Below are 104,092 nucleotides of genomic sequence, written 5' to 3'. Positions count from 1 at the left end.
AACTGTGAAGCAGGGAAATGATGGCTCCTGCTTCACCATTTATACAACTGGACGCAGATACAGTTGAATGAAGGTGTCCAGACAGCTGGGCAACGCTATCCAGATTCGGGCCGCGGCCCACCAGTTGAGTACCCTTGCTCTAGAAGCATCTGACAACTGGCCCTCATCCCCTGCTCCAGAGAAGTAACATGTCTGTTCTGCTCATTCTGAAGTTTCCAGGCTCAGTTTCTCCCCTTTCATTGTGAATACTGGCTAAATACTGTGTAAGATCTCTAAGGCCTAGTGCACACAACCACATATTTCATCCATGTGCCATCTGCACTTTGCAGAGATACACTAAACCTATACTGTACACTTAGACTGTCTAAACCTGCAGCAGATTCATCACTGGGGCTCGGGGACAGACACTTTTCTCTGGCTCTATACCAGCTGTTAGTTGGCTTCAGGGGAGCACCCAGGAATTTTGTCTAGGGGGGGTCCGAAAGGCAAAAAAATGTGGCATGTGTAGTGTGCTGTGCTAATTCAATTTTTCAAAGCCCCCTTTATGTTTAAAACTGCAGGGACGGGGACGGGGGGGTGTAGCGTGTTGCGCTGATTCTTTTACTTGGCGATTCTAAAAGCTCTGCAGGAAAAGAACAATGCGGCGCGTGAATTTTTGGGCCTCGGCCATTATTAAAAGCCCCTCCTACATATAATAGGCCACTCCCAACAAACACTGTACAGCTGACATGCTATAGTTGCGGCCTGTCTCTACACATCATACGGAGAGAGGGGAGGCTCCTCCGCTCTCCTCCCTCCCCCGATCCTGCTCAAGGCCTGTGGTTCCCCCACCATCTGCCTGCTGCCCCCTTTGGCTGTCCTCACCCAGCTCTGAATCCTCCTTCTGCAAATGGCAGGGGAAGGAGCCGGGGCATCTCCTCTCCTACATAGCGCCCCCTACCTCTTACATCCAGTGATGTCACCTTTGTTGTAGACGTTCTCTTTCCTCATCTTCTCCATTCAGACCAGACCGCCATGATGATTTTTCAGCGATCTCCATCTCTGCAGAGATTAACAAACAGACATTAGTTTCCCACATTTCCATCATCTTCACATCTTCTGAACCCCCTTTCCTGCCACCCCCAATACTGTGCCCGCTGTGCCCCCAATACTATACTGCTGAAACAGTCCCCCTGGAAATACTACTACCACACAGATAGTGCTCGCTGTGCCCCCAATACTATACTGCAGAAACAGTCCCCCTGGAAATACTGCTACCACACAGATAGTTCCCCAATACTGTGCCCGCTGTGCCCCCAATACTATACTGCAGAAACAGTCACCCTGGAAATACTACTACCACACAGATAGTGCCCCCTTCAACAATTATTGGCACACAGTGCTCTAAAAAAATAACTGCGCCCAGACACTAATAGTATAAAGATAATGTCCCCCAAAAATGATTGTACCCCCGCTTAGTACCCGCTGTTGAGCTTATGTCCCCATAATGTATGCCAGTATAAAATACCCCTATATAGTGCCCCAGTAAATGCCCTCATAGTGCTCCTCTCCCCTTCCCCATAGTGTTGCCCATAATATGCCAGTAAAAAATGCCCCTTCTAAGTGCCACCATATGCCCCAATAGTGCTCCTTTCCCCCAGAGTGCCTACCATAATGTGCCAGTAAAAAAATGCCCCCTTAGTGCCACCAGATGCAATAATGCCCCCATAATGTGCCAATAACAATAAAGGACCCTTTAGAGCCCCCACTTCCCCTTAGTGCCCCCAAATAATGCCTCTATAGTGCCACCAGATGCCCCATAGTGCCCCCCATAATGTGTAAAAAAAAAAGCCCCTTTAGAGCCCCCATAGTGCTTCTCTCCCCCATGGTGCCCCCCAAATAATGCCCCCATAGTGCAGTTCTCCCCTTTTTTTGTGCCCCCATAGTGCAGTTCTCCCCTTTTTTTGTGCCCCCATAGTGCAGTTCTCCCCTTTTTTTGTGCGCCCATAGTGCAGTTCTCCCCTTTTTTGTGCCCCCATAGTGCAGTTCTCCCCTTTTTTTGTGCCCCCATAGTGCAGTTCTCCCCTTTTTTTGTGCCCCCATAGTGCAGTTCTCCCCTTTTTTTGTGCCCCCATAGTGCAGTTCTCCCCTTTTTTGTTCCCCCATAGTGCAGTTCTCCCCTTTTTTTGTGCCCCCATAGTGCAGTTCTCCCCTTTTTTAGTGCCCCCATAGTGCAGTTCTCCCCTTTTTTTGTGCCCCCATAGTGCAGTTCTCCCCTTTTTTTGTGCCCCCATAGTGCAGTTCTCCCCTTTTTTAGTGCCCCCATAGTGCCAGCTCCCCTCAAAAAAATAAATAAAATAAAAATACACCGATACTTACCAGCAGCGATGCGATGCAGCCTCTTCCGGCCCGTGTCCCTGCTGTGTGCTGCCCGGCTCAGGCAGCGCGATGATGACGTCATTGTGCCGCCAGAGCCGGCCTCTGATAGGCTGCAGGCATTAGTGCCTGCGGCCTATCAGAAGAACAGGGGAGGGACACACCTCTCCCTCCCCTGCCGCAGCACAGATATGGAGATGAGCGCTTCCACAATGGAAGCGCTCATCTCCTACTGCCCCCCCGGACCCCAAACCCCCTCCCCCCCGACTGCCGCTGCAGCTGCAATTACATCCAGGGCCGCGCCGCCTGTGGTGATCGGCGGTGCGGCCCTGAAGGATTAAAAAAATAAATAATTTCCCTGGTTGTTCTAGGGGGGGGGGGGTCCAGACCCGCTGGACCCCCCCTGTAGGTGCGCCACTGGTTGGCTTACTTAGAGACAATATTAGGACATGTTCCCTAAACCTAAATGAGCCAAAATTGCTCAACATTTTGGCGCAATTACATTAGTAAATGTGGGCCTGCATCTTTATAGTGGTTGGAGATTCATATTTCTGATACACCACCACTAGAGGGAGCATATGAGCTTACTGCATACACTTTATACAATGAACTTAAAGGGAACCTGTCCCAAAGAATGTGGGGTCTGATCTGCCTGCACCACATGCTGATTGATATATAGTTTTGCGGTGGAAGAACAAAAAAAAATAAAAAATCTGTACAACTTGTAATTTATTCATTTTGGTGGCTACTCCTTCTGGGGTTAGAAGTCCAGTGGGCAGTTCTTATCGGTGATTAGCAGCCTTCCCTTTAGAGAGATAGCTATCAATTACTTAGTACTTAGTAGAACCAACCACTGGATTCTTAAGCTCAGAATGGGTAGGGACTTAAAGGGGCTGTTCCCTGATGGCATATGGCTAGGATATATCAATGTTCCACATCTGGGATCCACTCCTATCTCCAGAAAGGAGCCCCTCAAATGAAGGCACATCAGCCATGCATGCGTGGTCCCCTATACGGTTCACCATTCTGGGAGTTCTGAAAATAGCAGATCTCTGGCAGTCCCATGGCGGTGAATGGCCAGATGGCCGCACTTGCACGTTTTGCTCTCCATTCACCGTTATGGGACTTTTGAAAATTAACTGTTTCGGGCAGCTGCCAGCACCAGAAACTATTCAGTGGCTGGAGCCAGAAGAAGACAGCTCCGAACACTGTAGTGGCCGCGCCAGGGTACTGCAGCTCAGCTCCTACTCAAGTGAATGGGAGCTGAGCCGCAGTGGATGGATTCCTCCAACCACTGTATAATTTCCAGTGTCTTCCCACCGGACCACCACCGATCTTCAGAAAATAGGTCATTAGTAACCAAGTCCCGGAAAACCCCTTTCAGCTCCCTCTAGTGGTGGCAGCAGACAGAGCTCCAACCACCATACTACAGTGAACATCCTATGCAACCACAATGTTATGTTCCAAGTCGCCTTAAGATATAAAATTTGAATCAGGACATCTATTTAACATGAAACTCTTAGGCCCCATAGCAAAATCTAGGATAGGGCCACCACCCACCATCACATGTAATTTTTAGTACTGGTCTCCTCGTGTTGGACTGGGGGACATCCAGGACATTCACAATGTGAACACTGATATTAGTTACTCGTTTTTACTAGAGTATGAATGGTTTTTCTTTTGCGTTGTCTTTTTTATTTTCGATTATATTATACCACTTCCTCTTTTCCTTACGAAAACCACAGTGTCTGTGAAAAGCACCGAGAAGTCAAAATTCACAAGTAAATGTTTCAGGTTTCTTTCCGATTGGGCAGAAGAAGAGTTTCATTTCAAGGATATTGCTTGGTGTTAAACTTAGGTTAAAGCTTTTGAAGGTTGAACCTCTGGATTCCATCAAGAGGCTGAAGTTCATTACAGATGATACAACACCTGAATATGGGCCCCACGAGATACTGCAGCCTCTTTATGTGCATGCAGGCTGTAGGCTGTCCTTAATGGAAGGCAAAGGTTCTTCAGATGCCAGAGATGATTTCATATGGGCTTTGGAAACACCTTTAAAATATATTTTAAAAAAATGTTAAGTTGATGATAAATGATATATGTGCAACACCAAATACTAATGATGAGTGAATTAAGGGTTAGGCCTCATGCCCACAGCTGTATCTGCCATCCTTATCAGGCCGATCCCAACAGAAATTTCATTGAGGCCATGTGTAACTATATGGCACTATAAGGAAATGTATTTTTCTGCATAGTAACAGTGGGCAGTGTAACATGTGTGCTCCTGCCACTTCCTGTTACTCATATTAGGTTCCTTGGAGCGGTCACCTGGTCACCGATAAAGCCTACAGGTCTGTGTCTGTATTCAATCATTCCTTAAAGGGGTTTTAAATACTGATAAACCTATGCCCTGGATAGGTCATCAGTATCTGATCCAGTGGCGTGCTAAGGGGGGTGGTCTGCCCCGGGTGCCCGCTCTTAGGTGGGTGCCAGAGCCTAGAAGCAATGAGTGCTTCTATCAATACAGATGGAAGCGCTCATTGCTGGAGCGCCTGGAGCTGTGGTCCTGTCACCCAGCTCCCCGCGCTCCTCCCCTCTTTCAGGCTGGCGGCGCACAGAATGGTGAAGCAGGAAGACTTCTCCCTCCTCCACCATTCAGCCTGCAGACACAGATCGCGCTGCCGGCCTGTGTGGGAGGAGCCTGAAGACCGGGAATCTGCATAAGCTCCACCCACACAGTGCTGCAGAGCGATCTGTGTCTGCAGGGGAGAGAGAACTGTGAGCTTCAGGAGTGGGACAAGGTGAGTAGTTAGTTTTTTTTTTGTTTGTTTTTTAACAGAGGGCAATACTACCACAAAGGGGGAACAGAGGGCAATACTACTACAAAGGGCACAGAGGGCAATACTACTACAAAGGGGGCACAGAGGTCGGCATTACTACTATTAGGGGGGGACAATGTGCATTACTACCATTAGGGGGCACAATGGGCTTTACTACTATGAAGGGGGCACAATGGGCTTTACTACTATGAGGGGGGCACAATGGGCATTACTACTATGAGGGGGCACAATAGGCATTACTACTATGAGGAGGGCACAATGGGCATTACTACTATGAGGGGGCACAATGGGCATTACTACTATGAGGGGGCACAATGGGCATCACTACTATGAGGGGGGCACAATGGGCATTACTACTATGAGGGGGGCACAATGGGCATTACTACTATGAGGGGGGCACAATGGGCATTACTACTATGAAGGGGCACAAAGGGCATTACTACTATGAAGGGGGCACAATGGGCATTACTACTATGAAGGGGCACAGAAGGCATTACTATTATGAAGGGGCACAATGGGCATTACTACTATGAAGGGGCACAATGGGCATTACTACTATGAAGGGGCACAGATGGCATTACTATGTGAAGTGGGTGGGCAAAACTTACAGCGCACTGAACGCGCATTATTACTGTGAAGGGGCACAATGGGCATTACTACTGTGAAGGGGGCACAATAGGCATTACTACTGTGAAGGGGGCACAATAGGCATTACTACTGTGAAGGGGGCACAGATGGCATTATTACTGTTATGGGGGCACAGTAAGGGTATAACTACTGTGAAAGGGGCACAAATAGGGCATAACTACTGTGAGGGAGGCACAAAGAGGGCATTACAATTGTGAAGGAGGCACAGATTAGGCATTACTACTGTGAGAAGGGCACAATGAGGGCATAACTACTGTGAAGGGGGCACAATAAATGGATAAGTATTTTAAGGGGGCACAATGTGGGCATAACTACTGTAAAAGTTGTACAGTGAGGGCATAACTACCAAGAGGGGGCACATATCTGGACAACACTACTGTGAAGGTTGTACAATGAGGGCAATACTACTGTGAGGGAGTACAAGTTTTTAAAGTATAAGGGGAAGGGTACTAGAGAAAGGACCCGCCCCAGGTGGCAAACACCCTAGGCACACCACTGATCTGATAGGTGGGGGTCTGACGCGTCTTTACGCATATACCGATCCTTATCAATAACTATTACATCTAGGGGCCCCTTGAGGGTGACTTCTCTTTTGTGAAAAATCCTCTTACCATAATGAATATCAGAAGCCATGACTGAAGAACAGCCATTCAAATTCTCTTCTCCCTTTAAGTTACAGTCACAAATCTTCTGATGAGCAACCGTTACTCTCTTGCCATCTTTATTCCTTATGGCTGGCAATTGGTAGTCCCTCCTGCCACGATAGATGTTCCCATCCTGGCCTAACATAAAAACCACATCCTGTAACGGAAAAAATTGAGAATTAATATGTGAAAATATGACACTTGTGAGAGGTTACTAGGAACATTGTAGACTTAAAGGGGTATTCCGGTTATAAAACATTATCCCCGAGTAACAGGATACGGGATAACTATCAGATTGGTGGGGGTCCTACAGCTAGGACGCGCACCGATCACAAGAACAGGGGCCTCTTACCCTGTTGAGCCCCCCCTGAAATGGACGGAGCGGCTGGTTGGAAATCTGTGTCACTGCTCCATCCATTTCTATGGGAGACTGCCGTGTTGTAAGGGTACCAATTGGTTCTGTCCCCTTCAATTATTTTATCACCTTCTATATTCTTTGTAATGATATTCCTTGTAATGTAGTGAGTTAGCGACAGTTAACATATACAAACCACTCATTGTGCTGAGAAGGCTGCATTCCTGAGTGATTATCTTAGACATGAGTGCTGCATACTGGAAATCCTCAGGAGGACGGGCGGAAAGGTATAAACTTCTTTGCACAAAGACAAGTAACCGGCAGAGAACATCATCCAGCTAGGATGTTGCAACGGCTCTATCCCTTTCTTGTATCACCACGGGGTGTTGGACACGTGCTACGGCATGGCAACAGGAGTCCCCCCCCTCCCTATTAATTTTCAGACCAGTGATTGCTATTTACTTTTACTACTCTGTATGCGATTTGTCTGTTTTATATTTTTTTATCACATTTAGTAAATATATTTATTCACTTAGCCTGCTTAAGCCTATTTTTTCTCAAATTGTCAAATTGAAGTTAAAACAGCTGAGCTATGTACAATGTACGCTACCCCTATACTGCAGCATCCCTATGATCTCATTGTAATATTCTGTTTAGAGGATAAGAGTACAAAGGTTTATTAAAAATCTGATCGGTTTACTGAACATTCCTTTGCTGCCGTCTCCTTTGTCTCCCCTGCATTACACATCTTTCAGCTTTATCCTACTTACTTTCAAACCGCCCACAGTATCCTCCTTCTGTGCAGCACTTGGAGCGCCAGCCTGCAGCCTAGTGTAACGTCTTTGCGGAAAGGTCAATGTGTGACTTCCTCCACAGTTGCGGGAGCTGGACGTAAATCCAAAATCAATAGTTTGCGGTAAGCGATCACTGATGATAAAAAAAATTAAATAAATAATTAAAGACAGAGATAGAATCAGCCAAGTTCTGTGGTTCGTGTAGACGGGAATTTATCAAGATTGGTGCAAATCAAAACTGGCTTAGTCACCTATACAAACCAATCAGATTGATCATTTAATTTTCCAAACAAGCTCCGAAAAATGAAAGGTGGGAGCTTTTCGGTTGCTAGGGGCAACTAAGCCAATTTTCCTTTACACCAGTTTTGATAAATCTCCCCCACATAGCCCAGTGCACCTGTGTATGGAGGTTCCGGAGAGATAATAGTCGGCTGGGCGACCTTCTGGCCATAAGATGTGTGGTGTCTACTTTTTAAATCCAGCGTCCCCTATCTTTATGTCTCCCGACATCAGCCATCGGTGGCTAGATTAGGGAGGCCACCATACATGTTAGATGGCAGGTTCGGCCAATATACAGGTCCTTCTCCAAAAATTAGCATATTGTGATAAAGTTACATTATTTTCTGTAATGTACTGATAAACATTAGACTTTCATATATTTTAGATTCATTACACACAACTGAAGTAGTTTCAAGCCTTTTATTGTTTTAATATTGATGATTTTGGCATACAGCTCATGAAAACCCAAAATTCCTATCTAAAAAAATTAGCATATTTCATCCGACCAATAAAAGAAAAGTGTTTTTAATACAAAAAAAAGTCAACCTTCAAATAATTATGTTCAGTTCTGCACTCAATACTTGGTCGGGAATCCTTTTGCAGAAATGACTGCTTCAATGCGGCGTGGCATGGAGGCAATCAGCCTGTGGCACTGCTGAGGTGTTATGGAGGCCCAGGATGCTTCGATAGCGGCCTTAAGCTCATCCAGAGTGTTGGGTCTTGCGTCTCTCAACTTTCTCTTCCCAATATCCCACAGATTCTCTATGGGGTTCAGGTCAGGAGAGTTGGCAGGCCAATTGAGCACAGTAATACCATGGTCAGTAAACCATTTACCAGTGGTTTTGGCACTGTGAGCAGGTGCCAGGTCGTGCTGAAAAATGAAATCTTCATCTCCATAAAGCTTTTCAGCAGATGGAAGCATGAAGTGCTCCAAAATCTCCTGATAGCTAGCTGCATTGACCCTGCCCTTGATAAAACACAGTGGACCAACACCAGCAGCTGACATGGCACCCCAGACCATCACTGACTGTGGGTACTTGACACTGGACTTCAGGCATTTTGGCATTTCCCTCTCCCCAGTCTTCCTCCAGACTCTGGCACCTTGATTTCCGAATGACATGCAAAATTTGCTTTCATCCGAAAAAAGTACTTTGGACCACTGAGCAACAGTCCAGTGCTGCTTCTCTGTAGCCCAGGTCAGGCGCTTCTGCCGCTGTTTCTGGTTCAAAAGTGTCTTGACCTGGGGAATGCGGCACCTGTAGCCCATTTCCTGCACACGCCTGTACACGGGGGCTCTGGATGTTTCTACTCCAGACTCAGTCCACTGCTTCCGCAGGTCCCCCAAGGTCTGGAATCGGTCCTTCTCCACAATCTTCCTCAGGGTCCGGTCACCTCTTCTCGTTGTGCAGCGTTTTCTGCCACACTTTTCCTTCCCACAGACTTCCCACTGAGGTGCCTTGATACAGCACTCTGGGAACAGCCTATTCGTTCAGAAATTTCTTTCTGTGTCTTACCCTCTTGCTTGAGGGTGTCAATGATGGCCTTCTGGACAGCAGTCAGGTCGGCAGTCTTACCCATGATTGCGGTTTTGAGTAATGAACCAGGCTGGGAGTTTTTAAAAGCCTCAGGAATCTTTTGCAGGTGTTTAGAGTTAATTAGTTGATTCAGATGATTAGGTTAATAGCTCGTTTAGAGAACCTTTTCATGATATGCTAATTTTTTTTGATAGGAATTTGGGGTTTTCATGAGCTGTATGCCAAAATCATCAATATTAAAACAATAAAAGGCTTGAACTACTTCAGTTGTGTGTAATGAATCTAAAATATATGAAAGTCTAATGTTTATCAGTACATTACAGAAAATAATGAACTTTATCACAATATGCTAATTTTTTTAGAAGGACCTGTACTGTACATAGAGACAAAGTAAGCCTGTTGCCACCTCCAGAGACTGTGGGGCTGATTCACCAAGACTGGCTGCACCGCTGGAGTGAGATGCGCCACATTTCTGCAGTTAAAGAATACACTGGATTCCTAGTCATGAATGAGACGTCTTCATGAGGAGCGCTCTCTGCCAGCCCCTCAGGGAGGGATAGACAGGCTGCTGTCTGCACAGATACCCAGCATCCAGACATGACTGCAAATCCATTCTATTTTCTGATCGCTGCTATTTGCCAAATGGCACACAATTACCGTACTTGTGCCTCTTTGGCTGTCATACGCTGCCCTTCCATACAGCAATGTGTTAAAGAGGAGCCGTCACCTCTCCTGACATGTCAGTTTTTGGTATCTACATGCATCCCCATGCTGGAGCATCTATTCTTATGCCTACGTTGTGCCATTCCTGTATTATTCCTGCTAGAAGTTTACAAATAAATTGCTAGCAGTCTGCAGTAAAGGTACTGCTGGGTGTTACCAGTAGCGGGTGTGTCTGACTGTCCAATCAGTGCTGCTGGTGTCAGACTGTGCAGGGACACCCCCCCAACTGGTAACACCCATCTGTACCTTTACTGCAAGCTGCTGGCATTTCATTCATAACTTCTAGTAGAAATAAAGGAATGACACAACATAAAGTCATAAGAATAGATCTTCCAGAATTGTTATTACATGGAGAATGCAAGTAGTTACTAAACCAGACCTGTCAGGAGAGGAGACGGGACCTCTTTAAGTTGATAGATCTGCTTCTAAATAAATTAGGTTACAATATTATTCTGTTCCCTTAAAGGGGTTGTCTCACTTCCATTTATGGCATTTACCATGTAGAATAAGTTAATACAAGGCACTTACTGATGTATTGTCATTGTCCATATTGCCTCTTTTGCTGGCAGGATTCATTTTTCCATCACATTATACACGGCTCATATCCTGGGGTTACGACCACACTGCAATCCAGCAGCGGTGGTCGTGCTTGCACACTATAGGAAAAACCACCAGCCTATGCACACTTCTATGGTCCCAGCCACTGTAGAGGCCGGCACTTTATCCTGTAGCGTGCAAGCATGGCCGCCGCTGCTGGACTGCAGGGTGCCTGTGACCCCTAAAAAAGAGCAGTGTATAATGGGATGGAATGGAGCCAACAAAGGAGGCGATGGACAATCAGAATACATTATACATCCTAAAGTGAGCCATTTTGCCCACCTGCGGCTCTGCTGACGGATTTGGTCGAGTTCAAAGACAGTGTATGGCCGGTTGGAACGATGAGCTGGTAGCCCAGGAATATTTGGGATGGTTAATATTTCTCTAAGGAACAAAAAAAAAAAAAAAAGAAGAAGACGCATGAACAGCGATCTATACTGACTGTATAAAATACAGAAAAAAAATAAATGGAGACTTACGAGCCGGGCACTAGCATGTTCACCGTGCGGTCACAGGACAGGCATTGAAATCTTCTTAGCAGCTGCCTAGATGTAAAGATAGAAGCAGATCATTCTTCTGTAACACTCAGATACCACCTCCAATGTTATACCCATGTCACCTGTACGCCATGTCACACAGAGTGGACTTTCCACTGGAATTCTGGGCTTTTTATGTTAAAGAAAACGTCAAACATTCACTTCCCTACTGGTCTCCACCGTTAATGAGATCCCATACTGCAAAAACCTGTCTGAACCCTAACCAGCAGCCATCAGCCATCAGTGTCCCCCGTGCAGCCAAAAACCACACTGCACAACTGCGGCCAGTCACAGTGAGGTGAAACGTATGGTTTTGCTGCAGCGCAAAAGATGATACGGCATGTGTGAATGCACCCTTATGACGTCTGAAGTGATCATTGGGGTTTCATTTTAATAAGTTACACCTTTTAATCCTACACCTCCTAAATCCTAAAACTTAGCTTTTATTCTATAGTATTCTAATATCTAACTAGAGAGTTCATATATTTAACATTTCCAGTAGTCCCAGCAATTTGTATATAGTTGCTGTATTCCGTGTTGGTAGTCACCTATCGAGGAATCAACATTGTTGCCTTGCTGGGGGGCAGTGTGGACCTCATGTTTTAACACAGTACAGTCTCTAGCAATAATCAATAGGAGAGATTCAATACATTGTACCCACAACTATGCTGGCAGCGTACAGCCAGCAAGGCAACAATGTTGATTCTACCAACACAGAATACAGCAACTATATACAAATTGCTGGGACTACTGGAAATTTTAAATATATGAACTCTCTAGTTAGATATTAGAATACTATAGAATAAAAGCTAAGTTTTAGTATTTAGGAGGTGTAGGATTAAAAGGTGTAATTTAGTCCAAGGGACATTAGTGAAATTATTTTGTAAAACACTGCATCCTTACACCATAAGGGAAAATCTAGACAGTTGATATTAATAAGCACAGGAAAAACTGCTCAAACCGTTAAAAAATAAAAATAAATAATACATAAAAGAAATAAAACTTCAAGGGAAAAAACTGCAACCAAAAGTTTTAGTAAATGAATCTCTGCTCTGTAATCCAGACACAATGCGCCGCTGCCCTCTGCTGGCAGCTTCATGTCACTCTTCTGTCCTGCTCAGTCAAATGTCACCCAATTGCTATGGGACTTTAAGGCTATGTTCATTCATCGGATTAAAATCGGATATGCATTTTCGACAGAAAAATAGGAGGTTGTAAGGCTACTTTCACACTAGCGTTTTTCTTTTCCGGAACAGAGTTCCATCCTAGGGGCTCAATACCGGAAAAGAACTGATCAGTTTTATCCCCATGCATTCTGAATGGAGAGCAATCCGTTCAGGATGCATCAGGATGTCTTCAGTTCAGTCACTGAACGGCGTTTTGGACGGAGGAAATACTGTAGCATGCTGCGGTATTATCTTCGTCCAAAATTCCAGATCAGTTGCCGGAATGCCGGATCGATCCGGCATTAATTTACATTGAAATGTATTAGTGCCGGATCTGGCATTAAAAATACCGCAATGCCAGATCCGTCCTTCCAGTCTGCGCATGTGCAGACCGGTAAAAATTTGAAAAAAATAATATGTAACAGATCCGTTTCTCCGGATGACATCCGGAGAGACAGATCCGTTCTTGCAATGCATTTGTGAGACGGATCCGTCTACAAATGCTGTCGGTTTGCATGCAGATTGCCGGATCCGGAAGGCAGTCCCGGCAATGGAACTGCTTGCTGGATCACTCTGCCGCAAGTGTGAAAGTAGCCTAACCTCGCATCAATATGCAGCCCCTTCAGTGTTCAGTCCACACAGCAGAGCGCCGTACACTTAGTCGTGGTTGTCTTGTGTATTACAGTGTTGCCCCATTCAAGGCAATGGTACTAAACATTGAAGAGGCTGCAGTGCCCATAGGTGCAGGGCGGGCCCTTCAAAAAGCAATCGGCTGGGTTGCTGCCAGTCCTCTAGGCCATCACTATAAAGATCAGGCAATAGTAAGGGAAAATATACTTTTTAAAGGGGCACTCAAGTCTAGGATACGCATGACAGATAGGTGCAGGTTCCAGATGTGGGACCTGCACCTATCTCCAGAATGGGACCACTGAAGTCGACAGAGGTCACCCATCGGTAACCGCTATGGGAGTTCCATAGTAATGAATGAAGTGCATGCTGTGCTTGCGCTGTGTGCTCTCCTTCATTTCAGGGGCCCCCAGCAGTGGGACCCGCATCTGTGTGACACTGATGGCATCATGATATGACATCAATGTCCCAGATGGGCCAACCCCTTTAATGAATTCTCCTCTTAGTGTCAGCAACTATTGTGGCCACAGTCCCCCACTGCAAGCCAAGATTTCCATCAAGTGCCAGGCACAACGCCCCATAGATTTCCATGCCACCCACTGCAAACCAAAATGCCAGCTCATTTCCACTTGCAATGTCCCTCATGTGCTAGGAGCAACAACCAATGCTTACGCTGCCCCCCACCCTAAAGTGCTATGTTACCTAAACGATGTGGTAAGTTACCAGTAAGGCTCACCATCTGTCCACCTACGACGGTCACTTACTTGCGGATACCAGCAGCCTCGTCGGCCTCGTACTGCGGCGGATGTTCCTCCAGCTGTCGGTGAAGGTCTCGCCAGCATTGTTCCAAGATGTTCTTCAGTGGTTCAAGTTCCACGCGGTCCAACTGTAAATCATGACATCAGGTCAGAATTGAGGAACTCAGCCTCAGTCCTTGTTCTCAAGGCCACAACCTGGTGATATCACAGTGCGCAATGCATGGTTTTCCATAAGACTGCCACAAATAAGCCTACTGAAAGATGTCAATGAACAACTTGAACTCTGCTACATCTGTAGATATAAATGCAGCTGGATGGGAAGGGCACTGACCAGTCTGCTGGATGAATCAAAGTTTCTACTGATTTTTCTTGACTAATAGAAATCAGGGCTGGGCAGCGGGGTATCCTCAGAGACTGCATAGTTTGCAATAGTACCCCAGCCCCATCTGCATGGACTGATCAGCCTTACGGGTACGTTCACAGAAGGTTTGCTGTGGTTCCGACGCAAAACTGCAACCAAAAAATGCACCTATTACATATAGTTTTTGCCGCAGAAAAGCCATCAGACTCCACCCTTGTCATCACAAAGGCTGAAATCTGCTGGGGAGAATAGCCGCATAAAATTCACATGCTGCAGATTTCAAAACCGCACCGCATTTCGAATTTACACCGCATTTTGTACGCAGTGTGTGTAGGAGATTTCTAAAGATCGAACTCGTATCGCTGGAATTGTACAAAGCTGCAAATTTCCTGGTCGACAATCAGTGACAGCAAATCCGCAGCACTCGAGTCACACGTGAACCCAGCCTTAGGGCCTGTTCACACGACCGTATGCATTTTGCGGTCCGCAACTGTGTGCATTCCGTGTTTTGCGGAACGGAACAGCTGGCCCCTAATAGAACAGTACTATCCTTGTCCATAATGCGGACAATAATAGGACATGGTCTATTTTTTTTGCGGAACAGAAATACGGACATACGGAATGCACACGGAGTACCTTCCGCTTTTTGGTGGACCCACTGAAACAAATGGTTCCGTATACGGTCCGCAAAAAAAACTGAATGGACACGGAACGAAAATACATTCATGTGGATGAGCCCTTAAGGGTTTTTTTCTCAGCATAAAGACTGATGGCACACTGCTGGGATATGCCATGTCTGATCGCTGTTGCCCCCTTCAATTGATAAAGGTAAGTGGCAGCGGCGAATAAAGTGCCTTGAAAAAACTCTGTGAAGCCGACAAGCGATTAAGTAGCGCAGTGGTTTTCTAGTGCCAGTGCAACTCCATTCTAGCAATTGCCAGGAGTCAATTCCCCTTTGATGGGACACCAATTGCATATCCCAGTGATATGCCATCCTTATTTATGCGGAGACAACCCCCTTAAAGGGGTATTCTGGTTTTTAGAGAATAATTATTAGATCGGTGCAGGTCCCAGCAGAAGGACCCCCACTAATTGCGAGAATGGCGGCCCCGTACCCCCTGCAGCTTCTCTGAAAAGAACACAGAAGCCGGTTGCACATGTGTGCGGCCGCTCCATTCATTTGTATAGGAGTTACGGAGATAGCCGAGTACAGCGCTCCACTATCTCCGGAATTCCCATAGAAATGAATGGGGCGGCCGCATGCATGCCCAACCAGACGCTCTGTTAATTTCTGGGGACTACAGGTGATACTGGCCCCCATTCTCGTGATACCTATTGCTGGGACCCCCACCGATCTATTAGGTATCCCCTATCCTAACAATTATCCTATTGTCCCTTAACTGCTTGAAGCCTTCATCCCGGTGATCATGTTATTGGTCACATTATAACTGGGATTCCAGTAACGGGAGGTTACTGCTCGCTCTAACTAAACCCAGCATAGCCCTAGCAGTGCATATAAAATTGTATAAAAAGTACAAAAAAAAAAAACCTAAAATATCCCAATTCCCCAATGTGAATAATTCTCATACCACTAGCCAGGGCCAATTACTCAAAATTTGATATGTAAAAATATTACAATTTTACAGTAGGCAATAACAAATGTAAATACAAAAAAAGTTTATTATAGTATATTATCATAGATTTTTTTTTTTTAAATGTACAAAACCTTTTTTTTTTTTTACTATTTTTCCATTTATAAGCTTAAAAACTGTAACCAAAAGTTATATCTATGATAATTACATGAAGAGAAATCTGAATTATTGCCCCCAAAATGGCTTTACCAAAAAAAAAAAAAAAAAAATCATGTCTCTAGCCCAACAAATAAAAGTTACAGCCATTAAACTAAAAAGTGGCTAAATTGTGTCTGGTCCTGAAGCGGGTAAATGTAACACAGCCCACCCCAAGGCTATGCCAGGAAAACCTGACCCTGCTCACTTTATTCTGCATCTCCAGACTGATTTTCTCCAGTAGTCTCTGCCAGTCTTGCTCCTGGGCGCTCATTTTGCCAAGCAGCTCCTGTATCATTCTGCTCAGATGTTCTGTGGTGGCATCAAATTGTGTGCGGCTCACTTTCCTGTCCAGCACACGCTTGTCTGCTTTCTGTCCAGCCATGGCAAAGAATAGTCCACATCATGGTAAAAGGTTAGAGATCATTAAAACACAGGTATCAGAGCAAAGTAAGAGAGAAAGGTAGGTAAAGCATCAAACTACTGTCAGCATGCATGAACGGATATACCAGCAGCGCAGATCTAAGGCTCGCCATACATATAACTATTGGCTGACGGCCTGGTCAGTGGACAGTAATCTCTCCGGATCCTCCCGTACATATGCATGCTTGGCTGAACAGGCATAGGTAATGAATGGAGAGAACGCCGCTGCTAGACAACTCCTCTGCTTGCGCTAGCAATTGCAAATAGACAGAATGGGTAACACAAGATGGAGATACATCAGCTACATCCTCACCGCGTCAATCTCTGGTCCAATGTGCTCTGCATCTAGTTTGTTCTTGGTAAGATCCTCCACCGTCTGGTAAAGGACCTGCAGGAAGCGTGAAGGATACAGCAATGACTGAGCGATGATTAAAGTGACGCCCCATCATGCAGCCACTTCAAAGAGGGAATTAAGGAATTCTATTAATTAGCAATTTCCTAGAAAAAGCATCTGGAAGAAAAGTGCATCCTGTGAAAGGGTATCTGATAGCTCCTGGTCATGCCTGTAACGCAGTGCCTGGCACTTTTTATGTGATTTTCCCGTCCCTTAAAGGGGTTCTCCGGGCTTTTAATATCGATGACCTATCTTCAGGTTAGGTCATCAATATCAGATCGGAGGGGGTCCGACACTCAGCACCCCTGCCGATCAACTGTATGAAGGGAAGGCCGTGCGAAGTGCCGTCTCCTGTCTCTCTCCCTGCTGCTATGTCTATGGCAAGCAGGAAGAGAGAAGGGAGATGGCACACGTGGGCCTTCCCTTCATACAGCCGATCGGCAGGGGGGCCGGGTGTCGGACCACCAACGACCTGATATTGATGGCCTAGGATAGGTCATCAGTATTAAAAGCCCGGAGAGCCCCTTTAAAATGATAGAACAGACCAACAATTTAGATCAGTGGGGGGTCCGATTCCTGCCCCCCCTGGCAATTAGCTGTTGAAGAGGCCGTAGTGCTCCAGTGATCGTCAGTCCCTCCTTTCCTGAGGTCTATACAGATTAAGGGGGTCATTTATTAAAACATATATGCCACTTTTTGGCATATTTAAGGTGCAGATTTTGTTGCAAAGGTCATTTTCACCACATATGCCACTTACTCTTTTTGCCAGTTCAGAGAAAAGGGGGCATGGTATGGGTGGAGAAGGGGGCATGGTATGGGTGGAGAAGGGGGCAGGCCCATCTGATTCATCATTTTCTACTCCTGTTTTTGGCATAGATTTGAGCAAATAGCGCACATGAACTAAGACCGGCGTCTAAATCGCTGGTCTTAGTAAGTCTATATTGGTATGTTTTATGCCAGTGTTCCTCAACTCCAGTCCTCAGGGCCCACCTACCGGTCATGATTTGAGAATATCCCACAGAATGAATACCTGAGGTAAGTCCTGATGCACTGACACTAGATATATCACCTGCTCTGTACTAAGGAAATCCTGAAAACATGGCCGGCAGGTGGGCCCTGAGGACTGGAGTTGAGGAACCTTGTTTTATGCTTAAGACCCACCATTTTTGTAGCCTGCCTCTGCACCCATTCCATTTTATCTACTAATAATGAGGATTTATCCCAAGGATGTCATCAATTTTAAAGGAGTTGTCCCGTTAAGACAACATATCTGTATTCAGTATAGGGGAGAAAGGTCTGATCAGCGGGGGCCACCGACCTCTGGGGCCCATGTACCCCTGCTTGTCATGCATAAGCGATGCCGCTCCAATCAGCTCTATGGTGCCGCTAGTGACAGCCGCGCCCTTGTCTTCTGCTGTATCCGGCATTCTCATAGAACTGAACAGGGTGGCGAACACACAGCAACTTAAACAGAGAGCACGGGTGCCCCACCGATCAGTCACTTATCTTGAGGATAGGGGATCAGGCGTCTTAATAGGGCAACCACCTTTAAAGAACCAGAATGTTCCCTGTAGCTGCCCTGTCCTGGTTAGCTCTCCATATATTATGGCTCCAGGGTAATGTTTAGGGGGATGTATGAAGAACTAGAATAACATGGGCGGTCAAGGCTCTCACATCAATGTGTCGTTGCTTCTGTTGAAGGTCCTGAATTAAAGATCCCATTGTTTGGATCAGGCGTTCACACTCCTCCTGCAGCTGCGCCATTCTTTTCTGGTTGTGACCCATCAGTTCTCCTTCCTCAAAGAGGAAAATGAATTGTTAGAAAGACTGAAAAACCAACATGGTTGAGACAAATGGGAATTGTCTTGTAACAAACAAAAAGCTATTTCACCCTTAGGTCCGCATACGTTCCGCAATTTTGTAGAACGGGTGCAGACCCATTCATTTTCAATGGGGCCGGAAAAGATGCGGACAGCACACTGTTCCAAAAGCAATTCTGTTCTGCGGCCCCGCAAAAAAATAGAACATGTCCTATTCTTGTCCGCAGACACAGACAAGAAAAGGCATTTCTATTATAGTGTCGGCCATGCGTGGTCCGCACAATGCAGAACGCACATGGCCGGTGTCCATGTTTTGCAGATCGCAAAACACTTGCGGACGTGTGAATGGACCCTTAAAGGGTTTTTCCAGGATTATGATCCTTTTTAACTATAGCCGTCACAGCATGTGGTATCTAATGAAAAAAACTCTACTCATCTGCTCCCCGCTGCTGCGTTCTATCGCCTTGGCTCCGGTCAGCAATCTTCTGGTCTCCAGCATAGGTCGGGGTCATAGTGCAGCCAATGACTGGCCCCAAGCAGCTCCATCTTGTGACCACTATGAATGGAGAGGTGGTAGCACATGTCCTCTTCATTCACTTCTATGGGAATTCTGAATGGCTACTTGGCGCACCCACCTCTCCATTCACAGTCGGCAGGAGATGGGACCTCATTTCAAATGTTAAAATGTGAATACGCCTTTAAGCGAGACCAAGTCAGATATACCTCACTAAAATCAGGGGGTTTTATGTGTCTGGGTCATAAATGTGTGGGATGAGAACACCACATCCAATCTGTTTCATACTTTGACTTTTACTGCTGAAGTCCACTAACCTGATCTTGCGGCTGTAGAGAGTCATCAGCCACCGTCTCCTCCATGACGGCTCTTTCCAGTTTCCCTCTTTCACGAAGTTCCTTCAGCTCTTTTTCAATGTCTTGGATGGTAGCACTTGAGTAGAAGATTAGGAAACAATCAGAACTTCATCTACTGTCAGGTTGTCACTTCTTTTCTGCAACATATGTGGCCTCCAATTCCTCCTGTTCTCCATGGTTTTGTCACATCTTCATCACTTTCTCTCTCCTTTTCCTTCACACACAGTCAGTCACACTGAATATCCTGCTTATGCCCATGCACCACTTTTACACATATGGACGCGTTACTAAAAGTGTAGGGGACTTCATAGTGGTACCAAGCCCAGCTCACTTATCAACGTTTTCCAACGCTACTTTCTACTTTTCTGTCCTTAGCTTTGTTTTTTACGTGCGTCCAACTGCTGTATCCAGTGCAAGAAATGCTGCACCGTTCATTCAACGCGCCAATGTAGATAAACCTCCCTCAGGGTCCTCACTGTCATGCTTGCTCTCGTTCTTTGCCCCCAACCACACTTACTTACTCGAGGCTGGTTTCGTCCAACGTCTGGCCATGTCGTGAGGTTCTGAACGGGTCCATTGATCTCTGCAGCTGGTCCGACTGGCAGCAAAAGAAGCATACGAGAAAAAAGGAGGGTTTACAAATTAGCAAGTTCAGACTTGGGGACTGCAAATGACAGTACAACATGAATGGATGGGCTTTTGAAAACGCAATGCACACACTGCGGATTTCCAAACCTGGAGCATGCTCATTACGTGGCAGAGATGGGATGGATTTCCACTGTGGACCATTTCAATGTATAGGGGTTAAGTATGCGGTGAATCTGTACAAAATCCACAAGTCATGCAGATTTTTGCTGTGGAATTACTGCAGCACAAGACCTGGGTGGCGTCTGGCACCCATAGGTGACTATGTCAAGATTTTTTTTTTTTTTTACTAGATGCGTCTTTATGTAATTATGCAGTCTGCTTTGCCATTCCATGCCGTAAAACTAATTGGAAGTGCGTAAAACTGAACGAAGGCCAAAAGGGCACTCTTGTGGTCACCATCAGCATAATGGGGGCCTATGGGTCCATTTAACATTTGCACCAAGAGCTTTCCTGGCGCAACCAATAAACATACACCGCAGACGCAGCATGAAAAGAACCTAAGGCCCCTTTCACACAAATGACACGCACACCATTTCGCTAACAAGTTGAGTCACTTTTGTCCGTGATTGCGTCCAGTGTTTCAGTTGTTCCCGTGCGGGTGCAATTAATTTTGATGTGTTTTTCACACGCATGGAAGAAAAAAAAAAAAAAACACGGAAGATTTACAAACATCTACTAGCAGCCATCAGTGAAAAACGCATTATATCCGGATGCAATGCGTTTTTCACGGAAGCCCCATTCACTTCTATGGGGCCAGGGCTGCGTGAAAAACGCAGAATATAGAACATGCTACGATTTTTCCTGTAACGAAGAGATGATGTGTGAAAAACAACATGTACACAGACACATTGAAATGAATGGGTCAGGATCTAGAGCGGGTGCTATGCATTCGCTTTACGCATTGCGCCCGCGCGGAAACCTTGCTTGTGTGAAAGAAGATTCCGCTTTGCTGAAAGCACCGTCTAACCCCGTCCTTAAGTGCCAGGCGCTAAAGCTGACTATAGGCATAGCATTAGGAACAGCCAGAAGGAGGTTGATCCTGTTACGAACATACCATGGCAAATCAGGGACATAGTAGAAAAAGGCAGATCATGCCACACATGTCTTTAATCTAATGTTTATGGCCACGTGTGGGCTCAATGATCACTATATGCCCTCAGTAGGCATGGACACCTCAGCATCAACGAACCCTACCAATGATCACAATTCCTCTACTTCTCTTCGTAACCGACTGCCTGACACCAGAGAGAAGAGTCTACGAAGCGCAGCCATGTCTTATCTCATGACTATGCAAGACGCCTGCACTGGGCCAACTGATCTGCATTTGGAGAATCAACGCAAGAACTCAGAGAATCAATTCTCCCATTGTGTTCCACGTCCAGGCAAACAGATTCACTCCCTCCTATTACTGAACGCACCACACGTCATTAATCCACCTCGCGTGACTGGAGGGTTTCACTTTCCACATCGTCACCGGGTACAAGAGTCTGTACTAAAAAAGGCATTTTATGGCATGTCCACCATGGTGATCCCAGCAGTCCGGGGTTGCCTTTAGGGGGAAAATCCTGTCACATCTATAGAGTAAAATGCCCAAATCATTTCTGTCTGCAACCACCACTAGAAGGCACTCCTCAAATACATTTTAAATGCTGTAAATCAAAGAAGCTGTAAAAATCCAGATGGAGCGAGTCTCCCCCTAGTGGTGGCTGCAGACAGCAAGATCTTTTTTTATTTTAAAAGAAGTAGGGATTTAAGAGCTTCCTACCAGATGAGCCATTCTACCTGTGCATCACGACATTCATCATCAGATAATTTGGAGCTATTAAAATATGTACATGAGAATAAAATGAAATATGCACGCTAGAGTCCTTTACTTCCTAGACTACTGCAGACTATACAGTTAACCCCTAAACCACCAGAAATATTAGATGTCTAGAACACAAGCTAGACCTCAAGGTATAAACACATAACCACCTTAGGACACTGCCGATATTGCTGTTAAACACTCATCACATATATATTAGGAATTAAAGGGGTTGCTCTCACATATTTTCGGGGGTGGACAGATACAACTGCACACTAGGCAGGACAGATGCAAACGCAATAGTCCAATGCACAAGTATCATGCACTAATCCTATTAATTAGAATAGGACCAGTGCATGCTCCTTGCTGGGCATTGTACTGCATCCTCGGTTACGGTTACATCCAGGTGTATTTGGCCCGTTTTCAGACTGGGTGGCGCCTGGACAACCCCCTTTAAACAATCTAATCTACGGCATACTAACAGGAATAAAATTGCTATCATCTACATCATCCTACTTAAAAATGTTAGAAGAAGTAGGCAAAGTGAGTCTATTACAGGTGCCACTGCTGTGCCATCCCGGGCACCAAGAAATGTAAAAACGTCCCTATAAAAACTCTGTTTTTTGGTCCATGCAGCTGGATACCCAATAATTAACCTGCTCTATGCTATGTGGATAATCCTTGTAATTACCGAGTGTCTCACCTTATGGGGGTCTCCCCTCAAGTCTTGAATCTCTCTCTTCAGGTGGTTGAGTGTCGCGGCGAGGTCATCTAGTAGACGGAAAATGCGAAAGTTAGGGCTCTTTCACACGAGCGGATGCCGTGTGTGGAATCTGCTACGTGAAAGAGAGCCAAGCCCCGCTCCAGACAGCAGAGACAGAGAGCACTAACATGATTGATAATGCTCCGTGCCTCTCTGTGATCTTTTTGCTACAAAATCACGGTGACAACTTTATCTCGGTGTGATTTTGTAGTAAAAAGATCACAGAGAGGCACAGAGCATTATCAATCATGTTACTGCTCCGTGTCTCTGCTGTCCGGAGCGGGACTTGGCTCTCTTTCACGCAGCAGATTACCCGCACGGCATCCGCTCGTGTGAAAGAGCCCTTAGACCAGCACCTCAAAACTATGTGCAAAATAGGGGTTCAGGTGCACGCTTCCATGGTGGCAATATAAAAGCAAATAAGGACTACAAGTAGCAGCACACTGCTTTATGCACAAAGACACATGTAAACACTGGAAACATGAATAAATGTAGATTGCATCACTGCCATACTTAATATAAGAAAATTAGAAGCTCTTTGCGCACATTTTTTGCAGCGACAAGGTGGCTTCCAAAAGATGGGATCTACACCCCTCCTGGGCATAAGCTTACAAAATTTAGGGCAATGTAAAATCAAGCTATGGGATACTCCGATTAGAAGTGCTTCTAATCAGAGTGTGAAATTCTAGCAAGTATTTTGGATCTGTGCCGCCAGTTGTTACGCTCCTCGTGCGCTCGCAATTAACCCGGTGACATATATCCCATTTTTCTAATCTGTGTTTATTTTCCGATTGTAGATTTTTTTATTCTATTTCCTGCACATGATTAAAAGGGGTTGAACTCTGACATACCCCCTTTCTTTCCCCACTCAGCCCCTCTGACATGAGTGTTTCATGCTCTCCCTTGTCCTGCGCTGTATTGCGCAGGACAAGGGCTTTTTTGTTTACATTTTTACACTGCTAGGCAGAGCTTTCCACCTAGCAGTGTTCCCAATGACGTCACTGGCACTAATGGGCGTTCTTTAGCGCTGTCCTAGCCATTTAAAGGCTAGGGTAGCACTAAAGCACACCTATTATTGCCGGTGACATCACTGGGAACATTGATAGGCGGAAGCCTCTGCCTAGCAAAGCCTGGTACTTCACCGGATCTGCACAAAAAGCCCTTGCCCTGAACGATACAGCGCAGGGCAAGGGAGAGCATCGGAGCATAAAACACTCATGTCAGAGGGGCTGAGTGGGGGAAGAAGGGGATATGTCCGGGATCAGCTCTGAACCTGGACAAACCCTTTCAGGCCACGGCCATTTTGCCTGAACTGTTGTTAACAGCATTTAGAGATATGCTTTACAGCAGCCACCATGAGCCATAGACACAATGGACTGGAGGGGATTTATTGACTTCTATGGGAGAGTTTTCTAGGCATGCTCTGTGCAGAGGTCAGAAGGAAATAGATAAGCTGTGATATCACCTATTGTAAATGATGGATCTTCTCTTATGCATTATCTATCATTGTAATCCTGCCTGTGGTGATAATAAGATGACTGATGAAAGGTGATCTGTACAGAACAAGATGTGAGCCTATTATTAGGCTTAGTGTCCAGTGCGAAAACTGCAGGATTTTAGATTTTTATTTTATTTTATGTAGATCGCGATATGCAAAATTAAAAACATAACCAAACATTCTTTAGACATATTTTTAAAATAAAAATTTGATTTATTTTAAAATCAACCCATCTAAATCTCAGGTGCTTCATGTTGGCCTCTCTCCCTCGATACTTTCCACCCTACAAACGAACTCCCCTTTTGATTGGAACACCCAACAACTGGTTTACCTAGTATTAAAACTATCCCCTTACACCTCCGATTCATACAGGCTAAACTACCTACCACTGTTCAAATCAATAGTTGCCCAGCTTGACTCATTGGACTTTCCTTATTTTTCCTGGTTTGGCAGGAAGAATATTCTCATCTCCCTAGTGATACCCAGACTCACTTACTTATTGCAAAATCTGCCTATCAAGATTCCCAGATCTTTTTTCTGCTCCTTGAATAGGCACATACGGAGATTTATTTGGCAAGATAAGCGGCCGCGGATATCCTTTGACACATTAACCAAGCCCAAATGTAGGGGTGGGTACAGGTCTACCCGATCCTGAAATGTACATGAAGGCCATACATCTTGCTAGAGTTGTGGATTGGATCTGAAACCCCTCCTATAAAATTTGGCTCAAGCTTGAAAATACCTTCTTTCCAACTTCTATTAGGGCCCTGATACTGACAGGTGGAACTCTCCCACTATCAAATACTATACGTAATCCTATGATTCAAAGTACTCTACAAGTTTGGAAGTAGTTCTCGGCTGTTCAGGGGGCGATAGCGACACCCTCCCCTCTTTTACTCATAAAAGATGTCCTAGCCCTAGCTTCTAGAGAATTGCCAGAGAGCTGCCCGGTCTCTCTAAGATCCTCTTCTATACCTTTGGCAGAGATGCTTGACCAAGATGGCTGTATTTTATCTGATCTTGCTATCCAATCACAACTCAAAATACCCATCTCCAATGTCCCCCTTCTGAGCTTTGTCAAGTCAAGGTCTCTTAGTCTTTTACGAGGAACAAAACCTCAGAAGGAGCTCAATTGGTTTGAGAAAATGATAAGAGGGTCAACTCCCCTCTTGAAAACCATATCGACTATCTACAAGAATCTCAAATCTACATCCCTTGATGTTAAACCTGCTGTTATTGGTTTATGGGAGAAAGATTTGAAACGTCAACTGTCCCCCGGTGAAACTACAAAAATATTTGTTACTCCACATAAAATCTCTTGTTGTGTCCGCATTCAGGAGAATAGATATAAGGCTTTGGCTTGCTGGTACAAGACTCCTGACAAGACCTCCCTTTCTGCACCCAACGTTTCTGATAAATGTTGGAGATGCCATACGGAAAAAGTCAACTTTTTTCATATCTGGTGGTCCTGCACAATAATTAAAAACTGGTGGTCTACAATAGTCAGACTCTGTAACCAGATTTGCCAGACCTCCTTTCCATGTACTCCTGAATTGACTCTGCTTACTATAGGCATCATGGGAGTGGGCGCTCATAGAACCTCTCTATATTCTCTAATGTTAGCTGCCGCTAGAGTGCTTCTGCCTACTTTTTTGGCTCTCTCCTGAAGTACCATCTATAGAGCATTGGACCAATAAGGAAGACCAGGTCTACAGGTTAGAAGAGATCTCTCATTGAGAACAGCGTACTAGATCCACCTTTCTCTCGATATGGGCCCTTTGGAAGAAATATAGAAAATTTGTCTAAGTGCCACTATTCTGTATTCAGGTTCTGATTAGTGTCCTTACCCTTTCATGCTTCGCTTATTGGTTTATTGATGTTATGTTTACATCATCATGCTCTCTACCTGTACCCACCTTTATAACTGCCTCTTAGGGAATATGTATATGCAAAGCTGCTGTTTATTTGCATATAAAACAATAAAAATTGTTAATATAAAAAATATTAAAAATGGATTTAAGCAATATGTAATTTTCTGATGACACACTCCGTTTAAAGGGGGTCTTCCTCTGATCCTTATAATATTTCATATTGACCATATTGTTATAATTGTTGCACATAGTTTAAAAGTTTAGACATTTCTCTGCTCTAAGAACATGATATAACATCACTGACTCTGGCTACATATGTTCAGAGGCTCGATAACTCTCACCTATAGATTCAATGCATATCTAGCGAATGTCTACTGCTCATGCATGAACGTTGGGGGTTATAGTTGTCAAACATTTATGTCCAGATCGCCTTGTGCCGCCCAAGCATTACCTGAATTTTTCTGCAAACGTCCAAGTTCGACCCGGTCGGCCTTGTCTCTCTCCAGTGTGTCTAGCCTTGCATAGAGCACGACATGCTCCTTAGATATGGACGGGGCAACTCCAGGTGACCCAGGAGCCGCGGTAGGATCCATGCTACTCATAGAAGAGTTAAGCTCATTATTCTGAGGCACGGGGGCCCCAGGGTGAGCATGGAGAAGGTCTCTTTCCTGCGGTTGTCCGTTCACCTCTATCGGAGGGTCCTCCAATGTACCCGCTGCCGGACCATGCAGGGTCTCCACAGGGAGAGCAGAGTCTCCATCCTGACTCGACCATTGTGTCCGAGACCGTGTAGTGTCCGATATGATGGGGTCCTGATGACGCAAGGAATAACAGGTCACATTTGTACAATGGTCCAATGACTTGATGTATATGTGATAGAGCTAATGTCTATGGACTCCACACACCTAACTGCCATCTGTACGCTCAGATCTTGGCTGAAATGTGTGTGTTTAAAGTAAACGCCAACTTTTACAGTCTTCATCATTAGAGAGGTTGTCTGACATTTGAAAAGAAACAAAGCCACATAAAGTAGTAAAATAAAAATAAAAAAAGACCCTACACTCACTGGTTATCCTGTGTCGTTTCTATTGCCTCTATTCTGTGTTTTCATGGCAAAGTGGTAATGTAGTTGTATACCCCACATGGCCTCAGCAGTATTGGGCCATATATCACTGATTGGCTGCAGCGGTGATGGGAGTATACAGCACATCATTGCAGACAAGGAAAACATCTTAGCAAGAAGGACCGGAGCAGCAGCACTGAAAATGGAAGAGGGTTGACTGGTGAGTATATATAAATATATTTTTATTTTATCACTTTCGCTTTGGGTTCCTTTTTAAAAAGGTTGTACAAGAATGGGGGGGGGGGGGGTGGTTTTGGCAAGCCCGTACACTTGGCTGGATCTGTAAGGAAGCTTATTTACCTGCTTCGTGGATCCCCACTCTTTCTCCTCCCAGGCTGTGATATTCCACTGGGTTTTCTCACTAAAAAACATCTGGTTTGACATGGCTGCAGCCAATCATTGGCTGCGGTGTTGACCATTTGTCATGACGGACAGTGAATGGCTGCACCCATGTCAAGCTGGTTGTTTTCAGCAGGAGAAGGATCGGGGAGCCAGTAGCGGGAAGCATTGTAGGAGAGAATCAGATTATGTACCTGGCTGGCCAATCTGCCCCTGCATGTTCCCATTGCACCCAGTGAAACCTGCTCCATCTTTCCTTAACCATGTTCTTGCACCTGGATGAGGTGTCTGTTTGGGTACATCTGGTAACCAACTCCAAAACTGTCTGTGCAGTGAAACCAATGGAATTGTAATTTGCGGTCCCCTGCATTAAAGGGTCTTTACCATCTTACAAAGTGATGGCACCCCCCATTTATGACCAGTCGGGGTCTGGTCTCTGGGACCTCACCAATCCTGTGAATTAAGGGGCTACAGTCTTGGTGCAGCACTGCATCTGCCTGTCCATGTTCCCCTGGCCACCCGCTGTGTAGAGAATAGGGTTGTCATGATGCCAAAATTTTGATTTGAGTTAGATACCATAAAAAGTATTGCTATACTAGCTACCACGTGGAAAAAAAATAAAACACGAAAAAAGCAACGTGCATTCTGCATTTTATCGAACGTCTGGCTCATAATCAAACAGTCCTATCCTATTTTTTATCATTTGTTTTTTCTGTCACGGTGTTCACCGCAAAGGAGATTTTTTTAAAATATTTAATAGTTTGGACTTTTTTTTTTTCATCCCTTGTCCTATTCACCATAACAGAGCTCTATTAAGGTGAATAGGACTTCACACTCTCCCAGCTGCCCTGTGAATAGTGCTCACAGCAGCAGGGAGCTTACCATGGCAGCCAGGGCTTCAGTAGCGTCCTGGCTGCGATGGTAACTGATTGGAGCCCTGCTCTGATTGGAACTGCCACTAATGAGGAGGAGGGGAGGGGAACCTGTGGCCACTGGGCCACCAATGAAGATAACTAACCTTTTAATACAAATACAAATGGCGGGTGCCTGCAGCAGAATATCCGGCACCCGACCTCTATGACAAGGCGCTGCGATCTGCGGCAATTAACCTCTCAGGTGCGGCACCTGGGGGGTTAATTGCTGCGGATCACGGCGCCCTGTCATAGGAGATCAGGTGTTGGTTGTGTGATTCTGCCACCGGCACCCGCCTCCTGTATTAAAAGGTTAGTTATCATCATTAGTGGCGCAGTGGCCACAGGCCCACCGCTCCTCTTCCTCTCTCTCCTCGCATTGGTGGCAGTAGCAGCAGCGGCACAGGGAGAGGGAGAGGGAGAGAGAGAGAGAGAGAGAGAGACTCCTTCTCCCCTGTGCTGCTGAGGAGAACATGGAGGGCACTGAGAGCAGCGTGGTATACATATAAGTGGTCATTTCCCCCTCCAGTCTGGTTACCTTAAGATCTGGACGTATTGTCAAAGTCTTATGGACGATTCCACATTTTTCTTCCAGTTCCTTCTACAAAAATACACAAAGGAGAAAGAAATCTAACAACTGCATATTTTAAACCACATTACACCACAGTTCTGTGATTTAGACGCCTCCAATATTAAAGGGGGACTCCGGGATCAGAATATTGATTGCCTATTCCTTGGATAGGCCACCAATATCAGTTAGGTGAGGATTAGACTCTCGGTAACCTGCTCATCAGAGGTTTGAACAGACCTAGCTGCAATACCCTGTACTCCCACTACCAAGTAGATGGCATGTGGATAGCCAGACCAAAGTAATCTATAAAGAGGTTGCAGCGCTCAAAGAGCTGATTGGTGAGGTCTGAATCTGGGTACCAGCCCAATCTGATATTCCTGAACTGTCCATATAGTCTGATACCAGAAAATCTCTTTAAGGTTTTTTTTTGCATAGAACCGTATGAATTTTGCTGTCTGCAAAAAACGGATCCGCAAAATACATACAATCCTGTGCATGAGCCCTTAAAGGGTTTGCTTGGAGTACAATCCTCAGGATAAGTAATCAATATGTTATCGGTGGTATCGGACTCCCGACAACCCGTCAATCAGTAGCTTGTAGAGACTGCAACACTTCAGTGAGCGCTATGGCCTCCTCACAGTATACAAGCACAGCGCCATGGCTGTGCTTGGTATTGCAGCTGATGCTCATTCACTTGAACGGGACCGAGCGGCACTTATGCCATGTCACTAGGAATGAGCGAATCGACTTTGGATGTTTCATCGCATAAAACTTTGTTCTAATACTGTACGGAGCAGGAGCTCCGTACAGTATTAGAATGTATTGGCTCTGATAAGCCAAAGTTATTGTTTTGCGAAGTCTCGCAAGACTTCGAGCAATAACTTCATAAATTAATTTGTACTGTAAAAAAACATTTCCGAGTTTGGGATGTTTCATCCGAAGTCGATTCGCTCATCCCTACATGTGACCAATGTATACGACGCCAATGCCCGATGAAGAGTCTTCTGCGCTTCCTGGAGTGCCTTAACCTCTTCAAAACAGCTGATCAGCGGGAGCGCCAGAAGTTGGACCCCCACTGATCAGATATGGATGACCTATTCATAAGAAAAGTAATCAGTATTGTGGTTCAGGAAAAACCCCTTTCAGCACCTGCACTCTACATGATCCTGGACTTACCTGTCCTTTCTTTAATTTTCCACAGAAGTATGCGATTAGCAGGTCGAATCCTATCATTAGGCTATTGGCTGGCAGTTGCCCTGTGGTCTAATATTACTAATCACGCCCCCAGCTTCTTGCTTTTATTATTAAACCTACAGTATGCAATTTATTGCATTGTGCCCTGCAACAGGATAGCACCAGATTGCAACAGGCCGGACTGTCCAAAAAGTATTTGGGTTACACATAGAGAATGTAAAGTGTGATGACTGGTGCCACATCCAGTGACTCAGTGCTAAACCAGTCTACAGTTAACCCCACCACACAGCGCTGACTGCAATGAACCGAGGGTAGTGACTTTTTAAGACGTGCCAGAAGCCACTTGCTACCAACATATCGCCTTTGTCCCATCCCAGACATTGAGTATATCGCTAGGATAAGCTATTAATGTCAGACAGGAGCAGGACTCCTAAGTCCGGTACCTATCATGGAGGAACAGGTCGTCTCTTGCCGGCTCCTTGGTGAGGGATTACCAGGGCGACTCAGGGTCTCTAGGAATCCAGATTATGAGCCGCCCTACCATCGGGGTCCGCTCATACAGTGAGGAGTCAGGGAGAGGATTAGGGATGCTGTAGGAGGTGACCTGCTCCCTTATTACTCCTTTTGGCCAGGCTGATCCCCTTTTACCCTTTGACACCGCACGGTGGGGGGGTTTCCCCCACCCCCCACTGTGACAGTATGACCACAAGGGTGGCCCTCACTGAACAGATGGCAAAAGCCAGGAACAGTGAACCACCAGCATACACCAAGGCTGGAGGAACCCTAAGCTTCAGGCATCCAGCAGAGGCTAAATAGCACAAGCAGCCACACCCACACACATAAACCCAGTGTTCACAAAACACTAGGAAGGGAGTTAACCCTTTCAACACCAGACAGAGGAAGGAAGCCACTTAAAGGGGAAGTGCACACACAAGCATACCAAACCACGCGCTACCACTGGCAACAGCATGCGTGGCAACCATGTCACGGCAATAACCCAGAAGGCCTAGACACTGCCACCGCATGCTCTCACAGCAACACGTTGCCGCGGGCAACCGCAAGTGTGGCAACAGTGTCACAGCGCAAACCAAAGCCGTGACACACCCACTCTCACCCTCAGTGTGTACCAGATACCAAAGTGGGTATGTATATATATATATATTTTTTTTTTTTTTTTACACACACACGTTTAAATGTGTTTCTATATATATATTATATATAAAATAAAAAATAGAGCAGCACTCCGGTATAGTGAAAAAAGAAAACTGTTTATTCACCCAGTGGTGACGCGACGTTTCGGCTCCAACATGAAGCTTTTCTCAGTTTGAGCCGAAACATCGCGTCACCACTGGGTGAATAAACAGTTTTCTTTTTTCACTATACCGGAGTGCTGCTCTATTTTTTATTTTTATTATCCTGGGACGCTATTCCTATCAAATCTAAAAGGTTGGTGCTGCCATTCATTGCATTTTACACACACACACATATACATATATATATTTGTATTATCCTAATATATACTAAACCTTTATGGGAGGGAATATATGAGACGTCATGGTGGATTCAAGGAAACAGAATTACCGGCAAGTCTAATTACGTTTTTTTCATTTCATCCACCATGACGCCTACGGATGAGAACAGATTACTAAGTAAAGGGGGGGGGGGGGGGGCAACTGCTTGCAACACTCTTTGGCCAAATGCCAAATCCGCTGCAGCAGAAAAGTTCAGGCGGTAGTGTCTAATGAAAGTATTAATTCTAGACCAGGTTGCAGCCCTGCATATTTGATAGAGAGATACCCCAGCCTTTTCTGCCCAAGAGAAGGCCATAGCTCTAGTAGAATGTGCCTTAATCCCTATAGGACATGACTAACCTAAAAAATGATAGAAAAAAATATATGTTTTTATCCAACGCCCTATGGATGTCTTGGAAAGTTTTTTACCCTTATTTTTATCCAGAAAACTGAACTAACAGATTATTATCCTTCCTAAAGGGTGCTGTAACTTCTAGGTACTGGATAATTGTCTCCCTTACGTCTAGAAGATGCCATTTTTCTTCCGAGGGTTTTGTTGGATCACTGCAGAAGGAAGGTAAAATAATTTCCTGGTCCCTATGGAAATTTGAAACTACTTTCGGGAGAAAACCAGGATCTAGTCTCAATACAATTTTATCAGGAAAAATTGATAAGTTTGGTTCTTTACATGACAAAGCCTGGATTTCTTCTATGCGTCTAGCGGATATAATTGCTATTAGAAAAGCTGTCTTAAAGGGAGATGTTTTAGGGAGATTTCTGTTACTGGGGAAAAAGGAGGATTTGTTAACCCATTAAGGACTAAATTTAGGTCCCATAGGGTGTTAGGCTTTAATAAATCTTCTAACCTATCTATGGTTTGCTAGGTTAGTATCGTAGAAAGCCCCCAAGGCTGATATTTGTACCTTCAAGGTACTAGGCCCAAGTCTAGGCCTCTTAGTAAGAACTCTTAAGATTTTTTGTATGGAGGGAGATGATATATCGATAAACTCTTTTCCCAGCCATGAGCAATATCTTTTCCAGATTTTTAGATAAATCGCGTCTGTAGCGGTTTTCCTGCTGGCTTTTAGGGTACCGATTACTGAATTTGAGAGGCCCGTTGCTCCTTAGGCTCTCGCTTTCAGGATCCAGGCCGATAGCTTGAAGAGACCCAGGTTTTGATGTAAGATTGGACCCTGTGAGAGAATATTCTTCTGGAAAGGATTCAGCCATGGATCAATTTTTCAGGATGGGAAACCAGGTTCTCTTGGGCCAATATGGGGTAATTAAAATCACTGTAACTGGGTCTGTGAGGATCTTCTGAAGAACCTTGGGTATTAATGCCCATGGGGGGGGGGGGAACACATAGGCTAGGTTCCAGTTCCATTTTACTGAAAAGGCGTCCACCGCCCATGGATTTTCTCTGGGATTCAGGGAGCAAAATCGGTTGACCTTTGCATTTCTTTTTGAGGCGAATAAATCTATTTGAGGTTTGCCCCACCTTTTTATTAATTTTTTTAATATGTCTGGACTTAAGGACCTTTCCCCTGGGTCTAGAGTTGTCTGCTTAGAAAATCTGCCTTGGTATTTTCCGATCCTTTTCAGTGAATGGCTGTGATGGATAAGATATTCCTTTCTACCCAAGAAAAAAAAAATATTGGTAAGGATCTTAATTTTCTGGACCTTGTGCCTTCTTGATGCTTCAGGTAAGCGTCTGCCGTTGTATTGTCCGAAAATATTTTTAGGTGTTTTTCGCTTAATAGATTCAGATTTAATTTTAGGGCCTCCCAGACCGCTCTTAAATCCCTGTAGTTTGATTACTCGTTTTTAATTCGTTACGGCCACTTCCCTTGCCAGCTTGAGGAGGCCACCATTGCACCCCATCCTGTTGCGCTTGCGTCTGTTACCACTTGTACTCCTGGTTCTTTTTGCCAGATAACCCCCCTGGTTAGATTGGTTTCCATTTTCCACCAATTTAAAGGGAACCTGTCACCTGGATTTTGTATATAGAGCTGAGGCCATGGGTTGCTAGATGGCCGCTAGCACATCCGCAATATCCATTCCCCATAGCTCTCTGTGCTTTTATTGTGTAAAAAAAAAACGATTTGATACATATGCAAATGAACCTGAGATGAGTCCTGTGTGTGAGCCGAGTCAGGGACAGGACTCATCTCAGGTTAATTTGCATATGTTTCAAATTGGTTTTTTTTACACAATAAAAGCACACAGAGCTATGGGGACTGGGTATTGTGGATGTGCTAGCGGCCATCTAGCAACCCATGTCCTCAGCTCTATACACAAAATCCAGGTGAAAGGTTCCCTTTAAATCAATTTTTACTTGCATGGGGATTTTTATTATTTCGTCCAAGGATGACTGAGGTTTGTCCCAATTGCTCAATATCTAGGATTGTATGGTCCTGGTGTGGGCTTGGCTCCAGGCAACCGCTGTTATGCAGGAGGTCATGAGACCCAAGATGCTCATGGAGTTCCTGATCGAGGTGCTGTTTTGGGTTTGACATTTTCCAATTTTCTCTACAATGGCTTTTATTTTTGCCCGAGGTAGTAATGTCTTTTGGGCTTCTGAGTCTAGTATTACCCCAAGAAATTTCCTGTTGGATGACGGAGTTATAAAAAAATCTTCCCTATTTATCAGCCAACCCAGGCTGGAAACTTTCTGTAAGAAAGTTTGCGTGTTTATGACTGTTTCTGCTTCTGAATCTCATTTCCACTACAAGTTTCATAAAGACCCTTGGTGCGGATGAAATGCCAAATGGAAAGGCGCAGAATTGAAAATGATGAATTTTGTGATCCGGACTTTGTAATGCAAAACGAAAATATTTTTGCACGTTTTGATGTATAGGGAAGTGCGTCCTTTAGATCTATGGACGTCATACATGCCCCCTTTTTTATTAAAGGGACGATGGAGGAGATGGATTCCATTTTAAATTTTTTGTACACTATAGACTTGTTTAGATCTTTTAGGTTTATGATGGTCCTGGAGGATCCATGCGGTTTTTGAACTAAAAAGAGTCTGGAGTAAAAACCTTGTTTTTACTCTGGCATCGGGACCTGTTTTATTACTCATGATGCTTTTAATTCTAGTATACCCTGCCAGATTTTTGAAAGGGTATTTGGATTGTGGGACGTCACTTGGAATCTTTTTGGTGGGGGTAGAGGTAAATTCTATTTTGTATCCCTTTTTTATAACCTGTAGCGCCCAAGGGTTTGATGTTGTGGCTTCCCACTGGGTTAGGTAATTTTTTAACCCCCCCCCCCCCCTACTGTGGCGTTATTGCTTTTCGCTTGATTTGTTTTGGGGGTTGAGGAGTAAGCCCCTGCCCTTGCCCCCCTTCTGGTAACTCCAGCGACCATACTTTCCTTTGCCTCTATAAGGTCTGGATTGCTGACCGAAGGGGCAAAAAAAATTCTTTTTTGTACTTCAGGGAAATCCCTTCATTTTGTCAGGGTGGCTTTTTCCAGCATTTTATCGAGTACCGGTCCAAAAACATATTCCCCTGAAAATGCTATGGAGCAAAGTTTAGATTTGGAAATTTTATCACCTCCCCCCCCAGGATTTCATCCAAAGTGCGCGTCTGGCAGAATTTGAGAAGGCGGCGTCTTTGGCAGCAAATCTAACCGATTTAGCGGAGGCATCCGCTAGAAATGCCGTGGCGGATTCTAAGAGGGGAATAGACTAAAGGATTTCTTCTCTAGGGGTTTTATTTTTTTATATGACATTCCAGTTCATTAAGCCACAAATACATAGCTCTAGCCACAGAGGTAGCTGCGATATTTGTTTTCACCCCAAACATCGAAGCTTCCCAACATTTTCTTAGAAGGGAATCCGCTTTCCGTTCCATAGGGTCACGCAACTGGGATGCGTCTTTAAATGGCAGGGAAGTCTTTGTTATTACTTTTGCCACCTGAACATCAATTTTAGGAGTATCGTTGAAAATTTTTGATTCGGCAGGGTCAAAGAGTAGCCTCTTTCTGAATTCTCTAGAGACCCCCAGTCTTTTTTCAGGATCCGACCATTCATCAATGATCATTTCTTTTATATTTTCATTAATGGGAAAGACCATAGCTATATTAGTGCGTAATCCCCCAATCATTTCATCCTGGACAGATCTTGTTTTTTGGAAGTTTTCGATACCCATGGATTCCCTTACAGCTTTAAGAAGTTCATCTATATCTTCAGAGGAAAAAAAGTATCCTCTATTATATCCCCATCCAACAACTGATGTTTATCAAGATCGTGTTTGAACGTTGACACCCCTTCCTCCATGTCCTCAGAATATGAGGAGGATGGAATGGATAACCTCGGCTTTTTCGTAGGAGGTGCATTTTGAGGGGGCGGGGGGGGGGGGGGGACGGGGGACTCACAAATGGAGCTACCGAAGGTGGGTCTGCACATTCAACCCGGGTCCCAGGAGCTTCCAGGGCAGACATCGTTGCTGCAGACAGGGGAGACGCTGGCTATGCGCTGCGGAACTTGTTTCAAAGCCCGGCGTCTGACGTCATCAGGGTTCGACCTATGAGCCTGCTGGTCTGCTTCCGCATAAATCGGGAAAGAAGACCTTGCAAGCCACAGTGAAGTCAGGTCTCCCGCTATCAGAGACTAGATCCACGCCGACCTCACCAGCCCAGCTTTGGCATAAGTTGCGGGAGGGCTGAGGAGGAGATTGGTAAGCCAATCTTTAGATAAGTAAGAAGAAGAAAAAAGGAACATAATAAACTCTTCAACTCCCGAAGGAGTCTTCTCTCTGCAGCTAGCCCCGTAGGGACAGGAAAAACACTGAGGGTGAGAGTGGGTGGGGGCTTCTTAAACTCTCTCTCTGTGTATTTCCTGCCCCTACAGAGGTCAAGGGGTCAATCATCCATAGCTGTCATGGTGGATGAAATGGAAAAATACTTCTTTGAAATTATGTTGCTCAATATTGAGTATTTGCATAAGTTGATAAGATTAAAAAAGTGATTGCATCGCTTGAGATTCAGATCCAGGAGATATTGGGAGCAGAGGACTCTGCTGTACATAAAGATAAAAATCACACATATACAGAGTCATAAAGCGGAACTGGAAAGGACAAAGCGCGATAAATGACATTGAGACCTGGAAGACTACCAGACTGATAAAATCTATAACTGGCAGAATCAACAGTCACAGGGAAGACCTAGAAGGAGAAAAGGCAGGAAGTTTGATCGTGGCCATTTTGGGTTTACTACCTGTGACTCTGAATCTACTGATGAATGAAATAAATCAGTTTTTTTAGGCACATCCAAGCAAGGAAAAGGGGTAAACTCAGAAGGGGCGGAAGGAAACATCACAGGCCCCAAAAGAGATATCCCCTCACAGATGTGCGCAGGACGTTTGAAGGAGAAACATGGGGAGGACCACGAGACGCAATCCGAAGAAAATGAATTCCTAGTGGTCAACATCTCACCTATTGAACTATCAGAGGACCAGGTAAAGGTCTTGAGCCGTGGACTTAGTTTCTGTCCAACAGCTCCCACGAACTGGATTGATGTAGAAGTGGACTTACGTCTTTTTTTAGGAGGTTGAGGTTAAAAGGTTTCTTTGCTACTAGAGAAGTCAATGATAGTATAACTATTGTTAACAGTAATGTTGATAAATTGCGGATGAGGGATCTAGGTCTTAGGATCAAGAGTAACTTTTCTCCTCCCCAGAACAATCACATAATGAGTCTTATATTAAGATTGTCACTAAACAAATTGATCAATTAAGAGAAGCAAGAAAGGAACGTCAGATATCTAACATGTCTAGACAGGAGAAGGTGGCTCTAGGAGCTTGTGAACAAAATAAGGAAATAACAGTGAAACATGCTGATAAAGGGGGAGCTGTTGTCGTAATGGACACTCATAAATATGTGGAAGAGATATGTAAACAGTTGGCTGATAGGGATGTATATGAAGTACTGGAAAGAGACCCGAAGGGTGATATAATGAGGTGTATAAGTGACATCCTTGACAAAGCTATTGAAGATGATGATGTCATTGATGAGAACTTGGGAGAATATTTAAGGGTAGAGCACCCCATTACTCCTTTGTTGTATACACTCCCAAAAATCCATAAGCGTTTGAGTGACGCCCCTGGTAGACTGATTATCTCTGGGAGGGACTCAGTATTCAGTACCATAGCCATCTTTCTTGACCGTCTGCTACGTATATATGCCACTAATGCACCATCGTACATTAGGGACACGGGACACTTTCTTCTTTTATTGAAAGACATTGTGCTACCGGAATCTTTTTATTTTGTGAGTTTTAATGTGGTCTCACTTTATACATCTATTAAACATGATCAGGGTTTGAGAGCCATCGGTGTGGCGCTGTCCAGAGCAGGGACCTCTCCGACTGGTGCACGGTTTGTCCTCCAGCTCCACGAGGTAGTCCTCAGGAGGAATGATTTCCTCTTTGGGGACACCTTTTACCAACAGAAGCGGGGTACGGCCATGGGGTCCAATGTGGCCCCCACTTACGCTAACATCTGGAGGATAGGCTAGTGTGCCAGTCATCATTTATGGAGAGGAAACCAGGGCTACATTGACAACATCTTCTTGATCTGGTGTGGTACGCTTGAGGAATTGGAAATGTTTCACTATCATTTGAATACAAAAGGTTTTGGGCATCCAATTCATAAAGGTAGTGTCACAAGAACAATTGCAATTCTTGGAAGTCATGGTTTACATGGAGGGTGGTATTAGAACAGATTTGTATCAAAAGCCCACAGATAGAAACAACTTACTTAGGTATGATAGTTGCTATCCACAGCGAATGATAGAATCACTTCCATGGAGTCAATTACTTAGAGTAAGGAGGATAGTATCCGATGAACAACGCTTGACCGTGAGAGTAAGGGGTTGCTATGGAGATCTCGAGAGAGAGTGGTGAACACAATGAGGGACATTTTTCCACAAGGGACCCCTAAAACTAGGGACACACGGAGGATTCCATTTGTGTTTACATATGGTAAAAATACCAGCCAAATAGCACAGATTTTGAAAAAAAGAATGGCATATTTTACAGAAGGGCTTACTCTTAGTGGTTGATTTTCAAATTCAACCGTTGATGGCGTATAAAAGACAACACAACTTACGAGACTGATTGGTTAAGTCTGATGTAGCAGTGCACAGGTGGCTAGACAACGCTTTCTAGCCCCGCGCAAAATCAGGTAATTTCCCATGTTTGGGTTGCTGCAACATGATCAAGAGAAGTACCTTTGGGCATCCATACACTGGACAGGTATTCAGGATTAATGGTTATTACACTTGCAGATCAAGGGAACTGATTTACATGATTAAGTGCCCTTGTAGCCTTATTTATGTGGGTGAGACCACGATGGAGATCAGGGAGAGGATCAGGGAGAGGATAAATAAACATAAAAGTACCATCAGGAAAAAGATGATTGACAAACCGGTGGCAAATCATTTTGTGGAACATGGACACTCGATTAATCAACTCAGATTTTGTGTCATTGAGTCGGTAGGAGTATTGAGGAGAGGTGGTGATAGGGAAGCTATACTTAGGAAAAAAGAATTTAAAGGGGAACTTTGCCTTGAAGGCTCTACAACCATATGGATTAAATATAGAACTCAATGCGAGTGGGATTTAATTATATGTATTAGTCATATAGGTGTAATAGGAGTCTGATCTTTTAAGTTGTTTTTTATGTTTTGATACTAATATGTATTTGTTTTTTATCTGTGTTTTATAGATAAAGACTGGAATGCACCTGGTTCCCCCATCAAGCGAGATATAAATCCGCGAATATAAAGAAATTTTTGTCAGCGACTTTGTAACACAACCCTTAGAAACTACGTGGTCTCCTAGCAAGCGGGAAGATCCACTTAACTTTAATTTTTAGATTCGGATGGATTCGGGGATACATAATATAAGAGTAGGTGGGTCGCTATGGCAACAGTTACGTCTCCGATGTGAGTAGATCGGGTGATCGGGGCTGTAGGTCATGTGGGTCGGATTGAAGCACATGACTTAGCTGATATGGCCCTATAGGTCATGTGGGTCTGCTGAGCACATGACGTAGTGGTGATGACACTGCGGGTCACATGGGCTGGAGCGATGCGATCATGTGATCTTTTTCGGAGGCGGGACGCTTGGAGCTTTTTCTGAGCGTGCGCATTATGATTAGGAGAACGCCAGGATGACACGAGAGCTCGGATGGTGGGGTGCCCAGCTGCAGCCATCCTTATTGAGGTAATGGGTATATCACTGATTGGTGAAAGGTGATGACGTGTATGATATGTATAAAGCCCATTGGTGGTTTTAACTAACACAGGTGATAATATGTTGTAATATATCGTTTTATTGGTAGATTGATATAGGAGGTGGGTCTAAGTGTACTTTATGTACTCCTGCCTGACACTTCAAAAATAGCTTGATAAAGGCTACTATGCAGCCGAAACGTTGCCGTTTGTGGACTTTGTGTACTGTTCTATGCACCACGTGTGAATAAAGCCTTTTAGATTGGAGATGCTGCCATCGCTTTTTTGTGGACTTTATCGTATTGCCCCTTTGGATCAGGAGTCTTTGATTGGCTGTTGCAACTCTGAAAATCCGGATTGAGGTACTGATGTGCTGCTGCTAACTATTTATTGCCTATCCTGGGGATAGGTCATCAATATTAAAAGCCCAGAGAACCCCTTTAACTACTTTTCATTCTACAGAGTATTTTCATTAGTTACTCTAGCTCCCATTCCTCCATGTTTTTTTTCTTTTTCTTTCAAATTAACTTAGTTTGCAGTTTTCTCTTATCCCCCATGCTTGAATCCTTCTTCCTGGTTTGTCAGGTGTGTGCTGTCCCATCATTCCTTAGGGCAGTGAGATGTGTCCTGACATCAGCAGATCATGTGACACTAGCCACGCCTCTTGTTCTTGCCAATGAGGCTTCTAAGTCCTACATTACAAGGCTCCAATGCAGGACGTTGTTTCATGTGATGTAAATAAACACAGCACGCGGGATTACTGCACAGGAGCCATGTTGGTAACAAAGCAAAGACAGGAGCAACTGCCACAAAGGGAAAACAGGAAGTGGTGCACCCACATAACATCTTCCCCTTTTTTAGTGTTAATAAATGAACATTGTAAGTTTTGAAGAGATAACAATAATGCATTTGATACTCTATAGGTTAAGTCTCATAGGTGGTTTTGAACATCTGCCACTACGGGTGACGACTGGTCCTTGTAGTCTATTAGCCCTCTCGGTAGTTACTGGGCTCTTATCACCTTCTACTGGCATGTCTTGCGCGTGGCTGCTGGTAGATGTAGTAGCTTGCTCAGGATTGCCAATACCATTGGTCTGTGGCCCCACCTTTGCATTCCTTACAGTCAATGGGCACACATGTCCCTGTTATACCAAGCAAGACTGGCTTATCAATGAGATATTGCGACGTAGGTTTTTCCGCCACTCATAAATCCACACGATTGCGACGAAAGAGAGTTCTGTCAACGTCCACTAGATACGAGCGTGGTGTAACTTTTTTCAAAGTACCCATTCTCCATTGACCTGTTTGATCCCCAGGTAAGGGTTTCATACGGATTTGTTCTCCAGTAATCAACTCTGGCAGATCCCTGGCCGATGTATCATATTGAGCCTTTGACATTTGTCTCTTAAACTTTAACTTTTCTGTAACACATTGTACCACACAAGGTTCCAGAAGCTTATTCGCTGCCAGTAAGGAAGTCTTCAGCCTCCTTGACATCAGTCTTTGTGCCGGACTACTATCCATGCCTTCGGTTGGAGTGTTTCTCCAATGCAAAATGGCCTTCCACGAGTCTTTACCATCACTGTGTGCTCTCTTGCATAAGTTCTTAACAATCTTTACAGCTGCTTCAGCTTTGCCATTCGCCTGTGGAGGACGTGGTGAGGAAGTAACGTGCGCAAACTCCCATTCCATTGTAAATCTTCTAAATGGCAAGCTTGAAAACTGAGGGCCATTATCAGAGATCACTTTATCTGGTTGGCCATAATGGGTAAACTGAGCCTTGCACCGATTAATTGTGGTTTCAGTGGACAAATCAGGAAGAAGGTCGATTTCCTAAAAGTCCGAATAGTGGTCAACTAATATCAGGTATTCTTTGCCTGCGTAGTTGAATAAGTCCATACTGATGATCTGCCATGGACGGGTCAGTATCTCATGCGACATTATAGTTTCCTTTTGTTTTAAAGGGAACCTGTCACCCAAAAATCGCCTATTAAGCTGTTTACAGTACCTTATAGTGCTGTATACTCGTTTCTTGATGCACTTTTTGTTCGTTTTCCCGCATGTCTGCTCATTCAGAAATCGATGTTATATTCAGCTGCTGCCCCGTGCTTCAAGTCAGGCTTGAAGTCACGGGGGCAGCGGCCTCGGCGTCTTACATGGCCCTCTCCCCGCCCCCTGCCTCTGTTACTGACAGCCGAACTCCGAATCCAGGACCGCGCTCAACGGCCGCATGCGCAGTAAAGGGCGGCAGGAGCGCGGTCCCGGCTGCCGCGCGTACTACGCGCCGTCTTACTTTCGCCGCACTGCGCATGCGCCCGACATCCTGTATCAAACGCGCCCGCGCCCAGATGCCGGGCGCGGGCGCGTTTGATACAGGATGTCGGGCGCATGCGCAGTGCGGCGAAAGTAAGACGGCGCGTAGTACGCGCGGCAGCCGGGACCGCGCTCCTGCCGCCCTTTACTGCGCATGCGGCCGTTGAGCGCGGTCCCGGATTCGGAGTTCGGCTGTCAGTAACAGAGGCAGGGGGCGGGGAGAGGGCCATGTAAGACGCCGAGGCCGCTGCCCCCGTGACTTCAAGCCTGACTTGAAGCACGGGGCAGCAGCTGAATATAACATCGATTTCTGAATGAGCAGACATGCGGGAAAACGAACAAAAAGTGCATCAAGAAACGAGTATACAGCACTATAAGGTACTGTAAACAGCTTAATAGGCGATTTTTGGGTGACAGGTTCCCTTTAAGAGGGCATATTCATTGCAGATGTGACAATTACTGACAAAATCTTTGATTTCACCTTGCATGTTAGGCCAGTAAAGAGTTTCACGAGCTTGTCTGTAGCATGCTTTACCTCCAATGTGGCTAGAGTGTATACGTGATAACATCTCTGCTCTCAGCGATTTAGGCACTATGACCCTTGGGCTTTTGTACAAGATACAATTTTGTACGCTGCCCTCATCTCTGAAGGACCAATATTCCCGTAGAGTTGCAGGAATTGCTACTTTATCATCTAGCCATCCACTCAAGACAACAGATTTCAGAGCTTGTAACGTTGAGTCACCGTCAGTGTGTTTTATGAGTTGCTGCAGACGCTGAGCAGTGACATTATGATAGTCGGCTTGATGGATGTCGGCAAAGAAAATTTGTTTGACGCTCGTGCTCACCTCCAGATGCCACATTATCCAACGTGGCTCTGCTCAAAGCATCGCTGATATACATTTCACTTCCTGGCTTATAGACAACATTGAGGTTGTAATGCTGCAATGTAAGCATCATGCTCTGCAAACGCTTGGGAGCACACAAAAGGGGCTTCTTGAATATGGCTATCAGAGGTTTGTGGTCAGTCTCAGCTGTAATGGAGTCCCGCCTATAGAGATAATGATGGAAGCGTTGGCATGCAAATACAATACTTAAACATTCCTTCTCAATCTGAGCATAGTTTCGCTCAGCTGGTGAAAGAGCTCTGGACGCATATTCAACCGGTTGACCTTCCCTGCAAAAAACAACAACCCAGGCCATTTTTGCTAGAGTCACTTTGTATGGCAACAGGCTTGGTGACATCATAGTATTTCAACACTGGTGCAGAGGTGACGAAGCGTTTGATATCCTCTACTGCCTGGTCATGTTTGGGAAGCCAGTGCCAAACGCCATCTCTGTCGACAAGTCGTCTTAACGGCTCACACACCTCAGATAAATGTGGCAGGAATTTTGCTAGATATGTAACAAAGCCAATAAATCTCTGTACTGCTTTGGCATCAGCAGGCTGTGGCATGTCCACAATGGCTTTAATCTTGTCCGGGTCAGCTTTTAAGCCTTGTGAAGACAGGATATGCCCATGGAAATGGACTTCTTGCACCTTGAACTGCAATTTCTTCACGCTAAGCCTCAGCATCACCTGTCTGCAACGATCTAGTAGCGCTATTAACTTTTCGTCATGGTTCCGCTAAGCTTCTTCATCAGTGTTACCACAACCAACTATAAGGAGGTCATCCGCTATTGGCTCAATTCCACAAAGCCTACTCAATAGTTCATGTTGTTTACGCTGGTAGACCTCTGGTGCCACGGAAACCCCAAATGGAAGTTTAAGCCATCTCTTTCTGCCCCAAGGTGTCCAGAAAGTGGTCATGTAACTGCTTTTTTCATCTAGTTTGCACTGTAAAAAGGCAATTTTTCGGACTGACTGACCTTCATTTCTTAAAGTAATGATGGCCACTCGTTTTTCTTTACTTAGCTGCTTTTTTCTTGCCATAATACAAATTCTAACAGTCTATTCAGTAGGACTATCAGCTGTGTATCCACCTGACTTCTCCTCAACGCCACTGATGGTCCCAACCCCATTTATAAGGCAAGAAATCCCACTTATTAAACCGGACAGGGCACACCTGTGAAGTGAAGACCATTTCAGGTGACTACCTCTTGAAGCTCATCAAGAGAATGCCAAGAGTGTGCAAAGCAGTAATCAAAGCAAAAGGCGGCTGCTTTGAAGAACCTAGAATATGACATATTTTCAGTTGTTTCACACTTTTTTGTTATGTATATAATTCCACATGTGTTAATTCATAGCTTTGATGCCTTCAGTGTGACTCTACAATTTCCATAGTCATGAAAATAAAGAAAACTCTTTGAATGAGAAGGTGTGTCCAAACTTTTGGTCTGTACTGTATATATACACACACACACACACACACACACACACACGACAGTTATCCTTTAATATAGTGCTGCTAGGCTGAAGGGGTATTTTGGGCTTGTTTCATTTTGTCCTTTAAACTAATTACATCACATGTTGCTCCTGAATCCAGCTGACAAGGTTGGATTATATCATTTAAATGGAGGTTTACAAACCATTTCTTGCCTTTTGTGTTTACAGCACAATGCGTTCTGAGGAGTAAAGCATATCAGTGCTAGGCAGTTGTGCTTCCTCAGAATCAGGCACTTGCTGAACTGTGTGCAGCTTCCTTACTTTCATGTCGCGGGAGGGACGCACCCTTGCAAAGTGACTTGGCTTGCCGCGTGCAGTACAGAATTTCCCATATGCGGGGCACTTTTCTTTCACTCCTACATGCAAACTGGCACAACACTTGCAGGATGCAGGCTTCTGCTCAGGCGAGTTGTGTGAGCGACTCTTGTGCTGCTGTGAAGAGGCTACATTGATATTGTCAGTCGTCTTATCCTGCTCCATAGCTTTCATATGCTTGTCAGTAAGTTCTGCGGTGTGACGAATCTCAAGCGCGTTTCCTCAACAAGTGGCGGCGTGTGTTTTCATTCACGATACCCAGAACCAGTTTATCATATATGACATTTTTTAGAAGGCCTGAAGAAAGTTTCTAATGCATCCAGGATGGCTTTGGTGTCATTCTTTTGCTCCTCTGTAAGGTTTAGATGATGCTTGTAAACATGGAGGCATTCACGGCCCATCCCCCTCCTCAGAGTGGCGGCCTGCACTGCGGCAGGGTTCTCCTTTATCCCTGTGGTGAGGCAGTAGTCATCAAACTCCGTTTTGAAGGTGTCCCAGTTATCACAAACGTTGCCGCTTACCCTCATCGGCTCAGGCAGCGGGATGCTGTTAGCCGCCATGATGCTGCTATTGCTTGCGTCAAATGCTCAAATCCACAGACAGGAGACGTGATCACGCTGCAAGGCAGCGGCAAATGTGCAGAAGCAGCGCAGACCCAGATCCTTCTGACACCATGTTTCATGTGATGTAAATAAACGCGGCACGCGGGATTACTGCACAGGAGCCATGTTGGTAACATAACATAAGACAGGAGCAACTGCCACAAACGGAAAACAGGAAACAGGAAGTGGTGCACCAACACAACAGACGTAACCAACAGCAACTGAAAATCTAAACCGATTTGCCACAGGGCACAGTGGTAGGCTAATAACTTTTAAAAAGACAGCTTTGATAAATGGTGGTATTTGCGGAAAGTGAGATGACAGCGATATCTGTAGGACGAGATACATTTATATTAGCGGCACATACCCTTTAGCAGAGAAAGCATAATACCATGAGGTTCTGTGACATGTCACCTGCTATGTACCTACCATCTGAGCCTTCAACAATTCCAGCTCTTTCTGCAAGCTGTCCTCCTCCAATTCCGGTTTTGTGTCCCCGTGCCTTTGCTCCAGCTGCTGCCCGGTCTCCTAGAGGTCAGAAGGATGATAATCACTCGCTGCCATATTCCATACCGAGGCATCAAGTAAAAAAAAATAACTATACTGCCCAATATACATTTCTATTAAAGGTTCTACAGTTTTCAAACCAGCACCTGGATCTGAATACTTTTGTAATTGCATGTAATTAAAAATTTAGTTTTGCCACTGAGTTATTCCATAAGATATCTCTGTATAGCGCCACCTGCTGTTTGTTCTTTTCCTTATTATTTTGTCCGTATCACTGAGCTGGTCGCACGTGATCAGTTTAAATCTTCCACTGCCACCAGCCACGTGATCTGTTAGAAGTTGTGGCAGTTACAGGGAGAGAGCTGCAGCAGAAAGGACACATCCCTTGAGCTGCCACAGTAGTATCAGTGGGAGGATTTCCCAAATTATACCAGATGCGTCCTTATAAAGGAGATCTATCCCCAGGACTCCAGACTCTTGCTGAATCGGTGGTTGTGGACATTACTCGTGTAACAGACACCAATTCTAATCTATAACCCTGGTTTCACACATGAGCGTTTCTCAAACGCGCATTTCTATGCGCGTTTTTGTCGCGCGTTTTTATGCGCGGTTTTTTTTATAGTGAACGCGCGTTTGGGTGATTGACAGCAGTGTTGTCCAAAGAGTCTATGGCCCAAACGCGGGTCAAACGCGCCAAAAAAAGCTCCTGTACTTGTTTGAGCGTCGGGCGTTTTACAGCGCGATCGTACGCGCTGTAAAACGCCCAGGTGAGAACCATTCCCATAGGGAATCATTGGTTTCTCCGTGTTGAGCGTTTTACAGCGCGTAGGAACGCGCTGTAAAACGCTCAGGTCTGAACTTAGGGTAAGAGCATATGGACGGCTCTGGGAATATCCTAGCTTCTGGAAAGAGCCACCACTGCTATGGAGGACTCATAGTGACCACGTATCTGAATATCCCCAATTTCCAGGGGTTTCAGGCCTGAGTGTTTCTTCACTTTAAACAAAACTACTAAAAATTTGTAATGCCTGCAGTGTAAAGAATGGAGAATTTCATTCATGTTATTTACAAAAGTTAATCCTTAACCACTTCAACCCCCCTAGCTGAAACCCCCTTCATGACCAGAGCACTTTTTACACTTCGGCACTACACTACTTTCACCGTTTATCGCTCGGTCATGCAACTTACCACCCAAATGAATTTTACCTCCTTTTCTTCTCACTAATAGAGCTTTCATTTGGTGGTATTTTATTGCTGCTGACATTTTTACTTTTTTTGTTATTAATCAAAATGTAACGATTTTTTTGCAAAAAAATGACATTTTTCACTTTCAGCTGTAAAATTTTGCAAAAAAAACGACATCCATATATAAATTTTTCGCGAAATTTATAGTTCTACATGTCTTTGATAAAAAAAAAATGTTTGGGCAAAAAAAAAATGGTTTGGGTAAAAGTTATAGCGTTTACAAACTATGGTACAAAAATGTGAATTTCCGCTTTTTGAAATAGCTCTGACTTTCTGAGCACCTGTCATGTTTCCTGAGGTTCTACAATGCCCAAACAGTAGAAAACCCCCACAAATGACCCCATTTCGGAAAGTAGACACCCTAAGGTATTCGCTGATGGGCATAGTGAGTTCATAGAACTTTTTATTTTTTGTCACAAGTTAGCGGAAAATGATGATGATTTTTTATTTTTATTTTTTTCTTACAAAGTCTCATATTCCACTAACTTGCGACAAAAATTAAAAAATTCTAGGAACTCGCCATGCCCCTCACAGAATACCTTGGGGTGTCTTCTTTCCAAAATGGGGTCACTTGTGGGGTAGTTATACTGCCCTGGCAATTTAGGGGCCCATATATGTGAGAAGTACTTTGCAATCAAAATCTGTAAAAAATGACCGGTGAAATCCGAAAGGTGCACTTTGGAATGTGGGTCCCTTTGCCCACCTTGGCTGCAAAAAAGTGTCACACATCTGGTATCGTCGTACTCAGGAGAAGTTGGGGAATGTGTTTTGGGGTGTCATTTTACATATACCCATGCTGGGTGAGAGAAATATCTTGGCAAAAGACAACTTTTCCCATTTTTTTATACAAAGTTGGCATTTGACCAAGATATTTATCTCACCCAGCATGGGTATATGTAAAATGACCCCCCAAAACACATTCCCCAGCTTCTCCTGAGTACGGCGATACCAGATGTGTGACACTTTTGCGCATCTAGGCTGCAAAAGTGCCCAAATTCCTTTCAGGAGGGCATTTTTAGACATTTGGATCCCAGACTTCTTCTCACGCTTTAGGGCCCCTAAAAAGCCAGGGCAGTATAAATACCCCACATGTGACCCCACTTTGGAAAGAAGACACCCCAAGGTATCCAATGAGGGGTCTGGCAAGTTCATAGAATTTTTTTTTTTCGCATAAGTTAGCGGAAATTGATTTTTTTTTTGTTTTTTCTCACGAAGTCTCACTTTCCGCTAACTTAGGACAAAATTTTTTATCTTTCATGGACTCAATATGCCCCTCAGCAAATACCTTGGGGTGTGTTCTTTCCAAAATGGGGTCAGTTGTGGGGTGTTTGTACTGCCCTGGCATTTGAGGGTCTCCGCAATCATTACATGTATGGCCAGCATTAGGAGTTTCTGCTATTCTCCTTATATTGAGCATACAGGTAATGAGATTTTTTTTTCCGTTCAGCCTCTGGGCTGAAAGAAAAAAAATGAACGGCACAGATTTCTTCATTCGCATCGATCAATGTGGATGAAAAAATCTCTGCCAAAAAAAAAAAATGGAGGGGAAAGGCGTCTGCCAGGACATAGGAGCTCCGCCCTACATCCATACCCACTTAGCTCGTATGCCCTGGCAAACCAGATTTCTCCATTCACATCAATCGATGTGGATGAATAAATCATTGCCGGGATTTTTTTATTTTTTTTTTACATACAAAGTGTTTGCCAAAGCATAGGAACACTGCCTCCTCCTCGGCTCGTATGCCTCGGCAAACGTATCCGTTACTGCAGAGGAGAAAATCCCGTCTTGCAGCGCCGCATACACTGACTTGCGTGTAATCTGACAGCAGCGCAATGCTTCTGTCAGAATGCACATCAGTGCTGCAGCTAGTCGATCGGTTGGTCCACCTGGAAGGTAAAAAAAAACAAAAAAAAAAACAAAAAAAAACAGGCCGCAACGCAATAATTTTATTAACTTTGGAACAGAACATGTAAACTTTAACTTTTTGAACTAAACATTAACGTGTTTGCTTACTGGTGTTTTTTTTTTTTTTTTTTTTTTACCTTTATAGAACAAACCTCTCCTTCCCCATGGGTCAATGTGCAAAGCGCAAATCGCCCAAAGATGTGGCGAAGTGCGTTATGCACTTTGTCCCAGGTGAAAGGAGACGTTTGCAGCAGCTGTGTGAGTGAATGGGCCCTAATAGCCCTGTGTGCCTGTCCTGGTGAGATGATCCCTATGCTAGGTGTACCTGTGTGTGGTACTTCCGGAAACACTCCCCTAAGCATAGGGCAGGGTGGTCAGGACAGTCAGGACAGAAATAGCGGGTGTCACGCCTTATTCCACTCCTGCTACAGACACAACACCTTTTTCGGGGTGACGGGTGGGTTGAGGTACCAGCAACGACATTGGGGAAATGTCGCTCGTGTAGACGGCTAACTACACTGGTGGATGGGGCCACGGAACCTCCTGGGTACAGGAGGTTCTCGATGATCTCTTCCTGAAACTTGAGGAAGGATCCAGTTCTCCCAGCCTTACTGTAGAGAACAAAACTATTATACAGAGCCAATTGAATTAAATATACAGACACCTTCTTATACCAGTGTCTGGTGCGTCGGGAAACTAAATACGGAGACAACATCTGGTCATTGAAGTCCACCCCTCCCATGTGAAGGTTATAGTCGTGGACTGAGAAGGGCTTTTCAATGACACGGGTTGCTCGCTCAATTTGTATTGTCGTGTCTGCGCGAATGGAGGAGAGCATGTAAACGTCACGCTTGTCTCTCCATTTCACCGCGAGCAGTTCTTCGTTACACAGTGCGGCCCTCTGCCCCCTTGCAAGACGGGTGCTAACGAGCGTTGGGGGAAGCCCGCGCGACTGGTTCGCGCGGTACCACAGGCGCCAATCCGTTCTAGAAACAAATGCCTAAAGAGGGCCACACTTGTGTAAAAATTGTCCACGTAAAGATGGTACCCCTTGCCGAATAAGGGTGACACCAAGTCCCAGACTATCTTCCCACTGCTCCCCAGGTAGTCAGGGCAACCGACTGGCTCCAGGGTCTGATCTTTTCCCTCATAGACACGAAATTTGTGTGTATAGCCTGTGGCCCTTTCACAGAGCTTATACAATTTGACCCCATACCGGGCGCGCTTGCTTGGGATGTATTGTTTGAAGCCAAGGCGCCTGGTAAAATGTATAAGGGACTCGTCTACGCAGATGTTTTGCTCTGGGGTATACATATCTGCAAATTTCAGGTTGAAATGGTCTATGAGGGGCCGAATTTTGTGGAGCCGGTCAAAAGCAGGGTGGCCTCTGGGACGGGAGGTGCTGTTATCACTAAAGTGCAGGAAACGCAGGATGGTCTCAAATCGTGTCCTGGACATAGCAGCAGAGAACATGGGCATGTGATGAATTGGGTTCGTGGACCAATATGACCGCAATTCATGCTTTTTAGTTAGACCCATGTTGAGGAGGAGGCCCAAAAAAGTTTTAATTTCGGAAACTTGGACTGGTTTCCACCGGAAAGGCTGGGCATAAAAGCTTCCCGGGTTAGCGGTGATAAATTGTGTGGCATACCTGTTTGTTTCGGCCACAACTAAGTCTAAGAGCTCCGCAGTCAAGAACAGCTCAAAAAATCCCAGGGCCGAACCGATCTGAGCTGTCTCAACCCGAACTCCAGACTGGGCGGTGAAAGGGGGAACTACAGGTGCGGCTGAAGTTGGGGACTGCCAATCAGGGTTTGCCAGCACCTCAGGGATTTTAGGGGCTCTACGGGCACGTCTTTGCGGTGGCTGCGACGGGGTCACTACTGCACGTGCCACCGTACCAGCTTCAACTGCCCTTCTGGTGCTCGCTACTTCACCATGTTCTACGGCAGTGCTGGTACTAGGTCCAGGAAGGGCTGGGCTGCTGGTGTATGCCTCACCACGTAATCCGACAGCACCAGCCCCACTCTGCTGCTCTTGAAGCGGATCCTGCGCAACCTGCGGTCTGGCGACACGGGGCCGGGTACGCCTGGTGCTATCAGGGACCTCAGCCTCCTCGTCCGAACTTTGGGTCAGAGAGCCACTGCTTTCTACAGGTTCGTATTCTGACCCGCTAGATTCATCAGATGAGGGTTCCCATTCCTCATCTGACTGGGTCAGAAGCCTGTAGGCCTCTTCAGAGGAATACCCCCTGTTTGACATGTGGGCAACTAAATTTAGGGGTATTCCCTGAGACTACCCAAGAAAAAAAAGCAAGCCTGTCTTACAAATGGGAGGCTAGCGAAGTACCGGAGGCCGCTGCGGTTGATAAAAAATATCAAAACAGATTTTTTTTATCGCCGCAGTGCGTGTAAAGTGAATGTGCAGCGATCCCAAAAAAATTTTTTTTTGTCACTGCGGTGGGGCGGGTGTGGGCGAACGCACGTGTGGGCGACCGATCAGGCCTGATCGGGCAAACACTGCGTTTTGGGTGGAGGGAGAACTAAAGTGACACTAATACAATTATAGATCTGACCGTGATCAGTTTTGATCACTTCCAGATACTATAAAAGTACAAATGCTGATTAGCGATACGCCCTGGTCGGGTTCAGGGGGGTGATCTGGTGTTGGTGGGTACTCACAGTGATGTGTGCTCCTCTGCTGGAACCAACCGACCAAAAGAAGGAGCAGAGGAGCACAGCAGCCATATAACCACATCATATTTACTAATATGATGGGTTATCTGGCTTCTGATTGGTTGTTTTAAAAATCAGCAACCTGCCAGCCGCGATCATTGGCAGGCAGGTTGCTGACTAAATACTTGGCGACGAAATGCCGGCCCGCGATGCGCATGCGCGGGCCGGCTGTGACGAAATCTTGCGTCTCGCAAGATGACGCACCGATGCGTCCAGGAGGAGTAAATCAACCACCTCCCGGACACATCGGCGCGTTAGGCGGTCGGGAGGTGGTTAAAGGGGTTGTCTCAAAGAGCCATATGCCCTATTATGGCATGTAGACATCATACAGGGGTACTCATGTCGTTGGTTGACCAGGGCTTCCATCCGCAAAGTCTATTGCTTGCAGGTTGCTTGCCCAGGTCACTGCAAGCCAAAAGCCCCCAAGCATATATCTCCAGCGATGCTGCACGGATGTCTCCTCTGCGTTTACTCTGTGCCACTTACCACCCCTGCAGTATCGGGCATTTTCTGGATCTGGTCTTGTACCTCCCGCTGTGACTCTTTTAGGATGTTGACCTCCAGCATGAGGTCCTGCAGCACTGCCATAGCCTGAAATCACAAGAGGGAACATAAGGATGAGGGCGATGCAATAATCAGCATTACATATAAACACACTGCAAAAAAGGACTTATCTCCACGGGGCGGCTGTGGCCAAAAACTGTACTTGTTAGACTGCAAATCAGCACCGTTTCAATGTGATTTTTTGTGGCTGCTGCTCTTTACTGGCAAACTCGAAAACCACCTCGCTCTGCAGTGAAACTGCAGGTTGCACAGTCTGTGGTCGCACTGCGGCTGCTCAGAGCGGCCGAACCCTTAAAGTTTTACAGCCAGGGGGTTTAGGATACAGCCACACGTTTAAACATTTATTTATTTTTCTCAACACTTTTTTTAAAACAAGATTGTTGGATTCCATCGCCAATAGACTGCAATGAATTACCACTGCAGTCTATGGGAGATTCCCTATCGCTGATCACAGCCAGCAGCTATGGCATCCACTATGCTTTGGAGCGGGCACCATGTTTAAAGACTGGACTTCCACTGTACATATTAGCTCCACTGAAGACATCGATCAGTTAAGATGCTTGTGACCACCACCTCTCTTTGCATGAGATGAGCGTCAGCCAAATGCCATTTTGTGTGTGTCTATATTGTAGACACACACATACAATTTTTTTTTTAACTATAAGACGCACCTAGGATTTAGAGGAGGAAAAATTTTCATCAGACCTCGGTTCAGAACCCCCAATCCTTATCGGACCCCAAAATCAGATCTCCACGTTCCATCAGCCTTAGATCAGACCCGCATCAGACCTCGGATATGATATTTTATAAAAAAAATTAACAAAAACTTCCCTTTCCTGCTCTGGACGGCGCTGCCACTCACTGCTCCCTGGTCTTCTTTCAGTCCTCTCTGCACTGTGACTTGACATCGCACATTGTCAGGTCACAGTGCGTGCCTACGTGCACTACGTCCTGGCGCTGTACGCAGTTATGACGCACTTCAGAGTAGGGCCCAGAAGAAGCGCAGGGAGAATGAGTAGATAATAATGGAAGTGGTCATTAACATTTGGACTATAAGACGCACTGCTATTTTCCCCCTCACTTTTGGGGGGGGGGAAAAGTGCATTTTACAGTCCGAAAAATATGGTGTATATATAATCTTTAATGGATTTTATCATAGTTTAGTAAACCTAAGCTGTGTCAGGCCTGTTTTGTTCCGAATCTCAGAATTCATGGTAAAGCACTCCTAGAGTTATGGCCTGCGCAAATCGGACATTGATGGCACAAACTAGCATTATGCCATTAACTCTTAGGATACTGGAGGTTTTTTCATTTTTCTTCCCCATCTTCCTTGAGCCATAACTTTTTTAATTTTCCATTCACATAGCTGTATGAGGGCTTTTTTTGCGGGACAAGTTGTACTTTTTAAGGCCACAAATTAATATGGCATACAATGTGGTGGAAAGCAGGGTGGGGGGGGGGGGGGGGACAATCTGTAGTTTTTATTGATACCATTTTGGAGTGAGTTGCAAAGAAAAAGGGGGCCAGTCAGCACATCCCAAAGCGCAGGGGCACATTGCTATGGCTGAGAACAACACTGTTAAACAAAACATGCAATGCAACAGCTCTCTGCAAACCAAATAAAGTACAAAATTGCATCATAATTGCAAATGCTATACTAATAAGTTAGAGATCGTTTTGTACAAAATTATTTGAGCCCGTCTGCTGCAGGTCCAGGCGATCTCTAGTTAGACGGGTTCCTAACCCCAAATTTTACCTGTTATGTGCCATGACGGCTACCATATAATTCAGAAAGTGCAGGTTCCACATGCATGGTGGATCCGCCTAAATTTCTGTCATTTTTGGTGCCAAAATGGCCTCCATTATATCCACGGATTTGCCAAGCATCTCTAACTTATTAGTATAGCATTTGCAATTATGATGCAATTTTGTATTTTGGAGTGAGTGTTTGACTTTTTTTTCACATTTTATAAATTTTTTGGGGGTAAGAGAAGCGATGAAAAAAAATGGCAAATTGGCCATTTTTATCCTTTTCCATTACGCCATTTGTTGCATTAGAAAAATATTTTTATATTTTAATAGTACGGGTGTTTTCGGTCACGGTGATACCCATGATGTGTATAGTTTTTGTTATATATGTATTTTTTTTTATATATATATATATATATATATATTTAAAGGGTAACTCATGTTTTCATCAAGAAATCAATTATCACGTGTTACTGCTGCAGCAGCATTATGCATAAAGCAGTCTTTAGTTTCTTCACATACCACTGTTTTCCTTCAGTTTTCCCCTTACTTATTTACAATATGAGGACCTTCTCAAGATGGCTCTTCTGCCAGTTCTGAGGCCAAAACTGCTTTTCCTCACTTCCCAGACACACTTGCTGTAGCCAGCAGCTCCCTGCCAGCCAATCAGATTGGATTACTGAGAGACACGCCTCCTCACTCTGAAGCCTAATGCAGGCATGCAGTGTGAAGGACCGCCCCTCTGTCTTCTGTTTATACTAAAAGGAAGACAGACAAGCCCTAGCAACAGTCTTGTAATGGAGCAGTGGAAAGGGACAGAGGACATTAATGAAAGCTGTTATTATAAGGCAATTACAGATCTTTGGACAATTATTGACAGACTAACTCAGGTTAACATGCCTAGCCCTAATAAACTAGCAAATAAAATAAAAAATATGACATTTAGCCTTGCATGTTTTTTTTTATGATTTTGACGGTCGCATTTGAGCCTACAAAATCCACATTTTTTATTTATTTTTATTCTGAACAATCATACATTTTTTAGACCCATTAATTGCACAGAATTGCTCATTTCTTATGATGGCCTGCTACCTGCTGCTCTTCAGAGAGACCCAATTGAAACCAATTACTGGCATTCTCATTGGCTGCAGAAGAAGCCCGGAAGCGCAAGCTTTCGTTTTAGTTTTTTTTTCACCCTTTAGATGCCATGACCTCACTTGATCACGGCATCTAAAGGTTTTAATGACCGTTATTGGCATTATTGACGGTCACAGTCATTAGCCGGGGCTCTCTGCTGTTTGAAACTGTGGAGACCCGCTGGCCATGACGCCCGCTGCATGTGTGAGTGGAGCAGGCGCCATGTTTCCGCTTCGCTCCAGCTGGGCGCCATGTTTCCGCTTCGCTCCAGCTGGGCGCCATGTTTCCGCTTCGCTCCAGACGTACAGCAAACTGGTTAATGTCAGATTGGAATACCCTTTCAAAATGAACCTGTTCCCAAGAAAATATTGTCCAATCTACAGACAAGTTCCACAGCAGAAGGAGCTGAGCAGATTGATATATAGTTTTGTGGGGAAATTATTCCGTAAAACCGGTAATTTATACATTCAAACCTCCACTCTCTGTGCTTAAGAGTCATGTGGGCGGTTCTATAAGTGATTGGCAGCTAACTTTGGTTGACTAGCAGTATGGCCCATTTGACTCATAAGCATAAAAAGAGCAGAGATATAAATGTATAACTTACTGACTCTTTTTCCCATAAAGCCATATATCACTCTGCTCAGCTCCTCCTGCTCTATAACGTGCTGCCTGCAGATTGCACTGCATTTTCACAGTGACAGGTTTCATTTAACGTGAACCTGTCAGGTTATTTCTGCTGCCCTAACGCTGAGTTCACACCTGAGCGTTTTACAGCGCGTTCAAGCGCGCTGTAAAACGCTCAACACATGAAAACCAATGCTTCCCTATGGCCCTGGTTCACACTTGAGCGTTTTACAGCGCGTTTGAACGCGCTGTAAAACGCCCTACGCTCAAAAAAGTTCTTGAGCTTCTTTGGAGCGTTTTGTCGCGCGTTCCCGTACATAGACTTTCGGGAACGCGCGACAATGGGCGTTCACTTGTCTCTGTATGCGCGATGGTAAACGCCGGTACAATCGCGCATACAGAGCGCTCCTTTCAGAACGCTCAGGTGTGAACCCAGGGTTAGAGAAGCTGAGCTCTGATTTGTGGGAGCACAACGTCAGAATGCAAGGGAGTATGAAGATAAAATGACATAACTGGACTCCGCTTCACTTACACTATACATCACTTACTCTAGTTTGGGGAGTGTTTCTGGAGCTGACAGATACCAAGTAAGCCTGAATTTTTATTTAAAAAACGGATGGCCGTCTGAATGAGCCCTAATTGATTGGAGCCCTGGGATATTATACAACCAGCACCCTACATGAATGGAGCGGGCACAGCGCAGCAGCCCACTACATACTAGCCCTTGCGCATAATGGCAACTTACCAATTCCTCTGAACGTGTGTGAAAAAAAAAAAAAAAAAAACTCAACATAACTTAATAGCAACTGAATGGCTCCTGGGATTTAATCGTGGATGAGCAGTTCAGGCATCGGAGAGAGCTTCATTCCTCCAAATACCTGCTCAGATGCTGTGGTTGCAATTTACCATGGCATGTGAGGGGTTAAATGTCCATGATCGTAGTTGTCTCCAATCAGACACTGCCAATGGGTGGCTGATGTGTAAATGCCAAAGCGAGTCTGTTGTGCAAAACTGCAGGCATCTGCAAGCTGTAGCTACCACTTAGGGAGAGCGCCATCTTTAATGCAACATCAGCTGTACATGCAGGGGTGCACCACCAATGATGCCAGGTGAGGCGATCGCACCAGGTAGGGGCAAGAGGGGGGCAGCAGAAGGGCCATGGGCAATGAGCGCTTTCATTGTGGCAAAGGGGTTTAGGCTAAGAAATTGGCATTGGGTGGGGGGGGGGGGGGGGGGTGGCGGCGCAGTTTCAGTTTTCACCTCACGCAGCAGAAAGACTAAGTGCACCCCCGTGTACACGTATGGCAGATGTCAGGAAGGGGTTAAAGAAGAATACCAGCTAAAGGTATTTATGACTTACCCATGGGATGGGGTCTGATCACTGGGACTTCTAGATCCCATATGTCCTGTTACATTGCCAACAGTCACGATTTTGCTAGGACAATCCCACAAAAGTGATGTACTCTAAAGTTTTGTGGGCATTTAGGGGGCTTTCAAGGGCGAGACATAAATGTCCCGATTTTACATTTGGATGTGTTGGCAAGTATGAAGGTAGAAGATGAATATTCCCAAAAGAGTCTTGATATTAAAACTGTGAGGTGCACCTATGGATGCTGGCACACATGTACCAGTGCAGAATATCTCATGCCATACTGGTCCAGCTTCAGAGAAGAATGGTGCACACAGCACCCTGTTCTTCTGACGACGGGTGGTGACACAAGCAGTCAGACCCCACCAGACATTTATGGTATACAAATTATCTGTAACTCATCCTTGACAGGCAACTGGAGAGCTAAGCCTGCTAAGAATCATGCACGCAGTAATAGTTATTTCTGTACAACCAGGTTGTATGGAGGTGTAATGGATCCATCCAGTAATAACATTGATATGTACATTTTTACAGATCAACACGTACATAAAACGCCGCCCGTGGGGAAACGTTCTGCAAAACAGTCTCTCTCCTGGGGCGCTGCCTGTTACGAAATGCTTTATCTCCATGAGAGAAGCCTGAGTGTCCTGAAAGAAAATGCCTTCAGTGGAGGCGATCACGTTACGGTGTAATTGGAGCACGCCACACACCAAAGACGCACGGGTAGTCATGTGTGTCCTGGTCTTACCAAAAGCTGTAGAAACAGAACAGGGTCGGAAAATGAAAAGGGAACGGCACCAGTGTGAGGAAGCTCTCCCCATCGTCCCTGTGTGTCAGTCATACCGCCACATAGGCAGAGTTCACACTGGTACGTTCTTGTGCTGCGCTTTCTATTCCAGATTTTGATATCACTTTGCATCCTTTTTAATACCCGTTAATTGACGGAGGTCTCCAACCAAGAAACTACGACTCCCAACAAGTCCTGGGCATACTTTGTAGAACCAATCCCTAATAAAATACTATGGGTAAAATGCAGCACAGCTGTGAGCCCAAAAAAACGGAATTAGACTTACCGGTAATTCAGTTTCCATGAAATCACCATGACGGCCACAAGGAGATTGACCCATGACCTCTGTGGGGGTAGGAAACAGAGAAGAGGTTAAATTGCCCCCTCCCACCACCGCACCTCAGTGTTCCAAAGATATCAAGTGCCAGAAGTGTCCTAGTATTTCTCAGTATTACACCATACCAGAAAAATACCGGTGAAAAAGAACCTCAAACAAAAGAAAGGGAGGGAATATATGGGCCGTCATGGTGATTTCATGGAAACTGAATTACCGGTAAGTCTAATTCCGGTTTTCCCATATCATCACCATGACGGCCACAAGGAGAGTTATAAAATTATTTTTTATGGGTGGGGGCAACCGCTTGGAGAACCTTCTGACCAAAGGAGAGGCCAGAGGTTCCAGACAAGTCCAAACGATAATGTTTCACAAATGTGTGAATACTAGACCAGGAGGCGGCCCTGCATATATCATCCAGGGAAGCCCCTTGCTCTTTCAGCAAAGGTAGTAGATACAGCTCTGGTAGAGTGAGCTCTAATATTGGAAGGAGGATCCAGATTCTGATTCTTATAACATATGGTAATAGTGTCCTTAATCCATCTTGCAATGGAGGATTTTGAGACCCTGGATCCCTTATTCCTTCCAGCAAATTGGACAAGCAGACTGTCAGACTTCCTGAAGTCCCTAGTGGCTTCCAAGTATCTAATGACTGTACGCCTATCATCAAGGAAGTGAAATTTCTCTTCCTCTTGATCCTTGGGATTGTTGAAGAAGGGTGGAAGTAGGATCCCCTGGCCTCTGTTGTGGTCTGAGGCCACCTTTGGCAGGAAACCTGGGTCTAGTTTAAGCACAATCTTATCCTCAGTGATGGTAAGGTATGGTTCCCTAATGGAGAGAGCTTGAATCTCTCCTAGTCTCTTGGCAGAGGTAATTGCTATGAGAAAGGCAGTTTTGAATGAAAGCAACTTAATCGAACAATCCTCCAATGGCTCAAATGGGGAACACATAAGATTGTTGAGAACTAAATATAAGTTCAAGGTTGGGCTGCGGGACCTAAGCGTGGGTCTCAGTCTACGGGCAGCTCTAATGAATCGTTTGATCCATCTATGGTCTGCCAGGTCGGAGTCAAAGAAGGCGCTTAATGCCGAAATTTGAAACCTTTGTAGAAATTCCAGAATTTTCTGGATATTGGGCCCCACAAAATTTGGATTCTCCTCGCCCGACCATGAGCAGAATCTCTTCCAGACCTTCAGGTATATCGCGGAAGTTACTTTTTTCCCTAGAACATCTCAGGGTGGCTATAACCTGGTCTGACAGGCCCTGAGACTTTAAGAGGGAGACCTCAGGATCCAAGCAGTGAGCTTCAGGAACTCCGGATGAGGATGTAGCAAAGGACCCTGGTATAGGATGTCCCCTCTGAGTGGGAGTCTCACTGGTTCGTCTATTGCTAGCTTTAATAGAGGAGCGAACCAACTTCTCTTTGGCCAGAACGGAGCGATCAATATTACCGTGGTTCTCCCCTCCTGAATCTTCTGAATGACCCTTGGGATGAGCGGCAATGGAGGGAATGCATACCCTAGATCCCAGCACCATTTTAGGGAGAAAGCGTCTACTCTCCAGGGATGATCCCCGGCATTTAGGGAGCAGAATGTTTGTACTTTCGTATTTCTCCTTGATGCGAACAGGTCTATTGTAGGAAGCCCCCATCTTTGGGTTAGCATATTGAAGACCTCTGGATTCAGTGCCCACTCTGTATGATCTACCACCTGTCTTCTCAAAAAGTCCGCTTCTAGATTCTGGGATCCCTTCAGGTGCATTGCTGAGATGGACTTTAGTTCCTTTTCTGCAAAGGAGAAGATTTCCTCTGAGATACTCTGGAGTCTCCTTGATTGAGTACCCCCCTGGTGTTTCAAGTAGGAGACCACGGTCACGTTGTCCGATAGGACTTTCACATGCTGATTTCTTATCAATTGCTTGGCGGCGAGAAGGGCTTCTCTTACCGCATACAGCTCCCTGAAATTTGAAGACTGGGCAGATATCAAACGCTTCCACGTTCCTTGGAAATAGGCTCTGTCGATTTTTGCTCCCCAACCGGATTGGCTGGCGTCCGTGAAGATGGTAATTGACGGTGATCTGATCCATGGGACTCCCTGGGACAGATTCTTCTCCTTCGTCCACCATGAGAGGGACCTCTTTACTAATCCTGGGATTGGGAGCTTGGAGTCCAGAGAACCCTTCTTCTTGTTCCAGTGGGACAATAGCCAGGTCTGAATCACACGGCAGTGAGCCTGTGCCCACTCGACAGAGGGTATACAGGAGGTTAGGAGGCCGAGTAGGCTCATTGCTTCCCTCACTGAGCATCTTTTCCGGCGTTGGAAGTGCCTCACCTTGTTTATCAGTGACTGGATTTTGCTCTGTGGAAGAAAAGTTGACTGAGTTACGGAGTCTAGAGTAACTCCCAGGAATCTCACCTTCTGGGATGGAACCAACATTGACTTGGATTCGTTCACTATCCAACCTAGTTGAGATAGGCGGGACAGAAATACTTCCAGGTCCGACAGCAGGAGATCTTTTGAGTCTGCTTTAACTAGGAAATCGTCCAGATATGGCACTATATTTAACCCCTCCTGCCTGAGTGGGGCTATCATCTCTATCACAAGTTTGGTGGAGAGCCTTGGAGCGGCTGAAATCCCGAAGGGTAGTGCTATAAACTGGAAATGACGAATCCGATTGGAAGGGTCTAGGATAGCAAATCTTAGAAACCTCTGGTGATCTGGGTGAATAGGGGACGTGCAGATAGGCGTCCTTCAGGTCGACCGAGCACATAAATGCCCCTAGCTTTATCAACGGTACTAAGGATTTGAGAGACTCCATCTTAAACTTCCTGTAAAGAATAAACTTGTTCAGTTGTTTCAAGTCTATGATGGTCCGGAAGTCTCGTTCCTTTTTCCTTACTAAAAATAGGGTTGAATAGTACCCTTGACCCCTTTGAGATGCGGGGACTGGGATTACAGCACCCTTCTTCACCAAGTCCTGGACTCCCTGAAAGATATTTAGGCTGGAGAATCTGGTAGGCATTTTTGTGACGACAAATCTTGTAGGGGGGAGAGAGGTGAACTCGATCCTGTAACCTTGCCGAATGATGTCCAAGGCCCAAGGATTTCTTGATGTTAGTGACCATGGACCCAGGAAATCCTTCAGTCTCCCCCCTACAATGGCGTCATTGTTTGTCCTCGGATTTGGATTGGGGCTTGAGAAGGAAGCCTCTTCCTCTACCCCCTTTGGGATAAGACCAGCAGCCTGACTTGCCTTTCCCTCTAACAGACTTGTTTTGTCCGCCGTAGGACCGAAAGGACTGGTTCTTCCTAAAGGACCTTTCCTCAGGGAATCCCTTTTTCTTGTCGGCCGCCTTGTCAAGTATCTCGTCTAGGACCGGCCCAAATACATATTCTCCTGAAAAGGGGATAGATATTAACTTTAGTTTAGAGATTCTATCGCCCGACCAGGACTTCATCCACAAAGTCCGACGAGCCGCATTGGAAAGCCCTGCCTCCCTAGCACAGAATCTAATAGATTCAGCCGATGCATCTGCCAGGAACCCTGTAGCCGATTTAAGTAGCAGGATGGACTGCAGGATTTCTTCCCTGGAGGTCTTACTGCTTAGGTGGTTCTCAAGTTCTCCTAACCATAGGTACATAGACCTGGCTACAGACGTTGCCGCAATGTTGGTCTTGATGTAAAACATGGAGGCCTCCCAAGCTTTCCTTAAAGGAACCTGTCACCGGGATTTTGTGTATAGAACTGAGGACATGGGTTGCTAGATGGCCGCTAGCAAATCCGCAATACCCAGTCCCCATAGCTCTGGTGCTTTTATTGTGTAAAAAAACCCCGATTTGATACATATGCAAATTACCCTGAGATGAGTCCTGTCCCTGACTCATCTCAGGGACAGGACTCATCTAAAGTTAATTTGCATATGTATCAAATCGGTTTTTTTTTACACAATAATAGCACACAGCGCTATGGGGACTGGGTATTGCGGATGTGCTAGCGGCCATCTAGCAACCCATGACCTCAGCTCTATACACAAAATCCCGGTGACAGGTTCCCTTTAAAAGGGCATCTGCCTTCCGCTCCATAGCATCCTTCAACTGGGCAGCATCCTCAAACGGCAGGGCAGTTTTTTTGTTAACCTTCGCCACCTGCACGTCAACTTTAGGAGTCCCGTCAAACAACTTAGACTGAGAGGGGTCGAATAATAGTCGATTTTTTAATTCTTTGGAAATCTCCAATCGTTTTTCTGGTTCCGACCATTCCTCCAGAATCATTTGTCTAATGTGTTCGTTTATGGGGAAGACCTTGGATTTTTTCACCTTGAGTCTCCCAAACATTTTGTCCTGAATGGATACGGACCTAGGGGTCTCTTCAATCCCCATTGTCGCTCTGACTGCCTTTAGCAAGTCACTCATCTCCTCCGAGGAAAAATAAAACTTCCTATTATTTTCGTATATTTCCCCTTCAGAGAGAGATGGATCATCCTCCCACTGCGTGGAAGTAGAAGCTTTATCGCCAGCATCCTCGGATCCGGAGGAAATAATCCTGGAACGCGGACGCTTGCGAGAAGGCTCGTCCTGGGGATCAGACGGAGCAACTCTAGCGGCCCGGATTTCTTCCTGAACCACCGATCTGATATTTTCCATAAGGGACGATTGTTCCTGCTGGATCACATCAGAAATACATGCTTTACAAAGCTTCTTTCCATATTCGTCAGGCAGTTTCCTAGCACAAGAGATGCAGCGAGGAGATTTTTTAAACTTTTTTTGCGTCTCTTTAGCCTGAAACAGATATGGAATAGCGGTATCAGAAATAAGGCTAGCAAAAATACCGTGCCATAAGAAAAGCGGACCCCCAGAGGGATACTTACAGGAGGCAGAGAGGGAGCATCAGGCTCCATAACAGTTTGTACCTCAGGGCCTGACATCTTCTGAAGCAAAGTGCAGTTGCAATACTCACAGACCTCAGATCAGCGTCCTATGGCCGCTCCCGCCTTTTATTCAAACTGCTCTGCTCCTGCGCTTTACTTCCGGGTTGCGTCCGAACCCGGAAGTGACGTCACCGACATCGGCGTGCACACACGCCGGCCGCCACCAGCCCGACCCACAGGGGAGGAGGAGGAGGAAAATTGCGGCCCGGGAGCAGGCTCCAGACCAGCCGGAGCGAGTCCTCCCGATACCCCCCAAGCCCAGCATGAGCACGCGGCCGCCGGCGGACTGGGGGAGCTCCGACGAGCCTCAGGTAACCAGGAGGCCCCTGGAGACGAAGAAGAAAAAAAAAAACAAAAAAAAAAAATTCCTATCTTCATCTCCCTGCCGGCCACAGGGAGACTCTTCTCTGACCCTGGCCACAGTGGGGACAGGAACACTGAGGTGCGGTGGTGGGAGGGGGCAATTTAACCTCTTCTCTGTTTCCTGCCCCCACAGAGGTCATGGGTCAATCTCCTTGTGGCCGTCATGGTGATGATATGGGAAAACTAGTCGCATAGGAGGATGTAGTGGAAAGGGGTGGGGCCTCTTTTTAATGCTCGACACCAGAAAACTGCAAAATTTGGTCCTGCTTTGTGCAAAAAAATTCAGGACCCCCCCTCCTTTATTCCATGCTACCGGGTATGCAGCCTGACTTGCGCTAAAAACTGGCCTAAAAATACACCAGAAAACTAAGCCAGCAAGGATTTAATTTTCTGGTGCAAGATGTGCCAAAATTATTAAGAGGCGAGGCGAGCATATCTTTTTTTTATTAAAAATCTGCATGAAGACTGCCACTCGTGATAAATTCCCTCCTATGTGTGAAGGAGGCCTAATCTGTGCCGCCAAATTTTATCGCCCACTGCCTGACAAAAAGTCTCAGAGGCCACTTTTGGTTAGTGTACCTCTTTGTGAGACATTGCTGACTGTTAGGCCCCTTGCAGATGAGCGTGTCCGGGTTAGGTCTGGATGTGTTGCGAATGCATTTGATTTCGCAGGCAAAGTTATTCAGTTTTGCCTGCGATCGTGTTCAGTTTTTATCGCGCGGGTGCAATGCGTTTTGCACACGCGTGATAAAAAACTTTATGTATTATACAAACAACATTTCATGTCTCTGATCACTTTCTAGTAATTTTTTTGTGGAAGGTGAAGAAACTGTGTACTTTTATTTTACTTTTTGAAAAAGGGAGGGGATATATATATATATATATATATATTTTTTTTTTTTTAATACTTCCCCCTAGGGAACTATGACACACAATAATCAGATTGCTTCTCTAATAGACTTCAATACATTGGATTGGAGTTTATTAGAATTAGGGCTCATGCACACGAACGTATTTTCTTTCCGTGTCACTTCTGTTTTTTTGGGCGGACCGTATGCGGAACCATTAATTTCTACGGGTCCGCAAAAAAATAAAAATAAAAGGGAAGGTGCTCCTTGTGCAATTCCGTGTCCGTATGTCCATTGCGCTAAAAAAAAAAAAAAATAGAACATGTCCTATTATTGTCCGCATTACGGACAAGGATAGTACTGTTCTATTAGGGGCCGGATGTTCCGTTCCGCAAAATACGGAATGCACACGGACGTCACCTGTATTTTTTGCGGACTGCAAAATACATATGGTCGTGTGCATGATGAGCCCTTACTAATATGCGGCAGCCCTGTACCACTCCTGAGTACAGGGGCTTCTGCACACACACTCCAGCTCCCCCCATCTCCACACTCCCAGTTTTTATCTTCTCAGATGCCGTGGTCACAATTGACCATGGCATCTGATGGGTTAAAAGTCTGCGATCAGCATTAGCGCCGGTCGCTCTAATAATGTAATGTGATCACTTACATCTTTCATCATTAAATTCACACATAGAACGTTTAAAGGGAACCTGTCACCGGGATTTGTGTATAGAGCTGAGGACATGGGTTGCTAGATGGCCGCTAGCCCATCCGCAATACCCAGTCCCCATAGCTCTGTGTGCTTTTATTGTGTAAAAAAAAAAAAAACACTATTTAAAACATATGCAAATTATCCTGAGATGAGTCCTGTCCTTGACAATAAATCTTTTTTTTTTTTTTTCACAATAAAAGCACACAGAGCTATGGGGACTGGGTATTGCGGATGTGCTAGCGGCCATCTAGCAACCCATGTCCTCAGCTCTATACACAAAATCCCGGTGACAGGTTCCCTTTAATGAGATTCCAACAACTTCTCGTGAGTTATTTTTATTTTTTTTCTCAATGGATGTATTTCAAAAGATATTCAGCCCAAGCTGATTGTACGTTACCACGAGCGTCAGTCCGCGCAGACTACAACGTGTTACCGGGTGATGTGATCGGTGGGTAAATGATTATCCAGCATCCCTGCGGTTCGGACTCATTTATGTGCCTTGGTTTCTAAGCAGCAGAATCCACGTATGAAGCACGAGGGGGTCGGTCTGAACGCTTCACTACCAGCAGATGAGGGGAGGTCGGCTGCAGCTCTGGCCATGATTCCGTCCCTGTATGAAATGGGGGAGGGGGCGACTATTCCCAAGTCTGTCCATTATATACTGGGAGCAGAGGACTTCATGAACGTGGCCACCCCAGCCAAATGATAAGTGGATATAGCATGGGTCTATGTCGTGGCGGCCCACCCTTGTTCCAACGGCACAAGTAACAACTCACACACATTCACGCAGGGGAATTAGGGGGCATCACTTTTTTTTTGGGGGGGGGGGGGGGGCGGCGCGCAGACCTTTACTAGTCACATAACATTTTACTTTTCATCTTTTTTTTTTCCCTGTCTATGTCTTGTGGCTATTCAGTCCTTCAGTCTGAAAATGTGGCCCCCCCAAACAGAAAAGGTTGTGCACCCGTGTTCTAGAGCATCCCCATATAGCGCAATCCTAACTGTTCTAGAGCAGTGATGCTCAACCTGCGGCCCTCCAGCTGTTGTAAAACTACAACTCCCATCATGCCCTACTGTAGGCTGATAGCTGTAGAGGCATGCTGGGAGTTGTAGTTTTGCAACAGCTGGGGGGCCACAGGTTGGGCATCTCTGTTCTAGAGCATCGTTATACAAAAAATAAAAAACACCACAACTTTTCTAGAGCGCGGCTATAAGGCCACATCACCCTTTGCAAGGCAAACGCCTCTTCCATTCCCAGAATACAGGCTGCTGTAAGCCGCACCTGCAGAATGTGACGGCTCTACATCCTAATAGTGTTCTCACATCCGCCCCAAGGTGGGCAATTCCTCCCCCTCACAGATCTGATCACTAACCCCCTATAGAGAAAGAGGAGGATGCGGAGTTACCCCTTACAGTCCTATTGTATTACACTGCTGCCCCCTGACACACCAGTGCCCTGCAGACTACCACAGTGATGGAGGGCACTGGAAATGGCACCTACTGGTCTGCACTGTCACCTCCAGGACCTGATCAGGGACTGCTCCTCACCTTACACACTCCTTCCTCATTCACCTCCAGCCTGCTCTTCAGCTTCATCATCTGCCACATGTCCTCCACAGGGCTGCTCCCGCCCTGCTGGCCAGATGTGCTCCTTGCAATCAGATCTAATCCAGAGGGCAAGTTGTTCAGAACCTCCAGCTGTTTCTCTAGGTGCAGGATCCTCTTCTCCAGGCACTCCCCCTGGTGGCGGTGGTGGGTACTGTCCGGTGCTTGCAGGGAGCTGGACGCTAACATCCTGGATGTGTAAGTGCTTGATGATGGTGTGGAGGAGAGTGTGCAGAGCAGTGAAATTCACCGCCCCCACTTCTGGGGTCCCAATGGCCAAATTGGCCAAGTCAAGTAGCGTCCTCCCTGCAGCCTCCATCCCCGTCCTCTGTCTGAGCGCTGCCTCCTCAGGACTAGCGGCTCCTATCCAGACGCCACACCTACCTCACTTCTCCTACAGTGCACGGCGCCCCCTGCAGGTGGGTGACAGAAGCGCAGCATTACTGGAGCTGCTGCTCACCTGAGCTCACCATGGTGCCGGTGTTCTGTCATGACGGAACACCGGCGCTGTGCAGCCATGCTCCCCCTTCCCGGGAGGCAGAGGCCGGCGCTGTGCAGCCATGCTCCCCCTTCCCGGGGGCAGAGGCCGGCGCTGTGCAGCCATGCTCCCCCTTCCCGGGGGGCAGAGGCCGGCGCTGTGCAGCCAGGCTCCCCCAGGTCAGGTAGTTTATGTCCGCACAGTTTACCTAGAAGGGGCGTGGTTTAGCCTCTGCTGCTGTGTTGATTGGCTGATTCTCCACTCTCCCCGCCCCCCGGCGTTCAAAGGCTCCCCAGCCTGGCAGCGCTGACCGTAAGAGCTGATGTCTAGGCTGTGTTCACACATAGGTTTTTGGTGGCGGTTTTCTACACTGCTGCGTTTTTGTTTTGTTTTTTTTGCTGTAAAAACGCCAGCTCCCGCTATAAGCTGAAAGTCTGTGGGAAATATGAAACGAAGGACACAAAAGCGTTTTTTTTTGTTTTTGTCTTTTGGGGTGTTTACAAAGGTTTCCAACTGGCTGGTATTACACAGCAATAGTTATTATAATTTATTTTTTAATGGTAATATTTTCAGTTATCAAGGTCTGCACATCTAGTGGGAGATTTATCAAGCTAGCGTTAAAAAAAAGAGGCTTAGTTGCCCATAGCAACCAATCAGATTCCGCCTTTCATTTTCTAAAAGGAACTCTGAAAAATGAAAGGTGGAATCTGATTGGTTGCTATGGGTAACTAAGCCAGTTCTACTTTACACCAGTTTGATGAAACTCCCCCTAATTAGTGTAATGCTAATGATTGCTTGTTCAAGTTCTCAAGGGAACTATCAAAAAGTGTAATAAAAAAATAAATTAAAATATTTGTTGAAAATATAAAAATTCAAATCACACCCCTTTCCCCAGATTTATAATAAAAATACATAACATTTAACATACGACGAAACTGAAAAGAAATGGCTAATTCGCTGTTTCTTAGACACTTCACCTCCCACTAAAAAAGTGATCGAAAAGTCACACCCCCTCCAAAACAGTATCAATAAAAACTACAGATCGTCCCGCAAAAAATGACCCCCCCACCAGCTCTGTACACATAAACATAAAAAAGTTATCGTGGTCTCAATATGGCAATGCAAAGAAAGAAATTCGTTTTTTCCAAAGTTTTTTTTTTTTTTTCCCCAGTATTAAAAAGCAAGAAAAACGATATGTATGTGGTATTGTTGTAATCGTACTGACCCGGAGAATGAAAGTAACAGCTCAGTTTTACCGCACGGGAAATGCTGTAAAAACAAAACCCATAAAACTGTGGTGGAATATATATATATATTTTTTTAATAATTCCCCCCCCCCCATTTGGAATTTTACTTCCCCGCTTCTCACTACATGGTATGCTACCGTAAATGGTGGCATTAGAAAGTACAACTTGTCCCGCCCAAAAAAAACAAGCCCTCATACGGCTATGCGAACGGAAAAATAAAAAAAGTTATGGCTCCAGGAGGGCGGGGAGTTAACCCCCCCCCCCAGAAAATGTCCCGGTCCTGAAGGGGTTAAACAGACCCAGGCAGCCTGAGCCAGAAGTGTAGGATGCCAGGCCTGCCCCCTGAAGTGTGACCACCAGAGGAGGCGATGCAGTGGTCATGGGCGTCTCCATGCCCATTTTATACCCGTGGCTGGTATTTTTCGTCCTTACACACGTGAAGTTTGTGCTGACGTTTTAAAGGTTTACATTCCGTCACAGACCCGCCATACTTCTGAGATCTGCCTGTAAAATCCGTGTCAGCCACATATACAGTATATATATACACATACATACATGTGCTCCGCATCTGGACTACTAATCCCAGCAGTGCAGAGGCCTGACATTTCTATCTATTCTGCAGCCATCCCCGTCACCTTCCCCAGCTTCATGCCTCCCTTCTCCCGTCAGGCCGACTTCTGACTTCATGACAAAGCGCAAGCCTTGCCATAAATTAGGCGCATCTTCCGCCAGTGCCAGAGGGGAGCAAAAGAGCGGAGTAAAAAAACGTTCTTTGTAAATGAGCCCTCCCTGTATTTTAGGGCACACAGACAGAAGTGCCAGTCACATCACCCCAGCTGCCAGGGTACTGGCCAAGCATTGGCATCCAGGTATATGGAGAATGAAGGCCTCATTAGGCTGGTGCATTTTATTACTGGCAAATTTTATGTTTAAAAAAAATAAAAATATAAAAAAAGGTGCCAGCTCTAGAACAGACATGGAAGTCTGTAGGAATTATTTAATGCAGGGCAAACATGTTTTTTCTAGTGGCATTTTTGACACTTGAGGTGCATTTTGGGGGTCGATGGCATTTTTTGGGAAATCAGATCATGCTCTGGGTGTGGTGTCACGCCCCCCTTCCCCCTTGTGGCGGAAGTAACCCCGCCACTGGGTTTTGGAGGGGCCTGTTTGCCAGCCTCTTGCCTCAGGGTTATGGCCCATATACTAAAACTTTGAAGGAGAAGGCAGACCGGCCGCACAGCCTAAGGCCTCATGCACACGACCGTTGTGTGCATCCATGGCCGTTGTGCCGTTTTCAGTTTTTTTTCACGGACCCATTGACTTTCAATGGGTCCGTGGAAAAATCGGAAAATGCACCGTTTGGCAGCCGCATCTGTGATCCGTGTTTCCTGGCCGTGAAAAAAATATGACCTGTCCTATTTTTTTCACGGCCAACGGTTCACGGACCCATTCAAGTCAATGGGTCCGTGAAAAATCACGGATGCACACAAGATTGTCATCCGTGTCCGTGATCCGTGTTCATTTTTTTCTATCATTTCAAAGGCAAACTTAACTTAGATTTTTTTTTTCATTTTTCATGTCCGTGGATCCTCCAAAAAACAAGACCCACGGACGAAAAAAAACGGTCACGGATCACGGACCTACGGACCCCGTTTTTGCGGACCTTAAAAAAAAACGGTCGTGTGCATGAGGCCTAAGGCTACATGCACACAAATGTTGTTTGTTTCCGTGTCCGTTCCGTAGCCCTGTAAAAAAAATAGAACATGTCCTATTCTTGTCCATTTTAGGCACCGTTACAATGGATCTGCAAAAAATAAATAAAAAAACACGGATGACCCATACTATATAATACCTCTTTGGTGCCGGCCTCCATTTTGTTCAAGGAATGACCCTTAATTTTTCTTTGCAGTTTGTATAGGAGGTGTGGCTGACTCTGTTGGCCGTGCACTCCTGATCACCCTGTCTGCCCTATAGGCTGGCTTTAATTAGTGTAGCCATAAGGCCTATTGCACACGACCGTATGGCTTTTTCAGTGTTTTGCGGTCCGTTTTTCATGGATCCGTTGTTCCATTTTTTGTTTCTGTTGTGTTTCCGTTTCTGTTCCGTTTTTCCGTTCCGTTTTTCCGTATGGCATATACAGTATACAGTAATTACATAGATAAAATTGGGCTGGGCATAACATTTTCAATAGATGGTTCAGGAAAAAACGGAACGGAAACGGAAGACATACGGATGCATTTCCGTATGTGTTCCAGTTTTTTTTGCGGATCCATTGACTTGAATGGAGCCACGGACTGTGATTTGCGGGCAATAATAGGACATGTTCTATGTTAAAACGAAACGGAAATACGGAAACGGAATGCATACGGAGTACATTCCGTTTTTTTTGCGGAACCATTGAAATGAATGGGACCGTATACGGAACGCAAAAAACGGCCAGTAAACGGGAAAAAAAAACGGCCGTGTGCAATAGGCCTAAAGCTGTAGCCTGCTCTCCCTGTATGTATTGGAGGCCATTGGGCACCAGGAAAGGTGGAATGCAGAGTGGGCTCAGCATGCATGTGGAACCTGCATTCCTTGAACAAAATGGAGACTGGCACCAAAGAGGTATTATATAGTATGGGTTCGGCATGCATGACTGGCACCAAAGAGGTATTATATAGTATGGGTTCGGCATGCATGACTGGCACCAAAGAGGTATTATATAGTATGGGTTCGGCATGCATGACTGGCACCAAAGAGGTATTATATAGTATGGGTTCGGCATGCATGACTGGCACCAAAGAGGTATTATATAGTATGGGTTCGGCATGCATGACTGGCACCAAAGAGGTATTATATAGTATGGGTTCGGCATGCATGACTGGCACCAAAGAGGTATTATATAGTATGGGTTTGGCATGCATGACTGGCACCAAAGAGGTATTATATAGTATGGGTTCGGCATGCATGACTGGCACCAAAGAGGTATTATATAGTATGGGTTCGGCATGCATGACTGGCACCAAAGAGGTATTATATAGTATGGGTTTGGCATGCATGACTGGCACCAAAGAGGTATTATATAGTATGGGTTCGGCATGCATGAGGAGCCTGCATTCCCCGAATGTAATGGAGGCTAGTATGGCACCAGTTAATGTGGTATATAGTGTTAGGGTCCCATCTTACAGAGAACGCCTTGACATGCGGGAGACAGGCCCAAATAATTTTGTACAAAATGATTTGCCAAGCAAATAAAATTTATTAGCATACCGTTAGCACCAGAATACTTTCTATTATTTTGGCATTATTGTACTTTATTTGGTTTGCAGAGTGCTGTTGCATTGTATATATTTTTGGCCGGTGTCCTCAGTGTCATCCTGCTGCCACCCCCAATACTGTGCCCGTTGTGCAACCCAATGTCCCAGGTACTATACTGCTGAAAAAACAGTGACCCCAGTAGACATAATTGGGGTCATTTATTAAACTGGCGCAAAGTAGAACTGGATTTCCAAAAGAGCTGTCAAAGAAAGGTGGAATCTGATTGGCTGCTATGGGCAACTAAGCCAGTTCTACTTTACACCAGTTTGATAAATTACTCCAAATGTCCCTATAGTGTCCACGACAGTGCCCCCAGTAATAACACCCTATATTGTGCTCCAGGTAATAATCCCTGTATAGTGTCCCCAGAAATAATAGAATGGCCCCTCAGTGCCTCCCCAATAGCAACATCCCCCACACTGCCCCCATACAGTAGTGTCCCCCCTACAGTAGTGTCCCCCCACACTGCCCCCATAGAGTAGTGTCCCCCCACACTGCCCCCATACAGTAGTCCCCCATACAGTAGTGTCCCCCCACACTGCCCCATACAGTAGTGTGCCCCCATACAGTAGTCTCCCATACAGTAGTGTCCCCCCACACTGCCCCCATACAGTAGTGTCCCCCCACACAGTAGTGTCCCCCCACACTGCCCCCATACAGTAGTGTCCCCCCACACTGCCCCCATACAGTAGTGTCCCCCCACACTGCCCCCATACAGTAGTCCCCCATACAGTAGTGTCCCCCCACACTGCCCCCACACAGTAGTGTCCCCCCACACTGCCCCCATACAGTAGTGTTCCCCCACACTGCCCCCATAGTAATTTTCCCCCCACATAGTAATCCCTCCCATAATAATTTTCCCCCACACAGTATCCCACCATATCCCCCCCCCCCCCCCCCCACGTCCCCGCACAGAAGCCTACGGCGGTGATCGGCAGCGGGGCAGTGAACTATGCGCTCTGCTCCCTGCCCCGCCGCAGTATGTGGGTGTCAGCGCTAGAGCTGGCACCCGGGGCGGACCGCTCCCCCCTGGGCAGCAGAAAGGCTAGGTGCACCCCTGGTACTGAATAGACAAAGCCTTTACAACATGCAGCAAATACTGTGATCATATCTAACTGGAGATTCAATGTGCAATCCCATGTAGTACCTCAGTAAAGACAGTAGGTGTCACTGTTCTCATCTGTATCTAGCAAAGGCAAGGGAAGCAATGACAACCCTATGGAAACAACCTCTTCTGTATCAAGTTTTTGCAAAATTGTCACATTTTTGGCCCTTTTTATCTATCAAAAACAATATGCAGTTAATGATCACATGAGCTTGATCAAAGGAGTTTTCTGAAAGTTCAGTATTGATAACTGCGGTCTCTTTCTAGGCCAGTGACGACCGCTTTGTATATGAGGTTCCTCTTCTGGACCCCCACCACTAGTGAGTCAGTTCCTGAACAGGCATAGAGATCAGTGGGCGGCGTGCAGTTCTACATTTGCAATGGCAGGATAACCAGGCTCTCCCTCTGATCAGCTGCTCTGGGTTCTTCGTGAGATCGGTTATAACAGCAAGCAATTATATAATATTCATGACTTTGATGTAATATTTGCCATCTATGTTCTGCCTTAATTTGCTGTTTTCTGTCCTGTTCCATAACCGCATATGACTCCAGCTCAGTATAATCTACAAGAGTCATATACTAACTTTCTAAGATCCAATCATGTCACAGGCTCAGGCTGCAGCTCTCTTCCTCCCTTTGCGCCCCCCCCCCCCATACTTTACACTGCAGCTCTGCTCCATCATACTTGCTTGTGCATAAACACAAGCCCATCATTCTAACCGGTCTCCTACAAAATAAGGCCTCAGTTGGATGTGGATCCATTCATTTCAACGGGGCCGCAAAAGACACCGTGTATTATCCATATCCATATGACTAGTCCGCGGTCCGTTTTGCAGACAAGAATAGGCATTTGTAACATAGTGCAGGAATTGCGTAAGGGAAAATGCGGGATGCACATGGCCGGTATCCATGATTTGGGGACCGCAAAAATGGATAGTCGTATGAATGAGGCCTAAGGCTACTTTCACACTTGCATTGTTGTTTTCCCGGTATTGAGATATGGCAGAGGATCTTAATACTGGGGGAAAAAAAACATTTTCCATGAAGTCCTCACGCATTCTAACTGGAAAGAGATCTGTTCAGGATGCATCAGAAAGTCTTCTGTTCCGGCAGCTTTCCGTTTTGTGACCGGACACAAAACCGCTGCAAGCTGTGGTTTTGTGTCCAGTCATTAAAACGGATTCGGAACTGAAGACAATGTAAGTCAGTGGTGACGGATCCGTTTTTTTTTTTTTAGGTGCCTAAGAAGAGACCGTGTGGACTTATTTCAAGGCAATGCAAATTAGCTCCTCACGAAAACGTGGTTTGGCTAACATGAGAGAATGCAGATATTCCCAGTGCAACTGCAGATGGTGAGCAACATTCTTTTTTTTTTTTTTTTTATACTAAATATATTATTGAATTACATGTATTCCAAAAATGCCCCTCTCCAGTGTCCACTGTTCAACCCCATACATGGTGTGGTAGAAGGGTATTTTTTAGTTGTTCTTATTGGTTCTTTCCCTTTAATTATCACCTTTAATTATTAGCCTTTTAATGTCATATTATGTAGTGAGCTCAGTAACATACAAAAAGCTGCATTGTTTTGTGTCCAAGTCCAGGCTTCATCCCTGAGCGATTACCTCAGGGACATGCGTTCTGCACGCTGGACATCCTGAGGAGAAGACAAAGAGCGATAAGCTCCAGGAGACATCATGTGAAGAAGGATGTCTGTTACTACACTTCTCGTATCACTCGGGCGCCAGTCACGTTGGTAGCGTGTCCGATTGAAGCTTGCTTATTGGTTTGAACACAGGTTACAGTTACTGTTTTTACAATGTATGTGAGTTTTTTGTCCGTTAGGGCTCTTTCACACTTGCGTTCTTCTGTTCCGGCATAGAGTTCCGTCGTCGGTGCTCTATGCCAGAAGAATCCTGATCAGGATTATCCCCATGCATTCTGAATGGAGAGAAATCCGTTCAGGATGTCTTCAGTTCCGGACCGGAATGTTTTTTGGCCAGAGAAAATACCGCAGCATGCTGCGCTTTTTGCTCCGGCCAAAAATCCTGAAGACTTGCCGCAAGGCCGGATCCGGAATGAATGCCCATTGAAAGGCATTAATCCGGATCTGGCCTTAAGCTAAACGTCGTTTCGGCGCATTACCGGATCCGACGTTTAGCTTTTTCTGAATGGTTACCATGGCTGTCAGGACGCTAAAGTCCTGACAGCCATGGTAAAGTGTAGTGGGGAGCGGGGGAGCAGTATACTTACCGTCTGTGCGGCTCCCGGGGCGCTTCAGAGTGACGTCAGGGCGCCCCACGCGCATGGATGACGTGATCGCATGGACACGTCATCCAAGCGCATGGGGCGCTCTGATGTCATTCTGGAGCGCCCCAGGAGCCGCACGGACGGTAAGTATACTGCTCCCCCCGCTCCCCACTACTACTATGGCAACCAGGACTTTAATAGCATCCTGGCTGCCATAGTAACACTGAACACATTTTGAAGACTGATCCGTCTTCAAATGCTTTCAGTTCACTTGCGTTTTTCCGGATCCGGCGTGTAATTCCGGCAAATGGAGTACACAACGGATCCGGACAACGCAAGTGTGAAAGAGCCCTAAATCACACTTTGTAAATATTTTACCACTTAGCCTGTGTAAGCCTATTTGTTCTCAAATTTTTTGCATTCACGTTAAAACGCATGGCCTCCTTCACAGTGTTTCAATGTATGGCATACCTATACATTGTACAGAAAGGGTGACCCTGCTGCCAGCCATGTCCTAATTAAATCACCCTATTGATTAGATCTGGGCAGCAACATGGCATAGCTGTTCAACCAACATCCATCTTCCCTGCCCCCATTCCCCAATAAACATGTATGTTTAGCACAGATGTCACCTCCTGCTGTGCCCACAATGGGGACATGTCAGGCTGCCCATATAATCAGCCAACAAATATGTAATCTGCATGGCTGTCTTACAAAAAAAACACCATTGCCATCCCTGTCCATTAGTTGTGTCTGGTATGGTTAAGACAGAGGTGCAATACTAGAGATGGCCTATGAGCAAGAGTGGCGCTGTTTTTGAAAAAAAAAAAAACTGACCAGATAATACATAGTGCCACAATCCTCATAGGGGAAATCATGTACAAAGTCTGTTGCAACCAACCTAGCAAGAAAATAAATACATCCTAAAACACTGTATATATGGAAGCAAATGATCCTTTATGTCAACCTAAAATATCACCACAAAAATCCAACCCAAATCAGCCATAAAATAACAAACTACAAAACGCAGGATTACAACAAAAACACTAAACTAAATTCAGATTATGTTTTCAGCCCAGTTAAATCATGAAAAAAACGAAATTATTGGCTGCAACACTAAATTATTATATATTAATTAAAGAGGTTGTTTATACACAGGATGGGGAGAAGTGTTCTGATGGGAGTCCGATCGCTGGGGCTCCCACCCATCATGAGAAGAAGGGCCCATGTGTGTTCGCCGCTCCATTCAAATCTATGGGAGTACAAGCGCTCGGTCATCTCCGGCAAACCCCATAGAGTGGCTGGATCAGCAGCGTGCATGTGTGACACCGCTCCATTCACACGGGGGAGCGCGGTTCGCGAGATTGGCGGGGGGGCCCCAGTGGTCGGAGCTCCACCAATCAGACACTTATCCCCTATCGCAAACCCCTTTAAAGAGATAAAACACACAAACTCAGTATAATACACTACATAAAACCGCCTAGAGCAGTCTTGAAATACTTTTAAAGGTTACGTCCACCTTCACAATTATTTCTTCATTGTCTCAATGCATCTAAAAAAAGAACGGAAGCAACTTTGTCATAGTCAGCCATTCAAATTTTCCTACCGTTTTTCACCTACAGGTCCCATGCAGAACTGAATGTGTCTCCATGGTAACAGACAACAAGCAAACCTTGTGCGGTCTGATCCTGCAGCCCTTACTGTCTTCTATCGTCCTTTACTTTCTTGCTAATCTGACATGTACGTTCTAATAAAGTAGGGAACAACTGGAAGGAAACGGGATGGCAGGAAAAGATTACAGGTTGCCATGGAGATGGCTTGTCTGCATAGGAGCTGGAGACAGAAAACGACAGTGCATTTTGGATATTTTTTTTTATAGCAAAGTAGATTCGGGCGTGCAAATGCAATCAATATCTTACCTCAATGAGGTCCTTGATTATGATAAACATATTGTTCTGATTGAAGCAAGAGTATTTAATGCCAGAGATTCCTTGTACAAGTCATTCTAACTGAGAAAGCCAGTCAGATGACTACTGAAATGTCTTCAAGAGAAAATGCAGTAAGGCCAAATGTTGACTTGGATGAATGAGAACCGGCGCGGACGTATTGCTTTGTTCTTCACTTTAGATGCACAGAGACCATTTGGATGCAAAGGTGGACAGGGCCTTTTAAAGGGGTATTCCCTTCACAGACAATGGGGGCCTATTGCTAGGCTATGACCCCCATTGTCTGATAGGTGCGGGACCTACACCGAGAACAGAGCAAGGAAGGTGGTGGAGGGAGCAGAGCTGGCTCGGCTACTTCCGTCGGCCCCATAGAAATGAATGGGTGTGGTGGCCGCGCAAGCACGGTGCACTCCCATTCACTTGTATGGGGAGAGCGCTTGGCGGCCACCACTCTCCCCACTCCGTTCTCGGCGTAGGGGTGGGTCCTGCACCTATCAGACAATGGAGGCATATCCTAGCGATATGCCCCCATTGTCTGTGATGGGAATACCCCTTTAAGACGGCAAACAGGTTTATTGTAAACTATATACAGTAATACATGAGAACACCATTGTGAATAGCATATCCGTGTAGATTATTGCCCAGATCTCCCCCATACACGGAGGGACGTCTGACGGGAATGAAATCAGGACGGCAATAGGATTCACAGGACGTCAGCATCATGGTGGTCTGCAGACACACAAGTCTTGTATAATTCAAGCAATGCCCTGGAGGACATACAGTGCGAAAATATACACACAGGTTGTATATACATTTCTATAGGTATTAGAGTGCACCTCATTAGGTGCACTGACATCTGATCCTTCCCGTCAGTACAGAGCTCAGGCACGAAGTGTCCTGACCCATCGGTAAAAGAGCGGCCCAGTCTGATAGGCAGAGACATGGGGGGGATCTACAAAAGTAAGTACCCCTGAAGGATCCGTAGAAGCAGTTGTGCAGGTTGGCACTCGGATTTCTCACAACGCTCTATTTAGGGTGTATTCACAGTGAGTTTGCAGTATCCATTTTAGCCTATGCTTAAAGGGGTATTCTGGTTAGATTAAGTTATCCCCTATCCACAGGGGATAACTATTAGATCAGTGGGGGTCCTACCGTTCTTGTGATCAGTCCCAGCGGTAGGACCCTCACCGATCTAATAGTTATAACTTAGTCTACCGGATTACCCCTTTAATTGACGGAGGCCAAAAGAGTGCCCTTTTGGCTTGCATTGGTCTGGTATACATTTTTTTTTTGCATGGTAAACTATGCCGACGTACCTAGTAAAAAAAAAAAAAAACGTATAGGGCGCTTTACAGTTTGGGAGCCTTTGGGTGATATAATATGCCACTGGTATGTGTAAGGGGTAGACGTCAGGAAATCCTTCTAGCATATAACTCTGATGTACACTGCAAAAGTGCGAATAGGCCCTTAGACCTTAAAGGGGTTCTCTGTAGGATATGTCATCAATATCAGAGGGGAGGGGTGCCGACTCTGGCCAGTCCGGTTGATCAGCTGTCCTGGCCTCTCTGTGTAGATGACAGAGTTGGCTATTGCAGCGCCGCTTCCAATGAAGTGAATGGGAGTAGTAGTAACCAGGCTCCGTTCACTACACCATGGAGAGCGGTGTCGTTTCTGGGGTACTGAATAACAGCTGATCATCATGGGTGCTGAGAGTCGGACCCCCACCGCTCTTCTATGGATGACCTATCCTAAGGACAGGCCATATATATAAAATCCTGGTGAACCCCTTTAAGGGATTGCTCACCTGTTTTTGGCATTTCCATAAGAATGAATGGAGAGACTCATGCATGCACGTCCACCTCTCCAGTCTCAGCGGTGATAGGCGCAGGTCCCAGAGAGAAGACCGGCATCTAGCAGACATTTATGGCATATCCCGAGGATATCATGTTTTTGTCTCGCTAAAAATATCCATTTAACATATACCGTTTTTAGCTGGCCTCTGCAGGATGGAAGAGTGTAGTACACTACAATCTTGCATCCGTCCCTCCCTCCCAACGTATATGTTAAATGTGGGACAAAAAAAGTGATGTGAACAGCCCCTTAGATTTGAAGACCCCCACTAAAGAGGGACAAAATAATAACCGATCGATGTTTCTTGCTCTGAGTACTATTTCCAGAAGTGATCATTGATTCCCTATCCTAAGGACAGGTCATTAAAGGAGCTTTCATATTGATGACCTATCATCAATATGAGATATTAAGGGGTTAGACTCCCGGGACCCCTGCCAATCAGCTAGACGAAGGGGCCGGTGAGCGCTGCGGCCTCTTCCTAGGCCACGTTCCTTGCTCACGTGGCCTAGGCGCAGCTCAGTCCTATTGAAGTGAATAGGGCTGAGCTGTGATACCAAGCAGAGTCGCTACACAATGTACGGCAAGATGCCGTGGCAATATGGTCTCCTCAAATGGCTGATCGGTGGGGGTCCCGGGAATCAGACCCCCGCCAATCTCATACTGATGACCTATCCTGGAGACAGGTCATCAATAGGATAATACCAGAAAACCGCTTTAATATCAGAAGAGTGGAAAACCAAATTTTGGGCCCCTCACAGATAGGCCGCATGAAGGGGAATCTTCATTGTTTATGCAGGCATCGGGGCCGAGATGACTGCAGCCCCTGCTGGGGGTCCTCAATTAAAAGGCCCCATGAATAATGATTACTATTATGGGGCTCTTGATGATCTAACGGCACGGTCAACTGAACATTTGCACTGGAATATTGACTTTTTCCCTTTTTTTTTTTAGATTCATATTCATGCACATTTGCGTAAGCAGACACGCCATACACGTAAACCACAATGCGTTAAGTAAATGAATGCATGTTTGTATCATGTGCATGCTCACGCTGTCAATGACATGACCGTTGCCCAGTATAGGGGCAAGTGCCATCCTGAGGCTGGGCAGACCTTGACATTACAGAAACCACTTAGCCAGCCACCCAATTCTTCATGTTTGTATGTATTGAATGCATGTGAATGTGCAGCATGTGTCATACATGTATACATTGACACACGTGTACGTGGCATCCGCAGTCTGTGCTGGCGGTCTGTATTGTTTCTGCGGTTAACGCGGTTTCGTTGGTTATTGAAAGGCTCAGATAGTCTGTATCCGAAAGGAAAAACTATAAGGTTAATGCATCCAGTTCTTAATGGACTGAAGGGAAATTTACAACCCAAGCTGCAAATCCTTTCAAAGCCCCAATTCAGGTGTGCCCCGTTCTCATCCAGAGAGATAATGCAGGGTTCCCCTCATTCCCAACAGTAAAGTGGCAGTGCCTGTAGTGTGAATGCAAAAAGAAAAAAAGGACTGGATTCCTCAATCGATGTCTGCCCTTTTCTGCACGCGGAGCTTCTTCACCCACTCGAGACTGGCACGTATCCAGCGCATGGCTGAAGGGTGGGAGCCCTTCAATCGTCCATGGCAATGTTGCGGAAAAGGTAGGACATGGACTCTCCGTTGTGGATCCGACGGATCGCCTCTGACAGAATCAGACTGATGTCCACTGTCTTGATCTTTGAGCACTGGAGTTTCTGCACCTCATGGGGGACGGTGTTTGTCACCACAACCTGCGGAAGGACAAGAGTAGAGATGAATGAAGTACGAAGAGGTGACGGCACAATCATCTCACTCGGGTTCTCCACGACAATAATACTGATGGTCTAACCTTAGGATTGGCAAGCAATATCGGATCATGGGGGGGGGGGGGGGGGGGTTTAGTCAACATCCACCAGCTGACCCTTCATTGTTTACCGGGCACAATGCTGTACGTTTTGTAGTGGCTGCACCTGGTATTGATGGCCAATCGGGAGGAGATTCTAAAGCAGATGCCGGCCATACACATAAGGCAGCCTCCAGAAATGTTCATCAGTCGAGCAAAGGCAAGACATTGAAATCCAACCTGTAAATCCTTCCCTAATAAGGCTTCTCCATGCCCTTGGACTGTGCCAAGTATTACAGTTATCTCCCATGCACAGGATAGGGGATACCTAACTGATGGCTGGGGGTCCAACCCCTGGGACCCCCACCAATCTTGAAAATGGGGCTCCTATGTCCCCGTCGTGATGGAACAGCAGGCCGAGCATGCGTCCTGCTTCACTGTTCAAAGTGCCCAAGCCTCCCGCTCTCCCCCCCCCCCCCAACCTCACAATGCCTCCCCTCTCCACTGACATCACAGCGAAGCATCTCAAAATCTCACACACACGCCCTGTGAAGTGCTTTTGGCGCCTGCGCAGTAATTTCCCTTTTGGTGGGCTATTGCTTCAGCGCCTGTGCAGAACACAGAAATGTCGTACATATATTATTAGTGTTGGCTCAGCCCACTTTATGACTTTGGAATTAAAGGGGTTGTACCAAGTATTAAAGGGAGTCTGCCACACCTTCTCACTAATATAACTAACTGCATTGCCTCTCAGAAGTTTGAAAATATACCCAAGTTACACACAGGTATGTTTGTTAATGCTTTACTCAATGTTCAGGAAAACCACTTTTATTTGATGGGAAAATGGTTCCCAAGCCCACCGCTCACCCACCCTTTCCATTCCTCCCCTAACCTCCCAAGGCTTCCTCCCCTCTCCACCAACATCACAGTGAAGCATCTCAAAATCTCACAGGTGCCCCACGCTGCGCTTCTGGCGCCTGCGCCGTACATTCTCTTTTGTGGGCTATTGCCTCAGGGTTGTGTTCTGTGCAAGCGCTGAGGCACAAGACGACCAAAGGGAAAGTACTGCGCAGGCTCCAGAAGTGCAGTACAGGGAGATTGCGCAAGATTTTGAGATGCTTCCCTGTGACGTCAGGGGAGAAAGCCTTGGGAAGTTAGGGGAGTAGCAGAAAGGTGTGGGAGGGGGGCACTATGATCAGTAAAGCCCCACCGGCCGGGCACTTGGGAGCCATTTTCCAGTAGAATAAGAGTGGTTTTCCTGGACATTGAATTATACTTGGCACAACCTCTATAATTCCAAAATCAAAAAGTGGGCTCAGCCAACAGTAATAATATAGGTACACTAAGCTTTGATGCCTCTTAAGGCTGTATTACACAGCCCAATGTGGCATCCGATTGTCAGGAGGGAAGCGTTCCCTCCCGGCAGTCACCTGCTAGCTAGTGGAGGAGACCTCTGCAGCTATGCCATCACTCGTGCCCATGCTGTACAGTGGTTTGCCGAAGGCAGATCGTTCTTAGATGCCACGATCTGCCGTCTGCAAACAATCATTTTTTTAATACGTCAAAAGATTTGGACTGCCCGATGATCGAGCGTTTGTTTGTATTAAACTTCCAGATCATCGCTAATGAACGTTCAAGCGAACGCTCGTTAGCGATTATCTGCTGAAAAATCAGGCAGTCTAATACAGGCTTTAGGATAACCGTAAGGTTAGCAATCAATTCTCTTGTTCCAGTGGTCAATATATGGAAAACGTGGCCACATCTGGTATAAAGATATATACATATCCGGGCACGCACCTCATCGATAGAAGAGTCTTCAATAAGGTTGGGGGCATCGGCAGACAAGATACCATGAGTGGCCATCACAAAAATCTTGTATGCGCCACGTTCCTTAAGAATCTCCGCGGCAGCCACGAAGCTCTCCACTTCATCAATGATGTCATCCTGAAGTCACACACATCCGGAAAAAAAAAGGTAAAAAAAAAGTTAGAAAGTCATAGGAAATACGCGATGACAAGTGTGTGAATTAGGATGTCCTCTTACCACGATGATGGCGATGCGTCCACCCACATCTCCCACCACGCTGATCGGCGGCTTTTCCTTGGCTATCATCACTTGATGGGGGCAGGGAACGAAATGGTTAATTTGCCAGTAAGGGCCACTGAGCATGCAAAACACATCCAATTAGAACAATTAAACCGCAGTGTTATCAGTGTCTGCCAGTGAATGCGTTAGGGCGAGTTCAGACGCCCAAGGTGCGATCCGTGAAACACACTCAGTGCGACAGCCACACGTCCCTGACTGACTGCGGGTTGGCTGATCTGAACTCGCTGCATTATAGTGATCTAGGATGCTGCGAGTTCCAGCATCATGGTTTGAGCTTATAATCTGGCTGGAACTCACAGCATCATAGATCACGACGATGACTGGAGTTCGGATCAGCCGAACCAGGGTCGGTCCAGGAAATATGGGCATCGCACAGACCGTGTTTCACGCCCTCATTTGAAAACGCCCTACAGGTGGCTATGCACGTTCCTTAGCTATTGGCTAAACGCTCATTCGGCCAACCGTTCTCCAGACACGTGCACACTCTGGTCGAGCATTCGTGCGGTTTCAGTGGCGACAGGGGAATTTGCCTCCGTTAGTGGATTATCTCTGGTCGGTCAGCTGGTGGACTGAAGTCTGATGTGAATGGCCACCTATAGAAGAATGCAATCTGCCACACAAGCATGCTGGACAGAGGGCAGGACGGTGAGCATCAAACAGAAATCCTACTGCTCCCCGATCCGCTCAGCCACACGTGGCAATGCAGGCGTGGATAGCACTTACCAGGAGAATCAAACCTCAAACACAGAATTGTTTTTATTTATTATTCAGAATTTAGTTTAAACTTTGATTATTCCAAATATATGAATTGCACCCTAAGCGATTGCCTACAATAGAATTACTAAAAGCATTCCTTATAAGAAACTTGCAGGGCAGAAAGGAAATCCCTGTATCCCTGACTGCCATGTAAACCCATCTGCAGAATACAGGCTGTATTGTCTGAGCGCAGTGGGGAGATATTCACGTCAGTACAGGGAGGGATTTCAATAATCATTATACCTCAGGGAACTGCTGGTGACGACATTCCCTAACATGCGATTGTAGACTCAGGAAAAGTTTAGACAACTTTGTATAACCCCCCCCAATAAGGGAAACCAGCATATCAGAAACGCCCTCAGCAGGATACAGACTGTCTCAAAGAATCACAGGACTCTCGTACAACTGTGCTGACAGTCCAATCACAAGGAATATGGTAACATCTTAAAGGGGTTGTCATATATATATATATATATATATATATATATATATATATATATATATTATTTTTTTTTAAATTGTCCCCCACCTGTGAAAAAATCTAAAAACGTATTTGTTACCCGCCACTTCATTCTGGTTCCGTGGTCCCGGATGGTCGTCCGGTCCCCGTCTAAGCGTGGACGGATTCATGTGTGCCGCTGTAGTCAATCACTGGCCTACTCCCTGCTTGGGGACAAGTCACCGCTGAGGCCAGTCACTGGCTGCAGTACCGCACGTGATCTGTCCGTAAGGAAGTGGACAGACGGAGACCAGAAATCCTGTGAAGACCGCACGGGGGCCACAGAGAAGAAGAAGCCAAGTATAGATCCTATTTTGAGGGGAGAAACCTACGAGCCAGGCGCAAAAGAGGTGTGGCCTATGTACGCCCTGCCCAGAAGTAGTTTGGGGGGTTGTCCCCAAGGCGGGGCTTAAATGTACAGATTTAGCTCATTTTAAATGAGCCCACACCATAAATATCTCAAGTTCTTCTAAATCTATTCAATGGTTTTTTTCCAGGGAGACCTCATAGTCTTGGAATGGGTTTCCGAAATTGGCTGGCAAGAATAGTGCTGCATGCTGCGCCGTCATTGCCGTGAAATGTGCCAAAGCTGTTGACTCCACTCCTATCGCAGTATATATCAAGGCAGGTCTATAGTTCAGAAGTAGAGGAGATCTGGTAATGGTGACCATATTGGACGCCACCCAGAAGCAGATGAGCGGAAGGTTGATGGAAGATGACAACACACGGCTTTAATCCATCATCTCCGTCATGGAGCAGAAGCAGCACTCTCCCCCATGCTATGGGGATAATGGGGATTTTAGCGGCTCAGTGTTTGACAGACGGATGATTTATGTTAGTGAGGGGTGGGTTACAGCACGCAGCAAGTAACAGAGCACGGCAAGTCACACACGGCAAACGGCACAAGGCTTTCCATACTTGGCAGTTCTATGCCTGGATACAGGGGCTGCCGCTTGCCTAATATCAAAAGCACAGGAAGCAAGTAAGCAATGGCTGCACATAGACATAGCTCAACACCGCTGGAAGGGAGTCACCCTGATCGTACATCTCACCCATCAAGGCGCTAAAACTACTTAGACATTTGGAAGTAGAAAAGTAAGAAATTGCTAATACACAGGTAACAGAATCATTGCATGGAGCAGACACGACCTGCAGCTACAGAGGGCAAGAGACTGGATTCCCCTGCAATCATATGAGGATTCCCCAACAGGTGGCGCCCTATAAATACACCAAGGGTATGGCTTCCCTATAAAGTATGGGGGGGGGGGGGGGACCACGGCTCTAGCTTCAGGTCGCTCCTGCTTGCTGCTTTTCACCTAGTAAATGTATAGTAGCGAGGCCTGGTTCATCTAGATCAGGGATCAGCAACCTCCGGCACTCCAGCTATAGGGAAACTACGACTCCCAGCATGCTCCTTTCACTTTTGTGGGAGTTCAGAGAACACTCAAGCAAGTGTGCATGATGGGAGATGTAGTTTCACAACACCTGGAGTGCCGGAGGTTGCTGATCTGTATAATGCATGTACGTGGATGGCGTCACATAGTATGTAATATATATATTTATATGTACTGGCTTTATAAAAAGGGGTTGTGCACCATTTTGGGCAGACCTGCAAAGTTGAGCATACTTACCTGCTTCCTGGCACTGGCTTGCAGCTCCCCCTCTCCCCGGCCGTGCTTCCAGGATGTCCTCTTCATTTTGATGCCACTGCAGCCAATCGCAGTGACCACCTCATCTTGCATGACCATTTGACAAGACGCAAGAGGAGCAGGTCAATGCTGCGGCCAGCGATTGGCTGCACCGGCGTCAACATCCCGCGAGCACAGCGGAGCAGCTGAGGCCGGGGAGAGAAGGACCAGGGAGCCAGCCCTAGCAAGAGAGTAGGCTTTCCTTCTCAGGTTGCAAAAAAACCCCACAAAGTGCACCCCCTTTAAGAAGGTACACAGACGATGCCCTAGATTATACATTTTGAAGGGTTTATTCTTCTATATCTAAAAGAGTTCCCCCCCCCAATGCCCAGGCCTCTTGTAAGGATTATACTCACCTGCTCCCCAATATCCGGCGACAGGGGGAGCAGCCAACAGCAGGCCGCGATAGGGGGGGGGGGGGATAGGGGGGCGGCTGGTCCCCGTCGCAGCCTGCTTCCTCCCGTCGCCGGATGTTTTGATCCGAACAATGAGGAGATGTAGCGGCGGCCGTGCAGGGATGCGGGTGCTGAGGAGCAGGTAAGTATAATCCATAGAAGGGGCCCGGGCATTGGGGGAGAATCTTTTACATATTGGTTAACCCCTTTAAAGAAATTTTATAACAACACGTAGGTAAAACGTAAGTATAAAAAAGTGCACAAAAAGAGCGCATAAAATATCAAATAAGTGCATAAAATAAATAAATTGTGCATGTAACCAATCCCCGACTATCCCCATGTATTCTGCCATGTGCTGTCAGTTCCGGCTTATCTTCTTTCTAGATATGATTAGGTTCTAAGAAGTCGCCGGCCTACATTCCACGGCAGCGAACTCACCCAGGCCGTCAGTCACCTCTCCCCTCTCACAATACCGCTTACCACTATGTATGTACGCTGCCATGAATAGGAGCTGTCTATGGATGACTAGTGCAATAAATATTTTCATTTTTCCTTAAAAGGCACCCGTCACCAGGAAATGATAAACCAGGCACCACTATGCCTTGTAGGGCTAGCTCAGCTGAATGGAATGAGACCTTTCACTTAGCGATCCATTCTGGAGAAAAATCCATATGCAAATGAGCAACTAAGTGCACTGCGGGCGGGTCCAAGCCATGCATCCGTGGGAGTTCCAGTGGTAGGACCCCCACCGAGTCTAATAGGGGATAACACAACAACTGGAATACTCCTTTAACTTTGAATTTCCTGGGGACAGAGTCCCTCTAAATCAGAAGTACTGCAAATCTTGGCACATGTGTGACCCCAAAACCCCCTAACTTTCTGCTCCCCCATATACATCTCCAGGAAGCTGAGATATTGAGAGCTGTTTTGCAAGATCCTCAGACTGTAGAGCTTTATCTGTCCTTGTGTGACATGAGGAGGAACCAGGCGGCCACCAGACATGTCTTCTGCAAGGTAATAAAATCTACCAGCTTATCCTCTCCCCATCTCTTAGCTTCCAGCGGTGTGCGATACTGGGGGGTACACAACTGAATCATACGACCCCACAAAATACAGAAACTTACAGGGGATCTCCAGCCCGGGGTGCACTGTGGTATTCTTCATAGTGGGTGGAGAGTGACGCCCATCCACCATATCGTGTTCTGAACATTGTGGCTCCCCGTGGATCACTGCAAGTCCCAGACGCAGCCGCTCGGCATAAGACTGTGCCCTTATCAGGGGATAGAAGAGCGTTCGCAAGTCAAAAAGGACACTTAAAATGATAATAGTATTGCACCCAACTAAACATTGGTACAATAAAGATGAAGGCCCCTTGCAGACGAGCGTGTCCGGATTAGGTCCGGATGCGTTGCAGATGCGTTCAGTGAAAACTGCGCTATTTGGCAAGCAAGTCTATTCAGTTTTGTTTGCTAACGCGTTCCGTTTTTATTGCGTGGTTGCAATGCATGCGTTTGGCATGCGCGTGATAAAAAACTGAACGCATACAAACACGATCTCTTGGCAACGATGCGTGAAAAACGCATCGTATCCGCACTTGCTTGTGGTTGCGATTTTCACGCAGCTCCATTCACTTCTATGGGGCCAGCGTTGCGTCAGACCACCGCTCCATTCACAGCTAGGGGGCGCTGTAAACATCTGTCACAAAGAAGTCAATGAAGCGGTGAGCCGACAGACTTCTCCATTCAGAGAGAGGAGATCCCCTTTAACAATTCGTTTAGAAGATCCACGTCATTTGCTTTTACCTCTTTGCCGCATCTGGAGACTTTGCCACTATCACTGCATTTCTGTAATCTTGAATCTGAAAAAGTAAGATATCGCAGCGATGAGAAGAGGCTCGCGTACCGGCCGTTACATCAGTTCTAAGACCAGGACCTGACGACTGGGGGAAGAGTCAGAACGTGGGGTATGCGGTACTGCTCACCTCCTCTTGTATGTACTGGAGCAGGAATGGCGACCCTCGGAGGTTGTCCACTGGAAAGTTGAAGAAGCCTTGGATCTCTTTTTGATGCAGGTCCATTGTGATGATGTGTGTGAGTCCTGGAGGGACAATCACATATAAAGGATTTCATTATAGATATAGATAACTTGTAAGGGAAACCTGGTTATTTTTTTAAATTGGGTTCAATAAGATTTCTGTAGTAAACGCGTCATAAATGCAACCAATGGCCTATAAATTATAGGGGATCTCCACATTAGACCCTCTTCCTACCCTATAAGATAATCATAGGGTACCTGCTGCAGCAGTGGCTCGTGGTTACCACTGTTCTGCTAACCCCCTCTGGCGTTCCCATGCCATGGAGCCGCGGTCATATTATTAAAGAGGTATTCCGGTTTTAATTATGAATTTTTTTTTAAGCAGAGAACAATTTTCTAATCTATATCTATTTAAAATTTTGCTCACAGACCTTTATTATATCCATACAGTAGCCTCTCCCTAAAGAGAAAAAAAAATTGTAAGGCCCATTTTAGTCCTATAAAATGCATCCATAAGAGAACCGGATAGGACTAAACATGGGGTCAGTCATGGGACCCTCACAAGTCTCCTGGAATCTGGTTTTCACTTAACTACCCAGGTATCTAACAGGTGAATAGTAGTGTATACAGTATATACAGGGCTACCGCCTGCAGCATGTCTGTGCATAAGCAGATCTGTGTGTGTTTTTTTTTTTTAAACACTAAACTTTATTAAAAACATGGAAACCTGGAGACAGGCAGCCATTTTACAACATCACCTAGAGGCAGGCGGCCATGTAAATACACACATGTAATAACCACAATAAAAAATCATGATTTCACTAAAACTAGTCCAATTATGGACACACGTATGTCATGTCACACTGCTGCTTACTGAATGTCAGGGGTTATAGGATGCGAGGAGTGTCACATGACTGATGCCATGTTTCCTTTAGGATATAGAGACATTACACAGCACGGTTCCTTGGGCTATGCCGTTCTACCACATATAGGAGTCAACTGGATGATATAAGAAAGGTATGCATAGAAAAATTTAACTACATATTAGAAAATTGTAGAATTAGCATAATTTTCTATTATATAAACGATGGAGGGGGGGGGGGGGGGACTTGATTACCACTTTAATTTTTGTAATATATTTTATTTTTTCTGTTTTACTTCCAAAATAAGCACTTGAAGTTGAAGGTCCTATAGAACTTTGGAATCAGCACACTGAAACTGCTGACGTGTATGGATTCCACTGTGGTTTAGGTACACCTTAAAGGGGTTGTGCACGTTTGGAAGAGGGTTTTGGCGAACCCCCTTCCTGGACAGACCTGCAAAGGGAAGCATAGCTTACCTGCTCTGGCCCCCGACTCCTACGCTCTCCAGACTTTTCTGCTCCGCTCAGGTCCCTGGATGTAAACTTCCTGTTTGACGCTGCTGCGGCCAATCGCTGGCCGCAGCAGTGAACTGCTCCCCTTGCATCATGTCAAATGGTTAAGCGACACAAGGGAAGCAGGTCATCAGACTGGAAGTTTTTACATCCTCGGAGCCAGGAGCCAGCGTCAGGAAGCAGGTCTACCCCTACTGTGCACCACCGATTTGAGAATTACAGAGTGCCCACACAAATAAATGGGCTGCTGGTGTAATGCAAGGATCAGCAACCTCCAGCTGTTCTGAAACTACAACTCCCAGAATCCTTTCACTTCTATGCGAGATACTATAACAGCCGAGTAAGTGTGCATGCTGGGAGTTGTCGTTTCACAGCAGCTGGAGAGCCGAAGGTTGCTGATCCCTGATGTGATGCATGGATGTGAGAAAGACTCTTTGTACCTGCCAATCACGAGAACGGGGGCCCATGCTCTACGCTAGAATGGATCGGCAAACACGCATGCTCCATTCAACTCTATGGGACTGTAGTGGTAGCAGAGTACAAGCGCTCAGCTATCTCTGGCAGCCCCACAGAGCGGGGTAGAATGAGCCCCCGACGATTAGACATGTGGTCTTCATGAGACAACCCCTTTAATGGATAGACATCATCATGGTGTCCACAATAATTAAGACTCCCACCTACCAGCATTGGAAAGCATGGAGGCCATCAGTTTGCATACGATGGATCCCCTCTTGCGCATTTTACACTGTTTACTGTAAGGAAAATACGGAATGACCCCGATGATGTTCTTAGCGCAGGACGTCTTAAGAGCGTACGTCATGATCAGCAGCTCCATCACTGCGGTGTTCACGTCCCTGGGAAGGTAGTAAGCAATACAAAACCGTTACAACACGCCCGACCGTAACAATAAAGCGCATCTAACGAAGTCTTCTTTGCTTCAAAGCCCCAATTTTAACAGCCTGACAATCTGAGACTGTGAAAAGTCTGCGGGCGGCACACCTGCCACTATAGTGCGGTGACCTTCAAGCCTGAATAACACGAAGCCCGCTCTGGGCCAGAGATAATAACGCTAGCTCTAATCCCTATTCACTGACAGCTGCAGATGCCAAAGGACTGAGGTTTATGCCGAGCGTCTCCTCCGTGCCGTGCATCCCTTCTTACCCCCCCCTCCCCCCCCTAAAATGATACGGATTCCTGGAATGGCACTGATCAGCCGATAACATGGGGATGGCGGATTTGGTGGATTCAGAGGGGACCATTGTACAATCTGTTGTCCTACGTTACGGCTGTCGTCTTCCAGAAGCGAGCAGCTGCCCCCCTCCCCCCCAGGACTAATACGTTTATTCACCTTGGGATGGTCTGTATGATAAATATATCCTGCCCACGCACAGATTCCTGGATCTCCACTCTGGTTTCTAAAGGGAAAATGACACAGTTAAAGGGGTTGGCACATCTCAGACATTGGGGGCATATCGGTGGGATATGTCAGATAGGAGAAGGTCCCAGAGGTCTCCAGAACAGGCCCAGAGAAGTGAAGGACAGCACACTGCGCATGTGCGGCGTACTCACCATTCATTCTGAAAACACCTTAGCGAGCGTGCTCAGATGTTTTCGTAAGTCCCATAGCAATGAATGGAGTGTACAGCGCAAGCGCAGCCAGCTCTCTGTTCAAGGCAGAAACAGCCAAGCCAGCGCTCTTCCCATGCGCGGCTGCTCTCTGTTCTCTTCAGGGGGCCCGGTTCTGGAGAATAGAGGAGGTCCTGCACCTATCCGATATTGATAGCATATCCTAGCGATATGTCACCAGTGTCTCAGTTGGGCCAACCCCTTTAAATGAAATAGTAAAAAAAAACTGAACAGTTCCAACTCAGGAAGTACGAATCCGGCCATCTTACCTCCATTGGTCTCCTGGTAGACAACCGCTTTCCCAAGTTCTATTCCCAGCCGCCTAGACGGGAAAGGAATGGGTTCATGCATTAGTTGACAAGACTGGATAAGGCCTCGTGCACACAACAGTACCCGCATTTCGGTCCGCAAACCACAGAGCCGCAAAATACGGACACCTTCAGTGTGCAATCTGCACGATTCTCACTCCTAACAATGGAAATGACTATTCTTGTCTGAATAGGACATGTTCTATAATGTGAGAACATCCGGATACAGACAGCACACAGGTGACATCCCTGCACTGTCCGTTTTTTTTTTTTTTTGGTCCGTGTGCAATCTACAAAAAAAATAAAAAATGCGGATTGGACACGGATTCAAAATAGAGTCGAGTGCATGAGGCCTAAGGCTGTATTCCATTATATTTTTCGGTGTAGACTGGGAGGATTTACCATTATATACATATTTTCAATGGCACTGTACCAGCATGCAGTAACATCCGTCTTCCATGGACTCCCATGTTAGAGGGGTTGTCCAGTGGGGGGAAACATTTCGTCAAAAGCTCAAAAAAAAAAATCATCAATACTCACCCTAGCTGTTCCCATGCTTACAGGGGACCTACTGGTGTCCCCTTCCTGGTCCAGTCTCGAAACACGTGAAATACCAAGAAAGGCCAGCTCGGTGGAGTGGCTCACCACTGCAGCCGGTCATTGGCTGAGTGGGTCTTTCCATGTATGTCGAGACCAGTCCAGGTAGGAGAGACCAGTGGAGACCTGGTAAGTGGCAGTTACAGAACTATGGGGGTTCACTGAGAGTATCAATAAAAAAAAGAAAAAAAAGAAAAAAGAAGATGCAAAATGGGACAGGTTTATTTTTGTGCATGCCTCTGTATGGATCAGTGCCTGATGGAGCTTTCCCGACACGTACAGGAAATAGACCCTGCAAAATGTAGTGTGAAAGCAGCTGTACAATTAGCTCAAGCGTTCTTCTGCGCTCCTAGGATTCTGAGCAAATCTATACAGGTGACATGGCAACATGAGACGGGGGAACACATCCCAATATCAGTGCATAATTGGGAGGCTTTCAGGGGCCTGGAAAAGCTGGGTGACAAAGTGGTGCCATCCTAGGGCACGCTACATGTCGGGGATAGAAGGTGCACACTTACTCGGTGATTCTCTTGGCCAGTTCCACGCAGGCAGGACTGGAGTTAGCAGAGAACACCCGGTAACCACTTCCGGCTGAGTTCATAGTACAGGGACCATTCAGCCACTTTGGAGGCCGGGAGTAAGAGAAAACAGACTTGTGAGGTATTAGCATCCGTCTTGGCATGATGATGACACCTGAAATACACTGACACGGCTCCCCGATCAACAACATGCATGGCACCACAACATATACAAGCAAGAAATACGGAACACACACACACACAACAGCCCTACAAGGAGCAGATGTGCATTATCGTGAATTCTGAGATACGGGAATAAATAGGCTTAACATAAGTTAGGTGATTAAAAAGTTTACTAAACTATGATAAAATAAACCCAAAAGATAACAAATGAGGGAGCTGCCCGGATGCGTTCCCAACATGGCATCTAGCCGAAGCCCATATGATATGAAGAGAGGTGGTAGAAGAAAGACACATCTTACCCTGACGGTGTCTTTAATGGAGCTAACCTCTTTGTTACATGCCTAGATGTTTTCTAGCTTCCTGGCCCCTCCTAAATGTTGAACATGGCCTGGTACTGGGTACCACTAACCACACAGGACTGGTGGCATGGAGGGGGGGGGGGGGGGGGATCTGTCCAAAACACCCCTACTCCCCCAAAAAACCCTTTTAAAGAGTCCTGTCCTAGTGACAAACTCCCTTTAAGCCGCATATATAAATACTACTGCCATCAACACAAGAAGGAGGCGAGCCGCATGCCGGAGATTGCCTGCTGTAATCCCCTCCTGCGTTGTGCTCAGTACGGCAGGACTTATCATTACAGAGGACAAGACAGTGGAATCCCATAAATGATAGCGCGCTCTGCGGTGCGCATTCCTGAAGTGTTTATAGAGCATCTCTGAATACTATCAGCAGCTTGTAATGGAAATGTCATTTAGCTTCCTGTAATCTTCCAAGAGAAGCTTATCTCTGGCACCTTTCACCTCTTCCAGCTCTCACTTCCCCCATAGGTGCGGCCTCTAATCAGGTCTCTGCAGAGGGATCTCCGAGCGCCTCCGATAACTGCTGCAGCCAATGAAAACCATTGTTATTGAGCGAAGATGGCTTGGCTTGCTACAGCACGCAAAGGGTTAAAGAGGACCCGTCCGCCTCCCCTGGCATTGTCCATTTTAGCACAAACCTGTATTTCCCTACGAAACGACAATGCTTCTCGCTAGGCTGCGCAGTTCCTCTGTTATTCCTCTTAGAAATGTATAAAAAGATTGGCAAGCGGGTGTTCCCTGCGTACTCTCACACTGTCCAATCAGCGCTGGCGGTGTAAGGCCGCTTTCGCACAGTAGTCAGTGTTTGATTACTAAGGGCTCATTCACACGACTGTATGAATGGGACCGCAAAAGAGGCAGACAGCGTGTCCTATTCTTGTCCACAATCGCGGACAAGAATAGGCATTTCTATAATGGCAAACTGCAGAAGGCACACAAACTGCATCAGTGTTTCGCGGAACCGCAATTTGTGGACAGCAAAAGGCGGCGCGGTCGTCTGAATGCGCCCTTATTGTGCGGGTACCAAACACAGAACAGGAGCAACTCTTCCCCTTAGAGCTTATGTCTGTGGGATCCAATCTGGGCTCACAAATCACTAACCAAACACTGAGGCCTAGTTCACACAAACGTTTTTTTGGGCGAGTGTACGGGCCGTTTTTTTGTACTCCGTATACGGTCCGTATACGGAACCTTTCATTTCAATGGTTCCACAAAAAAATAAAAAAAATAAAAATAAAAATCACACAGTGTTTAGTCAGTGATTGTGAGCCAAAACCAGGAGGGGATCCTACACAGACATAAGGTATGAGGGAAAAATCTGCACCGGCTTTCTGTTTGGACCCGCTCTTGGTTTTGGCTCACAATCACTGATGGAAATCACTGACCAAACACTGATGTGTGGATAAGGCCTTAGACTTTGTACAGACACCCTCCTCTGACAAGGGATACATTTCTAGGAGGAATAGCAGAGAAGCGGCACAATGGAAAGTTAGCATTGCTATGGCGAATACAAGTATTTCCCAAAACAGACATGTCAGGAGATTCGAAAAAGGCCTTACGTGTTTTACAGAAGCAGCACCACTCTCGCCCGTGGGCCGTGTCTGGTATTGCAGTGCAGCCCCATGTATTGGGAAGGGACTAAGCTGCAATGCCAGTCACAGCCCATGGCCAAGTGTGGCGCTGTTTTTAAACCCCTCTACCAGCCAGCTTCTATGGCCAAGTACAGCGATTGTGTGCCAAAACCAGAAGCGCGGGCTACACAGAGAAAAGGTATAATGAAATGATCTGCCTGTGATCTGCACCTGCACCTGGTTTTGGCTCACAATCACTGAAGTGTGAACTGGGCCTTAGGCTGCTTTCAAACATCAGTGTTTGATCAGTGATTGTGAGCCAACAGCAGGACCGGAGCCTCCACAGACATAGGGTAAAATGGGAAGATCTGCTCCTGTTCTGTGTTTTTGACTCACAATCACTGATCAAAAACTGACCAAACGCTGACTGTGTGAAAGCGGCCTTAGAAGTACTGTAGTGGTGGGGGTGGCAGCCATTCATTGTTGTGCTGATGAGCAGATGTCCACTGCAGTGACTGGCAGCGATTTCACAAGGAACACAAAGAAGAGACGGAACATCAAAGACGAGCACGATATGTCCACTGATGTTACCAGCACAGACACAAAGCACCAAACACACAGCGAGGCAAAACATGTCAATATAACCCTCTAGTCACACAGCAGAGAGATGCCCGATATAGAATGTGCATGAAGGTGAAGCCCTGGCACAGGATTGGCTGTTAGTAGGAAGCGGACATTGGCACCTGCATTCTGTACTGTGGGGCGCCTGCGCAGTGCCGCTTTTCTACTGACTGTACAGGTGACAGCTGCTGCCGGGATTCGCTTACCCTGTGCCTGCTCTCCCAAATTACCTACATCAGGTTTAGGGGGTGATCCGCGTCACAGATCTAAACTAGGGCCAATGATATCCACCCTGTGGCTACTGCAGAACTACGACTCCCAGCATGCCACAACACTCTGCAGGGAGCGATCTGTGTCACACATATAAATTGGGGCTAAGGATCTTCACCCTGTGGCCTCCGACTAATGCAAAACTACAACTCCCAGCATGCTACAACAGCCTGTGAGCAGTGAACCGAGTAATGATCTTCAATCTGTGGCTCCCAGCTATTGCAAAACTACAACTCCCAGCATGCTATATCAACCTGCGGGCAGTGATCCGAGGAATGATCTCCCCCCTGTGGCCTCCGACTATTGCAAAACTACAACTCCCAGCATGCTATATCAACCTGTGGGCAGTGATCTGAGGAATGATCTCCCCCCTGTGGCCTCCGACTATTGCAAAACTACAACTCCCAGCATGCTATATCAACCTGCGGGCAGTGATCTGAGGAATGATCTCCCCCCTGTGGCCTCCGACTATTGCAAAACTACAACTCCCAGCATGCTATATCAACCTGCGGGCAGTGATCCGAGGAATGATCTCCCCCCTGTGGCCTCCGACTATTGCAAAACTACAACTCCCAGCATGCTATATCAACCTGTGGGCAGTGATCTGAGGAATGATCTCCCCCCTGTGGCCTCCGACTATTGCAAAACTACAACTCCCAGCATGCTATATCAACCTGCGGGCAGTGATCTGAGGAATGATCTCCCCCCTGTGGCCTCCGACTATTGCAAAACTACAACTCCCAGCATGCTATATCAACCTGCGGGCAGTGATCCGAGGAATGATCTGCCCCCTGTGGCCTCCAGCTATTGCTAAACTACAACTCCCAGCATGCTATATCAACCTGCGGGCAGTGATCCGAGGAATGATCTGCCCCCTGTGGCCTCCGACTATTGCAAAACTACAACTCCCAGCATGCTATATCAACCTGCGGGCAGTGATCCGAGGAATGATCTCCACCCTGTGGCCTCCGGCTATTGCAAAACTACAACTCCCAGCATGCTACAACAGCCTGAGAGCAGCGATCCGAGTAATGATCTCCAACCTGTGGCCTCCGGCTATTGCAAAACTACAACTCCTATCATGCCACAACAGCTGAGAGTTGTAGTTTTGGAACAGCTGGAACCTGAGCTGACTTTGGGGATTGCACGATGAGCAGTTGCCTCCAGCCCCGGGCTGCACCACTGAGAACTTGCGGGGACACGTCCGCTTCCACATCTGCACTGCAGGCACGGGCGCAGCTCCCGCTCCCTGTTAAAGAGGCGCAAAAATGGATCTCCCCTGTAAGTAAAGGAGGTATGGGCTGCAGTCTATGGCACGGCTCCGAGCAGTGATCCTGCACATCCGCAGAGAAGGGGGGTCCAGGGCGAGCAGGGGGGCCCCCCGACAAGGCGGGGGGAGGGGCGGTACATACCGGACTCCCGAGCACAAGTCTATCGCTGTGCAGCACAAACTTCCCTATAACCCAGGAAGATGCTAGCTCTGCGCGAGCCAAGGACCTGCGGTGACGTCACGGCCATGTGATCGGTCACGTGAGGCGAGGAGGGCGTGGGGAAGCGGTGGGCTCTGGAGAGGCCCTCTGTGCTGTTCGCAGGGAATTGTCTGGAGCAGGGGTCAGCGACGGGGAGAGGCCACAGGGTGCACAACGTCAGCCTGCTGGGAGTTGTAGTCCTCTCCTGGTATACAGCCCCCGCTGTAATATGTCTTCAGTATGAGGATGCTAGGAGTTGTAGTCCTCTCCTTGTATTAAGCCTCCGCTGTAATAAGTCTACAGTATAAGCATGCATTGCTGGGAGTTGTAGTCCTCTCCTGTTATACACCTCTCGCTGTAATATGTCTACAGTATAAGCATGCTGGGAGTTGTAGTCCTCTCCTGTTATACACCCCTCGCTGTAATATGTCTACAGTATAAGCATGCTGGGAGTTATAGTCCTCTCCTGGTATACACCCCTCGCTGTATGTAATATGTCTACAGTATAAGCATGCATTGCTGGGGGTTGTAGTCCTCTCCTGGTATACAGTATGAGCATGCATTGCTGGGAGCTGTAGTCCTCCTGTTATACAGCCCCCGCTGTAATATGTCTACAGTATATGAATGCTGGGAGTTGTAGTCCTTGCCTAGTATACAGCCACCACTGTAATATGTCTACAGTATGATCATGCTGGGAGTTATAGTCCTCTCCTGGTATACACCCCTCGCTGTAATATGTCTACAGTATAAGCATGCATTGCTGGGAGCTGTAGTCCTCTCCTGTTATACAGACCCAGCTGTAATATGTCTACAGTATGAGATTGCTGGGAGTTGTAGTCCTCTCCCGGTATACAGCCCCCGCTGTAATGTCTACAGTATGAGCATGCATTGCTGGGAGCTGTAGTCCTCTCCTGTTATACAGCCCCCACTGTAATATGTCTGCAGTATGAGAATGCTGGGAGTTGTAGTCTTCTCCTGGTATACAGCCCCCACTGTAATATGTCTACAGTATGAGCATGCATTGCTGGGAGCTGTAGTCCTCTCCTGTTATACAGCCACCACTGTAATATGTCTACAGTATGATCATGCTGGGAGTTATAGTCCTCTCCTGGTATACACCCCTTGCTGTAATATGTCTACAGTATAAGCATGCATTGCTGGGAGCTGTAGTCCTCTCCTGTTATACAGCCCCAGCTGTAATATGTCTACAGTATGAGCATGCTGGGAGTTGTAGTCCTCTCCATTTATACAGCCCCAGCTGTATTATGTCTACAGTGTGAGCATGCTTGGAGTTGTAGTCCTCTCCTGGTATACAGCCCCCCGCTGTAATATGTCTACAATATGAACATGCTAGGAGTTATAGTTCTGTCCTGAAATAGTCTTTGCTGTAACATATGCAACATGGATATGATGGTAGTTATAGTTAAAGTCCCTGCTGTAATGTATGTATGAATATGATGGGGGTTATAGTTCTCTCTTGGTGTAATATATCCAATATGAAAATGCTGGGAATTCAACTTTTCTCCTGGTAAACAGCTCCTGCTGTTATATATACACACACACACACACACACATACAATATGAACATGCTAGGAGTTGTAGTCCTCTCTCTATATATATTAACATGATGGGATTTCTTGTTCTCCTCCTCTGGTAAACAGCCCCTGCTGTGATATGTATACAATATGAACATGCTGGGAGTTGTGTTCCTCTCCTAGTGTATGGTCCATGTAATATAGACAGCTCTGTAGCAGAGATATGTGCTGCTGCTTCCGGATGCATCCGTTGCTTTCTGCCTCAGAATTTAAACAAGAAGGTTCTGATTCACTGACAGCAAACTATTATCTTATAAATTGATGACTTGGCCATTGTCAGTGCATCAGATGACTCTGATGTGTATGGAGGCCTCCCGAATATACCCCAACAGCTGTCAGGGAAAACAAGGATCAGGCATGCTGAATTCCAGGGCCGAGCCCACCGTGTACGGAGGAGTCAGGAAAGACAGCAGTCCACCCAATGCTCACTCCACCGCCAGCTGCTGAAGATGCGGGTGACATCAGCACAAGGACGATTCTGCAGGACCTGCACCGATCTGGCCTCTAAGAGCCTGCAACCCGTCAATCACAGCATGGCTACCATCTGCTGGAGTGGTGTACCTGTAGCGCCCCCTTCCTGAGAGCTTCTTTTTTATTTTGTTCCCATAATTCACACTTTTAACCTCTGATCATGTAGTCGGGGCTGGAGATCACAACTATGAGCATTCCCCGCCACCTGTTCAGTGGCGCAATGCATTCTCTCTAATTTGGGCAGTTTTACAGGAAGTGCACGTGTGTTTATCAGCCATCCACCAGCCACTGATTGCGTGCCCACGATCCTGACATCAAGCGAGATGCTGCGGAGATCTATTTTCAGCTGAGCAGTGGAAGGCCTCATATACATGACCGTATGTATTTTGTGGTTAGCAAACAGCAGATCCACAAAATACGGACGATGTCCGTTTTTTTGCGGACCCATTGACTTCAGTGGGTTTGTGGTCCATATTTTGCAGCCAAGTATAGGACGTGTTCTATCCAGTTGTGGAATGGACACATGGAGGCGGAAAGCACACAGATCACCAGTGTTCCACATCTGTACGTCCACTCTGCAAAAAGATAGAACACGTCCTATACTTGGCTGCAAAATGCAGACCACGGACCCAATGAAGTCAATGGGTCTGCAAAAAAAATAAAAATAATGCAATATGGACATCATCCATATTTTGCAAACCTCAAAATACGTATGGTAATGTGCATGAGGCTGAAAACGAATGACACATGAAGGGAAAAAAAAAAAAGGACACATGGATCAAACATGGAATCTTCACGGATGAAACGCGGACAGATTTTTCCTTGGTCGTCAAATGGACACAGAAATGTGAAAGAGGCCTCAGTTATTTCCATCAGAGATTGTGAGCCAAAACCAGGTGCGGGTCAAGATAGGGGTTGTCTCCCTGTAATATGAAATTCTATTTGCAGATCTGAAGAATTATTTGCAATAAATAGCCAAAAAGCAGAAGCCATCAGACTGGAGAAATGTATATATGTGCATGGATATCTAATAGTGTGGGAGGGAGGCATCAGCCGCTAGATGTGAGGAGGCGTTATTATCACTAATCTCAGGATCACCCGCGAGATAATGACACCCTCTTGGCTTCTTTCTGCTTTATCCCATAATTAGAAAGCTAACATTTGGGAGAAAAACAGGATTACTGCATCCTCATCTCCTGGTGGATAAATATGGAGTGCGTACGATATACAGATCTCTTTCATGAATCTGTACAACAAACTGGAGGTTATCCCACAAACAGCATCTGTCATAGGACAAGTGATACATGTAGGATTGCTGGGGCCCCCTGTGATCCTGAGAATGGAAGACTCTGAGTCCCCAATGTTTGAATGGAGCAGTAATGCGCATGTCAATCCACCGCTTCTGTAAAGGGCAGTGGAGGTGGACATACTGGACCGGCTAGCCCTAAGGGCGTTATCCTCACAGTCCCCTGGTTTTCACTCTTGAACCGGTATACAGGGATCTGGCCTTCACTACAGGGAAGCCACCAGGTTACTACCTCTTGGAATAGTCTTGGGGCAGTCCGCAGCTGACCTACGGGGCTCCAGAGGCACCAGTGAAAAGCACCAAAGGAGTCAGGCAATACTCATAGAAACCACGCAGAGGTCAAGGCAGGCAGAGTTTGTGAAACTAATCCGAGGCCGTGGAGTGGCAGCAAGGGTTCAATACGGTAGACAGGTTAAGGTCAGGGCAGGGAGCAGAGAATCAGAGTTGGTAGACAGGCAGAGGTACAGTACAGTTGCAGACAATCAAGATATCACTGGTAAATTTGCAAACTAGGAACTTAAAGCAAAGTCACTGTCCCCTAGAGAGGGTGTCTTAAATAACCATTATGGAGCATGCGCTCTCTAGATCAGGAAGACTTGCCAGGAGAGCGCAAGCCATGGTTTACAACAGAGGAGATGTGGGACGTCGGCAGTTGGACCCGCTGCAGATGACAGAGGAGGGCAAGTGGGCCCGGACTGCCGGACAGTAGACTAGGTTAAGTGATGTGGTGCTCATGCCCGCTCAGGGGAGGTGGGCAGCTGCGGGCATGCGCCACCATTCGAAGGGACTGAAAGAGACAGTGCTCTGTCAGTCCCATAGCAGTGAATGGAGTGGTGGCGCTCGTGTATATCTCCACTCCAAACAAGGACCCCCATTCTCAGAATGGTGGGTGTCCCAGGTCAGACCCCCGGTGACCCTACATTTATCACCTAGCCTGTGCACCACTGTGCAGGAAAAACTAGCACAAGCAGCCTCTTCATTTCACGATCCGTGGGGCTCCTGGCAGTCGGAGCACCACAGATCAGAAAGTGATCAGATATCAGAGTGCTGTGCCATCACTTTATATTGCAGGAAGACCACTTTAGTTAATCATTTAGGTAGGTTAAAATTTTCATCCAAGCAGCGCTCTGCCTGTCCAGCTTCTCCTCTAGTGTACTCCAGGACAGTGCCGGCAGATAAAATCTCATAGCCAAAAAATTTGGTTGAAGCCTATTGAGAATGCTTAGTAATGGAGGAATGGCTGCTGGCCAGGTTAAATACTGATTTATGACGTCAAGAAGCTTATGTTGAGATTAAAGCCAAATGGACAAGAGTGAGTGGACGCATGCTTTGGGTGCGATTCTGTGCAATGGAAATCTCAACCCAGGAAGCTGATGTTCTCCGTTTACCGTATGAAAAAAGGTAGCTCCCAGGGAAAGAGAACCCTCTCGCTGGTGCCACCTTGTGGTAGTGGCTCCCTACGAGTCCGACTTATCAACAATCCATGGGACATGACAAGGAAAAATAGCCGACCACTGTTTCAGGGTGCCTGCCCTTCATCAGTAAGGGGCCGGATGCTGGCGATACCTTGGAGTACCCAGCCGAAGCTGCATCTGTTGACAGTAGAAAGTCCATTGCACCCTGTGTCAAATCCATCACCAGTCACAACGAGAGTACAAAGTAAAACCCGTCCACAGCTTTGGATACCATTAAAGCAATCCTCCGGTTCAAGAAAAAAAAAATTCACATTAATTGGGGAAGGAGAAGAACACTTAGCAGGTGCCCTCATTTTCATCTCTTCATTTGCAGATCCGTCAGTTCCTGGGCTTTTCTTCTGCCGTCCAAGATGGCCACATTGTGCATTTGGTAGTCCCAGACACTGTCGCCAATCCAAGAGCAGAGCTGGATCAGTAGGAAGTGGTTTAGGCTCCCGATGCAGTGTGCGTCAGGTAGTCCAGGAAGAGGTGCGACCATCTTGGATGATAGAAGAGGAGGATGGGAATCGGCAGATCTTCGGCTGAAAAGGAGGCCACCAGGTAAGTGTTCTGCTTACTGCCCAGTTAAAGGGGTCCTGCAGTTCTTTTAAACTGATTATCTATCCTCTGAATAGATCAGCATCTGATCGGCGGGGGTATGACACCCGGGACCCCTGCCAATCAGCTATTTGAGAAGGCAGAGGCGCTGGCAGTAGCGGCACAGCCTTCTCGCTGTGTACCGCAGGCCCAGTGATGTCACGACTAGTATCACTGGCCTGAGCGAGCCCGGTCCAGGCCAGTGATACTATTCGCGACGTCACTGAGCCTGAGGGAAACCGAGAGAAGGCCGCAGCGCTCCTGGAGCACCGCTGCCTTCTCAAACAGTCCGACACCCGGCCGATCAGATGCTGGTGATCTATCCAGAGGATGGGATCATCAGTTTAAAAGAACTGCAGAACCCCTTTAATGTGAGGGTCACTATAATGTCACCATGTGGTCACACATGACATTTAAAGGCTTATCCAAGTTATATTTTGTTCTTTAAAAAGGCGGGGAACTTATAGAATAATAAAAAAAATTATAATACCTTACGTTCCAAAACCTCCTCAGTTCCAGTGCTGCCACAGCCATGACGTGCCATATGCTGCTGGGGCAGTATACTGTGATGCACTGTGGTGTTTGGTTCTGCTGGGGCAGTATATTGTGCTGCACTGTGGTGTTTGGTTCTGCTGGGGCAGAATACTGTGATGCACAGTGGCATTTGGTTCTGCTGGACAGTATATTGTGCTGCACTGTGGCATTAGGTTCTGCTGGGGCAGAATACTGTGATGCACAGTGGCATTAGGTTCTGCTGGGGCAGAATACTGTGATGCACTGTGGCATTTGGTTCTGCTGGGGCAGTAGATTGTGCTGTGGTATTTAAGTTCGCAGTCCTCCCCTGATGGTAAGTATATATATATATATATATATATATATATATATATATATATTTTTTTTTTTATTCTAGCAGGTTCTTTGCCTTAGGCCTCTTGCACACGAACGTGTGCGCCCCGTGGTCGTGCTGCAGCCCGCAATGCACGAACACCAACCACAGGGCAGCCGCTGCAGATTGCGGACCCATTCACTTAAATTGGTCCGCGATCCAGCCGTTCCACAAAAAGATAGAACATGTTCTATCACTCCATAGTGCTCCTGTTCCGCATCTCCGGATTTGCGGACCCATTGAAGGGAATGGGTCCACATCCGTGATGCGGAATACACACAGAACGGTGCCCATGTATTGCGGATCAACGGTAAGTACACGTTCTTGTGCAGGAGGCCTTAAAATGGGGCCGAAATA

At 46.2% G+C, this 104,092-nt stretch overlaps 2 protein-coding genes across 5 annotated transcripts; both read right to left on the bottom strand.

The window, feature by feature from the left end:
• Nucleotides 1–4,043: 4,043 nt before the first annotated feature.
• Nucleotides 4,044–67,315, bottom strand: QRICH2 (glutamine rich 2). The gene is made up of 17 exons (XM_044299874.1): nucleotides 66,957–67,315; nucleotides 52,478–52,582; nucleotides 46,028–46,126; nucleotides 29,008–29,070; nucleotides 26,548–26,908; nucleotides 22,668–22,735; nucleotides 20,034–20,110; nucleotides 19,474–19,588; nucleotides 18,497–18,619; nucleotides 16,742–16,816; nucleotides 16,214–16,378; nucleotides 13,864–13,985; nucleotides 11,250–11,315; nucleotides 11,053–11,154; nucleotides 7,613–7,769; nucleotides 6,455–6,644; nucleotides 4,044–4,407 (listed from the first exon to the last, which is right to left on the bottom strand). Exons 1-17 carry the CDS (start codon nucleotides 67,200–67,202, stop codon nucleotides 4,319–4,321), a joined length of 2,223 nt encoding a protein of 740 aa, XP_044155809.1. The 5' UTR covers nucleotides 67,203–67,315; the 3' UTR covers nucleotides 4,044–4,318.
• A 9,013-nt stretch (nucleotides 67,316–76,328) lies between these two features.
• PRPSAP1 (phosphoribosyl pyrophosphate synthetase associated protein 1) lies at nucleotides 76,329–97,467 on the bottom strand. Of its 4 annotated transcripts, none has more exons than XM_044299837.1 (11): nucleotides 97,370–97,467; nucleotides 92,954–93,128; nucleotides 91,800–91,852; nucleotides 91,253–91,319; nucleotides 90,586–90,758; nucleotides 88,477–88,592; nucleotides 88,298–88,353; nucleotides 87,620–87,765; nucleotides 83,095–83,165; nucleotides 82,849–82,995; nucleotides 76,329–80,959 (listed from the first exon to the last, which is right to left on the bottom strand). In XM_044299837.1, exons 2-11 carry the CDS (start codon nucleotides 93,115–93,117, stop codon nucleotides 80,801–80,803), a joined length of 1,152 nt encoding a protein of 383 aa, XP_044155772.1. In that variant the 5' UTR covers nucleotides 93,118–93,128; nucleotides 97,370–97,467; the 3' UTR covers nucleotides 76,329–80,800. The 4 variants fall into 4 exon arrangements, with proteins under 4 accessions (XP_044155772.1, XP_044155773.1, XP_044155774.1 ...); XM_044299838.1 differs by having other exon boundaries at nucleotides 92,954–93,138; nucleotides 97,370–97,459; XM_044299839.1 differs by having other exon boundaries at nucleotides 92,954–93,057; nucleotides 97,370–97,415.
• Nucleotides 97,468–104,092: the final 6,625 nt, after the last annotated feature.

Source organism: Bufo gargarizans, chromosome 6, assembly GCF_014858855.1.
Source record: "Bufo gargarizans isolate SCDJY-AF-19 chromosome 6, ASM1485885v1, whole genome shotgun sequence".
Taxonomy (NCBI): domain Eukaryota; kingdom Metazoa; phylum Chordata; class Amphibia; order Anura; family Bufonidae; genus Bufo; species Bufo gargarizans.
This window is presented reverse-complemented; position numbering and strand designations above follow the sequence as displayed.

Excerpts from the sequence above, each read along its gene's own strand:
- QRICH2 (XM_044299874.1), bottom strand. The coding sequence starts at position 67,202 with ATGTTAGCGTCCAGCTCCCTGCAAGCACCGGACAGTACCCACCACCGC. Across the intron at positions 16,817-18,496 it reads AGAAGCAACGACACATTGAT|GTCCTTTACCAGACGGTGGA; the intron begins GTGAGAGCCTTG and ends CGCTTCCTGCAG. Across the intron at positions 11,155-11,249 it reads AACATGCTAGTGCCCGGCTC|AGAAATATTAACCATCCCAA; the intron begins GTAAGTCTCCAT and ends TTTGTTCCTTAG.
- PRPSAP1 (XM_044299836.1), bottom strand. The coding sequence starts at position 93,165 with ATGTTGTTGATCGGGGAGCCGTGTCAGTGTATTTCAGGTGTCATCATC. Across the intron at positions 91,853-92,953 it reads CTGGCCAAGAGAATCACCGA|GCGGCTGGGAATAGAACTTG; the intron begins GTAAGTGTGCAC and ends TTTCCCGTCTAG. Across the intron at positions 90,759-91,252 it reads ATCATACAGACCATCCCAAG|GGACGTGAACACCGCAGTGA; the intron begins GTGAATAAACGT and ends CTACCTTCCCAG.